The 121,896-nt window shown below is 37.7% G+C and overlaps 17 protein-coding genes across 23 annotated transcripts; 8 read left to right on the top strand and 9 right to left on the bottom strand.

Moving 5' to 3' along the window:
* Positions 1-4,139: 4,139 nt before the first annotated feature.
* Positions 4,140-14,215, bottom strand: LOC145238364 (uncharacterized). The gene is made up of 5 exons (XM_080101508.1): positions 12,855-14,215; positions 12,422-12,537; positions 11,820-11,948; positions 5,511-5,578; positions 4,140-5,208 (listed from the first exon to the last, which is right to left on the bottom strand). Exons 1-5 carry the CDS (start codon positions 13,164-13,166, stop codon positions 4,913-4,915), a joined length of 921 nt encoding a protein of 306 aa, XP_079957634.1. The 5' UTR covers positions 13,167-14,215; the 3' UTR covers positions 4,140-4,912.
* On the top strand, positions 5,588-8,268 carry LOC145238363 (uncharacterized). 3 transcript variants are annotated; one of them, XM_080101506.1, is made up of 3 exons: positions 5,588-6,690; positions 7,139-7,298; positions 7,443-8,208. In XM_080101506.1, the coding sequence occupies exons 1-3, from the start codon at positions 5,896-5,898 to the stop codon at positions 8,138-8,140; spliced, it is 1,653 nt and encodes a 550-aa protein (XP_079957632.1). In that variant the 5' UTR covers positions 5,588-5,895; the 3' UTR covers positions 8,141-8,208. The 3 variants fall into 3 exon arrangements, with proteins under 3 accessions (XP_079957632.1, XP_079957631.1, XP_079957633.1); XM_080101507.1 differs by having other exon boundaries at positions 5,589-6,690; positions 7,139-7,598; positions 8,141-8,268; XM_080101505.1 differs by having other exon boundaries at positions 7,139-8,208.
* Positions 14,216-17,318: 3,103 nt separating the features above from the next.
* LOC145237543 (heparan sulfate glucosamine 3-O-sulfotransferase 6-like) lies at positions 17,319-25,734 on the top strand. The gene is made up of 5 exons (XM_080100447.1): positions 17,319-17,774; positions 20,334-20,411; positions 21,449-21,585; positions 23,699-23,912; positions 24,190-25,734. Exons 1-5 carry the CDS (start codon positions 17,652-17,654, stop codon positions 24,742-24,744), a joined length of 1,107 nt encoding a protein of 368 aa, XP_079956573.1. The 5' UTR covers positions 17,319-17,651; the 3' UTR covers positions 24,745-25,734.
* Positions 25,735-26,691: 957 nt separating this feature from the next.
* LOC145237540 (RNA polymerase-associated protein RTF1 homolog) lies at positions 26,692-36,202 on the bottom strand. The gene is made up of 16 exons (XM_080100445.1): positions 36,047-36,202; positions 35,595-35,708; positions 35,007-35,163; positions 34,335-34,557; positions 33,943-34,023; positions 33,696-33,832; positions 32,990-33,076; positions 32,467-32,575; positions 31,860-32,031; positions 31,255-31,425; positions 30,500-30,607; positions 29,433-29,632; positions 28,928-29,060; positions 28,384-28,449; positions 27,468-27,600; positions 26,692-27,039 (listed from the first exon to the last, which is right to left on the bottom strand). The coding sequence occupies exons 1-16, from the start codon at positions 36,107-36,109 to the stop codon at positions 26,933-26,935; spliced, it is 2,061 nt and encodes a 686-aa protein (XP_079956571.1). The 5' UTR covers positions 36,110-36,202; the 3' UTR covers positions 26,692-26,932.
* A 476-nt stretch (positions 36,203-36,678) lies between these two features.
* LOC145237541 (heparan sulfate glucosamine 3-O-sulfotransferase 3B1-like) lies at positions 36,679-39,733 on the bottom strand. Its single transcript, XM_080100446.1, has 5 exons — positions 39,429-39,733; positions 38,210-38,293; positions 37,932-38,071; positions 37,519-37,738; positions 36,679-37,223 (listed from the first exon to the last, which is right to left on the bottom strand). The coding sequence occupies exons 1-5, from the start codon at positions 39,579-39,581 to the stop codon at positions 36,693-36,695; spliced, it is 1,128 nt and encodes a 375-aa protein (XP_079956572.1). The 5' UTR covers positions 39,582-39,733; the 3' UTR covers positions 36,679-36,692.
* A 1,355-nt stretch (positions 39,734-41,088) lies between these two features.
* Positions 41,089-44,647, top strand: LOC145238607 (heparan sulfate glucosamine 3-O-sulfotransferase 1-like). Its single transcript, XM_080101827.1, has 5 exons — positions 41,089-41,313; positions 41,907-41,993; positions 42,260-42,399; positions 42,556-42,775; positions 42,867-44,647. The coding sequence occupies exons 1-5, from the start codon at positions 41,191-41,193 to the stop codon at positions 43,365-43,367; spliced, it is 1,071 nt and encodes a 356-aa protein (XP_079957953.1). The 5' UTR covers positions 41,089-41,190; the 3' UTR covers positions 43,368-44,647.
* Positions 44,648-45,941: 1,294 nt separating this feature from the next.
* LOC145238609 (vacuolar ATPase assembly protein VMA22-like) lies at positions 45,942-47,831 on the bottom strand. Its single transcript, XM_080101829.1, has 3 exons — positions 47,619-47,831; positions 47,244-47,530; positions 45,942-47,177 (listed from the first exon to the last, which is right to left on the bottom strand). Exons 1-3 carry the CDS (start codon positions 47,828-47,830, stop codon positions 47,011-47,013), a joined length of 666 nt encoding a protein of 221 aa, XP_079957955.1. The 5' UTR covers position 47,831; the 3' UTR covers positions 45,942-47,010.
* A 13-nt stretch (positions 47,832-47,844) lies between these two features.
* Positions 47,845-50,003, bottom strand: LOC145238608 (phosducin-like protein). The gene is made up of 3 exons (XM_080101828.1): positions 49,481-50,003; positions 48,812-48,937; positions 47,845-48,710 (listed from the first exon to the last, which is right to left on the bottom strand). Exons 1-3 carry the CDS (start codon positions 49,883-49,885, stop codon positions 48,420-48,422), a joined length of 822 nt encoding a protein of 273 aa, XP_079957954.1. The 5' UTR covers positions 49,886-50,003; the 3' UTR covers positions 47,845-48,419.
* A 474-nt stretch (positions 50,004-50,477) lies between these two features.
* Positions 50,478-53,932, top strand: LOC145239431 (cytosolic iron-sulfur assembly component 3-like). The gene is made up of 7 exons (XM_080102747.1): positions 50,478-50,727; positions 50,801-50,892; positions 50,956-51,183; positions 51,385-51,777; positions 52,169-52,324; positions 52,556-52,742; positions 53,420-53,932. The coding sequence occupies exons 1-7, from the start codon at positions 50,527-50,529 to the stop codon at positions 53,639-53,641; spliced, it is 1,479 nt and encodes a 492-aa protein (XP_079958873.1). The 5' UTR covers positions 50,478-50,526; the 3' UTR covers positions 53,642-53,932.
* Positions 53,933-54,003: 71 nt separating this feature from the next.
* Positions 54,004-57,824, top strand: LOC145239433 (uncharacterized). Its single transcript, XM_080102751.1, has 6 exons — positions 54,004-54,630; positions 54,867-54,967; positions 55,427-55,594; positions 55,974-56,137; positions 56,388-56,545; positions 57,239-57,824. Exons 2-6 carry the CDS (start codon positions 54,879-54,881, stop codon positions 57,665-57,667), a joined length of 1,008 nt encoding a protein of 335 aa, XP_079958877.1. The 5' UTR covers positions 54,004-54,630; positions 54,867-54,878; the 3' UTR covers positions 57,668-57,824.
* A 1,060-nt stretch (positions 57,825-58,884) lies between these two features.
* Positions 58,885-63,330, top strand: LOC145239434 (glucose-induced degradation protein 8 homolog). The gene is made up of 4 exons (XM_080102752.1): positions 58,885-59,152; positions 60,452-60,634; positions 60,805-61,002; positions 62,741-63,330. Exons 1-4 carry the CDS (start codon positions 59,003-59,005, stop codon positions 62,909-62,911), a joined length of 702 nt encoding a protein of 233 aa, XP_079958878.1. The 5' UTR covers positions 58,885-59,002; the 3' UTR covers positions 62,912-63,330.
* Positions 63,331-64,014: 684 nt separating this feature from the next.
* Positions 64,015-75,441, bottom strand: LOC145239429 (long-chain fatty acid transport protein 4-like). Its single transcript, XM_080102746.1, has 13 exons — positions 75,324-75,441; positions 74,248-74,451; positions 73,992-74,180; positions 73,569-73,768; positions 72,890-73,121; positions 72,396-72,597; positions 68,285-68,418; positions 67,667-67,779; positions 67,407-67,493; positions 66,767-66,904; positions 66,109-66,276; positions 65,243-65,389; positions 64,015-64,680 (listed from the first exon to the last, which is right to left on the bottom strand). Exons 1-13 carry the CDS (start codon positions 75,350-75,352, stop codon positions 64,523-64,525), a joined length of 2,001 nt encoding a protein of 666 aa, XP_079958872.1. The 5' UTR covers positions 75,353-75,441; the 3' UTR covers positions 64,015-64,522.
* A 370-nt stretch (positions 75,442-75,811) lies between these two features.
* On the top strand, positions 75,812-77,096 carry LOC145239435 (BET1-like protein). Its single transcript, XM_080102753.1, has 4 exons — positions 75,812-75,985; positions 76,101-76,192; positions 76,730-76,786; positions 76,867-77,096. Exons 1-4 carry the CDS (start codon positions 75,967-75,969, stop codon positions 77,032-77,034), a joined length of 336 nt encoding a protein of 111 aa, XP_079958879.1. The 5' UTR covers positions 75,812-75,966; the 3' UTR covers positions 77,035-77,096.
* Positions 77,097-77,795: 699 nt separating this feature from the next.
* Positions 77,796-90,642, top strand: LOC145239428 (potassium voltage-gated channel subfamily KQT member 1-like). 4 transcript variants are annotated; one of them, XM_080102744.1, is made up of 17 exons: positions 77,796-78,033; positions 78,513-78,606; positions 80,971-81,062; positions 82,407-82,571; positions 83,324-83,414; positions 83,733-83,859; positions 84,577-84,655; positions 85,341-85,411; positions 85,992-86,102; positions 87,020-87,093; positions 87,166-87,276; positions 87,793-87,893; positions 88,299-88,571; positions 88,954-89,029; positions 89,491-89,626; positions 90,159-90,235; positions 90,299-90,642. In XM_080102744.1, exons 4-17 carry the CDS (start codon positions 82,438-82,440, stop codon positions 90,374-90,376), a joined length of 1,539 nt encoding a protein of 512 aa, XP_079958870.1. In that variant the 5' UTR covers positions 77,796-78,033; positions 78,513-78,606; positions 80,971-81,062; positions 82,407-82,437; the 3' UTR covers positions 90,377-90,642. The 4 variants fall into 4 exon arrangements, with proteins under 4 accessions (XP_079958870.1, XP_079958869.1, XP_079958871.1 ...); XM_080102743.1 differs by having other exon boundaries at positions 78,513-78,610; XM_080102745.1 differs by lacking the exon at positions 78,513-78,606.
* Positions 90,643-90,940: 298 nt separating this feature from the next.
* Positions 90,941-104,745, bottom strand: LOC145239432 (beta-1,3-galactosyltransferase 5-like). Of its 2 annotated transcripts, XM_080102748.1 has the most exons (8): positions 104,548-104,745; positions 103,942-104,122; positions 102,860-102,982; positions 99,323-99,400; positions 98,172-98,294; positions 97,191-97,322; positions 92,831-93,154; positions 90,941-92,321 (listed from the first exon to the last, which is right to left on the bottom strand). In XM_080102748.1, the coding sequence occupies exons 2-8, from the start codon at positions 104,049-104,051 to the stop codon at positions 91,820-91,822; spliced, it is 1,392 nt and encodes a 463-aa protein (XP_079958874.1). In that variant the 5' UTR covers positions 104,052-104,122; positions 104,548-104,745; the 3' UTR covers positions 90,941-91,819. The 2 variants fall into 2 exon arrangements, with proteins under 2 accessions (XP_079958874.1, XP_079958875.1); XM_080102749.1 differs by lacking the exons at positions 102,860-102,982; positions 103,942-104,122; positions 104,548-104,745 and adding an exon at positions 99,744-101,310.
* Positions 104,746-106,618: 1,873 nt separating this feature from the next.
* On the bottom strand, positions 106,619-110,285 carry LOC145239173 (uncharacterized). Its single transcript, XM_080102463.1, has 3 exons — positions 109,313-110,285; positions 108,737-108,858; positions 106,619-107,741 (listed from the first exon to the last, which is right to left on the bottom strand). Exons 1-3 carry the CDS (start codon positions 109,426-109,428, stop codon positions 107,647-107,649), a joined length of 333 nt encoding a protein of 110 aa, XP_079958589.1. The 5' UTR covers positions 109,429-110,285; the 3' UTR covers positions 106,619-107,646.
* A 4,633-nt stretch (positions 110,286-114,918) lies between these two features.
* On the bottom strand, positions 114,919-120,342 carry LOC145239317 (beta-1,3-galactosyltransferase 5-like). The gene is made up of 5 exons (XM_080102626.1): positions 119,947-120,342; positions 119,351-119,470; positions 118,781-118,912; positions 116,898-117,221; positions 114,919-116,617 (listed from the first exon to the last, which is right to left on the bottom strand). The coding sequence occupies exons 1-5, from the start codon at positions 119,982-119,984 to the stop codon at positions 116,116-116,118; spliced, it is 1,116 nt and encodes a 371-aa protein (XP_079958752.1). The 5' UTR covers positions 119,985-120,342; the 3' UTR covers positions 114,919-116,115.
* Between the last annotated feature and the right edge of the window lie 1,554 nt (positions 120,343-121,896).

Here is a 121,896-nt window from a genome sequence, read left to right as displayed (position 1 = left end):
GGTTTTGTTTGCCGAGGCTTGTTCTTTCCCATTGTTGGCTTGATAAAGCTCAATAGCGAACTCTACCGGTAGATTTACATAAAATGCGGAACTAAAATAGAGTGACTTGTCTGTGTGCGGGGGTTTTACAATTTCCCTGTAAGGTAAATATCTTTTTATACGCGACAGACTTTGTCTAACATAAATCCGGAAAGATTTCCTTCCTAATTTTCCAGTCATAAAACACGCCTAACTTTGCAAAAAATGCCCACATGAATGTAGCAATTAGTGCATGCGCTTTCATTATCGAATCTTATTTGTGTGTCATCAATTGTTGAATGTAACGTGGGGCGCATGACTGTTTTCCTGTTATTGTGTTGAGTGCGCCTTGTATCAGCAATGCGTCTGCTTTTTGTTTGGGTGTTTGTTATTATTCATCAAACCGGACATGTGCTCATTTAAAGAATATTTAATTGGTGTCGCAGCGTCATCTAATTAATACACACTAAATTGTCCTTCGTTCTACATTTGTTGCAATTGATATGACAGTAATATAAAATGTCATTTCTGTCTGGTTTAAAAATTTTGTAACAAAGATACCTTACAATTCAGTTAGCTATTATATTAGTACTTAACTCTTTGTGCTTTTTTGCTTAAAATACACAGCTGACTATTATAGTAGTTTTTTCTGCCTAAAACACAGAGCTGTTATGACATTGGATCAAAAATACTTGTACCTTATCTCGCATATTATCATTTTAAGTACTTTCGTAGCCAAGCAAATCTAAGTTTGCACCAACGTCTATCTGTGTGCTATCAATCGTCTGCTGATAGCACGAGCTGTTGGAGAATGGCCCTAGCCTTTAGTTCAGCACCACCAGCAACCGCTAAGTAAGATCTTTACCACACTTCCTCATGTGCTTTCGTGATGACTCAGGCGCAAGCTTTAACGCCCGCTTTTATTCGCTCATCCGCTCAAACCGAAGTGGTGACGTCAGGTGCGTGAGTGCACTATGACGTCACCGACAAATGTCAACAACGCACCCGGATGTGTTTCGTATAGCATAGCTTGTATTAATTCTTGTAAACCTCTTTTTTACATTGTTACGACCCTGAAGTTTAGTGTATATGCATGAAACGCCTGCTTTTGTTTGTCAAAGAGCAGAGGCTTATAAGTATACGATGTAATGACGGGTTCTATCCTTCGAAACTGTATTTCCTTGTTCTTGTAAGAAAAGCGTGGTCGAAACGCAAGTTAATGTAGACGGAAGTTGCGAGCAAAGTTGCTGCAACAGCAACAAGTTCCTTCTTCGGTTTAACGCCAGAAAATGCCCAAGCCAAATGAAACTCGTGGGCTCAAACAAAGTTGAAAAGGGCTACACGGTTTTAGAATATAGAACACCTATAGCTTGATAAACATTTTTCGCATGAAATCTCATAAACCGCTATACACGTCAATGCCTGTCAAGAGCCCTTTGATAAAGTGCACAAACACGTTCCCTGTGCTTGAATGCACGCGTTCAACGCTTGTTGTAATCTTTTGTTGGTTTTGTGTTGCATACCTATGGTTGAGCAGCGGACAACAGCTCTGCCGTCTTTTGGAAAAACCTAGTAAGCGACATATTTTTCAAAATGCGTTTTTTTAGTGGAATGGTTACTTAATGTTGGCTAGTTTTCTGTGTTAAAATTTGGAATTTAAAAGATATCTAGTTATCGATATATTTACGGTTAAGAAAACCTAGTAAGTGAAACACAACGCTAAAAGTATTTGGCAAAACCTAGTATTGCTGTTTGACCAATCATGACGGTCGAGTTCGTCACGTGACAACTTTTTTCTGACAGCTGCGTGTTGTCGCCTTGTTTACATATCTATTGGCGTTGTGATTTAGTTTTGTTTGCTATTAAGTAAATACCGGTATTTTAAGTTTGTTTAGCTGTAACTATACCATCCAGTTTCAGTGTTTAAATGTGGCTACCACAAGAGGAAAACTAATCTTGGCCCTTCAAAGAAAAACAAAGAATGAAGCTCCAGTTTCCAGGTAGTTTGGATTAAGAAACTTGCTTGCCAGGTTACACTTCTGAAGGCATTAAGGCAGAAATTTAAGTTGAGATGAGAAACACATTGTTAATGTCCAAGAGAATAAAAGTTTGAAATATTATTGTTCATGTAAGTACACTTTGATTTCAGCATCATAGCCACAAGCAAAAAATAACACAGATTTGGCTCAGAATCAGCTTAAGAAACAGGTTATTGTGCTGAAATTAAAACCAGTGTGGATAATATAAATCATAACGTGAGTAGTTGCTGCCATTTGTAGTCTTATCTGACATGACTACTGAGCATCATTTAACTCATCAAATGATCAGGATTCAAAACTATTTCAGCTCCAAAATGACAGTTCTTGGTTAGGAAGAATTGTGCCACTGGACCAAGATTCAGATAGTTTAACCAAAGAAAATTCATATGTTACAATTTCATCTAAGCTTGAAAGTTTACATGCTGAACCTTTTAAAGGTATTTTTCTTTCACGCTTGAAACCTTGCATGATGTTAATTTATGTTGTTAAAGGTTAATGATGATAATATGGCTTATATATATAATATAAATGTTCACAATCAGATAAACATAATCATTTAAGTTTGCTCATCTCAAAGTTAACCATTCCAATGTTTTATTAATATTGATAAGTTTTCATGTCTAAAAATATTTTAAAAACTGCTGGTCGCAGGACTTTGCTGGAAGAAAGAAATTCATGAAGGGCACTATTCATAAAACTGCAATGTTGGAGCAAAGATATCCTGCTGCTGTCTGAACTGTCTGGTTGCTGTGGTGCCAAGCTCACAGTTTGCAAAGTGTTTTATTTAAACAAATTTGGGAATAAAAACTGATTGTTTATAACTGAATATACTAAGTGGTGCAAATCTGGATTGATAGTGTATTTTTCCTCTCTTTTTGACTAGTTTTGTAAATATATGACAATTTAACAATGAAAAAAGAGTATTGACAAAACCTTTTTAAGGCAAACAAGCCCTTTTTCCAAAATTACTGAAAGCTGCATGGAGCTTTATTCGTTTTTTTTCTTTAAAAGGACCAAGATTAACTTTCCTTGTGTGGTAGCCATATTAAACAAACAATGAAACTAGATTTTGTAGTTTAACAAACTATATTTACCAGTTTTGCGACAACATGCTTTTGTAAGAAAAAATGACATGTGTTTAGTAAATCTGTAAATCAAATATACATAAAGAAACTACCTTTCTAGATGTTATATGTTTTATTTGTTATGTAAAAGCATCTTTTTGGGTGTCAATCAATTGATGGTTAAACTGCTTGATGTTTTCATGTTAGACTTTTGTAGAATGGTAAGTTAACCACATCCAGAACTCACAAAAGTTTATGACATGTTTTGTAAAAGCATCTTTGCCATGTGCTTGTGATGTTGTTGAACAAATATACTTTTTATTGGTCCTCAGCACTAGTATGTTGCTATTGCTAATAAAAGGTTTTTGACTGAACATTTGTACTCCAGCATTCTTCAAACAGCTTGAAAATTGGTGACTTAAATGTAATAACACAGTTTATGAAAAAAATAAAAAGCTTCTGTTTGATTTGTGAAGGTGTTAAAGCAAAAAAATCCATCTATTGTTCTGAGCCTAGACTTTTCCAAATTATATTTTAGTTAGTTTTGCATTTCTTATCTGGTAAAACCTAGTATATCGTTTTTTCGTGAATAATAAACAAACTAACAATATGTCGTGAACTGTAGGTATGTCAAAAATTTTTGACTGTAACATGTTTGTTAAAAACACCAAACAGGTAGACAAAAAAATTATTTTTGGATGCTAACCAACATCAAACGCGTTTTGTGCTTTTTCTCGAAAACTTGAAAATTGCAGTTACTAGGTTTTACCAAACGACGGCAGAGCTGTGGGGTGGGACTCTTTTTATTTAAATTCTTTAGTGTGAAAGACCATCTCATGACCCTTTGTAAAACACATTTTGCATCGAACCTATAGCCAATATTACAAGTTAAAAAAGAGCTTTATGGTTCATTCCAGGTACACTTTCAAAATTGCAAAACAGTAATACTTCAAATATAACGTCCGTATAGTTTTTAACAATTATATAATAATATGACTGTACTGCTCTGACAACGCCATGTACATATTAGTGCAGTTTGACCATGATAATGTTATTTGTACATTTTTGAATTTTTACCAATGTTTTGAACGAAGCGCCATCTTTTTGCATTGAAGTTCTTATTTGGCTATGACACATTTTGCCGTGACAATGGGTATTAAAGAGTTGATTTGCACACTACATTGCATACCAAACTAAGTTAAGATATGGTAAAAAAAAAACCTCACAGCTTTAGTTGTTTGGAAGATGGTGTGTTGTGTAAAGAATACAATACATATGAGGTACGTATGCAAACAATTTGACGCTCTTTTAATTAACTCACATTCTTCGAACAAACAATGACTCATCGCGACGATATATTAATAATTAAAACTACTGACACAGCTCAACTGCACCACACAGTGTTGACAAAGATTCTGAAAGCGTGTCACACAAAATTAAAAAAACATTTGGTCAAAGGTTTAATGGCGATCGACTTCAACAAAATCCAAATATGTTTGTTTTAAGTGCCTTTATAAACGATAGATAAGAGTACAAACAATCGTACGATTAAGTGCCTTTGTATGTAAAGAAAAAGTAGTAAACTGCTAGTGATGCTTATATAAAGTAAGGCAAGAAACAAGTCTATGTGGGCTATTCAGTAAAAAGCTTAGTGGCTTTAAAAAAATGCTGTATAACTTTTATTTTACCCAACAAAACATCAAAACTAGAAATTAATTTTGCTAACGCCCTGCAATTCCATACCCTGAAACAAGCAACCACATGCCGTAATAAGACTGTTACAAGCTAATTTCATACACTGACGTTGACATCCTGAGCAAAAGGAGTGTCGTGTCTGCTTAAATCCACGTCCCAGAGGCTCAAATCGGGCAGAGTAATTTGCATGCGTTCATTTAGCGACGAAAGGTAGTTTTGGACTTTATGGTTCACCCGGTCGCTCTCTCGCGTGTTCATCTCTTTTTTGATGTCGAGGGGATTTCTTTTCTTTACCATCATGGATTGCAGTTTTCTTCTTCGCTGATACGTGGTAAGTGATGCGAGACTGCTGCGGGCGCTAGCGGCGCTGTGGATCCGTTGATGAAGTTTGTCTAAAAACAGGAAAACCAGTTTATGATTCAATTTAGAAAGAGTATTGCGTTGTACAGTTAACAGCAACCGGCTGAATTGCCGAAAGCGCAAAATTAGTTTTATTTTTTTTTCTCCTAAAATCTGTTGACTGGATATAATGAATTATCACGAAAGCTGTTTTTCTTATTTTGTATCTATTGTAATGAATTCACAAATTGTGGGTAATTTTAAACTAGGCTCTGTTTCTACACATTTGTTTTCACTTTTCACAGAGACGAAAACCAAAAAATGTCGACACTAAATGTAGAACATCCAATATTACCGTTAGGATCACCGTCCTCATTTTCTACAGCATTTTCGTACGGTTCCGTCCGTCTTGGAGGGACGCTTCTGAAAAAATACGTATGGTACAATTGTTACGTTTTTATTTTGTCACCCTTTTATGACGTCATAACATATTTCTATGTCGTGTTCGCTGTAACGAATTGTCGAGGGGACGTGGCCCCACGCGGCTGAGAAGCCGGCAGTTGGAGTTGGAGCTGGTGTTGAGCGGTGGTTGTGTCGAGACTGTATATCTGCGCTGTTTTACTCTTTTAATATTTTAATACAAGTTGATTTGGGTACTGACAGCCCGTTATTGCAGCAGAACCGAGAAAAGGCGTAACAGAAAATTTGGCGAGCACGCCAGGACTGCTGTTGTCAGAAAGATGAATTTCTTTTCACATCCTCCGAAGTTTGAGGCAGGAAGTGATATTAGAACTTTTATCAACAACTTTGAATCATTTTGTAAAAGCGTTGAGGCAAGCGAAGCTGCAAAAAGGCATGCATTTTTGTTGGCATTGCCACCTGCTCTCAAGTTTGATATTTTAGAGACTGAAAACGAAAACTTATATGATGTCGCTTATGATGAGTTGAAGAAAAGAACCACCGCTGTTACCTTATGTAAGTTTACACAAAGTAACGCCAGACTAACAATGGCGAGACGGACTCAAACTGTGAATGAAACTAACAGAGATTTCGTGTCAGCTCTTGTGGCGCTTGGAAACCAAGCATTTCCAGAGGACAACAAACTAAGAAATGCAATGCTGTACACTTCTTTGCTAACCGGCCTGAGGGACAAACGGCTCGCGGATACTTTACAGCGCGAAAATTGCTCGAAGGAAGAACCAAGCTTTAGAGAAGCGTCGCGTCGAGCAATCAACGCGGACGATTTTACTGGTAAAAGCGATAAGTTGCGGGATATCGATGTTGCCCTGTTGAAGCCTAAAGTTGACCCAGTCACCGATCAGTTAAAACGCTTGGCTGAGGAAATCAAACAACTGCGACTTGAACTAAACGAAGTGCGAAATGAGAACAAGAGATATTCCTCTCGTCGGTGCTATAATTGTAATGAAGAGGGTCATTTTGCGAGAAACTGCAGGCAAAGAAGACCACGTACACAGGACTGGAAATGGCAAACAAGTGCCCAACAACCGACGTCGTTCCCCTATCAGGAGTCCGAGGTAAACCCGGATACAATAACACATAGAATTAACACCAACGAGAGTGTGCTGTACAAGTATGCTAACATAAACATCAATGGCGTATCTGTGTTTGCATTAGTTGATACCGGGGCCACTGTCAGTGTGGTTTCAAGTGCAGTTTGTAAGAGACTTACAAACGTAAAGATAAAGTCGTGTCAAAGTAATTTACGCTTTGTTGGTGCCAATGGTAGTCAAATACAAATGGCAGGACTCATAGATGTTTGTTTCAGAGTCGCTGGTATTAGAACAACTGCTTCTGTTTATGTGTCGTCGGATATCGCCGAGGAGTGTATTTTGGGCATAGATTTTCTACAAAACCAAAATTGTGTAGTAAACTACAAGTTGATGACACTGTCCGGAAATGGTGGGACAGTACCCTTGTTACCTAAACCAGGGATTTTACATAGTCACAGTGTAAAACTTTTAGAACCAATTGTTATTCGCCCAAAAACCGAAGTATCAGTTCCGTGCATGCTCCTTTCATTCTGACGTTACGCTTCCCGATTCGACAGTGGTGATCGAGAGAAACCTTGAAGCGTGTTTAAAGTATGATGTAGCAGTCGCTGAGTACGTGACCAACACAAGAGGTAACATTGTCCAAGTGCGTATGGTTAATTCGCAAAACGTCGATAAGCATCTTCCCGCTGGCGTACATGTGGCGGATGTTGTTCCTGTTTCTGGTTTAAATAACTGTGTTTACAAAAACGCTTACACTTTGTGTTCTGTCACAGCTGAAAGCAATCAGTTTTTGGGGAATAAAGGACATCGAGATCTACTAAATGAACTTCGTGTTTCTCAGATGCCATTGCAAAAACTAGAAAAGGACGCGCTCGAACGAGTAATTGCAAAACGTCGTGCCGCATTTGCAGTTGGGTCGGATTCTCTTGGTAAGACCAAACTAACTTCCCATAATATAGATACTGGAGATTCGACTCCTATCCGTCAACATGCTAGGCGCGTTTCTGAGTCCCAAAAACAGACGATTGACAAGCTTGTGAACGATATGCACGAGCAGGGAATAATATCAGAATCAAATTCCCCGTGGGCAAGTCCGATAGTCTTGGTAAAGAAAAAAGATGGGAGTACCCGATTTTGCGTGGACTACAGGGGCCTTAACGATATAACTAAGAAACATAGTTACCCACTTCCACGTATTGACGAAAGTTTAGACCAACTTTCTGGTTGCCAATATTTTACAACTCTTGACCTAAAAACAGGATATTGGCAGATTCCAATGAGTGACGGTGCGAGAGAGAAAATGGCGTTTACTTGTCACCGGGGTTTGTTTGAATTTAATGTGATGCCCTTTGGCTTGACTAACGCTCCAGCCACGTTCCAGCATTTAATGCGCATTGTTTTAAACGGCATCGAGTGGAACGGGGCACTTGCTTACCTTGATGACATAATCATTTATTCTCGTACATTCTAGAAACATTTGGAGCGTTTGGACAACGTCCTATGCCGCTTAGAAACAGCCGGTCTTAAACTTAAACCATCCAAGTGTCACATAATGCGGAAAGAAGTGCAGTTTCTTGGTCACGTCGTGTCAGGTGCAGGAGTGGCGTGTGATCCGGCAAAGATTAAAACAGTTCAGGAGTGGCCAAGACCGTCTTGTGTCCGGGAAGTGCGGCAGTTTCTTGGATTGGCCTCGTACTATCGAAGGTTTGTCAGGAACTATTCAGTAATTGCATCTCCGCTATACGCTCTTACGCAAAAAGATAAAAGCTCCTTTTTATGGTCTGAAGAGTGCGAAGTGGCCTTCACGACCTTAAAAACAGCCCTGTCAGAACCCCCAGTACTACGGTACCCTGATATGTCGTTACCATTTGTTTTAGATACAGATGGATCAAATACGGCAGTGGGTTGTGTTTTATCGCAGTGTGTGGATGGAGAGGAACATCCAATAGCTTATGCTAGTCGTACGTTGACTAAGTGTGAACGTAATTATTCTACTACACGAAAGGAACTATTGGCTGTCGTATTTGCATTAAAACATTTCCGATGTTACCTCACAGGAAATCAGTTCCTTCTACGCACAGATCACGCCTCTTTAAGGTGGATGTGGAAGTCGAAAGAAACGTACGGACAGTGCGCTAGATGGTTTGAACTACTTGCTTCTTTCAACTTCAAACTTGTTCACCGACCTGGTAAGAAGCATGGAAACGCTGACGCAATGAGCAGAATTCCTTCAACAAGGCAAGATGAAGAACCCGTTGCAGGTGATTTTCCTTTTGTTGTCACAAATTACGTGTCGAACCAGGGGTCAGAATTGTTATGTGCCATCGAATTAAAAGAGGAACTAGGATTGTCGGATAAAGAGTTGACCACTGCTATGCAAAATGATCAGGAACTAAATGTAATTGCGGATTGGATAAACAAAGGGGTACGACCACCATTTAAGAAAGTAAAACGTCTGTCCCGGAATATGAGGCATTACTGGTCGATATATGGGGATCTAGTTTGCCAGAATAACGCCGTATATCGCAAGGTTGATGACATGTTTTCCCGTCATAAATTGCTGCTGGTAGTCCCTGAAATGTTGCAAACGCGTGTTTTACATCAAATGCACGACGAAAAACTCTGTGGTGGACACCTTGGTTTAAAGAAAACGAGCGAGCGCATTAAACAACGGTTTTACTGGGCAGGCTGGAAGTCGGATGTAGAGGACTACTGCCTTCGTTGTCCACTTTGCAACGTTCGGAAACTATCAAACCCGAAAGCAACAGCTCCGTTGGTTCCGTCAACTGAAGATGGACCAATGCAACGGATAGAAATTGACATTCTTGGTGGATTGCCAACTTCAGTTACTGGATATAGGTGTGTTTTAGTGGCATGCAATGTATTTAGCAAATACATGCAAGCTTGGCCATTGCGCTCCCAGTCAGCCGAGGAAACCGCGGCAGTTTTATACCACCGTTGGTTTACGGTACATGGAGTACCCGGAGTAAGGTGGGAATTTCGAAAGTAAGATTTTCGCAGAACTTGTGCAACTGTTGGGATGTACCAAATCGCGAACATCCCCGTATTGTCCCCGCAGCAATGGCGGGGTGGAGCGAAATAACAGAACTATTATTAGTATGCTTAAAAACTATACACAACGAGACCCGCGACGCCACGTATAATGCAAGTGTTCATGAATCCACAGGAATGACTCCACACTTGCTGCTGTATGGTCGAGAACTCAGACTACCCGCCGATTTACTTCTTGATGGGCCAGCAAGCTCTTCAACCACAGCCAACGTAGCAGAGCTTCAGGATCGATTACGGCTGGTGCGGGAGGTAGCAGGAGAACGTCTCCGCAACGTTCGTGAACGAATGAAAAAGCGTTACGATCGCAACTCGACAACTGCCACCTACAGTGTAGGTGATTATGTTATGCTTAGAGACACTGTATTGGGGTCAGATGAAAAGGAGAAGTTTCATATGCCATATAAGGGACCTTATCAAGTCCTTAAGGTATTGCCCCCCGTAAATTACCTAAATGGCAGAGAAGGAGAATCTAAACAACAGGTGGTACACTTTAACCGACTTAAGAAGAGTCACGCGAACGCACCTATTCCCACTGCAGCGACTGATGAGGAAGGAGATATTGCTGAAGCCACTAGAACTGACCCTGAAGACGTCCCAACTTTGTTGCCTGGCGCATATTTTGTTTTACATCACTGTAGGCGGAATAGACCACAATCGACCGTTAACGAACGACCACTTCGTCAGACACGACAGCCACGATTTTACCCAGCCCCCGAATAGATATTCATTTAGTGTAGTAATTGAGCGCCATACATGCGTGCGGTTCTGCTTGACCCATACGTAATGTTACATGGTGAATGTTTTGTTGTGTGCTTCACAAATCCGTCGTGTTATCACGTAGTTTTAACGGGAACACTATATTTTCACTTGTTCTGTCCAATGTTATGTTTGTTACAGATTACATTCTGATGTGTTTCCATTGATGTGTTTGACTTTACACTATCACTTTAGCTAAATCAATGTCTTTATGTCGCCAAACATTTAAAGTTCACAAAAAAAATAAGTTGTTTTATTTTGTTGCACATTTGTTTTGTTTCTCTCACGTTTGTTTTGTTTCATGTCGTTATGTAATTCGAAATATATACATATTGTTCATTGTTTATCACTCTTTTCTGTTTGTTTAAGCCGGCAGTTGGAGTTGGAGCTGGTGTTGAGCGGTGGTTCTGTCGAGACTGTATATCTGCGCTGCTTGCCTTCTTATCGTTTTACTCTTTTAATATTTTAATACAAGTTGATTTGGGTACTGACAGCCCGTTATTGCAGCAGAACCGAGAAAAGGCGTAACACAATGATAGGCGTAGAGTTTTAAAATATACCGGGGATGCGCCGTTTGATCTTCTAAAAACGATGCCTATACACGTACAGTACCTGTACCCGTATAAGACCAAGTAACGGTCCACCTTTTACGTGCTTTAGCATGTAGTTTCTAACACATTAATTGGCAAATAGTCACTCGGCGCAATTTCTGTGGGTTCGATTGGAACGTTTGCTGTGCGTCTGATAACGTCTAATGTAACAAAAGGACGATTTCCTGAATCAGCAATTTTTAACAACGATTAAGTTTAAAGTAACGTGTTACGGCGGGGAATAAAGTAAAGCAATTCACGTTTTAAATATAGCCGACTATGTATTGTTGACGCCTAAACTTAGGTCACCTTGGAACAAGTTTAGGCCGTCGCAGAGCTTGGCAAACGGACATTAAACTCGGCTTAGGAAACAATATATTAACTGTTTTTGTATTTATTTTTTGTTGCAGAGAGTTATTGCGACAAATAATTCCAAAACGTTAGTCTATAAGTCATGTTTATGTTGGATTAAAAATGCTTATTTATTGCGAAACAATTACAATTGTTACGTTTCAACCGACGTCTGTTCGATCAATGGCGGGAATGCAAGCGCATTTGTTTAGCTGAAAACACGTTTTAATTAACCGACGTAACTTGAACAAAGATGCGATTTTGACGGTATACAAAGGTTAAAGCCGAGGGTGCGCGGCACCCTAGCACCCCCTAACTCTACACCAGTGGGTACAATTCAGGCCATATCAGCCAAGATTAGAATATCACGTTCATGCTTACTGTTCCGGTTTGCTCGATGCTGGTTCGCTTTTTAAGTCCTTTCTTGCGTTGGCCACTTGCCTTCGTTTCTCTATGACGTCATCAGTTGTTGACGTTTTTACCTCCGTCCACGGACGCACCGTCGGGTCACTAAAGAGTTAAAAGTATTTTTATTTGAGGGTGGTGATGAGGTAAAATAATTGCCTGAACAGCTGACGCAAAGAGTATTTGCAAACATCTGAAAGCAAAATGTGTAAAAATGCTGACGGTTTAGGGTTGGGGTGATGTTTCAAAATCAAAACAAAAATCCCAACCTATAAACTTAATTCCTAATGTTACATTTTACACCAATATTTTTCCATTTTCAGTGTTAATTTATATGACCGCTAATTTTATCTGTTGTGAGTTGTTATGCTACTAACTCTACCCGCAAGCACTGAATGTATTATAATTCTGTCACAAAATCACATTGTATTCTTTTTGTTTTCTTGATAATCAATGCTACAATATTCGCATCTTTACACGAACTTTGATATTGATATTGACAATTCCAAAACGTTCTAGTTTTTTTTTTCTACTTTCACCAATAATTGGAGGTCGATAATTGGGATTGCAACTTTTACCTTTGTTCGGTCTTTTCATATTCAAATCTGACTTTAGCTTCTTTGTCTGAATGTCGGGTGTTTGTGTCACTGTCGTCGTCATCGCTCTCGCTTAGTATGACAATTTCCGGACGAATCTAATGAACATTTTGTAAGTCGCAAATATAAAACAGAGTCGGGAAAACATTGCTATTTCGATGCTGCCAGCCGCATCTCAAACTGTAGTGACTGTTAAGCTTAAAATGTCAATTTCTTCCAGTCAGTGTATGGATTTTAATAATACGTGTATGGCGGCGACTTGTGCAAATTTGCATTACTTATGTATGATAAGTTGTATACGTAACTATCCCAATACTTTTCGTTAAAGGTGATTTTTTGTTGTTGTTTTCAGCTTTCTGTTACAAAGTAATAAGCTTAAAAATAAACTATTCCAAAACATTCTACAATGACGTACCTGTGCCGGATCTACTGTTTTGCTTCGCGGTGTTTGCTTCTTTTTCTTCAGTTTTTTCCTTTTTAGTTCCTGACTGCTTTCCGGCCGGATACCATGCTGACTGTAGCCGGTACTTTCCCGAATATTATCTAACCAAATCCGGGTCTCCTTTATATCTTGCTTTACTTGGCGAATGTTACGAATATGTTCGTTTTCAATTAGTTTGAGTTCGGCAAATAGACGTTTATTTTCGCGGAAATTAATGCTGAATGCTTTTTGGACACGGAATGAACTTAGCGTTGCAGCTCCTCCTACGGGTCCGGATCGAGCCATTACTTTCCAATAATTGTTAATGTTTGTAGTTTGCACCAATGCTGTTTGTCTGTTTTAAACTCTTCTTTGTGTAAACGCTATGAATGGATTAACAAGGATATAAAAAACTTATGGCGGAAAACCACAACTGCATTCAGCAAAAAGGTAAACTCTATGATTACTTTTGATTTATCTGGGCAGTTATTTTTTCTTTTCCGTTTAAACTCAACAAAACCCTTCTAGTTTTTACACATGAAATTCACCAAACAAACAATGGATAAGGTTATGTAGATTTATAAAATGAAAAGACTATGAAGGCACATACATGTTTCCTTTTTGCTCACGGTATTTTTAAATCGCCCAAAAGGGTAAAACCTGTGACAAACCTGATGCTTATATCATCGAATAAAATCTTTTTCTGTGTTATAGTGCATGCAGTTGCAAAGCGTACGAGAATTTGTAATCGGTATGGTCTAATCGTGTAGTAAACATGTCAAATTTTGGTAAAAGAAACAGTCAACCACCATTTAATCAGATTATATCAAAAGAAAGTTATCCTATGACGTAACACTCGCTAACACTGCGCTTAAAGGTTCTTTAGTTACACCAATACGCGGTCGTCATACTTGACTCTTACACGTACATGTAAAGAATGATTAGTCTTTTGTACATTTTTCTGTTGCGTTTAAACTTTATTGACAAATTTTATCGCATATTTGAAGCCACATTTAACAGGCTACCTTTCGACCCTGATTTTGTTTCCTTTAATTTACTGCAAGTCTTCGGAATTTCGGACATGCACAATCATGAGAACAAAGCGCTGTTGTTACACGCGCGCATGCTTGCGTACAACACTGGTAATTTGTCTAGAATATATCATTACGCAATGCAAACTCTTTCTCAAAACACAGCGTCTAAACTGCGAAGGCTACATCAGAACGCTTACTGCTTTAATATAACTCGCGCCAATCAAGTAGATTGGACGACAAATATACACAACTCGCTTGCGCGTTGGCAAAACAAAGCCCTCGTGTGATTAAATATTAAGAGACTAGCATCGACGCCGAGTGTTTCGCAAATTCGCAATTCAAAGCAAGTGACCTGTTTAGCAAACAATACCCTCCTTTATTGTTTTTAGCGTCGTACAACAATAGAAATTTGATACCCGTTTCGTTTTGTGAGACGATTTTATGGCCTGGAATTCGACGATATAATCGAATCGACTATGTTTCGATGCGTCATTTTAATGACGTCACTGTAAGACCGAAGATTGTTGCGGTCGAACATACACAAGTGCGTGGTTGCCGAAGGCAGTCGTCTCACTTTATAGAAGTATTTGCGGAAAAAGTCGCCAATTGTTTTTACAGTCTGAAATATTTTAGAATTAAACCTGCTCCTCAATACTATGACATCTTCTCATTCAAGAATTTTGACGATTTTGGTTAAAATATTTTTGTGTAATTAGCTTATGGTGTGCACTCAATAAATAGTAAGTTAAAAACAAACGTTGTCGCGTGTCAAAAAATATATTAGTTATTTTGAAGAAGATTTTGCTATACGAGCGAAATAAAAGGAGTTAAAATATAAAAGGACCTATAAAACCCAGTTAACGATTCTTTAGCGCTCTCTGATGTTTTGTGATACTAATGATGCCTATCACGTGGGTGAAATATAAATATATATATCGTAAAAAATGGTGGATGGCTTCAGACTTGTTAAAGTTTTCAGTCTGCTATAAAACCGGACTTTTTTACCCTATCGGTTTTAAAGAGCAAATATCTTTCATTGGGTTTTGAACTACATTTACGTGTCTACTTTGTCAAAAATGCTAGCTGAATATTTTGAGGGAAGAGTATAGGTAATTTAACTTCATAGTTTCGAGTGAACCCAACGACGTGACATTTCGCAATGGCAAGGTCTCGTCAAATTGTCACAAATTGGAAGTCAGTTTGTTTGTGGTAGTAGTTTACCTTTCGGCTCAGTCCAAAAACGTGTGGTATCTCATGCCGGAGGCTGCATGATGCACCCGGGCAGGAATGTGCACCTGTAATGACCTGCATTAAAAAGATTCGATGTTTCAAATTGTGGTTAGTCAAACCAGTCCAGAATAGCATGCTGAGCAATTAGTTAAAACGGTTGCGCGGCTGCTAGGTGCTACATCAAAATAAACTGTTTTTTTTAAGACACATACACGACTGTTCTGAAATCGTAACTGACAGCGATATCGATATCACGCCGCGTTAATCCGGTTTTAAACTTAATCGTTTCCAGTTATGTTGTTCCCAAAACATTTGATTAAATTAAAGTGCAAACTTTCTTCGGCTAAACTGCCGAAGCAAACTTCATCATTACCCTTCGTATTCTCGTTAAATGACAGACAATCGAGGCAAAAACAAACGAAATACTTTTTAGCAAAACCTTGTTTAAAAAACATTACCGCTGGGGCGAGGTATTGAGCATTTTAAGCACAAAACTCACTGTTTCCACTCAATGTGCGTTAACGTGAACAAAACTGGTCATAATTTTCGCATTAGCCGGACAGAACTGTTAGCGTACAATAACTATCGTGTTTACGATAGTTTAACCCAAAACACACGCAAAATCTCGGCCTTTTTGAAGTTATGACGCAAATATCGCCGATAAGAGATTTCAATAGGCGAAGAGAAAAAGGAAAAAAGAAGTGGTCACGCATCAGTAGACGCCATCAGTCCCGAGACAATAGAGCCGTTTTGAGTGGCGAGCAACGAGGTTGTTTTCTCTCCTCGGTAAACACGCTAAGCGCCAGCAACTCGGTGGTAGCTAGCTAATCTCGATACAGACAAGTCAGACAGACAAGAAATACAGAAAAGTAGTTAGGTCCAGCCAGGTTGTTTCCGTTTAGCTATTGGCTTGTTTTCAACTGTCGCCGTTACCAGATATCATTGGTGTTTCCAGCTTTAAATCATGGTTATCTGCCTCACAGCATTTAAGAAAGAGAGCCGTACTCTGTGGCTATTATACAAGTGATTTAGCCAGCAGGCCTGAAAGATAAGCCAAGCGTGTTATCTCCTTTTCGTGGTTGTGGCCTGTGGGTTATGCAGCGACAAAGGAATTAAGACCAATGCAAATACCACAGAAGTTTGTTAGCTTTGTCAAGCTTAAGCAACAATTACAGTATCATAAGTAACTGGAATAACTTCCATCGTAAATTATTAACAGGATTTGTTGTAAAACACTATTGTTTCCTTGGAACTAAAATGTGTTTGTTTCAATGTGATATGTACCTTTGGCACTGTGTAGTGTTTACAATGTGAACGTTTTGATGGTTTCAGTAACTGCCAAGCAATAGGTGGTTAGATTACCATTGGCATTTAACGTGGTACGAAAGATTTCTTTCAGTAGAGGTGCGTGCTGCGTGGGTATAGTAACCTGAACATTCTGTTTACGTCAAGCTTTACGCTTCCGTCCATAGATATGAACTACTACATGGGCCTAAACTATTAACTTGTAGTTTTAGAACATAGCAGTGCAGCAGTAATTTTAAACAAGTTATATCATCGGGACGCATAAAGCTCTGTAAAAGTTGGACGCTTGGTATGTTAGCCGCTTGGAATCAAAGTTTTTTAAACCAAAACCATTTAGGATTACTACACTAAGCTGTGTTTGTTGTCTTAGTCTTTCCCGAGGCTTCAATGGAAGCCTGTCAAACAAAACTTTTGGGCCCAAACGGGCTACTTAAAAACGATTCAGGTTCGGGCCGGGTTTTGGGCTTGTACTTTTGGTTTCGTCTGGGCTTAAATTTCAGGCCTGTTTACAACTCTGTGGCAAATGGATACATTTTTAAACCATAGCAGTAAAATAGAGGCTAAATTTATTCGCCTTTTATTACTACATGCCTATAAAATGACTTAAATCACCAGGCGTCAGAATTCGACCTAGTTTTTAAGGTGGGCGAGCTCAAAACAACACCCGAACCCGAACGCCCGGTTCTGCTTGAGCAGTTCTCTTATAACCGCGGTCTTTGTTTCAGCCCAAAATATAATATTCTCTGTCAACGTAAAAATATGTGGAAACTTAGCGGTAACGCCCCCGTTATAACTGACCAACGTAGAAGTAGGCCTAATTTGTAGCAAATCATAGAATATGAGTCACGAATTTGTTGGTAAAAATCCATTGTTAACACCCAGGAGTAAAATGTCAATTTCTCCTGGAAATAAGCTTTTCTCATGCAGAATAATGGATAATTAGGTTGATTTGCTGGAGCCTACGCCCTAGTTGTTTCGAATCGTTTGTATAAGGGCAGGGTATTATGCTCCTGAGATGTCAGTTTTGTTTGTGCCTGAAAAGTAGTGAACGCTAAAAAACAGTCTTGTCATTTGTCATCAGAAAATTCTGTTGTCTCGTTTTCAGGTCGCAACCAAAACGTTTAAGACAGCGAAAGGGGTTTTGATATTGTTCTGTGTTCTAGTGTGTCCGTAAAAAAATTGATTTCGATGCACGAACCTATCTTCAACCAAATCCAGTGATATGCGAAGAAAAATCGTTGGGGCAATCATCACTGTGAGTGCGATTACATTCGCCATTTTGGGTTATTCCAACATGGGATATACGGTCAAATCCAGCAATCCCGTAATAAAGGTCGCTGTTGATGTAAGTATTAGTTGAAATGATGTTGTTAGGAATATTGTGCCCCTGGACGAAAAGTGATGTGTTTTTTTAAACTGCTCAATCTAAATGCAGCAAGTTGATGGACATTAACTAGCTAGATGTTGAAGAAAAGGGCACCCATTTTTAATTTTTTAACGCTCAATTTATATTACATTAAACACGTTTAATGACGGTTTTGCATAATATATGTTTCATAGGCTGGGTAGAACAACCGGCAATTATAGCATTCAAGACAGTGATAATAAAATTGCCACAAAAACTCACGGAAATAAAGGGGGGACTTTACGTGCCAATCGAGGTAACATATTACAGAGGAAATGTGCTTTCCAGCAGCGGTCTTCTGTTCTAAACCAAACTAAACCTAGAATGTTTTGTCATTCTGGCCGTAGCCCAAGAAAATCTAACCAATGGGATTCGAACCAACGACTGCAGCCAAAAAGAGATCAATGGTATGAATTATAGATGAATAAACTGAATGGGATTTTCTTAGTAGTATATTCATATAGTAATTGGGTTACATTCAAGATAAAGTGGCATCTGTAGTTCCTCTTTTGACAGTTCGCATATGTTTTGTGCTATATTATTCGAACCCAACATACAAAAACGGCTAAAACGCTTTAGGAAATCTTGTTTTGGTCTAAAATAAATAATCGATGTATAACGCCAATCGATTTGTTTATTCCTGAAGCAGGCGAACAAAACGAAACAGTATCTTGTTGTTTAAATTATGTAACATGTCATCCAAACTATAGCCTACAGTGGGACGCATTTTTATGTGACAATAAAGTTTGGGATATTTAACCTAAATGACATGTCTTATCCATCGGGTATTCTGAATACTAAACCAGCTGTTATTTCATTAATTATTTATATCAGGTTAATATAACAAAGCTCAACGTTTTCAATGGACAAATTTTGCTTAAGCCTTGACATTGCAAAAAGTGTCCTAATCAGGTTAATTCAGCTTAGACCAAGTTTGAACAGCAATGTTTTGTCACAAACAAGTGTTAATATTTAACAAACACATCCTGGATACCGAAAAACAAGCCGTGCTTAGCCTAGCGTTTTTTTTTTGCGGACACATTAGACACGCAGGAAAACTTGTTAGCCAGCGATGCGAAAAAGACCTTGTTTGGTTTCCAGTATGACGCCTTTAGGTCCACTAACCGAGCGGCGAAACTCTTATAGATCAACGACATTGTTTGTCGAGGCGAACGGACAAACAAGTGGACTCGTACTGGGCATGTTTACAGTACGCCTAAAGGTACATCCCATGAGTCACCACATACGGTATACAGATGTTAAGTATAGCCACTGATTTGCGGGAAAACGAATTTGGGCCAAAAATGTAAATAAAGTGTTTGTTCGTGTACTTTTACGTGCTTGTAAAAGAAGGTTATAAAAGCTTAAGGCAAAGTCGTTTAGCGCTAAAAAACTATAATGTAATGTCGTTGACCTGAACCAATTTTCTTTACTTTTGCCTTTGTGTACTTGCGGCCTTTAAATCGTTTTCAACATCACCACGAAATATCATTTACCTATTGTCTGAATGACCAACCTGTATTTAACAGTGCTATGTTTTACCACAACCAAAGTACCGCTCACAATTGTTTACTATACAGCGCTGACCTAATGCCAACATTACCGCAAAAGTAGTGCCGCTGGCAAACTATACGTGAACAATTGCTTTTGCTGTTAGTTGCTTATGTGTAAGTTTGTTTTCATTTAGGCACAATATTCTTCATTACGTGTAAATTTAGCGGAGTAAATCTGTTATCGGTGGACCAGAGTTGTAAGGGCCGGGCTTGTCGAGTTGAGGCTTAAGTCTCACGACTGGTCCCGCCAACTGTCGTGCTTACTGCTGTCGTGCTAAACTCAATTTCTGGTGAGCTCCTGCCACATAACGCTTCATGATACGGTGTAGCTGCAGCGCGTTTAGTCATGAGCCACCAAGTGTGCCATCCACAATTTTGCGCTCCAAAACGGTTTCAACGTTGCTCAGCTATTTCCGGCTTGGTGGTTGTTCAGTACCATTGTGACGCTATGTTTTTTTGCCAGGCGTAATAAACTCAACTCAACTCAAAGCTGGATAAAACGGCATTATTTGTGCCACAACTTTGCCAACTTTTGGACCTTATTCGTTTTTTTTTTCATTTTGGTTTCGAAACGGCTTTAGGACTTGTACTTTCGGGTACAGTTTTCGGGCGCGCCTACAATTCTGTACAGGATTAATGTTTAAACAAACTGGGAGTAAGGCCTTAAAGGCGTCGATAGTCCTTTTAAAGGCCCTAAGGAATTAAGTAAATTTGCCCCAGGAATTTTAAATTGTAAATCTTTGTGCATTCTATGTAAACATTAAACGTCGTATATTTTATGTTCATCTCCGGAGTAAATTTTATGTTTAAAATCTGATTTAAGGTAAACGTAAAAAAGAGGTTAAGAACCACTGGTTTCGGTAAGGTTATCTGTAATTTTGAGCGGCAGCTAAAGTAAGGCACACCAAACTTGTAAAGTTGTGTAAAACATTGTTTTATGTTTCAGGGTTGCCTGAGGACACCAACGTCGACCATGTTGGGGTATTCACCGACTCGCAAAGGAGTTCGAAAGCGACTGCCACATGTAAGGTTCATCTTTTACAATATTGCGAATTTATTTACTTTGACATAAACCAGTCAGAGTTGTAAGTCGGACCGGAATCGGGCTTTCTTAAAAAAAACGGGCTTGATTCGCGCCCGACTTTACATTCTGTGTCAGTGTTGTTGTTGTTTTTTGAATAAATTTAACTAGCTAATCAGCCAGTTGATGGACCTGACCTAATGTCAAACAGCCCTAAAACGACTTGTTTAACAAATTGTCTATTGTGTTTGTTGTTTTATTTTTTCCTGAGGCAGTAATGTATGGGTCTGTCAATCAAACTTTCGGGACGGGCTTTCAAAAACGCTTCGGGTTCGGGCCTACGAGCTCCAATTTCAGGCCCGTTTACAAATGTTAAACCGATACTTTTACACCAAAACACGAACAAAATATTCAATATTGAAAAAAAATCGCAATGTTTTCTGCATAGTTTTTTCGTTTTCATATTGCACCTTTCGATAAACTAACCAGATTGGATTTGTCTTTGAGTACGTTGGAAATACGAGAAAATGATGTCTTAAAAGTTTTTGTTGATTTTGTAATATTGTAAAAGCGCACAAGATTGTAAAAACATAGGATCTATTGTTTTGTTGTCAACACGCAAGAAAGCGTTGGACCCATGTGGTGGCCACTGTTTTCATAAAGATTACAAGCGTTGTAATTGTGTACCGTACTTTGTCATTTCCGCCGTCAGGAATTTGTACAACATGCTATCAAATTCGTCCAAAACAAGCATTCGATCAGTTATACAACCTTAATTTCAATTGTCTACTTACTTTTTAAATATTACAAGGTTTGGCAAAAAAATTTCAGTATTTTTTATTCCATGTCAATAAAGTACGCGATGACGTCACAAATATGACATAAAATCGATTAATCGCCTTGTTTGTAAATTTTAAAACGCTATAAAAATTGTGTGAATCTAAACTGGAAACTTAAATCGTTTTTAATATAAAGCGCAATGAGTCAAATTTAAATTCATAAAAAAATACATTTTTTTAGTTTTCTGTATTGTGTTACAGATCATAGGAATCGGAAGCAAGAAATGTGGAACCGGAGCGTTCCGTCACTTTCTCAGGTTCCACAGTAAAGTTCAAGTTTCATTATGTGAGCCGCATTTCTTTGACGATTCTTACAACAAGGGAACTGAATACTACAAGTGAGTTCTCATTATCAATTGCGTCTATTTGCTTATAAACACCCCTAACTTAAGAGTTTCTCGTCTCCAAATTCCACCCGTTCAATGGATTTCGTTAGTCTTGGCCTCCTCACGAGATATAAAAGTATTTTCCAACCCTATTCTGTTTCCATAGTTGTGTCAATTCTATTTGAACAAGACATTAAAGGTGCTTGCATAAGCGAAACATATTTGTTCTTTGTACTAAAACTGACTGATTTCAGCCTTGAAACAAACGTTTCCAACTATGTGATTGTAATGTTTTTAGTAATACACAATAGTGTTGAGTTTGCGGACGGTTAAGCAAAGCCAAAAACAGCCTTTAAAATGAAGTGTTTATTCCATTCAAACCAGTTACTTTCGTCAAACACACTATTAAAATTTCTGTAGTTAAATGCTACGGACTTTTCTGTAGTTTGTAGAAGAGGTTTCGTTAACCTTTGATCGCGCGATTCAACCAAGGATAAAAAGTATTAAAAGCTGTACTATACACTTGTACTTGGTACTTGTAATATTGTTCGCTGTAATTTGGGACAGTTAAAAGCAATTCAGGTCCACATGGTAGACATGCAACTGTGGTAAACACCCAAAAGTATATAAATAAACACCCCCGCAGAAAACGCCTAGTGGTTTGGAAATGTACAGGAGTTGCACATGATGTAGCTTTCAACAAGCTATAATTAAACTATCTTGGGCGTTTTAAGTTGAACGTTTAGAACACGATCGTGTTTAACCTGTCCACGCGGCTTGTCAAAGGCATTTCCGCTTGAAATAGAGTACTGAGATAACAACACCAACAATGTCAGCGAGTCGTCAAAATGTAATTGTGTTCTCACTTAAATCAACGGCTAGATGGACAATGTATAGCACCGAACATATATCGCTATCAGAGTGCTGGTCCATTGTGGTAACATGATACCTGCCCTGAATTGACACCAGTACTCGCTAGTGTCTTGTTTTCAAAAACGTTTTTGGGTTCGCTGGCTATGTGGATTCAGGTCAGATTGGTTACAATGTTTCCCATTTACGCGTTTCAATTGGTGTGAATCACTTGACTTTATATAGGCCTTCACGTCGAAAGTATATAATTGTTTCAAGTAGGCTATAAAAACGTGTCAAAAATTTCAACCTGTGTTCCTGGTACTGTGTAAATACATTTATTAAGCCAACCACTGCAGTGCCACTTTTGAATCTTGCATAAGTTAAAAACACGGTACAGTGATACAAGGCTAACTAATAGCAATATGTTAAACATAAGCAGTGCACACTGTATCAACCTACAAGGGCCCATCAGTGCAAATGGTGACAAGAGATCGGCTGTATTGGCTAGTGTAGCCATACAACGGCACTCCAGTTTGTTGGGAGCTTATCATTTATTGGCTCGATGCTTTTTCATTCACTTTAAACATAATGCATTACCAAATGCAATTGTTTTGGAAGGGGCACGCTTTTATGTTGGATTGGCGCTTTACACAGTTACGCTGCAAACGCAACCGCGCAATATTTAGGATTGCACTTTCAGTAAGAAAACAAAACCTTGCGAGACGTTGGCTGCGGTTGTTTTGCACAGCGAAGAAGGTCGGCTAATGACACTTACGCTACGACTGATTGAAGCTGCGTTCACCCTGAGCTGTTGTCGTGTGTGACGTCAGCATACTAGGAAAACACAGATGTCTTATCTTGGTAGGCCCTTGGGCTGTTTAGAGATTTCCTCATTGTGGCATAGTGGTGATAGTAATAAACTGGTCTGATTTTTTTATGGTCAGGATTTTTAAATCATCAGCCAAAATTTGTATCAGACTTGGGTTCAATATTCTAGATTCGAAACAAGTGTTCTAGAACAGCTAGTTACTCTAGTTTCAACATCCCTGATTTATATAACGTTAACCACAAAATTTGTGCATTAACTGTTTGTATAGTTGATAGACCTGTAATTTTATTAAACACATGCATATTTTAAACACTTTTAACTGCTTATCTGCGGACAAAATCCAATATTAATGAGTGTTTTGCGCTTGGCTTCTACCCTGCCACAACGTTCTTAGAAAAACTGGCAACCACCTTATATTGAGCACTCCTTTTCTGTTGTTTACAGGAGTTTGTTGCCGTGGTCTAATACAAGTGAATACACTTTCGAAAAGACACCAAAATACATCGTAACCGGTGGTGTGCCCAAGCGTATCATCAGCACATACGAAAAGGAAGGTTTGCCCACTCCCAAGTTTGTACTAGTAGTATGCGACCCTGTACAAAGGGCATTTTCTGACTTTTCGAAGGCAAAGAGAAACACTGGCTACAAAACTGGTGTGGTGAGTTTCATTTTCTATTTTTTGTTATCCGAAGTTGTAAAGGTATCAGCAATCGTTTATCAGATACCTTTTTTGCAGCAAAAAGCAATTTCGACAGTAGCCTAGTTGATGTTAAAATTCTTTTTTCGTAACATTTTCAACACGTGTGCTTTTTCCCTACCTTTATGTCCACATTATTTGTTATTTTTTTCATTAGTGTTTCTTACATGCTAAATTTTACTAACCTACCAAATTTGCAATAATTTTGCAGGCTACTTAGCATTTTGTCTTATTCTAGGTCGGCCAATTCCAAAACTTTGAGGAATATGTCGAATACGCTCTTAACAAAATCAGGACATTGGCACCGCCAGTAACAGAGGACGTACATGCATTTTACTCCCACATGAAGGAGCTCGAATCAAAAATTGAACTTCGTTTTTTGACACGGGGAATATATTCTTATTTCCTCGAGAACTGGTACCAGTATTTCCCGCGGAAAGACTTTGTGATAGTCGACGGTGATCGACTGCTAACAGAGCCTGGAGAAGTCATGGTGAAAGCACAGGAACAGCTTGGCCTTGAAGTCGAAATAGGCCCCGAGAATTTTATATTTAACCGTGAAAAGGGCTTTTACTGTATAAAATATAACAATACCAATACGAGTTGCCTATCCCCAGCAAAGGGACGTACAAGGACGGTGAAAAACGGTACTGTATTGCAACCGAAGCTTTCTAAAGAAACCAGGCGACGTTTAGACGAGTTCTATCGACCGTTTCTTGAACGTTTTACCCACGTAACGTCCGCTAAAGCCAATTGGGTACAGCGTCTTTTGCATATCGATCCATCCCGGTAACTCTTAGCCTCAATGAGTGCTCGTCCGAAAAGCGAGAAAATTTCCAATGTTTTAGTTGATGGTTTGTCGTTTTAGACAACTTGTCGATTACGAATGAACAACTTATGAACTTATAAAATGTTCTTATGTCGATTTGTATTAAATAGTATGTCCATGTTTAAACTTTTTTGCCAAACTGTCGCTACCACAGCTTATAGTCTGTTGTTATTCCCTATTACATATGTTTTAAATGATGTCTATTTTTCCTATAGGAAACGCCACTGGACTCGACAAGTACCCTATTCACATTTGTACTTATTGCCTCTTATTGTACATAGTTCCACGTGCGTACGTCGTTTTCATATTGTTTCAATGCGTTTATAACCGTGGCCTTTTACCCAAAGGGTTTTACTTTGGGCACTTGTGTGTATTTTTGTGCTTTGCCGAGAGAACACTTCATTTGTTCAAAAACTTAACAGCTAAAAATGCCCGTCGCAATTTTTATGCGATTTAAAACTCAGTTCAAGTGAACCGTGCACCATGATAAAGTGATGCTTACATTGGTGCTTTTTATACCTCCATGAAAATATATTAATGTTGCAACCAATTCGTATCGCACAAATTTCGTGTACACATCAACATCTACCAATGGGCAACCCCGTAAACAAGAGTGGATCCTTACTGTGTTATCGAAACCATCGAATGTTCGCGCTTTAGTAAGGTGTCCAACCACATCAAACCACTTCCTCATCGCAAAATGGAACTCAACGTCGGTTTATTCGCCTACGCCACCTCAAGTGTATTAACATATCAACGTGAATCGCGACCCTCTGCGGCGTTCCTTATTACATTCTCGTAAGCTTTGAATGGAACGCAGCAGGACCAGTCACCAAGCCCTACCTCCATCTCATATTGCCACTTTGGTTGTTGACGGTTCGTGCTAACTGAAGCTGCCTGCCGTTAAGTGATATTTTTCTCAGGATAGAATCAATAAATTATTATCGAAGCGAATCAGTCTGTTGATGTTTGTCTCGGAATTATGTAGAAACAAGACAGTGAAAACTTCTTACAAACTTCAACTCTGCTTACAAAATCAAAACAAGCCCAATTTTACTGTCATTTAACTGCTTTCAAAGACATATGTATGTAAATAACACAAAATGCCCTTTCTGGCCAGCCCAAAATCCCTAAACCCGCATTCAGTGATATCAACACGCAGTTCGATGTCAGAAACCAGCCCAATTGGGCGAGGACCTTGGCAACACCATTTACCGTCATCTTGGCAACACCATACCAGAGTTGTAAACGGAAATTGGAGCCCGTACCCGAAAGTACAAGCACGAAACCCGGCCCGAACCCGAATCGTTTTTAAGAAGCCCGTTTAGGCCCGAAAGTTTGGTTGACAGACCTAGACATTAAAGCCTCAGGAAAGACTAAGACAACAAACACAATAGACAATTGTCCTTGAACAAGCGTTTTAGGGCTGTTTGGCATTAGGTCAGGTCCAGCAACTAGCTATTTAAATTTATTCAGTCAGGCCGAATCAGGCTTGTTCTTTTTAAGAAACATAAGCCCGAACCCGGCCCGCCTTACAAATCTGCACCATACTATCAGAAAGCTGAAGGTAAGTAAAACTTAATTTGGCTAGTGATCCAGCATTTTTACACAGAACCTAACACTATATGCCTCCTTATGGTTTAAATCACGATTTTTTTACAAACAAGATTTTTTTATTGTTGCGGACTTACGCCAAAGACAAAAAAATTTTGCGCTAGAAATTGCAGCGCTACGTTGCGCTATTCAGGTCAGGAAAAAAATCCTCTAGATAAAAAAATGTTTAAGAAGTCAAAAGTATCGGTTGGAGCCTACACTATTTTTACTGTAGTCTGAACCGGCCAACCTAATACTTTTTCCACATTTAAAATATTGATCTATGTAGGACAGTATAATAGCAAGTCAAAACTTACCTAAATTTTCACAGCTAAATGCAATTTATTTGCGCTATGTCGCACACCTAGCCTTCGTACAATACTAAAGACCCCAAATGTGTAAAAAAACATGCTTCAAACGTATGATAAAAAGTTAAGAGGACCAGTAATCGTGTTTTTGCACTTCGAACGCAAGAAACTGGATTCGGGCGGTTAATCCCAACCGTTACCATCCGAAAAAAAGTGCTGATTTTGTTTCCATTTTAGCACCCGGGTCTAGCTCAAATCAGACCCCTCCTCTTTTTGTAGTCAGCTAAATTGAGAGAGCGACGCGGGCCGTCGGAGTTTGGCAGTGAGGAGTTGGCTCTGGGTGCGACGAGAGAACGCTCTAGAGACACGGATTAATATTTAATTTTGGCTGAAGAAATCACTCAGGTTGCAAGAATTTATTGTGCCCAAAACTGGGTGTCTTAATTTACTATGTATATACTAATGCGTAATCGGGCCAGAACCAGAAAATACTTCCTAAACAAGTCCAAATTAGGCCCCAAAACTAGATTAACACGATGAAATTCAACCTGAAACGCCTAACCCCCAACAAATGTATTTTAACACTTCAATTTAATGGACTCATTTTACGGAATCAAACCCTCATAGCTAAATCAGTGTTTCTCAATCCCTAATGCGTGAACTCAAACGAATCCACAAACAGTTAACCACCACACGACACACACAAAAAGTTTTGTTTTATGTTTTCGTCCAAGACCACATATTTTTTGGGAAACATTGGGTTCAATTTTCGAAATTCGACAATACCTGCGTTGGGGACTTGCAAGTCCAACGTGATATCGAAGTCGTGGGCGTCGAACAAGTCACCGGCGAGTTGAGGGGAGGATGACGTTGTTGCGCTTTTCTTCGCTTGTGAAGTCTTTGCGTCACTGGTCATAGCCTAAATATTAATATTGTAGAAATAAAGTAAGATAGGGTTTTGTCCTCTGAGTGCAAACAGTTTCTGGCTAAGCGCATATTCCGTTTTATTGCATACTATATCTAAACCTGTAGCCAAATATCTGGACAAATGACTGAAATCAGATGTGCGATTAACCAGAAACACGTGCATATTTGTGAACCAGAAGAGGGGCTTGCCAAACCAGTGTCCGACACCTCGAAACTGAACAGTGCCACTTTAGAGCAGTTAAAAAAATATTTTTTTGAAATTGAAAAACCCACAAACTTCATACTTCAACGACAACTGCTCCGTTAATGCGTTTAATAGTCTTGACTATGTTCGGCCACGAACAGTAACGATTAGCATTATAACTGGACTCATAATACTTGGGATTGTAAAGTCGAATGATATAAGGTTCGACTACGACTCCTAGTATTTATGAGCTCAGACTTATGTTGCCATTTTGGTTCATGGAATAAAAAATATCCACAACTCATTTTCAATGCAGTCCAGTTATTTTTTTTTATCCGGCTTTACATTAAAGGAGATCGGTTTAGACTTCTTGCCAAACCTCCACCTCGGACTCATTTTTACATTTTTTTTACAAAACCCGGAATTTAATTACAACTTTTTATTTACAACAGACTTTCCCAGTGTATTGTACACTTTGTTTATTACATCTCATCCCAACGCATTTCTGAACACATTTGACTCACTTCATTCCCGACATTGGCCGAAGCATGTTTTTTTCAAAATGTTTCTGCAAAAAATCTAACGACTTACATTTTGCGTCCCGTATCTTCTCTCCATTTCCTGAAGAAGTCGTTGGGTTTGTTCGCCATCTTCCGTCTGCAGAAAAAAAAAAACTTGAATAAAGTGAATTTCAATTTAAACCAAAACTTTCGGTGCATAAAATCATTATCAACCTACATGCAAGTGCATAAGATAGGGTGCGCATTGCTAAAAACTACGCACAGTTAGGTTAAGTTAGGGCAATGGATTCGATCTTACACAAACCCTGGAGGTACTGAAGTATGAAAAAAAATCAAGATAGTGCTTGAAAAGACATTTCCTTTTTGTGTTTATTGACGGTTACTGCCAAGCACACGTTAAAAAATGGTTGGTGTTATAAACCCGGTGTTAAATACAGTTGTTTTATCAAAGCAATTGTGCCTATAATTCACGTCGTTTCGACCTATAGCTATTTTACTTTGAAATAAAACCTCAATCGCTTAGGTATATGGGAAAAGGCAGTTCTAGTCGTCTATTTGGGAGCAAAGGGGTGCTATTATAAAAACGTTTTTGGAAAACACTGGTTTGCACGTACATTGGATACGAGCACGGGTTTACATCTTCTCCTGGTGAAGGGATCGGCCACTTTTGCACGGAGTTGTTTCCATTCTTCCTTACAAGCTTCCTCTTTTAATAAATTGTCTGACTTGATTCGTTCGTTGATATACCTGAAAGTTACGTACATATTTTTCTAGATTGATTTTCGAATGAAACAACATTTCAGTGAAAAAATCCGTTTCGCAAACTCACACATACAATGGGCTGCTTGATACATCAACAACATATATAACATATATATATATACGTAGCTTTGATTTTTCTTAAAATGCATGTAATTCATTTAAAATAATCGAAACTATATCAATAGAAAACCCTTTTTCCAGGTGATAAGTGTAAAAGGGTATGGTTTTCACTACGTGTTAACAGCTTTTACATAGAAATAATGAGTAGACGCCGTTCAAATTGAAATCAATATTTGAAACTGTACATCTCTTTGCGCGGCAAATCTAGGCTAGCAAAGGAATTTCATAATTTCTTACGTGATTCCGGCAATATTTTCTTGACGCTGTTTGTCGAGTTTTACTGCTCTTTCCTCTAACTCTTCCAGTTGGGAATTTAATCTCTGAGACTCCTCCCCATCTCCAGTAGCTTCCGCCATTTCTTTGGCTTTCATTAAGTTCGTTTTCCTCATAGCGTAGTTAAAAGGATTTTTTCGGAAGCGGTTCTTCTCTTTAATGATCTGCACATAAGGAAATGCCCAATAATTAACACGTCCGTCATCTCTTGAAGGAGCTTACGGCGAAAAACGACTGAAAATGATCTAATAATCCGTGTTGTGTGGGCACTACTTGTTTTCAAGTGGATTAAGTGCACAAGTAATAATTTACCCTGCAAAGTCGCATAACATAGCTTACGTTCAGTTTTAATATTGAATGGTTTCGGCTACTTTTTTATGACAAAATGCGTAAGGCTGTTACACATTCGCAAATTTTGAAAACATTATGTGTTGTTTATATTTGAGGACAATACGCTTTCTAAAAGTTGGAGTTTCTGGTGACAATTGTTTACTTACTATTGTCTTAAAACATACGTAAGGATAGTAAGTGCTAAGAGCCAGTAAAAGAGCCACCTAAAACCTACATTATTTGTTTCAGCATCAAAACTTAATCTATTAGCACCGTTTTTCGCAACTTGTACGAACGTATTAAACCTATGTACATAAGCAAACGATGGAGAATTTCATTGGACAACGGCCGAGCATTATTTGCAGTGTTAAACCATATATTTTCTCGGTATTGGGTGTAATTAATGTGTGTAGCAGTGGACTACCTTTTTGAGAAGTCTATGGAAACTTACGTACAATTTTTTCCCTTTCAGCAACTTGGGAATCATATTTTTGCGCCCGCGCAACCCGAGACGATCTCAATGCTTGGAAACTCAGTCACATTTATACGCACGCAAAAGAATGATATGAACAGATTTTGCATAATTATGGACAGAAGTAATATCACAAAATGCCTTAACGTTGCTTCTCGGTACCTATTTTTTGGAAAGTCTTGCTTATGATTTTGGAATTTAAATGGCCTCTATAGTGTCGTCTACTTACGTGATCGATGTCCTTATCGTTAAACTTAGACGCAAGAGCTTCTTTTATAGCTTTTGATCTTTTCTGTATCTCATCGAATGTTGGAAGCTGATGACCAGCTCTCATCACCTGTTACAATAAATTACACGAAAATTGGAATCTCTTCTTATCAATGAACAAAAATATTTTGTTTTATTTTTTGCGTGATTCAAAGAAATAAACACACTTTTGAAAGACTATGTAATTCTTAATGAAGGAATGAACTCAACATGTTAATATTGTAAGTTGTTAAGTTTATAGAGCTCTTCTATACAGATCGCCTTCATCAGGGTAAATAACACTGTAGTCGCATTCAGTGTAATTTATCCTAATGAAGACGACCTGTATAGAACGTCGAAAACGTCGGAATAAAATTACATTTGCCAGACGAGCTCTATAAACTTGATATTATGCCTGGTAGAAATAGCTTATATATAGTAAGGTGTTGTTATTATTATAAGTTAAACGGGGTAATAAATCTAAACAAATCAGCGGTGTCTCACTAGCACCCCATGTGGAAAGACTTAACCTGAGGAGGGATTCGAACCCACGGAACGTGTTTACCCGGGTTGCTGGCAGATTTCGAGATGCCTTAACAATACCCGGTGTAATTTAACGTAATATATACATTAATTATAGTTCGATTCACACTGGCTAATCAAGCGTATTCCCTTAGAATGTAAACAAAAGCGCAAATAGTAAAAGGGAGAAATGATTAAATTTACACAAGAACTCACTGTCTCCTTCCATTTAAAGAACTCCGTCTCGGAGAAATCGGAGTTTGAGACGAACTCGAGTCGAAATACTCGCTCCTGCTCGCCGTGACGTAACCGCAGGCCTTTATTAGTGCGAGTTTTTCCGAGCTGATAAATTTTGGCAGTTTCCACTACATCTACAATCTCGGCAATCTGAAAAAAAAAACGAATAATGTAACAAACGCAACTAAAGAAATGTGACTGTGAATTAGGAATTCCTTAAGTCGTTTAACATTTTTTAAAAGATGGTTTGTCGACAGCCTTTCTAAAGTCGCCAGCCTATAGCGCAACAGTAATGTGATATTGGATTCGTTTTATGCAAAACGGTTCAATAACAAAGTAAGCGACCAGATCTTTAAAAATATCAATGCTTTTTTTCGATATCAGGCTTTGTGTGCGTATAGATGCACTACGAAAGAAACTCCCGGGATAAATAATGTTCAAGGTTATAGCAGTTTTTTTATATTTCCTATTTTTTAAAACAGAAATTTATATATTAAGGTTTTGCCAGACAGATCCACTAAAATAAAACCTCTAAAAACGGGCTGAGCATAAAGTTATGTAACATAATAAGATTGAGCATTTACCCTGTACACTGGTCTGCCGTCGTGGTTTCCAATCCCAATACGCACAAAGCATCCAGTTACAGTGGCTCTGAAAAGTGGGAGGTGAACCCATTTCTCCAGTTTAAACCGGGAAAGTCGAACGGGTGTGAGGTCTTCTTTTTTCTGGATCTGCTGGTATTTTCTATCGTTGGATCTACAGAAACATTGTAACATTATCGTTGAATGCACATTGTTGCTAATTCAGTATTAGAAGTTCGCACAAAGCTAACGTCCAAATATTAAAATGTTTCAGTCTAATTAGGCCCTAGAGTTGGGTGACTAATTCTTCACCCACTGAGTCTTTTTTAGTTCGGCTGGGTCGTTGACAGTTAACAGAGCCTTTAGGTAACTGAAGACTTTAGAAAGATAACTGAGTGAGCACCAGTGTATTTTTCATATTCACCCTTTTGGTGTCATAAGAACGACTGTGTTGTTTAGCTAACATTACCCTGATGAAGATGCCCAAAACGTCCGACGCCAAAACGTCCGATGTTTTGTTCATATTTGCGGGTTGAACATCAAGGAAAGTTTATATTCATAGCCCTAGTATGTGTAGTGAAGTGGTGGACGTGTCAGTCAGAATACATACTTGGATAAACTGCTCTTTTCCTCGTTGTGGGATGAAGCATTGCTGTCGGAATCTGACGATTCGGATGACGAAACGAAACCGGATGATCGACTTTTCGAAATTGTGATTTCTGAACAAGTTCAATACTAGGTGAAATTTCCCAAAGTTACAAGATGGTTTAAAAAAATTTACAATGCACAATGTACGAAGAATTCATAAAATAGTCGTACAGTAGCAAGTATAACTGTTTTAAATTTTTGCGTTTTAAACTTTAGAGGGTCTGTAGGTGAACTGCTGGGTAAACCAGGGTAAATGTTTACATGGACCAACTTCCGCTATTTATCACTTATGCAAACATTAAAAGGTTACACTTTTTCTTGACCAAACAGGAGAAAATACCTACATTAGAAGGTAAAAAGAAAAAAATGCACCCTTTACAAAAGAGGACTCATAGAAAATGTAAAAAAGCAAGCTTTGGAAATATTTTTTGTCAAAAGTTACATACAATATATCAAAATATATTATCTGTTAAATCAATCCCCACCTTCATCATCATCATCTTCATCATCACTATAAACATCACTTGTTTTCCAGATCTGCTTTTTGTCTGTAAGTTTCTTTTCATTCTCAGCTAAACACAAAATGGTCGAAATAGTTATGTAAGTAGTGTACACCAAACAAAGAATGAAAATCTTGGGTAATTTCATTTATATATATAGCTGTTTTAAGTTTTAGGTTTTGGGGGCATGTGAAATAAATAAGTCATGCACATCAAACTTCAGACGGATCAACTTTGGAGAACTAACTATCTATTGTGTGTACAGTTGAAAAAGTTTGAAGTATTCTTTCAAATGAGTGGACTTTGTTTTTGTGATCATAACTTTGTTTTTGTAATCACTCACTATGTTATTCTTGTTTTATACTCCATTGTGGCTATGTTTCACCCAAAAAACTTACATTTCACATTCTGGAACTCACAGGTTATTGAAATGTCTATCAGGTGTATTATATAAAAAATGTTTGAGTCATTCTTTCTTGACAAAAACAGATTAAAACCCCAAACAGTTGTAAAAAAATAAAAATAAAATTTAGAAATACAGCAAAAACAAAACATATGAATACATTATGTGCCTTCTTTATATCAGGGGATCCATAAATAGCAGTGAAAGTGAAAACAAAAGTGAGTAACTTCCAACACCCCCACAAAAGAAACAAAGCCCTCTAAGTTAGTTTAAGCCTCATACACCTACCTGCTCTGTTTCTTTTCCTTGCTCGTTCAGCCATTAATTCATCAAGTCGAGTGTTTCCTTTCTTTTCCTCCATTTTTCTCCTTCGATCGCCACGGGCAACCAAGCTCAAACCAGCTGAAGAACTTTGGTCTGATGGCCTGCAAGAGTGTAAAGTGAAGAAATATAGCAAACAAGCATTACATTACAGTCTAATGTGACAGATATAACAATGACAATTTTAGAAACAAAAGCAAAGGTGTTTACTTACATGTGTGTTTTCTTTTTCTTCTTTTTCTTTTGCACTCGGTGCTGAAGTTTGGCAAGTCTCAGTTTCTTTTCAATTTCAAAACTACAATAACAAAAGAAGCATTTGAAACAAAAATTTGTCAAACTATATATTCTATTTCCAAACCATGTTTTATTGGTTTCATTTGTATATATCAATACACAAAAAAAACTAAAATTCCAGTTATTTTCTAACAAATTATATTCAATGCATTTTTAGGCACAGGCTGTAATCCTTACTTCAACTAAGCAGTATCAGACTTTCTAAAATACAACATAACCTTGACAACCAAGTAACGAGCAAAAAAAACGTCAGAGCAAAAGTTTAATTTTTTGTTTGTGAAACCAGAGTGTAAACCAGCAAATTTAACTGACCGTTTTTGTAAAGCTTCCCGCTTTTCCAAGCGATTGTATAATTCTTGTTCTCTCTCCTTTTCAGTCATATTCTCCAACTTTCTGCGGTCTTCCTCGTCTCCGACCAGTTCAGAGTCATATCCGTCATCAAACTCCTTTCTTAACGAGTCTTCATCAAAATCGCTGTCACCAGAAAAGTCATCATCTGAACCTGCTTCTGAACCTTCACTTGATGAAATTTCTCCTGCAACAAGTGAATATTTTGTGTTTACGTAGAAATACAAACCACTGGATGTTGTAAAACAAATTTAACCAATCAAAGAAAAAAATTAAAATATCTTGAAAACATTGTTACGCAATCTTAAAAAAAATGCACAACAATGATTACCATGAATTTTTGAACAGTGTTTTCTAAATCTTTTTGTACAAGCATAACCTAATAACCTTATAACTGCCTATGTCCACAGTGTGGTAATATACATGTGTCATCATTTTTTAAATTTTCCTTGGAGGATGTATGTCTAACATTTGGAAACACTGTTGATGTTGAATGTTAAAAAAACTGTTTTTGCCAGGTCGCAGGACAAAACATTTAGAATTTTTCTGTTTGTTTGGGCCATTATATTTGTAATTAAAAGTATTGTATTTATGTTTAAGAACTTTCAAGTTACTGATAACAGATTTTGTACATACCATCTTCAGGCGATGATCCTTTTGCCCCATTTGTGGTCTCAGCATACTCATCATCAGAAGAAGACACATCAGAAACTCTGTCTCGACTTTTTCCTTTCTTCACCTTGCCAGACTTCTTTCCAGTTTTCTTTTTTGAACTTTTACTTCCCATAGTCCACTATCACATAAAATTGCTTTGGAATCAGTCTTCATCTAGTATCCAGTACAGCATGAATGCAGTTAATCATAACCAGTTGGCCACAATTTTTATGCAACTAATTGAATTATCGCATACACCATTTAAACATCGGATTATGACAATTTTTTAAACAAATGTCTGCAGCTAGAATTTACACAGCCCTTATGCATTTTAACAGATTTACTATTAACTGGTATGTAGTTAAGCAATTAGCCTGATTCATCTGTATGGCATGGATACAACTCTTTTTACTGCGATGTGAGACATTAGACAACACAAAACTGGTATAGCTTGGAACAATGTAAAAGCAGAAAAAATGGGCAGAGGCTGCATAATAACTGTACCTAAGTAACAGACTAGTAATACCAAACAAAAACAATACAACAGATAAACAACATATCAATCGTTACCTCATCATCATCATCAGATGTGTCTGAGTCTGATGAATTTGTGGTGGTGGATTGAATTTTCTTTTGCTTTGATACATTATGCTTTTTGGGTCGCTTTGGTGCAGACACAACATCCTGCAAAAATTTATCATGTTAAACATTATCACTATTTATGCCAATCAAAAATAATTTAATGTAGCACAGGTATTTTAAGCAGTAAACAGGCGTAAACACAAAGTAAATTATTTTTATGCAGTTCCCATGAACTGTGATAATTTGAAACCATTACCACACTTTCTTAGCATATGACATATTGTTGAGTGATTTTATTTACGTTACAGAACATTGTTAATTGGTTTAAGACAAACGCTGTTACAAAATGGCGAGGCATATTATGTTTCTACCGCCAAACATAAAAGATCAAAAAAAAATTATGAGAAGAATTTAACAAAAAATTGCATAAATGCACCGACCTCATCTCCATTAATATCGCTTTCTTCGGAATCGGACACCACACGATTTCTACGTTTGCTCATTTTTATACTTAACGTACACACAAACTTACAGAAAAACAAAAAACCTTCCCACCTTCACCAGCAAAACTGAAGGATCGTATAAAAAAACTACTTTTAAGTACCATAAAGGGTACTGGTATTTTATCAGCTTTGTTTTAGTTTTCGACTTTGGTTGTATTTTTCCATTTTTAGGTTTGTTATATTTTTTTCAATATTTGTAATATAACCAGTTTGTTTTTATACCATTGTTTTAACTAACAAGTTAATTAATGTGTACTTGTAGGTGTACTGTCATGTTATGCTAAAGCTGCAGAACATTTCATAGAAATCATTTCAAAAACGGCGCAATAACTGCGCCAAAAAAGTATTGCAAACAGTTATGTATGTATTTTTTTTATAATTTTGCAACAAATATAGCATCGGAAGAATTTACTTTTTGGACATGTTGTGCCAGATGTTTTACAAAATGATTTTTACAAATATTTTCTGCACTCTTCACAACGCTTGTCTGCTGCCAACGTTTCATGAGGCAAAAATAAATAGTACGACTTAACTTAAAACCAATCCTACATCTCCAAAGTAGTTTCAACTGCATTATAAAGATTTAATGTTGAGGTGAAAACAAAAACTTGTCTGAACCAGTCAAAGCTGCAAAATGTTTCATAAAAGGTTTATAAAATTTGTGCAACTGTTTTGTGCAGTTTGCTGACAGTCCAATTTGCATGGTAACACCTTGTTTTACTTTCCGAGTGTTGCCTTTGGCATGACCCAGACAGAAAGTTTTTTTCATTGATTGTGTCCGGACGCAGTAAAAGCCTTTATCTGGAACATACACAAAGTCCTTGGGCCCTACTTCAACATCCAGTCCAAGTTGTTTTTGTGCTGTTACCATCACTCGACCAGGGTCGGTTAAAAGTCGGTCACCATTAACACATACAAAATCTTTCATCTGAAAAGTTTTAAGCCAATGCTGGAGATAATATGAATAAACGCCCCTGAGAAGAAAGATCAGCTTTTGGTCTTGTAATAGTTCGGGTATGCGCAAGTAAAAGTCATCCAATGTGTCGGCTGCGGGCACTCCAGTTTTCCTTAGTGCATAATCGACGTACTCATCAAACGTTTCAAAATCTTGGACCTATAGAATATAAGTTTACATCTAAGTACTCAAATGACTTCAATAATAATATTCTGCGAGAGAGTGCATCACATTCTTACAACATGTCAATTATCAACGCTTTATGTAAGTCAAACTTGGACAGGTCATATTATTCAAGAGCCTTTGTGGGAGTTTTTGGGAGTAGTTTAGGGTTTGATTTGAGAATATGAGATATAGTTATAAAAAACTTTGTAGGCTCCCAAGAAGTTTTGACAGTGGTAAACTTGACTTTGATTATATATACGCCTCAATGCAGTCGAACGACGTTTCTAACCAGGTTTAATTTCTTCAAGTCTTCTCGATGACTTTTGGCTTGCATGAAGTCTGAAAAGGCCCTCTGCACTGGATCACAAACAATCAACACGAATTGCGGTGTCTGTTTCATTTCTTTGGCATAGGTATCAATAATGCGCCGAGGGACGTCCTTATTTGTGAAGTAGTTGGCTGTTTTTTCGTAGGCTATTTCATTTGCAAAAACGTCGGGCAATAAAGACCTGCAAACGAAACAAAAAAAATCCCAGATTTGGGAACTGCTTTTCCAGGGAACGGGGTAAATGACGCAACTTTACCTCTTATAGAAATAATACATATATCAGACTTAATTTTGAAACTTTTCATATTCAACCTAGAACACATGCAAAAACGCCTGCATAATCGACTAAATGTAGTTATTGACTTTTTGCATACTTGTAATAATCTGTTCCTTTCTTGTACAAGTCATCGAAAAAGAAGGTTTCGGCTTGGTTCGTAGTTTTTATTCTGCTGTTGTACTTGATAAATTGACGAAACGCACCGGTTCCACATTTCTTACAACCGATACCGATAATCTGGAATTAGCGGAGTATTGTTCAAAACATAGTCAGCATTTGATTTCTTATATTGTACAAACATGCAAACATAAAAATCAACACAAAATTTTAAGCTAAATCTACATTTTTCATTCAATAGTTTAGTTTGAAAATTACCCCCGGCAGTTGCTTGTGCACGTACTTCTTGTCGTTGACATTTGTGATTTGGTGTTCGATGGTTTCTACATTCTTGTGTGGTGACTGAAAACGAAGTAGGTTAGATTACTACAGCTACATTCGCAGTAAGTTTTGAAATAATTTGAATATTTTGAGAAGAGCAAAGAAAAATTATTTGCTTAATAATCGTTTATTCTATGCAATTAATCAAATTAATAAATTAATAATGCACCGCCCTTCACAAGCATGGCGAACGTGGCACGTCATATGGTTTAAAGCAGTGGTCGGCAACCGCCGGTCCGCGGCCCGGTACCGGTCCGCAAGGGTTTCGTTACCGGGCCGTATAAATTTTTAGATCAGATGTTATAAAACGTTTGGCCCATGTATCCCGGGGATGATGAACTAATTTAAGCGTTTTTATTGCTAAATATTTGCACTTTTTTGAAGATCGGTCCGCGATAAAATTTTAGTTTCAAAAACGGTCCGCCGTGCACAAAAGGTTGCCGACCCCTGGTTTAAAGAAAAAAGGAAAATCTACTAACACCATAAGAGCACAAATCCTATTGAAAACGGTATATCTCAAAATATGCCTACGGCTAGGACTATTAGGGTTGGGAATAGGTATTATTATTAAAAATTCAATGAAACTTACCCAAAAATTAAGTTCTCAATGTAAAATTTTCAAAAACTTATTTCCCAATCCTACCCCTATTTAGCTGGTAAATAAATAATTTAGCTCCTGCGCCACCCATCGAAAATTAGCTAAATATGCGGCTGACGTGAGTTATAGTGTAAGGAGCTCTACCGAAATAAAAGGGTTCATACAACGGTTTTCACAACTGTTGGTATTAAATTTTCTTTTGTCAAGTAATCCTTATTGGCTCTCTTCACACGATGTAAACTTTTGTTTGGCAAAAATGCCAACTGTCTCTAATGAGCAGGGACAGTTTAAAAGCAAAGTTGTAAGTAACAGTTATTTCTATAGTAGACTAATTGTTTCCATGTTTGGGTGGGTGATAAAAGCTTTCTTTTTTGAAATTCTGTACTAGCAATTAATTGGATATGATGTAGGCTAAATAAAGCCCAAAACCAGACTATATAACGCCTAAAAGATATTCAAATGATTTTTTACTGCATGTAAAATTTAAAGAAATGAGTTTGAAGCCTATGTTATCTTCACCAGTTGCACAGATAAGACCTTTTAGATCTTTAGACTTACTTCTTCAACAAAATTCGGAATCGAAAAAGTATCCCATTCAGTGACTTTTGCTAAAAACAGCAAAGAACAAGTCAGGATGATTCCAAAAGGAAGCAAGAGGGATTTGTTTTCCGCGGTAAAGCTCTGTATTCGTCCCAGAACGACATTGTTCATAATGTTAGTGGTTCAACAAAGTTTAGGCATCGACTGTAGTTAAATCGACCGCTTGATCAAATCATTTTATTTTCAAACCATGATACTATTGTATTTACTGAGCAAAGGCAAAACACCAGATCCAAATTCCTTGATTGACAATGGAATAAAACAAACATATTTTATACCACCAAAAAAACTATAGTCTGCCTTTGTGTTTGCCTTTGAAATTTTTCATATTTGCTATACTATGTAGGCTACTAGTTCGTTTTCTTTCTGATTTTCTTTCTCATTGTAATCAGTACCGACAAGGTGACATTCCTAAACACTATAATGCGAAATAATCGCCCAATTAAAATCACACCATCTGACCCATCAAGGGGGAAAAACGACATTTATTCACGTTCCTGCCTATAAACACTACTTAAACTGCTTTGTAGCTGTGCCACAACAGCTGAATCAAAAGATACACTTCTCACGGTGAAAGCGTGTAGGCAATTGCCTCTGGCGACCAACTCTGCAACAGGTTTTATGTTTCGGTATTGAGTTTTTGATGAGCTTCGTATATGGTGATCAGAGATAACAGGTTTATTGAAAGCCAAATAATAGGGTATCTTTTGTGAATTGTGTAAAATGTCCAGACAAAAACCATATTGTCCAATGTCTGTACTTGATGCTACAGTTTCACATCGTTGCAACAATAAAAGCTGTTGCAAACCACATCCAGTGGTGGGATTCAAATTTTTTATCAGCCGGTTCTATCACAAAAGTTATATTTTTTAGCCGGTTCTGTTACAAAAAGTCCATTGACAGTAACCAGTAATGCTAACCGGTTCGCTGATCTCATAAAAATCCGTGAGACGGTTCTATAGAACCGGTGCGAACCGGCTGAATCCCACCACTGACCATCACATCTTAGTTTTCAGAACAGCTGAAATGCACAGCAAATACATTTTATCTTTTTATTTAAGTTTGAATTAGGCTAAGCCTTTTTTGTCACTGTGCCGTTGACCGATATAAACACAGGCTTACATGAAATTAAAAGCTTAAACGTACAATTTCCTTTAATCACAAACAATTCCCTTTAAGCACAAACACATTTTATTTGTTTTCGTTTCAATCTTAAGACTGGTTTGCTCTGTAAATGTAAGGTAAACTCTTGTTTTCAAGCTTTTTAGCCAATAAAGTATATAACACAGTAACCATCTTTGACGCAAATTAAAGCTATTAGCAAATGTGTGACAACAGTTACAGGACGTTTGAAAATTACGAACTACAAAATTGTTGGGAACTTCGGCCACGGTCAAAAGCAATAACTTCATAAGGCCCTAAAGTGGACGAAAAATACCTTAAAGCGATTTGAAAGACAAGGCGGCATGGATGGGTAATTTGTCTCTGCCGGAACAAAAACTAAACCAGAAGCCCTAAAAACAATAAATATATTTATACTCAACCTTAACCTAAACCTATGTGACAAGCGGTTGGACTACCAACTGGATTTGTGACTGGTCTGTTCAGAATGCCGCGGGCAGCCACAACAGACGGTGTTCAGTCTATAATGGGGTCGGTTAGATTCAGCACCTATATCCACTGAGGCTATTCTGTGTATAGTTGCAGTGATTGTTTAAAAATGAAGTCTGGTTTCAAACTTATAGTTGCAGTGACAGTCTTAATTTTAACTGTGGCTTTAGTGTTTTCTGAATTTCGTGAGTATATGGACTTAATGGTCGAGCAAAAGATTCCGGCAAAAAAGGTAAACATTTTTTGACAGTAGTACAAGAGTTGCTCGTGGCTATAACTGCTTTGAAACAAGCTGGTATGAAGAGGTTTTGCAGCATTAGTACTGCAAAAATACAAACTTTTTGCGGATAATTATGCTCTTATTTTAAGCTCACGTTTGTAGAGAAAATTGATTGCATAAAGATGTTTTTTTCTTTCCTCAAACATTTGTATAATTTTATGAAATCTCACTAAATGTGCTGTTTTGGCAGTTTGTACGATAACTTGAATATCAAAGCCTTGCCAGAAGGGCTATATTAATAGCATATGCAAACAAATAAGTTACCTAAAAATGCCAATTAGTGCTTTGTGCTTGATATGGGTAAATACCGAACCGTAAGCGACATCAAAGAACAATGCGCAGTTCTATTTAAAACTAATTGCTTTGATTTCATTCATAAACCAATTTCCCTCGCTTTATGAACTGGAAGCAGAAACATTCGACGTCAACGCCAATAGTTGCTTTGTTTGTAAAGGTGACTTTTCAAATACCTGCTGCGGGCCTTTTGTGAACGGTTTCAGGCCAAAATTAATTGTATTAAACCCCATACACAATATATTCTTCAGAAACTGTTTGCTGAATCAAATCATTTCCATCAACAAGCAAAGAAAACCAATGCAGAGAAACCGACGCTTCAGCAAAGATTGCCTCAGGTTTTTTTAGCAAAACTTGCATGTTATCTCTACTATTGTAACTATCAAGCACAATTAATTTTTTATGCATTTGTTTAAACTTCTGCTTACCGCCTTGTTTAGGCTATGGTAACAAAACCAACTAACGTTGATAATATTAGTTAATGCAATACTTGCAACATGTTTACCGAAATTCAAATATCCAACAAATGGCAACATTGGCTTTAAAAAGTGTTACAAGTTACAACGAAAGTTGCACTGTGAATAAAGATTTGTTAACTTTTCAGATTATCGGAATCGGGAGTAAGAAATGCGGAACAGGAGCGTTCCGACAATTCCTGAGTTTCCACAGTCAAATAAAGTGCACTAAGATCGACGAAACTCATTATTTTGACGAGAAATACAGCAAGGGAGTCGATTTTTACAAGTTGGTTTCGTTGTCGTAAACCTCATTTACGAAAGGGATAATAAAGTTACTAATAATAAAGGTTTTAAGCGGCTACGACTCAAACAGCAAAAAAAGTGAAAAACGTACGAATTGAGTAGCATTTGCATCAAATAGTAGCTTGTATCGTTTTCACAGAGAGTTCATGCCATGGACAAAGGCGAATGAAATCACCTTCGAAAAGACACCCAAGTACATTGTAACAAAAGAAGTCCCCCAGCGTATTATTCAGACTTACACTAAAGAAGGAATACCGACTCCTAAGTTTGTGTGGGTGGTTTGTGATCCAGTGCATAGAGCTTTTTCCGATTTCACCCAAGCTAAAAGAAATACTGATGATCCGAACAAGTCAATTTTGGTAAAACGTTTTTTTAGTGTGAATTAGTTTTCTGTTTCGTGAAAAATGATAGATGGGTTGGAACACGCTTCTGTTTTTCTTTTAAATTCAGGTTGGGAACTATGAAAACTTTGACGAGTATCTCACTGCGGCGTTAGCAAAAATTAACGCTTTTGCGCCACTCAGCGGCAATGTATACGATTTCTATGAGCAAATCGAATGGCTTTACGAAGATAGAGAACTTCGTTTTCTGCTGCGCGGCGTATATTCCTACTATTTTCAACAATGGTTGAAATTCTTTCCACTCGAAGATTTTGTGATAGTCAAGGGCGATGATTTGGTTGTTAATCCCGGAAAAGTTATGGTGGAAGCACAACAGAAACTGGGTTTAAATGTAGAGATAAAATCCAAACACTTCGCCTATGTTCCCGAAAAGGGACTTTATTGTGTGAAAATAGACAGCAATAGGAATAGCTGTCTTGGTGAGGGCAAAGGGAACACCAGAAATTTGGTGAACGGTACAGTGGTCCAGTCTGGCCTTTCGGATGATGCCAAAAGAAAACTTGAGGAGTTTTACAGACCATTTATGAAACATTTTCGCCAACTTATTTAAATGTGAAATTTTTACCACAGAAACTATATGCAAAAATTATTTCCTCTATCACTTCAACACGCCGAGCTTACCTATACATTTTTTCAGGCATGAAAGCAAGTAAACCGTATAGGCTACTGACTAAAACATTGAACACAATGGTTTGCATTTGTATCAAAGTGTGTTGTTCAATTGCGTTTAGACGTAGAGTTAGTAACTTTTTTGGAATTATATTTGTAACACACTATGGGCGTTGGTTTCAGGTCATCCAACTCTAAAAAATACACACCAAACTCTAATCCGTCTCACAAACTTATGTCAGCAAACATCGCAAAACATATAAAGCACTAAAACCACAAAGTGGCGCCAAAGAGTTAGCTAGGCAGATACAACGCCCGGAGGAAGAAAAATCGATTGAAGGGGTCTCGAGAAAGGTAAAGTAAATAGAGGTCAGGGTCAAGCAAATGAAAATTGAAAGGAGAAATCGTGCGCGGATAAACTACGTCCGGGAATTGACGTCTTACCCCTACGTCACACGATGAATAATTCATGATTTTTTTTCTTTTTGCACGAGCTTTACCACTTAATGAGTTTTAAACACATGACCTCGGGTCAAAAACAAAATGCACGATCACGAACGTTTCCTTTACAGTTTTTACTAGTCTTTTTTTATCAACACTGATAAGAAGAGCACATATTTATCATTGGGATCAGGCTGGATTTATGGGTATGCTTTACAGCGATTACAACATCTTACCATTTAAATAATAGTACGTAACCCTCATCAAAGGGGTCATGTCGAATCAAACCCGTCTCCCAAGCATTCCTAATGCAGCAAGAGGGCGGGCTGAAAAATCTTATCAAAACGCGGGGTTTATCAAAGGCCCGACTAGGGCTAGCGCTTTACAAACTTGCAGCATTATATAGGTATAAGCTCCCGAAAGTCGAAACATAGACATCTCTGCCAGCCTCGTATGCTGCACATATCAGCTTCGTAGTCCAAGATCGCTGATTATAGTCAGCTCGACCATCGGTCAACTAAAAGGAACATATCGTATCCCATTGCAGAACAGATTTTTTTCGGGGCGTGGCCCTTCATAAAGGCACATTTTTCGTCCCATACCTCGGTGTTTTAATCAAACGATCTTGTATAAGACCTTTTTATCATTCTGTAATGTGAAAGTGGTTATAAACGGGTGAAAGTGGTTATAAACGGGTGTAACTGATGTCACCTCCCATATGGCTGATGATGACAAAGGTGTTTGCTGAAACTTGTAAATAATAAAGCATGTTGCCTTTTCCGTGTGTTTTGTGTTGTAATTTTCCTCATTAAACTTATGAACAGATCCGTATAGGCCAGTGCTCTTCAACCTTTTTGGTCTTGTGAACCCTTAAACTTGTTGTGACGAACTCATGCACCCTGTTTACTTAAAATCAAAACTGTTGATGTAAACATTTTAGATCTCAAACTTTTGACGTAAATTAAGGTCAATCTGCACTGTGTGCAAAGCGTCTTTTGAAGTAGATATACGTCGACCGGACTGAAAGTGTTAGACATCAACATTTTAAAAAAATGAAAGATTTATTTATACATCAATTGACACCTACACCCTTTTTCTAATATCCTGAAGGTCAAATATTAATGGTTCATAAAAAGTTTGTGATGCACCCTTATATACCCGTTCGTACTGGTGCACGCCATGCATATTTTGGTGCACCGTGCACACCGGTTGAAGAGCACTGGTATAGGCTATAGTGATCCAAACTTGTACAAAGTTAGGCCTACAGCTTTTTTGCCCGTTTTTAACATTATGCTCTGGCTTCTAACGTTACGTAACTAATAGAGTTGGTCAATTGCATGCGAAACCCTCAGTCGATTTTTATATTTGCCACATGTGGGAACATAATGTTTTTCTAATCCAAATCTCGCATATTGATTTGTATCTAGTGGTCGTACACGGATTTGGCGTCTTTATGACAATTTGAATTTCGCAAGCAATCTAGGGCGATCAGCAGTGCTTGTGATACGCATAACCGCTCTCATTTCGGATCACGTGACTTGTAATCGCTTTTTAATCATTCTAATCCCTAAATGTCGGGTTTAAACTGAAGGCTTCCTGTAATTTTCAATTTCACTTTAATCAATCGGATTTGGTGAAATTGCTGCACAAATATTGCTGAGTGAGAGGTCAGGCCCTTTTTGGCTTTTGAAGAAAACAGGGTTGTTATTCGAGAGACAAGACGGGTGTACGGTTCACGATTTTAACCAACGACGGAATTAGGCCTAAAATTTGTTGGAATTGAGGAATAATCGTTTCCAAGTGTAAAGCCAGGCCCGAAGGCCCCTAAAGTTGGTCGAGTATATTCGTATACGTGTAAGTGCTGGCGAAAATAGGGAACGGTTGATATAGATAAGCGTTAATTGATTTTAAAGCAATTTGGCTTAAAATCAGAACGCCAAGAATACTGAAAAGAGTAATAAGGTGCTGTCTACTTAAAAATGGGAAGTTCCTTTGAATTATTTCCGCTGCACAGCCTTGAGCGTCAACAACATTTCTCTCGGACCAATCAGCGCGCGCCACGTCACAAGGGGTGTTTTGGCAAATCGAAAAGAAAATTTATTCGCGAAAGGTCACCTCAAGACAAGAGAACAAATAGGCTGAAAATCTCACAAGATCGATTTTTTCTATACTGTTGCCAAGCTGGGTGATTAGCAATGATGAAACTTGGGTCAACCTGTTGCAATCAATGTCAAATCATTGTTACATTACGGAAAAGCGCCCCTGGGAGTTGAATATTGGCATAACATGACACGACAATAGTGACCCCTTAACAAGCGTTATATGAACATGGTTGTAAATTTTAATAAGTCATCAATTTTAAAAAGTAATTACCAATTTTGCGGCAGTGAGTTTGATTTAATGAATGTTTTTGGGACGACATGTAAGGCAAAACAACATACATATCACAGTATTTTAGCGAAGGTTTGCGAATCCTTGAAAGTTAAAATCAATGGCTTCCAAGCCGGAGAGAATTTTGAATTTAAGGAGAGGAATTTACTTATTTTACATGTGGTTTGCAAATGGACACTAAGCTCTGGGAATATGACTTGCGAAGTAAATAAAAGATCCAATTTTGAATGATCTTTGTATGGTTTCACATTTTGGGATCAATGTAATATATTTAAGAGCAATGAAAATGTTTAGAATTGCAAAGAGAGGAATTCGTCGAAAGGTTAGGAACCACTGCATTAATTGACGAAATTAAACAAAGAAACTATTGCACGGAATGGACGTCGCTTCAGACCCATTGTGTGCATATGCTCCCAGGCGTTGACCGCCCGCCGAGGATACAAATCAAACAAGCAAACTGTAAGAAAGGGGTCTATGGCACAAGGTGGAATAGAAACAGTGCACAGTACGTGGTACCGTGCAGTAAACATGTAGCTCACTAATCCAGATGAGACATTTAAATGCCTTGGTTTAGACAAAAGGTCAAAAATCCAAAATCGATACTTTTAAAGCAAAACAAGAACTGTACGCTGTCAATCTTTTACCATAACACATCCACATATTGTAAGTTGACCCTATACCTACAAAAAATATTTGTAATTGATTTTCGGGAACGTGATGATCATACAGAAAAATAGACAATTTCACAGTTTTTAATCTGTACTTTCAGTTTTTTGTGGTTCTGCAGTATTATCTTCAGTTGTTTTGGAACTTGATTCAATTAGTGCAGCTTCGTGTGTTCTCCTCGCATCGGCATAGCGTTTCTTTGTGGCATCGAGTTTGTTGCGTAGAGTGCATATTTCACAACTTACGTGGGCAGCTGAAATTAAAAGAACATCAAAAATTAATATCACCAAGTCAAGTGGCAAGTATTACTGTTTCTTACCCTTTGTAAAAGCAGTTTGGGCTTGACGCAAACTTTGAGGGGCCAAGACGGCGAACCAACGAAGAGGATCTGTTGAGGATACTTTAGGTTTTTCCTTGACTTTCATTTCTTGAAGAAGAGCGTCCAATTCTTTGTCATCGTCTTCAGGGCTATCTGGTTCGGAACCTCTACGCCTTCTACGCAATTCAGTGCTGTCTGTCGGCTCTTGGCTTTGAGATTCGTAAAACTTTGAATTTACGCACTTTAAAATGTCCCATTTCTCTTCAGTGTGGTCGCCGTCGCTTTTGCTATTAAAAAAAACTGTGTTATCAACCGACGATACATATTTTTACATTTTGAATTGGATTTGTTACTTACGCATTGCTTAAAAGTTACCTGCAATCAACAAATAAGTTTGGAGTCATTTCTGCCGCATAGTGAAGTTTAGATACTCGGTCCACCCCTAACGCATATCTGGCTTTAGCAAGACACAAGAATCCGTCTTGAAGGCATTTTTCCTGTTCCTGCTTTTTTTCGTGAATTTCGGCAACCAATTCAAGCAGAGTTAAACAAAGAAAATCTAATTCTCTTTCCTTGTCAGCAGCCATCTGTGGTTAGTTAATCTGAAAAGAGACGGTTTAATGAGCAAAATATGGACACACTTCTGTTTAGAACAATGATCAAAAATAGAAATATAGATAAAAACTCAAATAATTTAACTGTATGTATTTTCAAGATGTATGGATGGTGCCAGTAAGTAACAGTTCCAAAAAATGCAATTGGACTTTTACATAAACATATAATTGCACAACATTCATGTCCAAACACTGGGGTATTAAAACCTAAACTAAAAGTTATAACTGAAAGTGAACACATTTTTTGAATGTAAGTCAGTAATGATCACCAAAGAATTTTATCTGTCATTTCAAAAAACTAAACAATATTTATAAGTTTTGATGAAACCTAGTCCATCGCAATATATTTTAAACAGGTTAATGATAACTAAGTTCCAGCAGTTGACAAATCAAAAGACAATAATGAAGTAAAAAGAAAGTTTCTCTTAAAAACACAAACACAACAACACAAGAACTGCATGAGACCATAAAAATAAAGGTAAAAAAGTCCAGCGACCAAATTGTTCACACCATTCATGGTCCTGCATCAAATAATATTCAGTGTCAATGTGAAAAAGGAAGTCTAATCCTCATCACTACTATCCCGTTTATCAGGGTTATTTTCCCTGGCCTGCACTCCACCGCTTTGACTATTTCCAGGCAACAAACTATAGCTGTGAAGAAACTGTTCTACATCCACAGCAAAAAAGTCTTCTCCAAATATATCAGTGAGATGAACAAAGTTTCCGATGATTTCATTGTTTTTGTATGCCAAGAGTGCTGGAAGGGCATTGTTTATGAATTCCGATGAAACACGAGCATCAGTGGCCTTTATGCGACAGAATTTCACAGTGCGATATTCCTTTGACAAAACCTACAAAAAGCATGGATTGCATTTTAGTCTTTTACACATTGGACTGTACAAAAAGTGACAATAGAAAAAGTGTTAGCAATGGTTTGAAAGGAAATACATACCTGCAAACATCCGTTCATAGTAATGCACCCAGGGTGGTTCTCATCATATATGTGAATAATGATAGTCACAAAGCGTTTCTCATTTTCAATTTCCTCCACATAATTAGATGCATCCAAATCAGTTAACTGCAAACAAACAAATTAGCAAATTGGACACAACAACATAGTTAAACAAAAGCTGCAGCAACCATTAATCTATAAACTAGTTTTGGATCACAAATACACAAACTATATGACAAATAACATATTATATTTTTTCATTTGTAATTTTTGGTACCAAGTATAATTGTACTGACTGTGTTGACAACTATAAGTTTTGGCCTATGAGAAGACAGGCTCAGGCAAAATATATATTTTCATTTTTTTCATTTGAAGTTAAGAGAATTTTTTTAATCTACACAAATAGTGTAAACTACATTACATTTAAAGCATAAAAATAATGAGATTATAGTTTTACAGTGTTAAAATGTAGTCTCTTTTTTAAAAAGAACTTTTATCATCTGGTGAGTTTTGCTATTAATTATCAGCTTAAGTTTTGCAGAAAAAACAAACAAATAATTAAAAATGTTTGCAAGGCTAAATGTGATTTGGTACCAAATTTAGTATGTACTGTTAAGATTTTGAGATCTCCAGACCATTTACAACCATTGTCAACTATAATCAACATACCTTTCCGAAAGTTATGCCAGCCCATCTTGATGCAAACTTGTGTTGCAACTCAATCATCCTCTTTTTGTTGTAATACTCCAAAAACTTCTCATCTTCTTCATCAATATCTTCCGACTTGTCAGCATTCGGATCACATGTCATCGACAGTTTTTCCACAAGTTTCTTGCGCTCTATTTCTTCCTTCCTTCGCTTTTCCATTGCCATACGTTGGTAACTTCTCCAGTCTTCAATGACCCCTTTTGGGCCTGTTTGAATTACCGATTTGCCATTAGATGGTCTTATTGGAGCAGTGTTAGTACTTGGGGTGCTCACTGTATCTTTGTCATTGTCTTCGTCCTCTGAGGAACTGCAATAGTAGTCCACCTTTTCACCTAACATTTTGTCGTCCATAGAACTCAAGGCCATTTTGACTTTGTTGCTGCTCCTGGGGTTGCTAAAACCAAATGAACCTGGTACGCTCCTATCACGTTTCAATTGAGTCAGCTTGAAGCGTCACAAGACAATCGCGGAAACGCTCAACAATGCGCTCTAACGGCAGCAAGTAGTTTCATATTATGACGCACAATGACGCTTTGTTGCAACATCTTTTCAATGAAATAGGCAAATAATGCAATTATAAAACTTATTTTTGGTTTAATCGTTTTATAGCTTTGTGGTTTTGCTTTAAAAATTTAAAAACATTTAACTTATTAAATTTAATTCGGATTTTACTGTCAAAAATATAATTTAAAGTATGATTTCTATGCCATGACGTAGCATAGAATTTGATGAGTCATTAAACTTGTGAATGTTTTTTCAATGCTTTGTTGTTTACTTGTATTTTACATTGACTAAAATTAATCATGCAACCAGCTGATATTATTTATGATTTTACTTTTCTGCGTGATTACAGAGAGGTTTAGCTATGAAGTATGTACTGTGAAGCACAATACAAAACGACATTTGCTATTTGTCATGTCAATTCCTCATTCTGTTTGTGTCGATCGACCGTATGTAAACATAACCATACATTTTAGTTTTTTGCAGCCTGTTTCGATACTGGAGCTATGGCCTCTAATTTTAGTGGTGTTTTGCAATTGACTGACTTGGATGACTTTATTGCTCCGTCTCAAGAGTGTATAAAGCCTGTCCCGGTGAAGAAAACACCTAGGAAAAAAGGTCTCAGTAAAATACAAGTGGCGGTGGATGGAAGTTATATGGAAGTAGACACCACATCTGGAAAGTCTAAGAAGTTGCAAAAAGCTGAGGTAATATAATTACCAAATTGTTTGAGGGTCAGATCTGTTTTCATACATACATATGTCATATATTTTGTTTCAGATCACTTTGAATGATTGTTTAGCATGCAGTGGATGTATTACATCTGCCGAAACTGTGTTGGTGGCCATGCAAAGTGATGAGGAACTATATAAGTAAGTTTACCGGCAAGTAAATCTTATTATTTGATACAAAAAACTGTTTACATGCTTTTAAAGGGTGTTAAACTTCAACAAAACTGCTGCAGAAGCTGATAAAAAGATAGTAGTGGTTTCAATTTCACCCCAAGCCAGAGCATCACTTGCAGCCAAACACAAGCAACAGTCAACTGAAGCTGCAGTTGCCTTGACCCACTTTTTCAAAAGTATTGGTGTCAGTTATGTATTGGATACAACTTATGCTCGGGAACTTGCACTTATTCAATGTGCAGAGGAGTTTATTGAAAGGTATGTTTTGAAAGTAACTGAGCTTGGTGCATATTTCATTTTAAAGCCATAAGTTGTTTCTTTGTCTTTACTCATTATTATTGTTACTTGTGCTTGTTTTTTGTTTGCAGAGGTTACTTTAATTTTAAATTGAAACTTTTGTACACACATTTTACCATTATGCATCAAAGTTATAACATTGCTTGATAATTTTTTTCTTAGGTTTAGAAGTGAAACTGAAAACAAAAACCTACCCCTTCTAACATCAGCTTGTCCTGGTTGGATCTGCTATGCTGAAAAAACACATGGAGACATGCTTATCCCTCACATAAGTGCAGTAAAGTCCCCTCAGCAAATCACAGGAACTCTAGTCAAAGAAGTAGTTGCCAAGCATTGTGAGGTTACCCCAGATCATGTGTATCATGTGACAGTCATGCCCTGCTATGACAAAAAGCTGGAAGCATCAAGACAAGACTTCTATAATGATATATATTCCACCAGAGATGTTGACCTTGTATTGACTTCAGGAGAAGTGGAGACGATGTTAAAAAAGGAAACTCGCACCCTGACTGAACTTTTGTTGGCTGTTGATGCTACCCAAAGTAATAGTGCCAGGTTTGTCATGTCATTTGTCAACTTAATTTCTTGTTTGTGTATTTGGAAAACCATTGGATAAGATATACTAAATTACAATGTGTTCATCAATCAAGACAGTTTGTCTATACAGTATCTCAGGGGTGTCCAAAATGCCGTTGTAGTTTCAAATTGTGTTGTGTAGGCCTGCCATAGTTTGAAATCAGTCTTTGGGCCATGGCAACTTGTAACTTCACACAAAAGCTATCGATGAAGCTTTATTTACCGGCAAGGAAGTATGCATGGTGCTGCAAACGCAACAAAATGCCACAATTTCCTTTAATCATGTATATTTGTGTTTTAATTCTACAGTTATATACTTAAAAACATTGGCCCCCAGGCATCTTATATTTTTTTTATTTTTTTATTCAAGACCAATTTCAGAGTTACAGGCAGCATTCTTAGACAACCTTGAGTTGTTAAACCATTCAGGTGGTGGGTCTGGAGGCTACCTCGACTTTGTGTTCAAGCGTGCAGCAAAACAGCTGTTTGGCAGAAATGTGGATAAAGTGGAATACAAAGTTGCAAGGTACTTCAAATTATGAAATTCTCCTGTATGTTTTGTATTCGTACATTGTGCTGATCAAGTGAATTTGATAAAGAATAGGGTAAAAAGGTTTTACATTGTAGAGCATTAACCTTTTAAATAATAAAATGCAGGAAACAAATTAGAACTTTGGTTACCCAACACCTCTACACTATGTAAAAAAGTGACTCGCTGGTATTTCAAAACACCAGAGTTTAACTTTCTACTTCCCAGAAACAATCGTGACTTTCGCGACGTGACGTTAAAAGATGAAGACGGTAAAGTGCTTCTTCATTTTGCCGCTGCGTACGGCTTCCGCAGTATACAGAACCTTGTGCAGAAAATGAAACGCTCAAAGTGCCCGTATCATTATGTGGAAGTGATGGCGTGTCCATCTGGATGCCTTAACGGCGGCGGGCAGGTAATGCATTTCATGTCACGTTTTCTTGGTTACTAAATCGTTTGCTTTCAGACGATGATTTTCGTCCCTTAATACCACGGCATATCTTTTAAATTCCTGCTGAGTAATTTATAGGCACATGTAACAAAACTAGCCACATGCTTGAATAACGAAGAACATGATTAAACTCTGTACGTTTTGCAACTTACGCGTATCTTACTTGCAACCAATAGCAGTGAACACCGATTAACCTATACTGCTTCAAGTTTGAAAACAGATTTATGTTTACATTGGTAAAACAAGGTTGTTAGTATAAGCTAGTTTGCTAATGGCAAAACTTCGGCGATTGTAGTGATGCTAGAAGTACCTAGAAATAAAACCGTTGTTAAAAAAACGTTATTGAACTGTTACGTATGGTATACTAAACCCCGCGGTAAATCCGAAACCGTATGGACAAAAAAATGTCCGGATCAGGCGAAGATCCAAATTAACCGATGTCGGTTAGTTCAAGTCTTGCCACATTACATATTATTTGTACCTCGAGTTTTGTCCGCATTAGGCGAAGGCCCAGATTAACCGAATCGGGTTTAACCGAGGTGTACTGTTTATTAACACCACGTCGCCGTTGTGTAAATAAAAACTAACTTGTCCGTTGCTACTTCATTGAAATTTCCAAACACGGTGTTTGTGTTTTATAGATCAAAGCGGAGGACGGCGACCGTGAAAAACAGAAAGAAATTTTGGAGGAAGTTGAGCGAATCTATGATGAAATACCAGCTACCATACCAGGCAATAATGAACACGCAATGACGCAGTTGAACTCCCTTAAGGAAAATTCTAGCAAACTTAACCACACTCTTCATACTCAGTATCATTCCATTGAAAAAGATGACACACTTTCGCTAAATGTCAAATGGTGATTTCAGCCTCTATCACTTGTGTTTTGTCACTACAAAGATAGACGACACAATAAAGTTTAAGAAATTCATTTAAACAACGAGAAAAAAAATATGATTTAAATATCTAATTAACATATAAATGTTTGGCTATGTTTTTTTATTTTATTGGATGTTTATATTTGGTTAATAATAATTTTTCGAACAGTATGAGATGAACACTTGCAGTTTCAAAAATTCTGAAGGATTTGTATTTTTTTTCTGTTGTTGTTTGCAAAATTGGCCGGTGAGATAATAAAGTAAATCGTAAAGGTATATTTAATGAGTAAATTGACGACCCAAATAGACGTAAAAAGCGACATGCTTTATTATTCAAACGTTTCAACAAATGCTCATGCAATCATCAGTGATATGAAGTCCACATCAGTCACGCCCGTTTATATCCACTTGAGTTTCATAAAAGGTCTTTTTATCGCTATTTTTTGCGTTCTGTGGACTTTTTTATTCAAATCAATTCGCACTAAACGCAGATGAACTTAAAACAGCAATTCAAAGAAAAAAGACAAAATTAGCTGATATCAGGTAACAAAAATATATGACAGAAATTTCGTCTCGGTCATATCGCCTTCGAAAAGGCTTGTTATTTTGTTTTGAATTCTTTTTAATAATGCATTGATCCGAAGGTAGTTAAAAAATCACACATGTCTTATGCAGTCACTTGGACCTAACATGGGTGTCCTTGTGCATTGTGATATCACACTGCCACCATTGAATTGTCATCAATAATGCATTTACCTTATGCGACTTTGGCAATTACTGCGAATCGGCTCGCTGTAGAAAAGGTCCAGCATTAGTCAGGGTGTGTTGTTTTCATGCAATGAGACAGCAGGACAATAAGATAGGGATAAGTACCGAGTAATTGATATATATCTCGCGTGTTTTTTTATGACAACTTAGGGAGTTTATGTGTGAATAGTTTTTAAGCAGGGTGCCGGTTCAGTGATAAGAAGTTGGTAAGTTGTTTTGTTGTTTTAGGATTATTTACAAATACATGCACATGACTTATATAAACATTTTTACGTGTATTACCCACCAACTGCTGAAAGGTCTCGACGAATACGCGTCTAGATTGGTTAAAAATTTGTATTACAAATACTTAACGTTTGCACACATGCATTAAATAACAAATAATCTATTTGCTGCCGTGAAAAGAAGAGTAGCAGTTCACACAATATTAATTGTTTTGCAGGTTAAATTACCCATGAAGCTTCCTTCCATACAAAATATGAGCACAGAGTCAAATGGAAACATAAATTCTGAATCTGATCACAAGGCCAACGGAAGTGCAAAGTAAGATATGTTTAAATTAGGGCTTTGGTGGCTTTTGATACCCATATAACAGGGGTGGGCAACCCTTGTTACTGTAGGGCCAATTATAGATGTCGAAATTGGATCGCGAGCCGCACATGTGTAGAACACAAAGTGATTTTGCTTTGTTTCTTACCTAATATGCTTTACTACAAGTATAATTCGTGTTTGATTCTAGCCGCATTTTGCCAGATCGCAGAAAACTAGCACCAGGCGCATTAATCACCTCAAAAATATGTAGTAATTGGACACGTTTGCCAGTACTTTTGAAATCCAAGCGTCTCTGAGGGGCGCACAACCTTTAATAAAGGGCCGCATGCGGCCCGCGGGTCGTAGGTTGACCACCCCTGCCATAGAATATAATCTGAATGTTGCCATTAAAATTTGCACCGTTTTCATAACTACATACATTACATTTTTTGAGTTGTCTATTTCTCAAAGGGGTGGAAGAAACTCAGCTCTTAGTACAACACGCCGAACTCGTAGTAGAATTGATAGTGTAGCAAGTGCTGTTGCAGCAGTGACTGGAGAGAAAACGGATTCTCCCAACCGTTATGTGACCATGAAACGTGTAGCTGAGGAACAACGAAGGAGGGTTAGAGACCAAAGGTAACAACGGTTGATATTTGTGGTCCGAGTACTTAGCTGTTTTATGGATTCTTAATTAATACTTCTGCAAATGAAGTCCACGAATGCGATTGAGTTTAGTTTCGACAACAACATTTTTTTCTCTGTCGTTTTATACGCACCGAGCTAATGGATACATTCATGTTTACCTTGTATGCAATATAATAACTGTGCAGCCATTTTAGGAGGAGTTTTCAACTCAATTTAATTTAAGATTAGGTTTATAATCTGACTAAGCCGATTCTGATTGTCATGAACATATTAAATCGACCTAAAGATTGGATACTTTATGAGTAGATGTGGTTTTAGTGTACTTTTGTATTTGTTTGTGATTTCTATGTTTTTTTCTCGTTGGTTGCAGGGAACGGCAGATGGAAGAAGAAAGGTTGGCCATCGTTACAAGAAGACAAGAAGAAATGCGAATCCAGATTCGAACAGTGCTTGATACCATCCTTGTGGACGTGAGGAAGGATATACTATTATTACTACAAGAAAGAATTAACGAAGAACGAACGGAAATAATTGGTAAGATGATTGTCAATGCGGTTAACTTAAAATTGTATTTTATCTATTTATATAAATTTTATTATTGAAATAAGTTGTCGAACAACGGTCTACAGCACAAAGACATTTCATAGGCACACAATTTCGGCAATTGGGTCCAAAAAGGCACATGTTTTTGCGTTTTTATTTAGCATCATATGAATATGTGCTAACCAAGTAGGTCTACCTTTAAATATTCTATGATATCTTTTCATGTTGTGTGTATTTTTAGCTGATGTGCGCAACGATCTGCAAAAAGCCGAATCGGGTCTTGTACGGGAAGTTGAGAAGAGAGTTACCAACGGCGAACCGTTCGAAACTCGTGTGAATCGAGTTCAGAAAGAGTTTGAATCCAGTTTCAACAAAATTCTCAAGTCAGAACTCGGCAAGGTTGGTTCCGACTTGTAGTTTTTAAATTGCTAACATTGTGGTTCAATACTATAGTTCATGTAACCTGCCACGCGATTTATACGAAAAGCATTACATTTTCGCAAAACGTCTTAAAGTTAGTAAACTTTTTAATAATCGTTCATATCCCCTCTTTGTTTATCTATTTTCTTTATTCAGCGAAACGAAAAGAGTTGCCAATTATTTCTTGACGAGATGCAAATTTTTGTGATGAAACTTCAAATCTGCACCAGTGCGAATAGAAGATCCTTATAAAATATTTAAGCCGCCATATGCAAAGAATTAGGTCGCTTGATGCCACAAACTTCTGATGGTCTTGTGGCAGTGAAAATGGCAATCAACCTAAATTAAATAAGCGTCTAAAACACATGTCCAAAAAAACAGTATAGGGCAGACACGTTTTATAATATAACAATTGAAAAACCCTTTGCAAAAAAATTGTGGACAACTCTGTGGTCCGAGTATTTTTTGGCTTTTTTTTCCCCGTGTTGTTATTTTTAACGGAAGGCGGTAAAGTTTTTTATAACTTTGCGCCGCTATTTCCGGCTTATAGGCTACCTTTTTTCCGCTATTTTGCTGTTGCCAGTTTTTCACTAAGCACAAAAAAACTTAACTCAACACAACTCATTTTACGATGCCCTTTACCGAAACCTAACATCAGTTGTGTTCACAAAGATTCAAACAGAAATTTTATCCGAAATGGAATCTCGCATCAACAACGAACAGCGAAAGTGGGAGGACTCGTTTAAGCGGGAGACAGACAGAAGAATTCGGACAGCGGAAGAGGCGATCCGCACAGACTTCCGTGTAGGCCTGGAAGACTCACAAAAGCAGTGCGGGGACATTTTGTCCGGAATGCAAGAAAGAACTGGAAGTTTGGAGCAAAAACTCACCGGCAAAATTGCTGCCATCGATGCAGAGGCGGGAGCTAGACTCCTAGAGTCCGAAAGAATCACGCGAGAACTGATTGACCAAAAACTGGATGAAAGAGATAAAAGCCTAAAGCAGGTTTTCCAAGAGGAAACAGGAGCACTGCGTACAGAGATCACCGAAGTCCGAACGGATGTGAACCAATTGAAATCAAAATGCTGCGTGATTTTATAAACTTTTTACGACCGAAGTTTGCTTGATTTTCTTTTGTACGGGGAATGGGATGTTCGGTGCTGATCGATGCTGAAGTTTTTTGAATTTATTTCTTTGATTTGTATCATAACAAAGTCTTTGACGCCAGAACAGGCGGGCAATCAAAAAACAAACATTGGATTTGTGTGATGTTCAGTTTTCATAAAGCAATTACATTTTAGATACATTGTGAACGAAGCTTGAATGTCCAGATTTGTTTATTGAGTTACACTTATATAAACATACTTTGCTTTTAATCAGGGCAGCGGCAGGCTAAAACTTTGAATAGCAGTACGTGGTCTAAACTCCAAACCATTTTCGATCATTAATTTTGGCGTAATTAAACAAACAAGAATTTTAACCAACAATAAACAAGCGTCCGAACTATAGTTTGTATTCTTTGTTTTGTAGGAAAATTGCAACATGTTATTGAGCATGTTCACTCAACCGTGTCCAGTTATCTTCTCATGAAAATGAGTCAAGACAGCATCAAGATTTTTTCACTCTCAGTCTCAGGGATTACAGATTTTTTTAGCGCGTTTGAAAATGGCATGGACGTGTGAAATAATCTGACTTTTCTTCTTTTACTGCATGTTGGTTTGTTGTGTTTCGTAAACCAATAGTTTACCGAACACTCAGCACAGCAGGTTATTCGCATCGCCCGTGACGTCACAAAACGATAACATTTGGGTAGGCAGTCAGTCGGTAAACGAATGACGTTAAATTAAAATTTTGCATGTAGTAAAGAACATAAACCAGGACTGCTTGTGTAAAAAGTTTAAGAACCACTGGTATATATATGTAGGGTCAAAATTACAAATTGTAGCAACGCCGGTTTCGCTATGCTCTGAGCAAATTGAAGTAATCAACCAAACCAATACTTGCAGTGAATTGTTTGGTTGAAGTCAACTATAATTAAGTGCTGAGGGCACGCCGTGTAGCCTGTTTGTATTATATTATGTTTTTAAAACTGTTATTTTGAGGGGGTTTTGCAAACTTTGATGAAATACCATGAGGATTCTGTGTCAATGAAACGGTTAAAGAGCACCCATGTTTGACTGCAAAGTAGGGCAAGCAGGACATTTGAAACTTACCATGTTTTTAAAAAACCTGGAAATAGTATTTTTTTTAAAGAAGACCAAGGTAAAATCTAGTTTTAGTTATTATTCCTAACCACATTAAACTTTGAAAGTTGTAAAAATGATGTGTTTCCTTTGATTTTTCTTTATCCCCAAAGTTACAGACCAAAACTAACAATATTTTTGGATTAACTAACATCTCTATAATGTTGCTTTTTTGAACCGACTGAACAACAAAATGGATGTTCAAATGGAAGAAGATACTGGGAATGAACAACAAAAAACTAACAAGAACAAATGGGTTGATGAAATTGAAAACATTCACATAGAATCAGCAGTTATGAATCGTCTAGTAATGGACTATTTGGTTGCAGAAGGTTTTAAGGAAGTAGGTATTTTGAACCTCCACACAACAACAATAACATAGACTGTTTTTAATAGGGTGTTATTGCTTATCTATGGCTGTTTGTTGAAATTGGACAGGCAAGACTTGCTTTACTCCAGTCTGCAGAGTATGGCAGCTGTAAACGCGATTTTCTTTTGAAAAACATCTTTTTGTATGGCACATTTTTCGCTTGCCTACGAAAATTTTGCACCAAAGGCATTTAATTGTCTTGTCTTGACCTTCATCACTTGCTTTGCGCCTGGTAAAACTGGTTTTGCACAGGGACTTAAGGGTTGTGCATGTGCGCACCTTTGACATCTGATCAGTAGGGCAAGTTTTTGCAACTTTTGCAACTTTTTTTTACAGCTTCCGGCAGCTTCCTAAATACTCAGAATTTATGTAGTATGATGTTATAAGCTGTTTGCAGGAATTTTATGTTGCAACTTTTTTCTATTTTTCATGCAACTTTTGACTGCAACTTTTATCAAGTATTGCACAAAATGTAAAGGAGTGATTTAAAAAACGTGCTATAAAACTATTTCTAGTATGGTTCTATTGTCTTTGATTTGCATAACAAAGAGCTATGTGATGGATTAGCTGCATCTCAATGTTATATATGACGCAACAGTTGGCTTGCAAGCTAGAAGTTCAACAACCCCAGCCAAGCATAAAGTTTTATATAAAAGTGCATTCGTTATTTTGCAAGTAAGAAGCGATAACCTTGATATCTGTTAAGATGACAGTCTAAGGCAGGGATTGTCCAACCTGCGGCCCGCTAGTCATTTTAACTCCAAGAAGTATGCATAAATGCAACTTGTGCATAAATGCAACTTTTTACTGCAACTTTTGTTGAAATTAAGTGCAACTTTCTCACGTTTTTAGTGGAACAAAAACTTGCCCTACTGATTAGGAACAGCCATGTTCTGCAGACTGGACTTTACTATGTATCGAACCTTGGACTTTTCATTCAAAACATATCGGAACATTTTAATTGCATGAAATTATCGTGACGTATTTGTCCCGGTCAAACCTTGCCTCGACGGCAGTGCGAAAATATAATAATCTGTCAGAGATTGGCCTGTCGGATCATGGCGAGAGTAACACTTCAAAAAAGCGACTCACCAACTCACAACCGCAGATTGCAAATGCACTGCAAAACTTCAACTCAATACAATACAATATTTTACTTTTGTTGGTGAAATATGGTCATATGAAAAACAATGTGTAAAATACATGGTAGAGTAAAAGACTGTTTTAAACTGTAGTCACACATTCTACTTATCTTTATTCATTTGTGCAAAGGCTGCTGAAAAGTTCGAGGAAGAAGCTGGTGTAACCACCGGAACGAGTCTTGATGCTTTGAATGCTAGGATCAAAATAAGGGATGCAATATTGGCTGGATCTGTGGAAGCTGCTGTATCATCCATCAATGACCTTCATCCAGAATTACTTGATGATAATAGAGTTTTATTATTTTACCTCCAGGTAATTGTTTGACATTCAAAATCGGATAAAACCTGGTACAAAGGTAACTACATAGTTTTTTTAACATTTTTCAATTATCTCTCTAAAAGTTTGTCTAACAACCAAAGACAATAAATGTATTAATTTGTTGCCTTTATGGGAAGAGCATAGTTTAGCATCTGTTCCATTAGTTGCAGCGCTTGATCGAATTAATACGAGAAAAACGAACAGAAGAAGCACTTGATTTTGCACAAATGCAACTCTCCGAAAGGGGTGAAGACAATCCTGAATGCTTAGCAGATATGGAACAAGCACTTGCACTACTTGCATTTGACAAGCCTGAAGAGTCCCCATTTGCTGATCTATTACAGCCAGCTCAAAGACACAGGGTAGGAAACCATTTTTAACTAATATGGCAAGTGTCGATGTAGCCCAGTTGGTAAAGCTCCAAGCCCAGTCAGACTCCTGTCATGGGTCAAATCTTGCTATATGAGGGAATGCTAGAGACACAAACATAATTTAGTACAACACTCTAAATAGGCCTGGTGTAATATAATTATGGGTCCCCTTCCCTGAAGGGGACACATATTGTTTTTGTCTATATTTTTTTTTCTTTTTTTCTTTTTTCTTTTTTCTTTTTTCTTTTTTTTTTTTTTCTTTTTTTCTTTCTAACGCAGATTTGTTCCCACGTTTTGGTCAAGAAAGAATGGTTCAAACTTTTTCAAATTTACACACATTAAAGATATTGGTCTAAAGATGGTCCATGTAAATTTTGACCCTGTTTGATCCCCCGGTTCACCCACAGCCCCCCAAAACGTGAAATTTTTAGCGCGGCTATTGTTCCCACGTTTTGGTCTAGAAAGAATGGTTCAAACTTTTTCAAATTTACACACATTGCAGATATTGGTCTAAAGATGGTCCATGTGAATTTTGACCCCGTATGACCCAGAGGTTCACCCATAGGCCCTCGAAACATAAATGTGTCTAACGCCCGTTTGGTCAAGAAAGACACTGTAGGCAGAAGTACCAAGAGAGTAACTCACTGGTTTACGATAGCGGGAGGGCTCAGCTTGACGTCGGACAGACGTTTTACGACTTGTCGTTTCAGTGATTAGAAATCAGCTGTTTTGCACAGCAATGCTATGTCGTTTTATTAAGTGGTCACTCACATTTTCAGTTTTGGCGAAAGTTTTACACCTATGACGTGATTTAAACCTAATAACCGTGCTTCGGTTTTGTATATGTCAAGAAAAACTTTGTTAATAAAAGTTAAGATGAAAAAATTAACTTGAGTTTTGCCAAATAAATGTTTTTTAAAATGCTCGTTGTCAGGTTGGCTGCCGCATGATCATGGGTTACTTAAGGTCAACTAGTCGGTATTACAAACACAGCTCAGAACTTTCTTCATAACGTAGCGTTTTTTTTGACAATCAATTAAGGAGTCAATATTTAAGGCATGTATAAATTAGGCTTAACAGTATTGTTGAACACGAATGACGGTGTGCTATTGAAAACGGTGTCAAAAGGTCAAACAGTCGTTTGGCGTGTGCACCCTGAGAGGTTACTACTGGTCAATGGTACTCGTTTTGCGAAACAAAGTTAAATGAAAAACAATTTGTTATGTATACACTTGTAGCAAATTGCTTTTTAATTTACAGTGTCTGTAACACAACTGTTACAGCTTTCTAAAAAAATTGTGTTCAAAACCCGACCTTGGAGGACTATATCTGGGTCAAAGCAAGAGATTAGATTTAAGTCTTTGTTACGTTTTTTTAATTTTGTAATTACATGACAATAATAGTGCAAAAAGAATACGAACAATTTTTTTTTATTGTTGGGTTAATGCTTTCTAAAAATTTGTCCTTAAGAATGTAAAAATCACCGCAACATTTGTTTACTGTAAATCCGCACAAACGCGCGTGTGGGGACCCATCAGTTTTTGTTTACAAAAACAATCGTATGTGTAGATCAAATGATGTGTATAGTTAATTGGTAAATATCGTATAGAATATATAAAATGGAAGTATATCAGAAAGCCACTCTTCTAGTTTTCATAATGGTTCCAGTTTTTTTGGCTTTTTCTGAAACTTAGATATGTGATTTATGTTGAATGTATATTGTTTGTAGGTTTGGAGTCATGTCAATCGTGCAATAATGGACCATGAAAACAATTTGTCATCACCTCGCCTTGCAAACCTCGTCAAACTCCTTTGGTATTCACAAGATCAGCTCGACAAAAAGAAAACTAAATACCCCAAAATGACAGACATTGCCAAAGGAGAAATTTCTCACAGCTAATTAAGGCCCCTTTGTTTCAAAGTGGTACAGTTGCAGTGAAGAACAGTGTTAGGTCTAGCTGTTACTTTTTGCATGTGTGACATGAATGTGTGTCACTCTGTGCTTGCTCGTGCAGACTTAAAACGTGTATTAGATGCTGCATTGGGTATAAACCAAATGGAACACATTTACCCAGTCTGGAGCAACAAACAAAATAATAAAAATAATAATTTTCTTTAGTTCATTGCAATTACATGTGTTATAAGCGTCTTTAAGTGGTACCAACACAAACTGGAAACTTTGTAAATCTTATGCTTGCTTCAGTTGTTTCGTTTTAATTTTTGAAGTTGAAAGCACCTCAAAACCATTTTAGTTTGCTGATAAGATACTTGTTTTTCTTTTTACCAATGGATGTAACAAAAAATGATATCCCAACTCTGCTAGATATTGTATAATTGTATTGTGATGACACCAGTGCAAAATTATTTTCAGGTAGTCTACCTAACCTAATGGTTCTGATAGAGAATAATTAAACCTGGTCCGCTCAAGGAATTTAGCTGAAAGGAGTGAGGGTAGAGATGTACAAAGTAGAGATGTACTGAATATTTGATTTACTGAATCTGCCATTTCAACAAAGATACAGTTACGACCTAATATTTTTTCGCGATTTGACTGAAACCGAATCTTTTATGAACAGATATTGGAAGTGCAACACAGGTGTTTTCTGCCTATTTAGGGACCACATAATCTTTCAAACTACACCATACCTAAATATGCAGCAATTTTTAAAACATTGATACTTTCCTACTCTAGACAAAAAGTCCGTAGTTCATTGGTAGGCTGGAAATCATGGCCGAAGCGACATTAAAACCCACATAACTAAAATTACAATGAAACACGACTATTCTGTTGTGTTACACTACTGTTTAGATGGTCAAAAAACTTATGGTTTTGTGTTAAACGTATAGCATACGCCTTTGAGCGAGGTCATAAAAGATCTGGTTGATTAAGCCAAACCCAATTTAAGCCGTTTCTGCGCATCTCCAGTTTTCAAAGTGAGCTGAGATAGTTTTCTCTCATAAAGGCTGCAAAACACTTTAGACACAACTTTGCACAATGCAAACTTGTTTAAATTGCATAATTTTTTGTTCACAGAAATTAACAGGTAGATAACACAGTTCAGCATATAAAATGTTTTGAGAGCAATCCTTTTTACTGCAGTATAAATGTGTTTGGGAACAGTTAAAGCCAATAATGATGTGTAATTGATGGACACCAAATAAACATTTTGACTTGTTGACATTTTGTTAGGCCTTTACAGAAAAGCACAAACATTTATAAATGATAAAATAATCTAAAATTTCAATTCATGTAACACAATCAATTGCAAAATTGGCAAAAAATTAGGGCTCAATTCCACGAAAAAATCTTTTTGAGTTTTTTACAAAGTTTAACATCTACAATTACAAGTGGATTTATTATGATGACTTTCACAATGTGAATTAATGAATCACACAGCAAAAAAACAAACATTTCATATACAATGAAACTCATTCAAAATTTGCTCCCACATTAAATGTGGTGACGCTGCATATACTCATGAAGAATTACAAAACTAATCGACACGTAGATTTAAACTCGTAGTAGACCTGCCATCAATTTCTCATATAACACAGTGTCCAAGGGCACGTATTTCCCTTGTGCAGCATCAAGAAAAAATATTGGGTCTTTCACTACACCAATGTCATATCCATCTCTACGCAAAACAACCTTTTTGATTTTGTGAGTACCTAAAAAAAGTAAAAACATTACTTTAAATACTGCAAAGAAGGCATTTAACTGCATTATCTTGAAAATGGTAAAGAAAGTATAAACAGTGGAAGTTTTTTAAAACGTTTAATATGTAAAAAATGAAAAAAATTTTTGCCCGTTATTGCCGAGTTGAGTATTTCGCATGGTAAAAGAAAACATAGTGAAAAAATTGCACTAAAACAATCACGAAGCCAGAAATAGCTGCGCAAAGTTAAAATGTTGTGGAGCGCATAAAAGTAGAGGGCACAATTGGTGAATGAGAGCTAAACAAGCTGCAGCTACACTTCATTACACGATGTTATGTTGCTGGGACTCACAGAAGAGTAAGTTTGGGGCATTGCGCGTAAACACGACTGGGAGTGAGATGCTGGTGAAACCAGTCAAGGTGGCCTACAAACCAGCCACCCCTCTTTAAGAAACAGGGTTGGTTCGACAGGAACCTTAAACTATCCTGCCGGAAGAAAGAGCTTACACACAAAGTTCACATTTATGCTATTAAAAGCACCATTCAAAAGACCAAAACAAATAGTTTCAGTCTACCTGTTACTTCCATTTCATCAGTTAGTCGGACAAACAGTGGTAGAGCATATGATGGAAGTTCCTTTTTCGCACCAGCATAGAATAACTCGAGGTCTGCTTCCCTGTTTGGATCCATAATACAAGCCATGCCAGCTTTTCCTTCAGCACCTGAATAAGTGAAATATAACAACTAAAATCAGTGTCGTATGCGACATGATATGACATTGAAACAAGCTTTCTTTAAATAGCAAATGACAAAAAACTGGCACAGTGGTGTAGATAAATTAACTACATTGTGCTTACAAGGTTGTAGTTCCAATCCCATCCCAGAAACTTAATTTTTCCCCAACCAAAACTTGAGCAACATTGTTTTAAACCATAAACTTGATAAGGTAAACTAAATCAACTTCAGTAAAAAAATCAAACATGCTCCCGCTGCCCAGCAGCTAGGCAGCATGCTTCATGGCAGACTCATTGTGAGTATAACACATTTACATTTCAGTGTAAGCATTGTTCTGTGGATTGAGGATAAAAATTGAACAAACAACTTTTTCCACATTTCAAAAGCTGGGCTTGTCAAACCCACTTTTTATGTTATAGTGCTAAATACACCTTTTGGAATTTTTTTGTGTACATCACATTATATAACTTCACAAAATATGAAATAAGTTCCTTAAAGTTAGCAGGTTGTAAGCTTCATGCAATACAATTCTGCTGCTAGGCTGTTGCAACTGTTGGAAATAATCTCTGTGATGCTTACAACAGTGGGAGCCATTTGGTGGTTGTCAGACTTCGGTTTTTTTTATTGTCATGTGATGAATTGAGCAAAAAAAGGTTTAAGATTTCACAGCAAAGGATATTATCAAGGTTTGGCAAACAGTACCCACCAGGAATATCCACTCCATATACACCAACAGTGTGTTGATTGTGAAGAACCTTCGCCAGTTCAGCCTCACATTCAGCAGTTGATACATTTTCTCCCTTCCAACGAAAAGTGTCTCCTGTTCTATCTTTGAAGTACATGTTCCCATACTTGTCCATTGTAAGTACATCACCTGAACAAAATCCGGCATTGTAAGGTAAATTGGGTTTTATAGAAACGACTTTCAATAACCAAGTGCTTTGAATAGTGTTTAATTTTGTTGAATTGAGATAAACTTATTGTGTGTCTATATTCTATCTGTTGTTTGCTGGGTATCACTTAAAACAGTGGTTCTGAAAGTGGACGCCTACACACCTAGGGGCATGTGCAATAACAAAATGGGTAAATAATGTGGTATTGGGTGGTGATGAAATAGATGTAGGCAGTTAGAACAAAACACAGTCACAAATAAAAAAATGATCATAATTATATATACTGTATATATTTTTTTTTTCATCACCAGTTACAATTTAGACTATTTCCAACACTAAATTGTATGTTGATAAACTGGCATCAGTGTATAAGCCTAAACATGCTTTTTTCTTCCTTAAAGCAAAAATCAACAACATTACAAGAGGCAGCGCAGAAAAATGTTTGAAAAACACTGACTTAGAATTACTTACCTGTCATAAATACACTATCACCCTTTTGAAACACATCATATGCGACTTTCTTCTTGGAGGCTTGTTCATCAGCATAACCATCATATCTCTGAGTCAGACTCTGTTTGATAATCTTGCCAACAAGCATTCCAAAGTCACCTGATTATTTAGCAGTTGGCAAATAAGTGCAGTATTTTTTGTCACACTAACATCTTGCAGTTGAGATAGTTAAAACTGGTGGTGTATGTATGGAAGCTTTGGTTAAATTTATTCAGATGACTTAGCAAAAACAACACCACTGTTTGCCTTGTAGCAAAACATGTGTAAATGTATCGAAATCACAGTGTTTGACCTGTGTGACAGCACAAGTTATTCATTTGATTTGGTGGAATTTCCTTAAAATAGTCAAAAATTTACTTTTAATCCATCCTAGTTTAGCCGATTTGGTAAATCACTACTTAAAACAACAAATGTTAGTATGGCTGTCTACGGAAAATATCATGTTGTTACTCAGTCCACAGTCTTCTGTAATATAACCTGGAATAATAAGTTTGAGTGCAATTTGGTGAAATAGTAAGCATTGTGGTGAATACTCTGTTTTATCTCAGACACAAAAAAGATGATTGGACACAAAAGCTGACTTATGTCATTTTATTCCCACCTGGCTCGCACTTGATGCAGAGTCCGTCTCTTCCACGAACCAACTCTTTGTCTTCATCAATTTTCAACAGCATTAGTGGGTAGACACCTGGATTTAACGAGACAATTGTAACAACAAAAGTGAGTATGTAAGCTATTGCTGCCAGGCATAATATCAAGCTTATGGAACTCATCTGGCAATTGTATTTTTGTTCCGATGTTTCGATGTCCTATACAGGTCGCCTACATCAGGGTAAACAAAAGTGAGTCAACTGTGCTTACTGGGTGCAATCATTGAAATAAATCCACAAGAGCCGAACCGGTTGTCAACGTTCATCATATTTGCATTTCCTTCAGTTGCTCCATAGAACTCAGCAACCTGTCCAATGTTGAACCTAAAATGTATAAGAAATGGTTTCAGATAACATTTTTAACATTTCAATTTTTATATTCAGTTGATCAGTTTTGAAAGTATTTTGCCATGAATCGGGAAAAAACTAATTCTTAGTGCAGAATAGTTCCTTAGTAATTTTTGTACCAAAAATTTAGCGATACAGCATAACAGAACTGTGTGGTTGGAAAAGCAAACAATAAAATCAAACACACAACAAAAAAGTCACAGAAAAACATGCTTAAACAAGTTTCCTGCATTATTATAGCCAATGATTGTACCACGAAATTGTCATCAACCAGACTGCATATTTAGTAAGTTTTTGTCCACCCAGTTTAAAGTCTGTATTGCTTTTAGAATACATGTAGGGGTTATAGAACACATGCATCATACACATGAACGTATACATTAGGCCTCCTACTACATACATTCATTCATTCATGTCTTGTTAGTACAAGGTTTACAATGATGTCAATAACAACCAACACATTGTTAGTTTAAAAACTAACCTTTCAACAAAATGCTTCCAAATCTCTGGTCTTAATCCGTTACCGGCAGCAACTCGGACACTGTGATCCCGATCGGTATCCTTGGACGGCTGAGCAAGCAGATACCGACATATCTCACCGATGTATAAGATAACCTGTAGTAATACATGTTTTGTAAAGTAACTTGGCCCATGTTGCAGAGATCTTCAAACCTCCTTTTTAGAAGCAAAAACAAAAGCTGGATTGCAAAATGTGAAATAAGGTCTACACCAGGGGTGTGCAACATTTTTCGTCGGTGGGACATATAAAAAAATTCGGACCTCAAGCGAAGGCCACATAACTTTTTTCATGAGCACAATAAATTCAAAATTCTTCCAAAAGCATCAATAAATTTATTTTCTAAAACATACAGAGTTTCAGCGCAACACTGGCTTTCGCAACAAAATAATTGTTTACTAGACAAAGGGAATTGTTACGTCACATTCGGTGAAGTAGTAGGCTACTTGCTGCAACTGCTGTATGATCCACTGGTTGGAAAACGCTGATTTAGCTTATATTTATTACGTACACTCGTACAGTGTAGCAACTTGGAGGAGATTTACCAAAAACTAGAAGAGTGGCTTTCTGATATACTTCCATTTTATATATTCTATACGATATTTACCAATTAACTATACACATCATTTGATCTACACATATGATTGTTTTTGTAAACAAAAACTGATGGGTCCCCACACGCGCGTTTGTGCGGATTTACAGTAAACAAATGTTGCGGTGATTTTTACATTCTTAAGGACAAATTTTTAAAAAGCATTAACCCAACAATAAAAAAAAATTGTTCGTATTCTTTTTGCACTATTATTGTCATGTAATTACGAAATTAAAAAAAACGTAACAAAGACTTAAATCTAATCTCTTGCTTTGACCCAGATATAGTCCTCCAAGGTCGAGTTTTGAACACAATTTTTTTAGAAAGCTGTAACAGTTGTGTTACAGACACTTTAAATTAAAAAGCAATTTGCTACAAGTGTATACATAACAAATTGTTTTTCATTTAACTTTGTTTCGCAAAACGAGTACCATTGACCAGTAGTAACCTCTCAGGGTGCACACGCCAAACGACTGTTTGACCTTTTGACACCGTTTTCAATAGCACGCCGTCATTCGTGTTCAACAATACTGTTAAACCTAATTTATACATGCCTTGAGTATTGACTCCTTAATTGATTGTCAAAAAAACGCTACGTTATGAAGGAAGTTCTGAGCTGTGTTTGTAATACCGACTAACCTTAAGTAACCCGTGATCATGCGGCAGCCAACCTGACAACGAGCGTTTAAAAAAACATTTATTTGGCAAAACTCAAGTTAATTTTTTCATCTTAACTTTTATTAACAAAGTTTTTCTTGACATATACAAAACGGAAGCACGGTTATTAGGTTTAAATCACGTCATAGGTGTAAAACCTTCGCCAAAACTGAAAATGTGAGTGACCACTTAATAAAACGACATAGCATTGCTGTGCAAAACAGCTGATTTCTAATCACTGAAACGACGTCTCGTAAAACGTCTGTCCGACGTCAAGCTGAGCCCTCCCGCTATCGTAAACCAGTGAGTTACTCTCTTGGTACTTCTGCCTACAGTGTCTTTCTTGACCAAACGGGCGTTAGACACATTTATGTTTCGGGGGCCTATGGGTGAACCTCTGGGTCATACGGGGTCAAAATTCACATGGACCATCTTTAGACCAATATCTGCAATGTGTGTAATTTTGAAAAAGTTTGAACCATTCTTTCTTGACCAAAACGTGGGAACAATAGCCGAGCTAAAAATTTCACGTTTTGGGGGGCTGTGGGTGAACCGGGGGATCAAACGGGGTCAAAATTTACATGGACCATCTTTAGACCAATATCTGCAATGTGTGTAAATTTGAAAAAGTTTGAACCATTCTTTCTTGACCAAACCGTGGGAACAAATCTGCGTTAGAAAGAAAAAAAGAAAAAAGAAAAAAGAAAAAAAGAAAAATGAAAAAAAAAATATAGACAAAAACAATATGTGTCCCCTTCAGGGAAGGGGACCCATAACTAGTGGAAAATTTTGCTAAATTCTCAGAAGAATTGCATTTTTTATCTTAATCAGTGTGTTGGTGGGGGCCACAGTAAATAGCTTGGCAGGTCGGACTGTGGCCCGCGCGTTGTATGATGCACGCCCCTGGTCTATACCTTACTAACTTATGCCTGAGTCAATAAACCATCAGGAATTCGTATTTTAACTGTTAGGCATAATATTACAACAATATTTTCCAACAGATTTAACATGCATTGTTTTGAGACATTTTGACAAATCATTTGCAGTTTATTATCATAATTGACACATAAAGTACGTTTGCGAACAAATTAGAAGCCCCTAAGACTGGAAAAAGTAATGCAGGAAAGCATGGTTATTTTCTCTGTCGATATTACTCCATGAATTACTCAAAATCAACAGGATGTACTGATGATGGGTTCAACATCAGTCAAAACAGAAGCATTAGATCATTTCTTTATTTATTTGTACAATCCTTTAAAGATCCTATAATTATAATACCAAGGAAGGCCCATGGACATGGTTTTGTACTACCATTTGGACAATTTCTATTAAATGCAGCTGCAACAAGCAGTTTGGTAAATATTAGGAATATCACATTAGGCCTGGAATATGACTGATTCCTAACTTGAAAGATATGGTATTGCAATGTTGTATCTTAAGCTATTTCACATGTGGACTTTGACACCTACAATAGTGATGAAGTCAAGAATAGTATTTCACTGAAATGAATTTTATTATTATTGGACTTTGTTCACATCACACCACACCACAACAGAAAGTTCCAAATTTCGGAAATTCCGGTTTTTGTAACATGACCTAAAGTTAGTTTTGATCAGTATTTTTATATCCACCACCCCACCCAAAGGACTATGGGCTAAAAAAATATTTCAATTTACAATTTTTTGAACCCAGTGGACCATTTAGACCAGGGGTGGGGAACCTGCGGCCCATGGGCCGCATGGGTCCCGCTTCCCTTTTTAATGCGGCCCACGTCACAATTTTGTTAAAGTACACAAAATAGGATCTAAAGAATACAATTTTGATGTACAGATATTTCCTTGAATGACTTCGACATTATCGGTGATTTATATTCAATATCTCCCCTTTCAACATTCTGACGTCAAACTTTTATAAAATTGCCATACATTCAACCACTTGCTATTATTTGTAACGTAACAGCCACTCGATTGTCTCTCCTTGCAGTAACGATTCATTTGTCATGTGGCGTTAGTTTTAAATTGATTTTAGAGCTATTAGCTTGCTGTACAAATCGTTGGATCCTTATATTGTTATTTAAAATTTAATCTTAGTAAAAAGAAAGATCGTTGGTGAAGCTAGTGTGTTCCAAAAAGAATGGACATACTCCTGTTTTATAGAAATGAGGGATAAACCTGTATGCCTTGTTTGTTGCAGATGTAGCAGCAAATACAAATAAAATCAGGAGCGTTGAAATATAAAACCACTTGAGTCCTTTCGGTATTTGATACGGAATTAAAAAAACAATCGGCCCGCCCCAAATGTTGTGCAATTCATGCGGCCCGCAGTACTAAGTGGGTTCCCCACCCCTGATTTAGACATTAGACTTGACTACTAAGGACTTATTTTGCAGATGATTTCTTATAAGGATAAAACAATGTAGCACAAAATACTACAAAAAAATAAATACTAAATGTAGCACAAAATACTACAAAAAAAAATACTAAATGTAGCACAAAATACTACAAAAAAAATAAATACTAAATGTAGCACAAAATACTACAAAAAAAAAAAAACTAAATGTAGCACAAAATACTACAAAAAAAAAATACTAAATGTAGCACAAAATACTACAAAAATAAATAAATACTAAATGTAGCACAAAATACTACAAAAATAAATAAATACTAAATGTAGCACAAAATACTACCAACTAAAAAGTAGGACTTTTTTGAATAAACCCAAATTAGGTAATTTTATTGAATTTATTAACAGATCATTGTATCATATTTTTTGTAAATAGGAATTTAAGTGGGCAAATTTTAAACCGGCAAGCGGCAACCAACTTACTGTGCAGTTATATTTCTTGCAATCAGTCCAAAAGTTGCGGGCCGAGAACTTTGATCTTATCGTCAGTGGGATCCCATGACACAAGCACTGACCAAGTCCAACGATTCCTCCGTTGGAATGATAAAGGGGCAAAGAGCAATATACTTTATCTGTAGATTTGTAACCCAACATCAAATGGCTCATCGTACTTATGTAGTAGTACCTACAAAGCGTCAGAAATAAATAACAATTATAATGTTTTTTAATACTGAGAACATACTGATGATATGTGCAGATTAACACTTCTCACTATCACATAAAAAAAGAAACAACACTTGGTTGTATGCTACAAACAAATTACAAATTATACCTTACTTTCTGTACAAGAAGCAATACAATATGAATATGTCATTTCTACAAAAATTTGGCAATTGTTTTACCTATGCTGGTAGGTAAATATATTTAAATAACAGCAGCAAAGTATTGTCAAACAGATAGAAAAAACTATGTCTTACCGACAATGTGTAATAACAGCAGCTTTTGGTAGACCAGTGGTGCCCGAAGTGTAGATGTACATGAGCTTATCAAAGATGGAAGCTTCTTTAGGTGAATCTGGTGGCAACCTACATCCAGACGCTAAGGCCTCATCCAAATTTTCTGCATCTTCCATAATGGACTGCTTTTCCTCATTACAGATAGAAAAGTACTTCAATCCTCCTTTCAGTTGCGATTTCACATCTTTTACAGCTGTGATTGTGTGCACAGGGTTAGTATATGAACACAAGTCATATAACTATATACAGTGCTTTTAAGTCTTGCAAAGTATGAAATTGTTGTACCATAGATTCAAACAATACGTTTCCAACGTTTAAATTAATTAATTAACCTAATGAACATTTGTAAATGCATTATCATAATATTTATCAACAGAAAAATTGGGACACTTTACTTAAAAAACTACCCATTGTCCTGTCCTATAACTGGGAAAGAACAAAGGTTCGTTTTACATGGAAATATGATGCTGTTTTACTTTATGGACAGTCACACTTAGATGCAAATCACATGTGATGGTATTGAGAACATAGTATAGGCAAAACATGTACAAAATCTTTAGCCAAGCATTAACGTACACAGTTATATACAGGAGAACTATGTGTGATATATTGTTGACAAAGTGTTAATTTTGTCTCAAACCTGGTGTTAAAGTTCCACCGTAAACAAGTGCTTTGCAGAATGAAATGTTAATGCAATGTGCCAAAGCATCACTATGCAGGTTAAAGTTGATCAATGCTGAAGTGACTCCAATCCTTGCAAGTCCAAGCCACAAAGCAACAAATTCTGGTCTATTTCCAACATATATTGCCACAACATCCCCATGTTCCAGTCCTCTATCCCTAAAAACACATAGAAAGTTGTTGTATGGCAACAGATTTTGCTGCAAAAACTCAAAAAAATGTCTTTTCAAGTGCTGTTAATTGTTTCAAAACATATACAAACAGGTCAAAAATTTCCAACTGTATATATTTTCTAACTATATTTTTACATTTACCACAAACTTTTTACAAAAGTTGTTCTCTGCAGAATTTTGTTAAACTTGCTTAGATCAAATTACTGTACCTAAAATAGTTGGCAATACAGTTTGAGTGCTCAAAAAGGTCTTGATATGTCCAAGTAACATCTTCCCATTGCAAGGCAATCTTTTTTGGGTGATTTCTCATCGTTTCCTCGAATACTTTTGGTATCGTGCGATTGTGTTTGGTGTTTCTTTGCTGCAAAATTTTAAAAGTAAGCAATGCCTTCAGGGCCCTAAAAAGAAAAAAAAGGTTTAAGTCAATAAAAATCAGAAAATATTTTCCCATTAATGGTGTTTTACCATAAGTCTCTTCTGATGGTATTCACAAACACATCAGCAAATTTCCATCCACCAGTTGCAAGATAGACTCCAAACAACACTCCTGATATGACCAACGTACTTGTGGTAACATACATGTAGAGAACAGCTCCCGAAACACCATAAAGAACCAGTGATCGACTCATTGTCAGAAATGTTCTGCTGCTTACTGTGTAATAAAAGGCTCTGAAAAATATAATACTATTAATCTGAGCAGCTGTTATACTTTGTAAGTCTACAATAAATCCCCAAATAAAGCAAATTTTCAAACAGTTCTACAAGCTTGAAATCACAATATCAATAGAAAAGCATGTTTTAGCCACATTGGATTTTATGGCATGTTTCGCCGAGATCTCGGGTGTGCACGAAGAAATTTTAGGGTGTGCACGAACCAGTCAAGTGTGCACCTCATTAAGAAAAAGCTAACCGATTTACAAATATTTAACAAAATCTCAAAATAACCATCAAATACAATTGCGCGGGTCACGTCTAAAACTGCGGGCCCGCTTGGCCCAGCACTTGGCCCGTTTTTCCCTGTGAGAGACGGGCCAAGCAATGGATATTGTGGGCCAGCAGTTTTTCCTTGCAAGAGACGCGACAAGCACTGGATACAGCGGGCCCGCAGTTTTTATACTTGCGAGAGACGCGACAAGCAATGGATATAGTGGGCCCGCAGTTTTTCAATTGCATGAAGTGCTGGGCCAAGCGGGCCAAGTGATCCAAGTGGGCCCGCAGTTTTAGACGTGACCGCAATTGCGCCACTGGTTAACTAATCTGGAAAACATAAGTTATTTAGCGCCCAGGCCTAACGTTTTGTCAATAACGCAAGAAAACAATAGAAAATTTTTGCCGAAGTCTTTTTTCGAGGGGTTGTTCAAGTGTGCAATCAAACTTGAAAAAAATAGTCTCGGGTGTGCAGCTGCCATACTATCCATACCGGTGTTTTAGTGAACCATGCACATAGACATATGCATATCAGGACAGAATTAAATCCACAAAACCCATTTCACAACTGCAAATAAAACTCAGATTTATTTCTATGTATCTGGGCAACACACCTCAGCACATGTATCGGTGTCAATCTCATCCGTTCAGTGATGTATGCAAACCCAGCAGATTGTGGAAGTTTCGCAGCAGCAGCAAAACAGACAAGGGCAAAGGTCGAGTTGTTTAGGAATGTGGCGCTATCAACACGGATTTAATTGTATTTTTATTTTTTATTTTTTTTTATTTTTTTAATTGTATTTTTAAAACAAAGAACTACATTTTGCAACCTAAATGTTTACATTTTTACAAATTTTATCAACTGCGACATTGAAAAATCAGTTATTTTCACATGTGAAGTGGAGCATGCATGCGAAATTAGCCAAGCATATCCGATACGCATGATCAGTGTGAACTACTTTTATCCTCAACGGCAAAGTGTTTTTGAAAAACGTATTGCAGAATTTAGAGACAATCAGTTATAAATTTGTTATTTAAATAAGTGCAGTATTGAATTTAAAATTTTTGTAGAAATAAAGAACATTACTTTTATTTGTATAAATCCTAGAAAAAAATGCATACACTGTGCAGATCTGGAATAGACCTTGTCAACAAAAGAGTATTTTGATACGTCATTTAGTAAACGTAGTGGAGTTAAAAGCGATTGTTAACAATTACCAAAACAAATAGATAGTTTGACTGAATAATAATTGCAGCATGTCTGATTGGAATAAAGGTTAGTAATAGTAGAAAGGTTTATAGTGCAGACGTAATTTTTTTTCTCCTAAAGGATAAGGGAATACTTGTTTACTACAAATACAATATTCTTAATAATGGTAATATGTGTTTAGATGGAAGAAAACCCAACAGGGAAGATATAATGGAAGCTGAAAACAACAGACTAGCAGACCAACTTTCAAGTAAAGTATCAAGATTAAAGATGGTGTGTTTCTATATTTCGTTTTATGTCTGAAATCTAATGCAATCTGGAATGTTTTTTGTAAAAAATTGTTACATGCCCCTGGTATACTGTGTTTTACCATAATATATACTTTTAACCAGTGGTGAGATTCAGCTGGTACGCACCGGTTCTGTAGAACCGTCTCACAAAATTTCATAAGATCATCAATCCGGTTACAGTGCCGGATTAACCATTGGGCAAAGTAGGCACGTGCCTACAGGCCAGTCAAAAATACAGGCCAGTTGCAACAACGATCTTTGTGACAATAATTTGTCAACACTGATAATTATAATTTTTTAGTTGGCAACCCTGATTTTCGGGCCACTTACAAAATGTGCCTACAGGCCAGCAGACCCTTAATCCGGCACTGTCCGGTTAGCATTACTGGTTACTGTCAGAGTACTTTTTTTGTAACAGACTTGGCTGAAAAATATGACTTTTGTGATAGAACCGGCTAACAAAAAGTTTGCATCCCACCACTGCTCATAACCCTATTAAATATATTTCATCTTTGTATAGCTAAGCCTTGATATGAAAGATGGAGTGGAAGACGACAATTCCTATCTAGATGGCATGGTATTACAATTTTACTTTGTTACAAATAATGCACCATAACAAGTGCTTATTTAATGGTACATTATCATTGTTTTTGAAAGGGTTCTGATTTCATGAGCACAACTGGACTCCTTGGTGGCACAGTGACACGATTTTCCAAAATGATGGACTCAGGTCGTGGAAACCGAAGAATGATGTGTTATGTTGTAGCTTTTCTTGTTGCTTTGTTTTTTATCATATATTTTATTTTAACTCATTCCAGATCGTAAGCTAACCATTGCAGTTTTGAAATTGTTTTTATTGCTTTGCTATTAATGGCAACCATGGTGCAGACTGCAGAGTTATATAACTGGCTGAAGTACACTGTCAAGTAGAAAGATTTAAAATGGTACAAAATACCAACATTTTATGAACAGTTATTAGACTCAAGAGCATTGGTTACTAACCTGTGGGTAATAATCCCCAAATGGGCAATGTGACTTTTTCCAAGGGGTACCATTTTGGCTTTTTGAAAAGAGGGTAAATAAAGTTCATAAGGTAACAGCAATAAAAAGGTTAGGAACCACTGCTCTAGATTAAAGTTTTTCAACATTATTTTTCCACTACCCACATGATTTTTGTTTAAATAAACAGTTTTTTGTCAACATGCAATGCATTGTGTTGCATAACTTGAGTATTACTGGCTAAGCAGACATACAAAATAGGAAGTTGGTGGTTCCACTCTGTATGAAAAGGCCTGCTGTGGATTATTAAATGCTGTTTAAATTTACCTTGTTATTCATTAGTCATAAAACTAGGTTCAAACTTTTAAGGTTTTGACATATATACAAATATCCTGATTGCCTTTCAGTTTCACATTAGCTAGTATGTGTATTTATTGTCAACATGGCTGTGCATTATGTTGTATTCTATTGTGTGTTTTTTAAATATACTTTCCGCATTATATGGTGAAAATCTTTTTCATTTTTTAGGTTTGAACAAAGCAAATAATTGGGATTACTTTAAAGTTAGGGACTGTAATAAAGGGTGGATCTTTTAAATCAGTGTTTGTTCTGTCCTATTTAAAAGAAATGAATCCTAAAAACTAAAATATAAAAATCTGCTGTATTCTAGTCTCTCATCCGTCAAAATATTGCTTTTTCCCGCGTTTCGTTTCAAGCATTTTCCTGTAAAAGTAACACCAGCGGACTGTTGTTGATTTGAAGAAAGCTAGCCAATCGGAACACCAACTCTTTGTCTTGTTCAGCTTATTCAACCGTTTCGGCAAGGTACTGAAATATTGCGGTTATTGTAACAAAACCCTTGCGACCCTAACACAATTAGCCTATAATTATCACCAAAGTAGTAAACTGTGCAAAGAAAATGGTTGCAAAAAAGTGTCATACCGTATTTACTCGATTATAAGATAACTGCCCTCGATTGCCACATGTTAAAGTGTCAAAAACATAGTGTAAGCCCCATGCGTTATAGCTAGGTACTATATATTTTTTCAGGAACCTTCTTTATGTTGCTGCATATTAAAACTGTTATTACAACTTCAAGTATGTTGGTTAACATTTTAAGAGTAAAAACAAGCTCAATTATATCCCTGCAACATGATTTTTATAATATTGTCCTCAAAAGAGAAAGTTGTGTGTACGTCGATCAAATAAATCGATCCAAAATTGTTAAATAAGTTAGATAGAATGGAGTTTCTTGTCAAGATTGTTGAAAATTTACCAAGAGCGGTAAAGAGTAACTTTTTTAGGAATCGATTCGGCAATTTCTAATGATACGTCAAAAACCATAAAAAGAAGACTTTCGTTGGCCAACTAAAAGCAACAAGAAAGAAGGGCCAAAAGGCAGGTGTGAATTTTTAAGTTTAAATGTATTACAAATCGCCAATATCCGCAGCTTGTGGTCTGCATTACATTCTCCCATAGACGTTTTGTAATCATGTTGGGCAAACACCGTCTCCTTCGGGGAAACCTCCTTCGGGGAAACCTCCTTCATCAGAAGCGCATAAATGATTAATTCAAGAAAATAAAACGAAATCACGCCAGGAGCTGTCGAGTTTCCATGCTTTACGTCAACGTCCCTTCGAGGTAATCGCGTTTTATCGCGAGGGCACTTAGGACGCGGGCCTTGCGCTGTCTTGGAACCCCCATTCCCCAGGCCGTGATAAAGTAACACACAAAACTTGACGAGGCTGTGTTGCTGTTCAACAAAATTTGCATTGCAGTTCAGCTTTTGAGTTAGCCCAGGTCGTGTATCAAAATGTAGTATGATTGAGCATTTGTTGCTCATTTGTGACCTTTAACTGCAATTTTAGGAGTTACGACAGGGAAAAGTATTTAAATATGTCTTTGTTTTAGTGAATAGGTTCTGTTGCGGTATGTATAAGCATGCAAACAACAGAGCTTCAATTTACTCGCCGTTTTTTGTTGGAGGGTATGCATGCGTAAGCCTATTCATATTGGCGATGTCGTAATAAGACTAGTTTGTTTGGTCACGTGGACTGGGGTAATATTAACGAGAAATTGATCTTCGAATATCGATCGGAAATAAACGAGATCGCTTTGAGTCGTCGGCTTTTTACGTTGTAACAAAGGATCTTGGCCCCTCGGGTACGCATAAAGATGAATGGAATATCAAATATCTTGTGCTAAACCATACGGCGCTAATGCTTAAATGCGCACTAAGATGTGTTAGACTTGATAAGTATGTATGAGTAAGACTACATAGATTAAACAGTCTCTGGTTTGTAAAATATAAAAGTTTTTAAAAAATAACTTTTTACAATAGTAATGTTAAAAAATAATTTTGATTTAGTAGGTCCGGAGAGTTGCTTTTAACGAAAGAATTAACCGTTTTTAGTGTAGGTCAGTGTTTCTTAACCTTTTTAGCGCTCGTACCCCTTGAGCTTTCATGACATTTTTTCGTGCCCCCTGTCTACAATGGCCGACGGAAGCAAATAAAATTGTAATAATAGGAATTAAACTCAGTGTATTTATAACTTATGTGTTGAATGCATGCATTGAAACAGTCTTGTATGTTCAACACTATTTATAGCACACCAACAATTAGTCAGTTCCAATGAGTCAAAGACATGTAACAAAGTAGCTTGTTACGCATTCTTCACAAATATGCCTAAAAAGGGTATAATTTCACACTGACTGTCGTACCCCCTGCTTTGGTGCTTCGTACCCCCTGCTTTGGTGCTTCGTACCCCCAAGTAGTACATGTACCCCTGGTTAAGAACCCCTGGTGTAGGTGAACGATTAAGTTTAGAAAATTCTGTTTCAGCTGTTTTAGTAATTTGGTGATTGACATTTTGCTTTTGTACACCCGCTAAAAACGTGGGTATTTGTATAATGTCAAACCGGTATTCCTGGCCCGGGAATAACAACATGATAGGCGCCATGGAGACGATTACTGAAATCATACCAAGTTCCAAGGCTGATAGAACAGAATATACAACCACCACGCTACTGAACGAAACCTTGCATTCAGTGTGCGTTGAAAACACCGGGACTACAACAGAAGGAAATGGACAAAATCCAAATAGACTAATGCGCCAAAACAGCATTAGCAGTGACCAAACTCACGCCCCTAGCGTAAAGATGCGCGATGATTTACCAGTGAGAAATCAATTTGTTTTATTTAATACAATATAGTACGAATGTATTGAGTTAAACCTGAGTACTAGACACCGAGCATTGTGATTTTAATATTCAGTGCTTGACCAAAATAGGCTAAATATTCCTATTTGCAAAAAAGTTATTTAGTTTTAAAAGCTCAAAGTATGCTGCCAATCATTTTCTTACGTCATATACTTGTGATGTAATATTGCTCAGTCGACTATCGTATGTGTAAAAACCTGTGGTTTTAGTGATTTAATGATTTTCTTCATTAATATTGCTGATTGTGATCATATAGCACATTTTTTCGGGCGATAATTAAACTAACCAAATCAGCAAAGACTTCATAGTATAAAGTAAAATGTAACTTATGGTTAGCGTCGGGTATGCTTTCAAAAAACAGAACTTATCTTAAACCTGTCTATGTACAAATGTACTAACGCCCGATGATAACCGAAAAAAATGTTCAGTGTTTTATTGAAATACAGTTTGAATTTTTAGGTTGTAATTTTGTATCTCTGCGATCTATAACTCGCACAACATAAGTAAACTAAACACATTTTATCCCCTCCCATGTTTTACCAGAATCGACGCTATTCGACATCGAACCGCCGAAGAACATTGTCGAGTTCACGTCAGGGAGATGAAATTCTATACACTCGACATCTCAGCAGACGGTAAGACCTGATGCCTTTCATCTACTTTGTCGCTTGCGCCTATGCTTTGTAACCACATGTGAAAGAATTAGGATGTTTGTTAGGATAGATGTTTTGGATATTGTGACAATATTTAGTTTTGTGAAAGCAGTTGTTTGGCAAAGGAGGTACTGTCGTACTTTCGATAGTTGTATTGTTACAACAGCAGGATTATATATACAGGGGCACGCCATTTGTAAGACAAGCAAAGTTAAGCTAGGGTCAGGTTTTTTTAAGGTTTGGTTTGGGTGACTGCTAAGTAGTTTTAAGAGACCGCAAGTGTTTCATTTAAATACCAAAAACTGTAGTTGTAGTTGCAAGTCCAAATTTTGGGAAACCGCTGGAGAAACCCCAAAACACCTTAAAAAACACTGAGGGTTGTTTAAATTTTAGCCACTGACACGTTTAATTGCTCTAGTATGGATATGAAGCTTAAGTAGCGAAGTTTAGGTAGTCATTTAAAACGAAAGTTCGTAAGCTCAGTGTTCAAAATCATTTTTGTGCAATGCTAAGTTTTTTTTGTTATGATTACAGTGTAGACAGTTCATCTGATACCCTTTAGTTGTAGGGAGTTGACTTCAATAAAAATTGCTTTCAATGGTGAACAAATAATTAGACGAGCTTATATTTTTTTAATTGCAAAAAATACGCCCAAAATTTATTTGATATTGCGTCGCCCTGCATAATGGCTTGCTCGGTCTAAGCTACGACTAATTCATTAACGTGTCCGAAGGGACGAAGCAGCTTTGATGCCCTTTTGATGTCTTACTAGTCCCTTGCGAAAGTTATCGATTCTTGAGAGATCAGGGAGAGCCGGGTCTGCGAGGCATGAATTTTTTTTCGGGCATTGGCTTGTTGAAGGCTAGGAAAAAATCTCGCCTGTAACATAATCAATTATTCTACCGCTGTAATCAAACATGTTTGCTCTTGCATTATGATAGGATGGAGGCGCTAGTCTGAAAAATTTGCGGGATACAAATATATAATTTAGTGTGAAAAATGTATAATACGGACGTTTGTTTTGTTAGTGTAAATTGTGAAAGGGTTGCATAGAGGCTCACAGATCGGTACAATTGCAAAAAAAATCGCGAAAATAAAGTGATTTTCTTGATTGACAAGATAGAATCAGAAATTATGTAAAACAGCTATGCAGTGTTTGTCCCGTGTTTTTTCTTGCAACAGAACTTGCAAGTTAGCTGGAAGAGTGAAATTGTCTCTACGCATGACTTGTGTATTCTTTAGAATTTTTTTCTTTTACCAAAACAATACGATACGTAGAGAATTTAATTCACATCGTGATAAGGTTTGCTATAACGAAATTTACAGACATTTTGGCCGACAGTCGACCTTATCGGCTATGATCGGCAGCGATATTAAAGCGATGAAGCCGACAAGACGTTCGATTTTCGATCGTCGCAAGTTCCAACAGCAAGCTTACAATTTTCTGGAGCGACCAACAGGAATCAAATGTTTCGTCTACCACGTCGTGGTGTAAGTCATGTTTCATTAACTTAAATATGATGCTAACCATCAATTAAAAAACGATGACTGAAAGGAAATTACAATTTTTATCCCTTGATTTTAGCAGAAGAAGATCAGCGTCAGTGCGATGTGTTTTTTTAATACAGAAATCTTAAATACGGCTAGTTTAATATTTAATCAGTTTCTTTCTTATTTAAATAGAATCTTTTGTACTAATTTTTTGATTTTTACGTCATATAATATTTTTTTCGCAAAATAACCTATTTTTACGAAGATAATCCAGCAGTGCATTAATTACAAACCTTGTTTTGTTTTTTGCCCCTTAGCCGCTTTTGAAGATAAACCTTACCCCACGTTTTTGTTAACAAACTAATCCTGAGAACTGTTGCAAAAAAAAAGTTTTGTGAATGTGGATCTGTAATAGGATTATGTTGCTAGTGTCCTTGTATGACATTTTGAAAACAATGCGGCAACAATCACATCATTTATTTTGCATTTCTATATAGATTTATATGTTTACCCCCAAGGTAAACCAAATTCACTTCTTTGGGACACCATTACCCCCTTAACAAATCTTCTCTTTGATTTAGGGTACATTTTAACCAGTTTTTACAAACGTCTAGGGTTGATGGCAGCTTTTACCGGGATGCAAGTTTGTAGTCAAAAAAGAACACGTTTGCATAACAAAAATATTTTTTTTTAAATATGGCAAACATACTTTCTTGCAAATACCAGTGATAAAAAGTGACCTTTTGTTTCAGGTTTATGTTGGTGTTGGTGTGCCTCATATTCAGTGTTCTGTCAACCATCGAAGGACAAGAACAAGACAACGTAAAAGTTTTGCTGATAATGGTAAGAAACATGATTTTTAACGTCCAGTTTTTTTAGGCACAATTCACCACATAATAAGGACAAAATCCTCCCCCATTGCTTCAAATGTATTTTGAACGTGCTCTGATCTCAAGCTTTTTTTACCACACTTCGTGAAAGTTAGAATAGTGTTTTAACTTTGTTAACATTGTTTTTGTGCCATATGCGCCTAAGCTTGAATCTTGTGGCGCTCTTGGTCAATGCGGTTTTGTTGTTAAACCCGTAAAGCAGATGGTGTTCAAAAACCTATAAACGTTGCAAGAACAGTAACGCGAAGTATCTGTGACTTTATTATTTCAGGAAGCCATACTGGTTGTGGTGTTCAGTGTGGAATACTGTATACGTCTGTGGTCGGCTGGAAGCATCGGAAAGTACAAAGGGTTGAGAGGTCGACTCAAATTCGCTAGAAAACCGATTTGTGTAATAGGTAAGAGTTTGCCGTTTATAATGTCCACTGAAAAGTTGCGTCTTTTGATACACTTGAGGTAAATCAATTCTAACTCATGCTTGGAAATAAGTTCCTGAACATGAGTTCCTAACTATACATTACCGTGTATGGAACACTCCCAATACATCTATTCCTTAGCGTTCTTAACCTGGTTTTTGTCCAACCCCTGATACCAACTAAACTGTGTTAGTAAATAGACAGACGCCCTTCAGATAAAACACGAAAAATCTGGTGTGTTTGGAAGGGGCGGTGATAGCTAAGTGAAAGTTAATTACACATACATTAAACCAAAATTACTTCCCAGTACCAACTTTGCAATCCATTCACTGTTTTGCGAACCATTTTTTCACTTGGTTATTGTAACCCAATTGTGTTTCTATGTTTCTTTTACCAAACTCGCCCCAACCTTAAAGCGTACATATTCACGTAGCTTAGGACCTGCTGTTGTACACGATGGAGGCTTGTCTGTTTAATGTATTGTGTCGCGTTTGACATGCCGCCATCTTGTTTAAAATACCGCGATCGATATGGGTCACGATCCCCATGCACTCACGTCATACGTGCCCAATTCATTGGTGACACTTTTTGCAAAATGATGAAGTTGGTATGGGAGTAAAAACACGAATGTGATATTGTGGACTTATATGGAACAGAAATGTTGTAAAAATATAACTTACAAAGTGCTTTTTATTACAGATCTTGCTGTGGTTTGTGCTTCCGCCACAATTTTGCTGGTTGGAAGAAATGGAAACGTATTTGCTGCGTCAGCAATCAGGTGATTTACAGTTTTAATTGTTTCAAGTCTCAATTTTAACAACGTTGTATCATCACTATGCCTGCAGTGTGGTTGATTGTACCTTGATTAATCTTGCATTACCTTACCAAACTTATAGCCACCGTCATTGGCATTTCTAAATTACCCTTTTGGATATTGTTGTTTGTTGAATTTCTATTCTAGGTACATTTTATCCCTTTTCGGGGTGCGTTATACTCGCTATACGAATCCGCCGTCGAGATGCCTGCTCATTGCCAATCTGTTGGCCAACATTTACTTTTTAGGGTTCCACTTTTTAAGTTTCTTGGTCAGACGGGTTTAGAATAGTGACGTACGCTCTGTTTGCCAAAATTGATCGGCCAATTCAGCAATTTTTAATGAGATTCGGTTTTAGTGCAATAATTAGCAACTCAATCTCCTATGTGCAGAACATTAAAGAGCAAAACGTGTTTTTTACGTCTAGTTACGTTTCATGGAATATATAAAAAGGCGAAAAAACATCACTTGATAAACAACTATCATATATTGTTGTGTTATTTGTTTAAAAATTATTTGACAAAAATGCAGAGTATTTGATTTCGGTCTAAACCTAATTTAGCCAAATCGAAGCAGTAGTAATTCATAATTAATAATTTCACAATTCACCACAATTACGGCTTATAACAACTCTATTCCTGCTTTTCAGAGGGATCCGGTTTCTCCAAATCTTGCGTATGTTGCACGTCGATCGGCAAGGTGGAACTTGGCGGTTGCTAGGTAAGTCACGTGATTGTTGCCAAGGGGAAGCATGACTAGTGACATGAAATCAGGAGTCGACCAAATAACACACAGACCCCAATCGATTGTGGACCAGGCTTTCGTGTATTACCACACGTCTCGTGTCAACGTCGGCGACTTATTGTGTAATGTACGTGACCTTTGTATTCAATCGATGCCTGACTTGATATATTTTTTATGCAATAGGTCAAAGCCACAGCCGAATAATTTTTTTTTAACAGAAATTGATTTGAGTCTCACATAATAATTATGTTTTCAATTTGCGGTTTTCCGTCTAAATAAGTGGAACTCAATCGCGGGTTCCATTAAGATAATTATCTATGGGTTGTGCAACTTAATTATAAAATGTTAAATAAAAACAAATTACAAACACTAAAAATCTGGACATTAGATTGGTGTGTTCGATAAAGTTAAAAAAGAATTAGAGGAGTAGCATGATACGACTCTGACCAAATCCAAATATGTTCAAAATATAAGACTGATGCTACCTTTGAATAACCACCAGCAGTATTGTTGCTGGAATGGCAATGTGGTTTAATGTCGATTTTATGATTTGCAGGAAGTGTGGTTTATATTCATCGTCAGGAGCTGATCACAACTCTATACATTGGATTTCTAGCTCTCATATTCTCATCCTACTTTGTGTATTTGGCCGAAAAGCCATCAATTGGTAAGCGTGGTGTTCTGATGAATAGAGATCCTACTTTTCATTTCCAAACTTTATATTTTTAAAAGCATGTAGCATAGTGATAAGTAAGCTGCAGAAAGAACACATTGTTTTCGACAGGAATGTCTTATCAGTGTGGTTGACAATGCATTAACGGTTTAGGCCAGTGGTTCTCAACCGGGGGTCCGCGACAACTTTCTAATTTTGCAGACAACGATATTGATAAAGCGCGATTTAAGAAATATGTTTCAGCGTTTTAAAATAGCACAAAACTTGTTGAAAAACATTCTTCATAGGCGATAAACTAAAATGCATTGTGACATTTTAACCCCATTGTGATGCAACAGAGGTAAATTTACAGTGGCAAACAACGTCACATCACAAAGTAATGGCTCTTTATTGTTGAGTTCCGATGTCGCAGCCCTGTCAAACTGATTAAAATGTTGGTCCTGGAGCCTGGACTAAATGTGGTTGGAAAATTCTGCACCTTTTTGGGTTGCTTGTTAATGAAAAAAAGGACAAAAAATACTAAAACCTCCAAAGGGGTCCGCGATTAGCTTGACAGTACCAAAAGGGGTCCGCAAGGACAAAAAGGTTGAGAACCACTGGTTTAGGCTATTGTAGCCACATTACGGCATTCTAGTTTGCTGGGAGTAAGAGTAAAGAGTACTTGCCGATACGGTCACTATATTTTCCATAACTGCACTGATGAGACCCTACATGCCGAAACAGCTAAACTGTGTTTGCAGTTAACTTTATTATTTCCTGTATATAAGTTATTGCTGCCAGGCATAATATAGTTTGTAGAGCTCTTCTGGCAAATGTAATTTTGTTTCGACGTCCTATACAGGTCTTTATTATTTCTTGCTTTGCGACTTGGTGAAGTGGTTTAATTTAGCAAGCAAACTATTATTTTACAGATGATAGGGCGAATTCTGGCGACGAAAAAAGAGGAAAATTTCGGAGTTACGCTGACGCTTTGTGGTGGGGCGTGGTGGGTATTCCCCTTTTTATTCTTTTTGTTTTCTGCGTTTCCACGACGTCATGCCCCCTTTTGCTCTTACAGGTTACGGTCACGACGATTGGATATGGAGATCACGTGCCCATCACGTGGTTGGGAAAAATTATCGCTTCATGCTTTTCCATCTTTGCTATTTCCTTTTTTGCACTTCCCGCGGTAAAAAAGTAGCCTAAATGCGCTCATTATTGGTGTCTGCTAAACATAGACAAATGCCAATTTGTGGGGCTAACGCAATTCCTTTGAAACTTTTTTGTTTTTTCTCTTAAAACCACAACTTGGTTTGGAAGTGTACATGCCCGAAAATTGTTGCCATTCAAAGCACTTTGTGTAACTACGATATGGAATCAAATGCTCAAGCCTAGAGCTAAAAGTCTCGCCGATTTAATTAGACCGTATTCAAATAAAACTTTCTTGTAGCAACTTTGAAGAGACAAACAATTAACGGTAGCCACTGGCGTTTCTTTTAAATGCCTAATTCTAACTTGGATAAAATAACGACTTATTTGATTTTACAAATTTTCAAGATGTGTCGGTAATAAATATTTTAACGAAGATTACAATTGCGACTAACCGCTTTGCTCGACGACCTCCTTAAAATACCAACAGCACCCACAACTTACACGTTTTGGAACCACATGGGCTGGTGGTTATTTGTATCGTCCTATTTTGCAGGGAATACTTGGATCTGGGTTTGCTCTTAAGGTTCAACAGAAACAGCGTCAGAAACAATTTAATCGACAGATTCCAGCCGCGGCATGTCTCATTCAAGCCACGTAAGTAAAAACGAACGAATTGTTTCTTGTTGGTATTGGTTTCGATATTGGGATCGCTTCATGCTGCTTTGAGAAAGTGTACACGTTCTGTCGCGTGGATGTTGAAAAGATTGAAAGGTTTTTTTTTCTGCAACTACATGCAGACACTTTGTACAGATAAAAAAATGGTTTTATCCCACATACCTGCAAATCTTCCAGCCAGAATTTTCTTAATTTTATGTTTAAGCGAAATCGTTGCTATTTTGTGTCACAATTCTTAATCGAAGTGTCACATATTGGTCCCTCTTCCTTGGATAACAATTTGGGTAATTTTCTGAGATGTAGCAAGTGTTTTACAGTTCTCCCTATAATGCAAAACGCGCTAAAGACTGGACGATACAAAACAGCCACAATCGGTTTTCGTAGGTGGCGTTGCTATGCGACGATGGAAGAAACGAACTGCAGCGGCACCTGGCGGACATACAAATTATCCAAGAAGCGCGAACTAAGCAACAGCGGCAGTTGTCATGACGACGTGTTTGATGGACGCAGCAGCAAAACTGGGTCGATTAAGAGGGACCGTCCCGTATTTCGTATTGGTTCAAAGGAAAGCAAAAGCGACGAAACACGACTAGGAAGGGTCCGCGGGTTTTGCTCATGGACTTTTGACCTTAAACACGAAGAAAATCCAGCCAATGAGTAAGTTTAGGCCTGATCTCAGTAAAGGTTTTTCAGACTAAACTTTTTAAATTTATGCCGATTTTGGATTCGGAGCTAGACTTAAAAAGTATTTAAAAAGAACGGGTTAAAACGTATATGAGCGAGCGTTAAACAAGATTTTAATACATATCTTGTCACCCTTGATCCATTTTAAAATTCTGGTTATGATCTATTTTTAATTTATTTATATTGCATCGTATGTATTTATCTATTATAATAGATATAGGGTGTGCATAACAGTTACATAGCAAGCCATTCAATATCGATTAATTTAATGTCAGGTCACATATGCTTGCTTGGGCTTGAGAAAGTGTTACATGAAAAAATATACCCCGTTATGTTAACTACTAAATTTTCGCAGGATGCCCGAAGCATACAAGAACGCCGTAAGAGCATCAAGGCTTTTGCTTTATTACTTGGCCAAGAAACGATTTCAGGTGTTGTATACTGATTAAATGAAGTTAGTGGGTTCAATCAAACCTAGTCGTTTTTTGAAATATGTTTTAAAAAAATACACAGTTGTGAACCATTGTTAATTACGGGGATCAACTCTGAAGCCTTCATATAGACCAGCGGTCACGGCACACTCACATGTAAATTTTACTACATCAGGCCAATTGGAGACGCTATACCGAACTAAACCGGTTTCCTAAGCATTTCCATACGGCACACAATATAGACTCAGTGGAAAAAAGTAAACCGAAACGGATTTATTGCCGGAATAGCTTTTCGCTAATAGTAACTAGTGATGCACCGAAGTTTCGGTTGGCCGTTTAAATAATAAATAATAAAGTTTGTCGCTTTTTACGTCTTATATTCGTCATTAAACTTAAAACAATCAATTTTTCTTTTTTTAACTTCTTTACTACTAACCGGTTCTCACAATCGATTCCTCTAGAATTCGCGCAAACCGTACGATGTACGTGATGTGGTCGAGCAATACTCCCAGGGACACGCCAACGTGATGATGCGGATCAAGGAGTTGCAGAGGAGATTGGATCAAACTCTCGGGAAACCGGCTTCATTCACTGACGGTATAAACATCTCTCATATCAGTTTTCGGCGCAAACGTTTTTCGACCTATGTTTTAAACAACCTACATACACGTTTCTTATACATTCGTCGCTTTTATAAGTTGTGTTACATATGGTAAAAGAGTAAGGAAATACGGTGGAAAGTTCCAATAGAAAGTGCCAATAGTACTCAAATAGTTAAGATGAACATAAATTCATAACTGGGATCAGCCCTGAAGCGTTCATGCAGACCAGTGTTCACGGCACCTCGTATATAAATCATAGTACACCAGGCCCATTGAAGGCCGCAGGATTTCCCACCGCAGGATTCCCACCGCAGGATTTATCTAGCCTACGCCTTGCCATATGACGCCTTCAATTGGCCTGGTGTAGTAGAATTAGTACTTAAATATTAACTTCCCTTAAACCTAAATTTTACTCGTATTTCATTTAGGCAAAGTTTGTTTTTCCCTTAACCCTCAAGCCTTCGAAGTGAAAATTTGAATCTTTAAAGAAACGTTAATAATAACCTAAACAAAATTATTTTTGCAAGGAGATTTTATGTGTTCACCCAACACTGACAGACAACGTTTTACCGCCGGAGGTCGTCTTTTGCGTCTCGAACGATGGGTAACAAATTTCTTAATATAATATTTATATTGTGGCAGCTTTGTTTCATATTTTGTATTTCAGACCGAACGCTTGGATGCTAAAATGGAGAAAATTTTCCAAACGCTTCACAGACTTGAACACAATATCAATGGTCAATAATCGTTTTTTTTTCGGATCCGTTCGGATAATTTCGGATGGAATGGCCAATGAAATTCGGATACTGCGTGATGCTCACACACACGGTTTGGGGGGAAATAAGAGGAGAAAACTGAGCAGATGAAGTTTTATGGACAATGTTCCTTTTTATTGTCTATTTTCTTTTCTTTTATTTAACTCTTCGCGAAAATCATGGGCACTTCACTAAAAGTTTCGTGCACTTATTTCTTGATCTGTAATAAAGCAATGTCTGAAGACAAAACCCGCAACGACGTTTTAGGCGCCAAGTCAAAGCCTTCTAACAGATACCCAACTATTTTTCGTCACTTAAGTGGCCAATTTGTTGATTGTGCTTGGAAAGGTATTTTTCATGAGCACAAATGTACAGTTTAAAATTGTGTCAACAAAAAACTACATGCCAGAAAAAAAACTCGTTTAGACCTCTACTCGCCGACTTTTAGACATTTAATCGTTAGGTCAATGCAACAAGCCAAAATTGAACATAAGGCTATTTACCACTGTATAATTTGATTACTCATGCCCACAGCTGATTGAAGAAGAGCCATATTAAAGTTTGTGAGTGTTATTGCAAAAGTCGAGAAAACTTGCTGCTGTTTGTGGGACGGAACGTATAGAGTTAACAAAATTGGGGTTTTCAGTCATATAACATACATGACTTCAATAAAATAAACGAAAGATCATAATTAAACAACGAATTATGTTGATAAAACTCACCTACATGCCAAAATGTGTCTCACTACCAGCACAAAGAGGCCCCAAAATCAGAACAGTGTTTATGCGGTAAAAAGTCAATAAACGAGTACAGCAAAAATCCTACTAGTGCAAAGCTATCACACAAATGGCACACGAATAATCACAAATAACTGCACCTCACAAAACAGGTATTTTACCTGATGGAACACCCGAAAAGCGAAAACATAAGAAATCGATGCCCAGTATAATTAACAGCAAACAATAGGCATAGCAGCATAAATAGGTGTGTCAAAATGTACTACATTGGGTGTAACTTAGTCTATTATGTGTAAGCAAGCACCGTAGGCAAATTTTGTTTTGCTAATAACAATGCAGCACACGACTTGCAGTTTTAATCGTCAGTATCAGAGTTGCAAACGAGCATGAAACTGAAGACCAAAACCGAATCGTTTTGAGAAGCCCGAAAGTTTGATTGAAAGGCCTATACATTAAAGCCAAGACAACAAACAAAGTAGACAATGGCCTTGAACAAGACGTTTTAGGGCTGTTTGACATTAGGTCAGGTCCAGCATCTAGCTACTTAGCTAGAAAATTCATTCAAAAAAATACTGCCACAGAGTGTGAAGTCAGGCCCGAATCAAGCCCGTTTTTTATGTAACCTAAGTCCGACCCGACTTACAACTCTGGTCAGAATAGTTGATATTAACAGTGAGAATCTATCTAAAATTTCTTTCAGCTGCCAGACAAAACTTTGTAAAAGCCAAAGTTGTCATTGAAGAATGTACCAATTCCGACACGAGACGGTATGGAGATGTAAGGACGCGCGCTGGCATGAAAATATTTAGAACTCGGCCAAAACCCAGTAAAACTCGTATTATTTACTTTAACTGTCATAAGGTTAAAGACGACACGCCACGCGAAGTCAAAATTTTCTTCAATTTCGATCCCGTAGCCGACATGCCACATAAACGGGCCCAAATAAAGCGGAACATGTCTCTGGGCACTTTCGAGGTACGTCCTTCGAATAGTGGCATTTCCCTTGCCCAAGCGACTTCTCAAAATGCCGTTGATGTAAACGTCTTCGAGATGAAAATCGCCGCGCTCGGTGATTTCTGCTTGCCGGTAGATGTCGCTCAAGTGCGCTCGAGGCATCACGCTCAGTCCCCCGTGACAGAAGGGCGGGAAAGCGTCGAACGGGTAGATCGATTTGGACACGCTGTACTTGCTACTTCCTCTATAGCGAAATAGTTGTATTGCAAAAAAGCAGCAAAATATAGTAGACAGAGTTTTTTTTACAATTATTCAGTCCACCTAATACTATCAAAACCATTCTGGCGGTGCAAACATTATCATGAAATAAAATCCCAATTAAAATTGATTGGAGCTGGCCGTTAATTCAAATCGGGAATGTAAATTCGTACTAAAAGGATATTGGGTTAGTGGGTAAAAAAACGAGCAACAGTCACTGGCGCCCCCCGTTTTACAATTAAGCTTAATACAACTGGATTCAAAACAAAACTGCCAGAAGGCTTGTCTTATGAAATAACTCATTTTTTTTGCACACGTTTCGACAACTGCTTTTGTTATTACTCTTACTCGTGCAAAGCAATACAAAGAGCCCATATACTGTCCAAATTGTCAAGAATTAACACAAGACGGTTGTTAAAGCTGTAAGTGACGATTGCGTAGAATGGTTGACTAAAAAACAGCTGATACAGTCACTCATCTTTACACAGTTCTTACCGTACAGGCCTTTCGTATTCGTTGTAGCGAAAACCACAATGCACCGCCGGTTCGGCTTCAAATTGCTTCTGATTGGACAAGAAGTAATCGTATATTAAAGCCAGATTGATCACACAATCATCGTCAGTTGAAGCGTAGAAATCGCTGGTAACTTTGGGATGGTAGTAGACCCATTGATAGCCCGATAAGACTTTATCAGCAAGATCCCTATAACCATCTGAAACGTCGCTCTGCAAAATGTCGCCGAATTTTTCGCTTTCCGCCTGAACAGAAGCTTGGCTGGGTTCGTCTGGACAAACTCCGATTAGAAAAACGACAGCAAATCTGCAAAACAAGGACATTTTTGTTGTTGTTTTGTCGCCGCAAGATGATTTGAATTAGTGTATGAAACCACAGCATTTCCATTTGCATGAACGGTTTTCCCTTCTCGAAATTGGCGAAATTAAAGGCACAGGCTGAATTTAACCATAGTAAATGGGAACTACGACAAACTCAATTAACAAAAATACCTATTTAAATTGTTCAATTATGTTTGCATATCCCTTTCTTTTGCATTAATCTAATAATTTTATATACCATGTTAATTTAATTAAATCGTATGCCATCAATTAAATTTTGCCTCGCACTACGTTAATTAAATTTTGCCTCGCTTTGCCTCGCACTACGTTATTATTTCGTACTTTTTAGTTACTTAGGAATAAACACGCTCTTTTGTTTTATGGAGACGACAAGATAATTTTTTTATCGGCCGGTCGTCACATGTTGAGGCGGGGAGGGGCCTCAACAAAAAAGTGCTCTTTAACCTTTTAGTTTAAGCTTTAACCTTTTGCCATGGCACGGAACGCTCAAGGTGTTTTGTCAAAGTTTGCGGAAACCCCATAAAATGAATTTCATGAATGTAATACAAGTAAGCTACATGAAACATGCATTTTTACTCAACACACTCCAAGCAAATGATAAAAGTTAACTTCAAATAAAAAGCATTGTCTTGTTCTTGGGTCGGTCGTCTTCACATTTATCTCGCAATTTAGTGATTCAAGGCTGTGTTTATTAAGTCACAATTGATCAATGGTGCAACCAAGGTTATATAACTAGATTGTACAGGCGAGCATTGCTGTTCGCAACAATGATATTATGAATCATTCATATTTGAATTGCTACACCAAACCGCAGCGAACCCCTGTCCTTAAAGTTCATAGAACCCCTGTAAGGGTTGTACGGAACCCTAGTGTTCCGCTGAACCCCGCTTAAAATGCCCTGAACTAGATGCAGTTTAAATATAATAAACATCAATGCAAATTAACCCTGACGTCATCCCTGAAACCCACAGAGCTAAGATTACAATGCAAAACAACTACCGGTATCCTGCTTCAGAAACCACTGTCTGTGTGACATCAAACTTATGTGATTAGGACAAAAATTGATTCGGACGAGTTGATTTAGCAAAACTCCTGAATATTGGCTTTCGGTCAAAACTAGTGCTTTTTAACCACAATTTTTAAAACGAGTTTTTTTATAACGCACGCTCTGCACATAATTAAATTTGACTTCAATAAAACGTTTCACTGAAACGCACATTGTTATACGGATTGATTGTTTATACTTTTTACTCGCATTTCGCTTGCAGTAGTTCTCAACGGGGGCGCCAGCGCCGCCCTGGGGGCGTTTGCTCTCACTACTTGGGCGCTGGAGAATAATTAGGCGATTGGGGGGCGCTAGGAAAAAAATAGAACAGGTAAAACAAAACAAAACATCGAAGTCATTTATATCATATCTCTTCCATCTGCGACCAGTAAAAGTAGATTTGACAAAGTATTGACTGAATTGTGTACTTTGTTTTCTGCGTGTATTTTATATTTTAATGAATTTTATACCAATCACAATGCGTCATTTGTCGGGGATTATCTGCGCTTTGACAGCAAAATTTGCAGGTAGCAATTGCCTTGGGCTTAGCCGAACCGAGCTAGAGCCCGAGTACTTGGTCCCGAGCATCGCACATCGCAGTTTGTGATGCTCGGCGCTCGACCACATTAACTGAGCCAGGGCACCAAACTACGACCAACTACGACGCAATTTCATCCGGCCTGCGACTATTAGGAGTGTTTGGTCCTAATATATATATATATATATATATATCTTGGAAAAATTAAAGCTTGAGTTAAATGTTAAAAGTTAATTTACCGGAAAAGTATTTTTGCAACAACATGTACTTTGTCGCTTTAGAAGAATTTTGTCCTGCAAGTTTTGTCATTATCCTGATAAAGGCGTCTTGTATAGGACGTCGCAACGTCGATTGTTTACAATAAAACTGCTGGATGAGCAATACTTGGTCATACATTATGCCTGGCAGCAATAGCCTATATTTTGTTGGACTAAGTTCACCTACTTTTACCAAACGCACAAAATGATCCCAATGTTGTTTGTATTATCACAGACCAAATTAAAACTATCAATGCCTTCATTTATTGTGCGCGAACAAACGGCTTTCTATTGTTAATTGTGATAGAATAAATAAGTTTTGCCTGTAGAAGAGATTCTATAAATTTTAAAACAATTTTACTATTTGATAGTAGCACGACCTGACTCTAACAAAGATTGCACTTTTGTTCGTCCCGGAAAGACGCGCGTTAGGGCTTATAACCTATGCGGCCCTCGCAAGATATTTTTAATGTTATCCGGACCGCAGTAAAAAAATGTTTGGTGACGCCTGTGTTAGACAGTCACTACAAAACCGTACTACGAATTGATTACTTGCTTATTGAACAATAATGTAAAAGGCACGTCATAAACGGTTTTGTGACTTCACAATTTAACGTGTGATTTGTTTACTGCTGACGTACAGAAGTAGGGTCCCCAAGAATTAAAGTGACGGTTTTAAAGTGACGTCAAATAGTGTTAATACTCTCAATTAACGTTTGTTGGATCAAAAAAACTATGGTGTTTCACTTGGCGTTGACTTTCCTTATGTGTAATGCAGAAAGGACATATACATCATAAATACGGCCCTGGGGGCTAAAAAGGGCGCAAGTAAAAATGGATTTGGAAACGATTCTGACGTCACAATACACCGAGCGTTAACGTGAGATGCTCGCGGTGCTCGACCAAACACAACAATTGTAGTTTTGGCCGGTCACGTATACCGAGCTAAAAGTAATGAGCACTGTCTGTGGTTAGTGATTTCATGTTGAATTAACCATTGGAATATTTATGATTAAGTGCTAAAACATAGCTTGCTAAACACTCGGCTTTTAATTAACGCATTGATATTGTTCGTGAAATAAAATCGTGTTTATTTTTGTCAGTTTTTGTCAGGCATTCATAAATTACGAACACGTGAAAGGGGCGGTACAAGAAAAAAGGTTGAGAAACACTGGCTTAGAGGGTAGCGAGGCTGGGGTTATTAAATCACAATCTATCAATGTTGCAATCATGACCCTATAGCAGAACGTAGGTAGAAGGTTGGGAATTAGCATTACTGTTCGCAACAACAGTATTATATATCACTTCTGTTTGAATTGTCACAACAATCCTTAGGGAACTCAGAACCCCCCTGAGTGTAGCACGGAACCTACATACAAGAGTCCTACTTTAAACTCATTTTAACTGCAGGGATGACTATAGTATAGTAAAAAGCGCTATGGTAATCCTACTAAACAACATCATAGCCTACGTAACAATAAATCCCTATTACACATGTCATAAAATAGTAAATGTGGCAATTGTTGTCTGCGCATATTTACAAAATTCCGTTGTTGGATGGACTTGTTAAAACATGCACTCACATTTCGTTTTATACTCTATTTCAGGTAAGTAGGTGTTATTGTGGAACGCTATTTAAAAAACCCAACAGTTTGTGAAAAGTTATACTATAGGCCAGGGTTGTCCAACACTTGGCACGCATGCAATGCATTTGAATATGGCACTCGGGGTACGCAGAGCATTTGAATATGGTACTGTATTTGAATATAGCACTGTATCTGACATCAGATTTTTCCCTGACCAGTCCTTCTAAGGTTCTACATTGGCCGAATAGTCGGAATTGGCGCGAATCGTTAGCAAGATTAGACAAGCTTCTGTTTCGTCAGGTAAAACAGGCTAATGGCAAACAATTGTCGCCTACGCGTAAAGAGCAGGTCTACAAACTGTAGTGAAGATTTGGCCCCGTAATTGTCCGGTAAAATATCCCGTGTTTACAAAAAACTCCAAACGTTGGCAAGCGAGTATGTTTAAAAACCAAAATTGGCACACCAATGTTTTCTAGTTGGACATAGCCGCTTGGGTATGGTGTGGTGAGGAAAGTACAACTGTACATTCAATTTAGCTGTACGACTTTGTTGTTGTTTGCATTGTAAATACGTACCTTTTTCCGTTCACCTCAGTGACCGCTCCCCATGTGTTTCGGACACAATTGCGCCTCGTTCCAAACAAACACGACGATTTTACGAGAAAAATCACAAAGTAACTGGAGTTGGTGTTCTCTATTTGTTCTGGCCTGTGAAAAAATGCAGGTGATAATAAAAAACGACTTTGTTTCGGGTTTGATCCAACAAAACACTGAGTTTCACCAGAAAGATTTAGCCGTAAAAATGTGATTTAAATTAGAGATGTATTCGGTTTGCCGAATTTATTCGGCCGAATCGGCCACTTTTGCAAAGATTCGGTTTCGGCCGAATAATTTGTTGCGATTCGGCCGAAACCGAATCTTTTACGAACACTCATTTAAAGCGTTATACGTGTTTTTTCTGCTTAGTACCAACGAAATCGCGTCAATCATTATATATTTTTAACACATTGTCGCTTTCCCACTGCAGACGAAAATCAGTAATTCATTGTCAGGTTGGCAATCAATGTTATACCTCACTGAACTAAAATAAGGACGAAACAAAACCATTCTGCACTTATTGCCTGGTAGATCAACTTATGTTTTCATGTCAAACGAATAGGGCACGACTTCGCGTGACGTCATAAATGATTCGGTTGATTCGGCCGAATTTATTCGGCAAAACCGCCGAAAATTCGGTTTCGGTCGAATCAAAATTTCGCCGATTCGGTACATCACTAATTTAAATACAATTGATTGCTGTTTACAACAATTGTTCTGCAAGTGTGATATACGCTTTCCCATAGGAGCTGCTAACCGGTTCCAGGAAAAGCGTGAAGGGTCTTGAATTCTATCTTTTCATATTAAAGCCACAACGCACATAACCGCACGGCTGAATTATGTAACTTGAGCCTTTGGTTTCAAAGAAATGGAAGCAACAGTTTCACCACGCAAAGAACTGAAGAAAAAACAACTGAAGCCAGTGAATCATTAATCGTTTTCTTGGGACCATGATCTTACCTTATGGTGAAATGTTTTGCGGGCTTTTGTGGTTCAACATTGCGACTGAAGTTCTCGGGTAGCGATGTAAAGTTAAAATCTTCCTTGTGCCGCTTTGGCATTACCAATTCGACTTCCTTTGATCTGTGAAAATATCAAAAGAAAAGTAATAACCTTAAAATGAAATCAATTCCCATGTTGACAGAATGGTAGTGATTTGGTAACACTACATAGAGTTCAAAAACGTTATTAAAACGACAACAATGTATAAAATGTCCCAGCAGTTACCTATGCTGACTGATATGTGTTGCACTTTAACAAACAGGGTAAACTCATGTTTTTACGTTGTTGTAAGACAGTGGTTCTCAAACTTTTTTGACCGCGACCCAAATCTGAGTTTTATGAACATCTCACGACCCAAGCCTCAAACATCAAAAAAAAATTTTTCTGATATGCATGAAATAGAAAAAGACACAGACAACCAGTTGTAACACTGCATAACACAGCACACATTGCGACTTTGCAGCACCATGATCATTGATAGAAGTGAATCCCAAATTTTCAGATCAATGATCATGGTGCTCCTTGTACGAATACTTACTCATGCTCAAATGCTGTTACATCTCCACGTTTAGTTTCTCGTGATTAACTTCAGTTAGGTCAATTGATCTATTATTTCCCGTACCATGACGTTACAATCGTCATGCGCATGCGTAACAGTAAAGTTGGAAGGCTATTGTCTGTATGTGGTAATAATTGGTTTATTTTACTGTACAACGTGGTCGAGTGAGGTGACTTTACTACTGCTTTAAGAAAATTCGTTTGGGCAGAATTGAATCACCATTGCGCGACCCATTTTTTGACCCTGCGCGACCCATGTTTGGGTCGCGACCCATACTTTGAGAACCACTGTACATTGTAAGAGGTGAAAAGGTACAATACTATGAGCATACAATTAAGCTTCAGAACAGTACTTAGCCATTCTTCGGAACCCATAATTCAGTTTTTTAAGGTAACGTGTGAAATGTAATAACACCTTAAACAACGTAAACAACAAGGTTACAAAATATAAGACGCCTTAAGTTTTTGTGTGAGTCTTGTGTTGTGCCTTCCTTGTGTAGGCCCTAAGCCGTCGAATTGATATAGCGCTATGAAATATTCATGTGTTTTACCTTAGGCCTGAGAAGCGAAGCGGTAAATCCAGCAACATGTTCGTCCCACTCTTTTCTGACTCGATCAAATATTTGTCGCTGCAAGTACATTAAAGAACATAGTTTATTTGGAAACAGCCAATCTGGTTACAATGCAAACAGTTGCTGGTCAATGATTTTCTGGTTTCGCAAATGGGCTGGATGCTTTTCAATTTTTAGTACACAGACACGGAAGTGCTTTGAAAAGCACATCTTTTTTGCTGTTAAATTTGTCAACGTAACGTAAACCGCTGTTTATGAGATGTTAATTTCACGCTGTGTCTGTCTCCACATGGAAACCGAAATAGGGGTTTGGGTCACGGTAATAAAAGTTGGCAGACCACCGCTGTACATCAAAGGGGTATCCACCACAAACGTATTTTGTCTCGACTTAAATATTTACCTTTGGGTCATATATGAAGCTTTCAGACAGGGCAGAATGTACAGCACTGAGCACCATGAGAAAAATATAAGAAACACAAAAAATCCCATATAACACGAAATCCTCCTCATGTCTTGTTTACAATCATCGCGCTTCCCTTTTCTGCATCTTTAATATCGTTTGCACACGAACACAAAAAGCCTTTCTGGTAAAAAGCTTAAATTTTTTGGCTTGCGACCTGAAAGCGTCCTGCAAACAACATATCTTTCAGTAACATTACTCCAACTGACTAATTTATTCTAACATTACTCTAACTGACTAATTTATTCATTTTGACTTTGCTGTGTCCTGTTTGCCTAAAACCCGTTGGTTGACAGCTGCTTTTAAAACATGGACTGCTTAATCATTTATGATGGCTACTTACTTCAGATATTGGTAACACCTGACAAGTGTCCACTATGTAAGGAATAGGTTAACAAACTAACATAAATTGTAACCAATCCAACTTCAGTTCGGAATTCAACCGCAATTAGTAGACCAAACAGCTGGTATTTATGTCCCAGACTGGACTACTCAAACATTTAACTACTGTTTGTGGTACAGTTCAAGCTAGAGTGGAGCCGGTGGGCCACTTGACTTAGCTGTAACATAGCATCAAATGGTAGATTCGATATCAGGCATTGGCAGTACTCCAGGAAGTACTTAAGAGACTACGTTTTAACTTTATGACCCAATTTACATTTTTACCGTTACCGCTTAAGGGTTAAACAAACCTTGCAATACTGTTGCTGGGTATTTTCAGACAATGTGTTGCCTAGCATGAAAGTATTAAACTAAACCATGGTATTTTCTCTTCATCTACACACCTTTAGCACAAACACAGTTAACCCCATAAAGGTAACTGTGCTGTAGTACTTCACACTTCACTAATCACAAATCACACTTCACTAACTAAGGGTCGCTCTTTTCATCATACTTCACACTTTTCGCTCGGGTGGCACAATTGTTTTGTCACTACTGTTTCAATATGAAAGAAAATTACGAGGTTTTTATGAACAGATCAGTGGTAACTAAAGTGACTAATGTAGATATAAGATCTTTATACTTCAACATTTGATTCTAAATTTCAAACAGCTTCTTTAAACTCGCAACTGAACCTATCCTGTCTATATTCCAACAGTATACTAAAAAGGAATTTCCTTTGTATTTATCGACTCCCAGACCTAACGAAATAATACCGTGACTGGCAACCCCTACATTTTACATTTAAAAGCGGTACTTTTCATTTCCTGTTTATTGTTCATTGACTTTCAGAGAGCATCCAATTTATTTTTCATGAACACTGACAGTTGTAGTTATCAGCCAATATGTCTGGCCAACCCATTTCAAACTGTCCAAACAAAGTGGCCCTCGCATTTGAGAAGCCACTTGAAGTCTCACACATTTATCTTGCTTGTTATCACGATCTTTGCTGACCAGTTACAAATCGCTAGGACTTAGTTAAACGTAGGGCTTCACAACAAATAGTCACTCCCGTGCAAATATTTTCTGGAGAGTCACATATAGCTAGGTTTGGCGTGTTTGCTGTGCCTGGGTCTAGAAATGTTCTCCTCTACACAGTCAACTGAAACTAGTAATTACATATCATACAAAGCTGAACAGATGCCACTACTGATCTGCTATTGTCACTACGAGCGAGACTATGCTGTATGTGGCAGTGATAACCACCTATTTCTTACGCACCAACTGAAGAGCAATGTTGCCACTGTACTACCTTAATAACATCAACTGGTTCTTGACATTAAAGTTGATTGGTAGAGTTTCGCTGCTTGGACCACTGGAATACTGCCAATCAAATGGTAGCACAACCGGCGTTTTTTATCATATCTTTTACCTGATTGCCTACCAGCAGTCAACTGCACAGTGCTGGTAGGCGTACCACGGTTTTGGTCTACTGATTGTAACGGTTATTCGTTGAATATTGATTTCTTAGGTAGCTGCGTGTGTAAAAATAAATCGTGTCTCAGTTTTAACCATTAGGGTTACTTCTTTTCCTGTTCATCTCGATATAAGATAGATATAGATTGCTGCATTTTTCTTTAAACGACTGTGTTACATCTTATTCTTAAGTGCTGTCTGATTTTTATTGATTCCCGCTCCTCACTATATCTGGTGTGGCAATCTACTGCGATGTGTGACGTAACAATCAACTGCCAGTTTTGTGTGATAACGCAACATGATTTACTTCTTTTCAAAAACGCAACATGGTTTACTTTCTTCAGGGTTGCCAATTAGACAGATTTGCCGCCAAATTCCACAAACATGACGTTTTTGCTCTTTTCCAACGGTTTGGGCTTCTAATACAAAAAAATGAGGCTTAAATTCGCTAGCGGTGCCATTACAATGGGTAGGTTGGTAGAGCTACTAATGCAAGAACTCGAGGTAGCCAGGTTTGGGAATTTCTGATAAGTGGTGCAACGGAGCATAGGCTTTACAGTGACAATAGTTGCTGAGTCAGCAAATTCCACCTAATTTTTTTTTCTTTTTTTTTCACGGGGTTCGAACTCAGGACACTACCGGAGACAAATCCCGATCAAGGTTTTTCGCGAGGTAAATTTTCCATCCTACAGTGCAGGTTGCACACCCCTGGGTTAATAGGTTAACCGGATATTTCAACCTCATTGTTGACTTGCACTTTCAGACAAACTGACGAGCATTTCTTAGAATGAATAAATACATTACGTTAATTGCTGGCGTGAATGATTTACCGTTTGAGATGCAGAAGACTTGAAAGCGGCGTGTCGCAGCAATAATTAGAAACACTGGCCGCGAACCTCTGTTCGAGCATCTTGTTAATTTCTTGCAAACGGGCTAGATTGCAAACTCGTTATTTAGCCGCATGCTGGATGAGCATAAGAGCTGCAAACTGGTTCCACGAAAAACGTAATTGTATCTTTTTATATTAAAGCCACATCGCATCGTAGCGGTTATAACCGCACTGCTAAATGTGATAACTTGGTAGTTTGCTTATATGAAATGAGATTCAGTTTCACCACACAAATAACTGAATAAGAAAGAATTGATGTCATTGAATCATCATACGTTTTCGGTTACCATGGTATCATGCATGATCTTACCTATCAGTAAATTGTTTTGCGGGCTTAGGTGGTTCAACTTCACGACTGAAGTTCTCAGGTGGCGATGTAGAGTTAAAATCTCCGTTGTCTTGCTTTGGTATTACCAATTCGACCTCCTTTGAGCTGTGAAACGGTCAAAAGAAAAGCAATAATTTTTAAAATGACACCAATTCCCATGTTGATTGTAACCATAGCAGTTCATTTTCAAGCAAAAATGTGTGGGTATTAGATTTTGGCAAAGGAGATTACAGTACACAACAATGTTTAGCACTGCAGATTTTAATTCCATTGCCGTGATGCTGGTATTTTTTCTACCTTATGTGACATATGAGACTAAAACGCAAGATCAAGTGACTTCAAGGCAGAAACGGGTTGTTTTGGCAAAAGCTTGTGAGTTTACTGCCAAGGACAAACAGCTGGTATTGGACAAACACAATGAGGCAAGAAGTGCAGTTAGCCCAAGCGCCAGTGTAATGCTTCAGGGAAACAAATTTTATTCAATTACACCCAACATCATTTTTTAACCCATCGATGACTTCCCGTATTCTAACTACAGGGGCGGAAGCTCCTATTGTTATAGGTTAGATGTGTGTAGGTTATTGTTAAGAGATGGAAAGGTTGATACAATGGGGCATTAAAATAAGTTTCACAACAGTTTTAGTCATTCTTTTTTAACCCATAATTTCGCTTTCTTTCCAATAAACGTGTGAAAAGTAATGATACTTTACAAAACGTAAACACCAAGGTTATAAAATGTTAGACGTCTATTAATAATTTTTTAGAAAATTTCTGAAAACGGTCTTTAAATTAGATGTCCAGTGCATCACAAGCTTTAGCAATTCTTGTTTCTAGTTTCCTAAATGGGTCAGATTTTGAGCACACACCGGGAAATGCTTTGAAAAGCACATATTATTCAAAGTTTTGAGGTCAAAACGTAAACAGACCATTGGATGTTTCACGCTGTGTGTGTCTCCACATAGACACTAAATTTGGAGTTTAGGTCAATATAGCAAAAGTTAGCAGACCACCGCTGTACACCAAAGGAGTATCCACCTTTATTATGTTTCGACTTAAATATTCACCTTGGGGTCATATATGAAGCTTTCAGATAGGGCAGAATGTACAGCACTGAGCACCATGAGAAAAATATGAGAAATACAAGAAATCCCACATAACACGTAATCCACTTCATGTCTTGTTTACGATCACCGTTCTTCTTATTTCTCTTCAATATCGTTTGCACACCAATGCAAAATATCCTTTCTGTGAAAAGTTTTTAAATTATTTGCTTACGACTTGAAAGCGTCCTGCAAACATCATATCTTCTATTAAATTACAGTAACTATAATTTTTTTGTGCCTAAAACCAGTTGGTTGGCAGCTGCTTTCCAAACATGGACTTAATCATTTACGATGGCTACTTACTAAATATATTAGTAATATCCGACAAGCGTCAACTATCACTCCTATCAGCACAGCGTATGGAGTAATGTTGTGGTAAACTCCTGTTACAGCACGAACAAATTTATCAACTCGTCAAAAAAGTGTTTTGAACACTGTGATTTGACTCCCTTTATAACATCAACCGGTTCCTGACTTTAGAGTTGATTAGTAGAGTTTTGCCACTTGGACAAGTAGAATATTGTCAGTCATATGGTAGCCAACGGCGCTTTTTATCATATCTTTTACCTGAGTGTCTATACCAGCAGTCAACTGCGCGTACCACGGTTTTGGTTTCTGTTGATTGTAACTGCTATTCGTTGATTATTGATTTCTTAGGTAGCTGCGTGTGTGTAAAAACGACCTTGCCTCAGTTTTATCTTTAGAGGTATCTTTATTTTTCTGTTCATTTTGACATGAGCCAGATATAAGATGCTGCATTTTTCCTAAAACGACTGGTTGGTAAAATGATTGTTGCAGTAATTGACTACATAAACGTAATAATGTTTATTTATAAAGCTTCAAACAACAGAGATCGACACTGTAAGTCCTGTAATGTAAACTATAAGTGAACACAAAATGTAAAGCAAACGCGAAAACTACAACTGAGGAAAGCAACAAGAAAACGAGAGAATTAAACTACGTAAGAATGCAAATAACCCTTAAGGCAAAGAGTGAGAAAAATACAGAGCGGAGCCCACGAGTGCAAATTGCTGAGAACCGACTGGTTGGATGATATCAGACTTTAGAAGCTGTTTTACTTCAGCATTGCTTAAGCGTCTTTAAGTCGTCTTTTCTGTATCGGCGAGACCGGGCGGCAATAGGGGTACAACTAGGCAAAAGAAATTCGAAAAGTCGAGGAGACTTGAGCGTTGCAGCGGGTAAGTCTAACAACGAAACGCCCAGAAACGCGTTATGAAGCGGGGTTTCAGTGCCTCCTATGGAAAAAAGTCACTTCTTGATGTCTCTGGAGAAAGTCTTGCCCAAGAATGACGTCACACAAAGGTCTTTCAAAATACCGAACGTCAGCGAATACAAACGGCCGAGTAAAGAGTTTGTAGCCGATGTAGAGCCCGAGGTGGCCATAGATAAACAACAAGAAGCCACAGTAATGGGCGTATGTGAGCCGGATGTTTGTAAGTGTAGTACATGAACTACCTGTTTGCTAGCAAAGTTACCGGAGGCACCAGAATCAATCACGACTTTCACTGGACTAGACTCCAACGAGCCGCTACGAGAGCGGGCCCCAGACTTAGGGGAGCCCCACCGAGAAAGTGAGGTTGAAAGCGTTTGAAATACAGTGTCGTGCGGAGAAATACATAGCTGAGGTGGGATGGAAACGAGGGCTGCTTTAATTAGAAGAGGCGCTGCTTCGACAAACCTGGGAGAAATGTCCTTTTTTCCCCACAGTTTTAACACTCAGCTTCAAGAGCCGGGCAAGCAGATCGGCAGCAATGCATTGCACCACCGCAGAAATAACACGACTTTGCCCGGGGGCGATTGGTACGTCGAGCAGTGGCCAGAGGAACATCGTGGTGCAACTGTGGAGATGAACTGCCGGCGGCGATTTCAAAGGGTACCGAAGCAACTAATGAATTTTTACTCATAAATAGAGAATGTTGCTGTGATTTGGCAAGATTTCCAGCGCCTTGGGCGGCTTTAAGTAGGTTCAAATCTTCAATGTCTAAAAGACGCTGCCTACGTCGTCTTTGTATTGTTCAACAGTCACAGAAGTAAAGGTGCAATCTTTGGCAAGAGTTTTCAGTTCGTGTAGATGTTCAGATATAGATTTATCGGAATTTTGAATGCGACTCGATCACAAGTAGATATCTAGCAAATACGTTGTTCTCCTTTTTACGTATATTCGCTTTAGTACCACGACGATGTCTTTGAAAAAATCATCATCTTCTACATAAGAAAAAGCATCAGGCGATAGACAGTTTATAATTCGTTTCTTGTGAGCGGCTGTAACGGTGTTATCGCCTTCAGAGAAATATGGTCATTGTTATCGGTAACGCTGCGAGGCCAATGCGTAAAGTGTCTGCCAGCATTAGGAGCTTCAAGTTCTATCGTTGTTTAAATTGCACTAATTAACTACATAAACGTAATAATGTTTATTAGCTTTAAACAACAGATATCGACACTATAAGTCTTGTATTGTGAAATAAAAGTTAACACAAAATGTAAAGTAAACGCGAAAACTACAACTGAGGAAAGCAACAAGAAAACGAGAGAATTAAACTACGCGAGAATGCAAATATCCCTTAAGGCAAAGAGTGAGAAAAATACAGAGCGGAGCCCACGAGCGTAAAGTGCTCAGTAGCTCGCTGTTTACGTGTTCTGCATTTCGTTTCGCGTTTTTGTGGTGAAAAAAAGCAGCAGTCTGTTGAAAAAGAGGGAATTCAAATTCCCAAATTCAAATTCGGTTCTAACTGTTAGCTATTTAGGACTAAATGTAATCCACCAATTCACAGTAAAATTTGTTATTATGACTGTGTGATATTTAAAAATAGTAAGCATTGACAAAGAGGTAATGAAAACTGTCACGTTTTCCTATGAACGGTTCCTATATACACTGATGCTGAACAAATCAGATTTTCAAAATTTTATTTAAATGTTTAGCATGAAAGGGATAAAAACGGTTGCCCTCACAGGTCCGGCTTTTTTCACAACCACATGTCTTAAAACCAAACTTGCAATGCAAAAAGTTGTAGTTGTGTACTGTAGTCCTTCAAAATCAGGAATAACTGTACAGTATCTAGTGTCAGTCTCCATATATAACAAGAACACACATTAGTTGAAATGTAATTTTATTATTGTACGTTTAAAGAAAGTACATGTCAAAACTGTTGCTTAGGCGATCCGCTTTTCAAACAAGGGCGCTATACTGACCTTAATAAAAAAATCGCATTTATGGAAACTGTATGGAATGGAACTCACTATCTAAGTTTGCGTAACAAACGTGTTAACTGTTTTATGAAGGGTAGTCCTCGTTTGTTCAACTGCACAGTGACATGAGTTAGGGCGTTCAATGGCCCATTTGTTGTCTCATTGCCCACCTTTACTTCTACCAACTTCAGCATGCTTCCCCAAACCGCAGCAAAAGCATGCTGCGTGTTTCTAAGATCACCAACACGCCAGATAAAGCTTCCAGATGCAACCAATGATTTTCGCTTGGTGCCGTCGAAACCCACTGGCTGTATGTTTTTGTCGCCCTGGTTCAATTTGCTGCGAAGGATGCCCGAAATATATACATCCTCTAAGATCTAGAGTCTAGATGAAAGCCGCTGCGGTTGGTCTTTTCTGACATCAGGAAGATTTTGTCGAGAAGCGGAAATGTAAGAGCTGTCATCCCTCCGTGACAAAAAGTTGGATAGTTCGGCTTTGAGTAAGTCTCATAAGATACAACGTATTTTTCGCTGGTACTGTCTGTTTGGTTTGTCCTGGAGAAACAAATAATCACTTACATGCCGAAACAACCGTTTTCCAAGGCAAAATATTACAGATCCTATTTGTACTATGCATATTTGTCACTGATTTATCCATTTGGCCCAACGAACAGGAGACAAAAACCGTAACACGCAAGGTAACCATAGTTGTTCATAGCACATCCAGTGATTTACGAGGACCTATTGCTGAAATTCATGTTGCTGAAAGCTAAAAGTTTATATTTGTTGTAAGCTAATGCTATGCAATAAGCGTCTTAGTGCGTACAAAACATCGTTTCGTCGGTTATGCTGTGGTTCAACCCACAGCTATGAAAATTTTACTACAGAACCTTGACAGGTTTTCTGGTGTACTTATTCAAGCTAGAAAATGCTTTATGGTTGTCTCTGACAAACATAACGGCGCAGGCTTGGCTTACTGTGATTAATACAGGCAACACATTGTACCTTTTTTCTATCTAGCCACCGCAATATGGGTAAAAGTGATTTAAAATTATCCTAACCTTATCGGTTTTGCATGATCATTATATGCTAGACCAGGGGTTCTTAACCAGGGGTACGTGTACCCCTTGGGGGTACGAAGCAGTAAAGCAGGGGGTACGACATGCAGGGTGAAATCATACCGTATTTAGGCATATTTGTAAAGAATGTGTAACAAGTTACTTTGTTATATGTCTAAAACGGGTTGGTTTTGTACAACTTACAATACTGTTTTAATGCATGCATCCAGCACGCAAGTTATAAATACCTATTATTACAATTATGTTAATTCCTATTATTACCATTTTATTAACTTCCGTCAGCCATTTTAGACAAGGGGTACGAGAAAATTTAATGAAAGCTCAAAGGTTACGAGCGCTAAAAAGGTTAAGAAACACTGTGCTAGACCGCACAAAATACTGTTGTTTTTCGTCAAAGTCACTTGATTATTGTAAAAGTAGTCGTGAACTGCGACGATGTTCACCACGCAGTCGTCATCGACAAAGACATACCTAATGGTGAAATGTTTTGCGGGCTTATGTGGTTCAACATTGCGACTGAAGTTCTCGCGTAGCGATGTAAGTTAAAATCTCCCTTGTGCCGCTTTGGCATTACCAATTCGATCTCCTTTGATCTGTGAAAATATCAAAAGAAAAGTAATAACCTTAAAATGAAGTCAATTCCCATGTTGATACAATGGTAGTGATTTGGTAACACTACATAGAGTTCAAAAACGTTATTAAAACGACAACAATGTATAAAATGACCCAGTAGTTACCTACGCTGACTGATATGTGTTTTACTTTAATAAACAGGGTAAACTCATGTTTTTACGTTGTTGTAAGAGGTGGAAAGGTACAATACCATGGGCATGCAATTAGGTTTCAGAACAGTATTTAGCCATTCTTCGTAAACCACAATGTAAAAAGTATTAACGTGTAAAAAGTAATAATACCTTAAACTTAATAGGTGGCAAAATATAAGAGGCCTCAAGTTTTTTGTGTGAGACATGTGTTGCGCCTTCCTTGTGTAGGCCCTAAGCCGTCGAATTGGAATAGATAGAGCTATGAAATATTCATATGTTTTACCTTAGGCCCGAGAAGCGAAGCGGTAAATCCAGCAACATGTTCGTCCCACTCTTTTCTGAGTCGATCAATATATTTATTTGTATAATATTTGTCGCTACAAGTACATTAAAGAACATAGTTTGTTTGGAAACAACCAATCTGGTTACAATGCAAACAGTTGCTGGTCAATGCATTTCTGGTTTCGCAAATGGGCTGGATGGTTTTCAATTTAAAGCACACACCGGAATGCTTTGAAAAGCACATCTTTTTTGTTGTTAAATTTGGTATTAAACGTAAATCGCCGTCTATGAGATGTTAATTTCACCCTGTGTCTGTCTCCATATGAAAACATAACCAGGAGTTCGGGTCACTATAATAAAAGTTGGCAGATCACCGCTCTACACCAAAGGAGTATCCACCGCAAATCTATTATGTTTTGATTTAAATATTCACCTTTGGGTCATATATGAAGCTTTCAGACAGGGCAGAATGTACAGCACTGAGCACCATGAAAAAAATACAAGAAATACAAAAAATCCCATATAACACGAAATCCACTTCATGTCTTGTTTACAATCATCGCTCTTCTTTTTTCTGCATCTTTAATATCATTTGCACACCAACACAAAAAAGCCTTTCTGGCAAAAAGTTATAATGTTTTGGCTTGCAACCTGAAAGCGTCCTGCAAATACTCTAACTGACTAATTTGTTCCGAATTTTGACTTTGTTGTGTGATGTGTGCTTAAAACCAGTTGGTTACCAGCTGCTTTCAAAACATGGACTGCTTAATCATTTATGATGGCTACTTACTTCAGATATTAGTAACACCTGACAAGCATCGACTATGTAAGTCTATCAGTCCTATGAGCACAGCGCATAGAGCAGGGGTGGGCAAACTTTTCAGTGCAAGGGCCGCATTCAAAGGTTTTTAATCTTATGGGGCCGCATAGTATTTTACCAACGGCCGCCAGTGGCTTGCTTGTTTTTTGTTTTAAAATAACTTGTGTAAAGAATGAGGTTTATATCACATATATATATATATACCATTTTAAGTCGCCTAATGCTCAGATTGATAATTTCTAACTTGGTTCATTAGTTTAGCTGAATGGAGCTAACTGTTTATGACGTCATAAACTGTATTGTGACGATTGCGCTGCCTGTTTTTCGCATTGTTTGCACACAATAAGCACATAAAAAGCCTGGCGCATATGGTCACTAGGCTGGTAATCTTTTTTCCAGTCTCACGAAATCTGTTTTTAGCAGTTTGAAAATCAAAATATTAGGCAAAATAGTTTTAGTTACGTCACGGCCGCCAGTACATGTATTTTAACATACATGGCCACGACCGCACAAACTCGTCTCCGCGGCCGCCTGTCGCCTTACGGCCGCACGTTGTGTACCCCTGATTTAGCCCAAAATATTAACATAGTATATTTTCAGCTAAGTGCAAATACGTTTGTTGTCACTTTAATGATTGTACACACATTGGTTGAAACGCTACAATTGAAATTGTTTTAAAAAATAAACAAGCATTTGTTTCAACATAGGCTACACCACGTTTTTTGTTAATAAATTCCTTGCGCTAACAATTAACAATGCGAGCCGCTTTTAGTAGCCGTGTTTAATGTTCGTTTGCAAAGAACTGCAACGACCTATAAACTTGATCCAAAGTGACCAAAGTGTTGGCGTCAACATTGCAAAGTGGGCTGTATTTGAAAACGTAAACCGCTTTTACTTTATCGAACAAAGAAATTGTTTCAAATGAATATTTGCATAATAACGTGGCAGAAACAACAGGCTAAAGCACGTATCTGTGTTTAGGCGTGTCGCATCCCCGGTATTTTTAAAACTCTACGCCTGTGCTTATAATTCTATTCAGCGTTGCTCGGTAACTTTCTCTTTATAGTTTGCGAACATTTGGCGGGCCGCACAAACTCCTTTGCCGGGCCGTAGTTTGCCCACCCCTGGCATAGAGCAACGTTGTAATAAACTTGGTCACATCACGAACAAATATATCAACTCGACAAAAGTGTAAAGAATAGGTTACAAACTAACATCAATTGTAACCAATCCAACTTCAGTTCGGAATTCAACCGCAATTAGTAGACGAAACAGCTGGTATTTACTTCCCAGACTGGACTACTTAAACATTTTAACTAGTGCTTGTTGTACAGTTCAAGCTAGAGTGGTGCCGGTAGGCCACCTGACTAAGCTATAACATGCCATCACATGGTAGATTTGATATCAGGTACTGCCTGTACTTTAGAAAGTACTTTAAGAGACCGTGAATTAACTTTATGACCTAATTTACAATTTTACTGTTACGTTTCGGGTAAAACAGTAACTGTTGCTGGGTATTTTCAGACAAAGTGTTTGCCGTACATAAATGAGCATAAAACTATTAAACAAAACCACGATATTTTATCTTCATCTACAAACCATTAGCTTAGCACAAACATAGTTAAGCCCATAAAGGTAACTGTAGTGCTTGAAATCACACTTCACTAACTAAAGGGCGTTCTTTTCGTCATACTTCACACTTCTCGGTGGAGTGGAGCGATTGTTTTGTCACTGTTGAAACATAACTGGAAATGTGACTTTCCGATATACTTCCATTTTATATATTGTATACGATATTTACCAATTTACTATACACATCATTTGATCTACATATATGATTGTTTTTGCAAGCAAAAACTAATGGGTCCCCACACACGCGTTTGTGCGGATTTACGGTAAACAAACGTCCTGGTTATTTTTAGATTCTTAAGAAAAAACTTAACCAACTTTAGCAATAACCCAGCTTTGAAAGTTTTGTCCGTATTTATTTTGCATCATTATTGTCATATAATTACAAAAAAACAGTAAATAAAAACGGGAAAAAAACGTTTAATTTAATCTCATGCTTTGACCTTGATATTGTCGTTCAAGGTCAGTTTTTAAACACAATTTTCCAAAACTGAAAATGTGCTTGATAACTTAATAAAACGACATAGCATAGCTGCCAAAAACAGCTGATTTCTAATCACCGACACGACTGTCAAGCTGAGCACTCCCGCTGCATTCACCCGCCTTAATCGTAAACAAGTGAATTACTACCTTGAGAGTTGAGACTTCTATCTGACTGACAATGTACACATATTATGGGCTGTAAAAGTAACTCTTTGGCCGATTAAGGCAAAATTTTAAATACTGAATGAATAACCTTGTGCAAACAATCGTTTAACATTTCAGCACATTAGGGTTGTATTTTTGGCCAACTTATTATTTTGGGGTTCAACTTATTATTATTTTTTTAAGTGGCCGGGTCTGTTGCATTCGAAGCATCTGCGCTCACCCGAATGTACTGGACTGTACCGTAATTGTTCGTTCGTCCTCTTCAGCGTTGATATTTCTACTTCCATGGCGCAAATGGTCCTAGTCAGTTCGTCAGTTCTCTGCAAGGTCCGAAATTCCATAGCTTCGAGCTTTTTAAGAATCATCCCCATATCCGGAGTATTTGCTTCCACCGCAGCTACTTCAATAACAGGAGAGCTGGTATGATCAATAACCATTTGAGCCGCACTCGCGAAATCGCGCGAGTATTTGATAAGAGATGGAATTGAGTTGGCCAAGCAACGGTCGTGTAAACCTTGCAACAAAGTCACATACAACATCTCGTTCCTTAATGCGGCATCGGAACCAGTGATGGGGAGACTCGAGTCACCTTTTCAAAAGACTCGACTTGACTCGAGTCTTAGTTGTGAAAAGACTCGACTTGACTTGGACTCGTCTTAGTAGAGACTCGACTCGGACTCGGACGGAAATTTCTTATAACTTAATAGATAACCTGTTCAGTTGGCTTCAACCAAACAACAGCAGCAATTTACTGTGCGATGCGCAGTTATTTTTGCTTAATTTTAACGTACGAAGTCGCTGCTACATTTTGCTAAACTTTCTTACGCTGACATTAAGCGTTGTACTAATTGCTTGGGTTTTAGGGTAATCGAATGCAGTACATGCCAAGGCCAAGTATTCGCTTTTAAGCGCTTATATTACTGAACAAACGCTCTAGTGCAGTGGTTCTTAACCTTTTTTCCTTGCTGCACCACTTTCAAATCACCAACCAATTTTCGCACCCCCTTTCATATCACTAACCAATTTTCGCACCCCCTTCTGTAATTGCTTAAATATAATAGACCTAACCAACCTTAATGATTCAGCATCCCCGCACCCCCTAGGAACAGTTCTCGCACCCCTTGGGGGTGCGTGCACCCCAGGTTAAGAACCCCTGCTCTAGTGCATGCAGTAAAATATGAATTTTCGGTTTTCAAAAACTCCTATGAACAGGTTAACGTTCTTTTCCACACTGTTTAATAAGTGTCAATTAACAGGTTTTATTAAAGTTAACCCTACTCTAAGAAAGGGACGTTAATAGGATTTGTTCATTGTAATGAAGCGGTGTCCGTTTTAAGTTAAAAAGGGCGCGATGGACCATTCAAATAGATTAACTATGTTTTTTCAAAAACTTTTTGTGACTTGCCTTGACTCGAACTGCTAATGACTTGACTCGACTTGAGACTCGAACCGCTAATGACTCGACTCGACTTGAGACTCGAACCCCTTCTGACTCGACTTGACTTGGGACTCGAACCCCTACTGACTTGACTTTACTTGAGACTCGACTGATGGGACTCGTTACCCAACCCTGATCGGAACCGTTGCGGTAGGCGATGTCTCCTAAAGCACGGAGTGCGTAAACAAACTCGCGACTGGATTCACCCGGCAGTTGCACGCGCCCAATCAGTTCATCCCTGCGGCGCTCAGCGTGTTGCCCACTGTCCTTGTGGCGCAAATCGCGTTCCTTCAACACTTCGTACTCGATCTCGACTTCATACAGGTTGCAGTCCTTGTCTTGCAGGGCCCATTTTAGGTCATTATTTATGGCCGAAAGCAACAAATGCCACTTTACTTGATCAGAGGCCTTAACGCTGGAGCAGTAGGACTCAAAGACGATAAAATACTGGGCTAGATCGTCTCCAGGCCTCAGTGTTGGAGGTTGCATCATAAGGTGGAATAAAATGTAAAATGTATAAAAATGGAATAAAATGTAAAAACCTAATCAGATACAATAAAAAAAACAGTCTTCCTAGCGATACACGTGGGTCGTGGTGGCAGGGTCCTGGCGTGCTCGCCAATTTGTTACCGAATTGTTTTGACAGCCCGGAATTGGGTCTAGCGATTTCGGGTGGTGGTATTATCTTTGCCAAATAAGTCCCAAAAGCCCTGCCAATCTGATCTATTTTCCAAACGCTTCATAGACTTGAACACAATTTCAATGGTCAATAATCGGAATTTTTCGGATCGGTTCGGATAATTTCGGATGGGATGTCTAATGAAATTCGGATACTGCGTGATGTACACACACATTTTTAAAGGGAAATAAGAGGAGGAATTTGAGCAGAAGTAGTTTTATGAACTATCTTGATTTTTATTGTCTATTTCCTTTTTATTTTATTTTGCTCTTTGCGAAAATCATGGGCACTTCACTAAAAGTTTCGTGCACTTATTTCTTGATCTGTAATAAAGCAATGTCTGAAGACCAAACCACAACGACGTTTTAGGCGCTGAGCCAAAACCCACTAAATGATACCCAACTTTTTATTGCAGCTTAAATGGCACAGTGCGTTAGTGGTGCTTGGAAAGGTACTTTTTATTTTAGGTGGACACAAATTTAGAATGTAAAATAATGCAAAGAAAAAAAATACATGCCAGAAAAGAAACTCAGTGCTAAACGACGTTTAGACATTTACACCCCGACTTTTAGACATTTAATCGCTAGGCCAATGCTAAAAAGCCAAAATTGAACATAAACCTATTTACCACTGTATAACTTGGTTACTCATGCCCACACCTGAATGAAGAAAGGCCATATTAAATTTTGAGAGTTTTATTGCAAAAGTCGAGAAAACTTGCGGCTGTTTGTGAGACGGAACGTATAGAGTTAAAAAGAAATGGGTTTTCAGCCATAACATACATAATTTTAATAAAAAACAAACACAGGTTCATATTTAAACAACGAAATATGTTGTTAAAAGTGACCTAAATGCCAAAATGTGTCTCATTACCTACACGAAGAGGCTCCAAAATCAGAACAGGGTTTAAAAATATCTTGCGGTAAAAAGTCAATAAACGAGTACAGCAAAAATCCTACTAGTGCAAAGCTATCACACAAATGGCGGGCGAATAATCACATATAACTGCACTTCTCAAAAACAGGTATTTTACCTGATGGAACACCCGACAAGCGAAAGCATATAAAATCGATGTACAATATAATTAACAACGAACAATAGGCATAGCAGCGTAAATATGTGTGTCAAAATGTACTGTATTGGGTGTAACTTAGTCTATTATGTGTAAGCAAGCACCGCAAATTTCGTTTTGCAAATTTTAGGGCAGCACACGACTTGCAGTCTTAAGTATCAGAATCAGAGTTGCAAACGGGCATGAAACTGAAGCCCGAATCCGAATCGTTTTTGAGAAGCCCGTTTAGGCCCGAAAGTTTGATTGACAGGCCTATATATTGAAGCCTTAGGAAAGACCAAGACAACAAACACAATAGACAATGGCCTTGAACAAGATGTTTTACGGCTGACATTAGGTCAGGTCCAGCAACTGGCTACGTAGCAAGTTAAATTCATTTAAAAAAATACTGACACAGAGTGTGAAGTCAGGTCCAAATCAAGCCCGTTTATTTATGAAACCTGAGCCCAAACCCGGCCTGACTTACAACTATGGTTAGAATATTTTATATTAACAGTGAGAATTTATCTAAAATTTCTTCAGTTGCCAGACAAAACTTTATAAAAGCCAAAGTTGTCGTTAAAGAACTTACCAATTCCGACACGAGACGGTATGGAGATGTGAGGACGCGCGTTGGCGTGAAAATATTTAGAACTCGGCCAGAAACCAGTAAAACTCGTATTGTTTACTTTAACTGTCATAAGGTTAAAGACGACACGCCAAGCGAAGTCAAAATTTTTTTTAATTTTGGTCCCGTAGCCGACATGCCACATAAACGGGCCCAAATAAAGCGGAACATGTCTGTGGGCACTCTCGAGGTACGTCCTTCGAATAGTGGCATTTCCTTTGCCCAGGCGGCTTCTCAAAATACCGTTGATGTAAACGTCTTCGAGATGAAAATCGCCGCGCTCGGTAATTTCTGCTTGCCGGTAGATGTCGCGCAAGTGCGCTCGAGGCATCACGCTGAGTCCGCCGTGACAGAAGGGCGGGAAAGCGTCGAGTGGGTAGATCAATTTGGACACGCTGTATTTGGTGCTTCCTCTATAGCGAAACAGTTGTAATGCAAAAAAGCCGGGAGATTAAGTAGACAGAGCTACATTTTTTTACAGTTATTTAGTCCACCTAATGGTATCAAAACCATTCTAACGGTGTAACCATGATCATGAAAAAAAAATCCCATTTAAAATTGATTGGAGCAAGCCGTTTAATTCAAATCGGGAACGTAAATTCGTATTTAAGGGTTATAGGGTAAGTGAGTATATAAAACAAGCAACAGTAAAAAAACAGCTAATACAGTCACTAATTTTTACTCAGCTCTCACCGTACAGGCCTTTCGTATTCGTTGTAGCGAAAACCACAATGAACCGCAGGTTCGGCTTCAAACTGCTTCTGATTGGACAAGAAGTAATCGTATATTAAAGCCAGGTTAATTACACAATCATCGTCAGTTAAAGCATAGAAATTGCTGGTAACTTTAGGATTGTAGTAGACCCATTGGTACCCCGATAACACTTTATCGGCAAGATCCCTATAACCGTCTGAAACGTCGCTCTGCAAAATGTCGCCGAACTTTTCGCTTTCCGCCTGAACAGAAGCTTGGCTGGGTTCGTCTGGACAAATTCCGATTAGAAAAACGACAGCAAATCTGCAAAACAAGAAAACTGGTATTTTTGTTGTTGTTTTGTCGCCGAAAGACGATTTGAATTAGTTTATGAAACCACAGCCTTTTTGTTGCAATCTCGATTAGAGCAAATCTATAGAATGAGTAAAACGAAAACACGATTTAAATAGCACCGAAATCAACATTGCAGCACAAGAATGCGAATCATGTAACTAAAACGCAAGGTGCGAAATGTGTACAACACAGGCCTCGAAATGCATAATACTTAACACTTTCCGTTTGCTTCAACGGTTTTTCCTACTCGGAATTGGCGAAATTAAAGGCACAGGTTGAATTTAATCATAGTGAATGGGAATTAGATCAGTGCTCTTCTATCTTTTTAGTGGCACAGAACCCTCAAGGTATTTGCCAAACTTTGCGGAAACTCCATAAAATTATTTTAATGAATGTAATATAGGTAGGCTACATCAAAGATTTTTTTCACCTAAAATACTCCGAGCACATAATAAAAGTTGTCTATCAAGACTGTGTTTTTTACGTCACAATTGATCAATGGTGTAACCAACGTTATATTATAACTAGTACAGGCAAGCATTGCTGTTCACAACAATGATATTATGAATCATGCATATTTGAATTGCTATACACCAAACCGCTGCAAACCCCTGTCCTCAAAGTTCACTAAACCCTAGTGTTCCGCTGAACCCCGTGTAAAAAGCCCTAAACTAGATGCTTTTTAAATATAATAAACATCAATGCAAATCAACCCTGAAGTCATCCCTGAAACCCACAGAGCTAAGATCACAATGCAAAACAACTATCCTGCTAAAGAAGCCACTGTTTGGCATCAAACTTATGTGATTAGGTCAACTATCATTTCCACTTTTTTGAAAATCTTTTTTGAAAAGAGGTTTCCATAACGCACCCTCAGCACATAATTAAATTTGACTACAATAAAACCCTTCACTGAAACGCACTATGTTTTACGGATTTATTGTCGCATTTCGCTCAGATGGTAGAGAGGCTGGGGTTATGAAATCACAATCGATCAATGTTGCAATCATGACCCTACAGCAGAACGTAGGTAGAAGGTTGAGTAGCGTTACTGTTTGCAACAACAGTATCGCTTCTATTTGAATTGTCACAACAATCCTTAGGGAGCTTAGAACCCCACTGAGTGTTGCATGGAACCAACTTAGAAGAGTCCTACTTCAAACTCATTTTAACTGCATTGGTACTGATCACTATAGTAAAAAGCGCTATGGTAATCCTACCAAACAACATCATAGCTTACGTAACAATAAATCCCTATTATACATGTCAGGAAATTGTTGTCTGCCATATATTTCAAATCGCGTTGTTCCATGGACTTGTTTAGAAAATGCACTTACAATTTTGTTTCTATCTCAATTAAGTTCAGGCACGTATAGGAGTTATCGTGGAACGCTATTTAAAAAATCGAACAGTTCGTGAAACACTGAGTTATGTTATGGAAGCTTTGCTTTGATGTGTGAGGAAAGTACAACCGCACATGGAATTTAGTTGTGCGACTTTGTTGTTGTTCACATTGTAAATATACGTACCGTTTTCCGTTCACCTCAGTGACCGCTCCCCATGTGTTTCGGACACAGTTGCGCCTCTTCTCAAACAAACACGACGATTTTACGAGAAAAATCACAAAGTAACTGGAGTTGGTGTTCTCTATTTGTTCTGGCCTGTAAAAAAGTGCGGGTGATAATAAAAAATATTTTGCTTGTTTCGGGTTTGACCCGTCGTCCTAATATTTTTACACATTGAAACAAACAAAACAATGCTATTCACCAGATTGAGTTAGCCGTAAAAATGTGATTTAAATACGACTGATCGTTGTTTACAACAATTGTTCTGCAAGTATGATATACGCTTTCCTATAAATGCTGCTAACTGGTTTCACTAAAAACGTGAAGGGTCTTAAATTCTATCTTTTCACATTAAAGCCACAACGCACATAATCGCACTATATAACCGGTAATCACCGCACTGCTAAATTATGTAACTTGAGCGTTTGGTTTCAAAGAAACGGAAGCAACAGTTTCACCACGCAATGAACTGAAGAAGAAAAAAATTCTAAAGTCAGTGAACCATCAATCGTTTTCTTGGGACCATGGTCTTACATAATGGTGAAATGTTTTGCGGGCTTATGTGATTCAACATTGCGACTGAAGTGCTCTGGCAGCGATGTGAAGTTGAAACCCTTGTATCGGTTTGGCATTACCAAATCGATTTCCCATGATCTGTAAAAGTATCGAAAGAAATTAATAAATTTAAAATGAAATCAATTCCCATAGCAACGGTACTGGTTCTTGAACACTACATAAAGTTCTAAAATGTTATTAAAACGACATCACAATATAAAACGACATAGTAATTACCTGTGCTGAATGATATGTGTTGCTTTTTGTCATAACTCAGTTTTCTTTCAAGTTAACGTGTGAAAAGTAAAAATACCCTTAACAACGTGAACAGCAAGCTTACGAAATGTATACGCCTTAAGCTTTTTGTGTGAGGCTTGTGTTGCGCCTTCCTATTTTTAAGGGGTTCAACCCCCAGGACACTCCCGGGGACGAATCCCGATCAGGGTTTTTATGTCTGTACATGGGTCAGGCGCGCCGGCCCATTCGCCCAAGTTCCTGCCCTTGTTGCGCCTTCCTTGAGTAGGCCCTTTAGCCGCCAAATTGAAAGAGCGCTATGAAATATTTATGCGTTTTACCTTAGGCCTGAGTTGCGACGAGGTAACTCCAGCAGCATGTTGGTCTTATTCTTTTCTGACTCGATCAAATGTTTCTTACTGCTAGTACAATAAAGAAAAGAGTTTATTTAGAAACAACCAATCTTATTACAATGCAACAGTTACTGGTAAATAATTTTCCGGGTTTGCAAAATGGGCTGGATGCTTTCCCATTGTTAGCGCACACCCGGAAAAGATTTGAAAAGCACGCAGCAGTTAAATATGCTGGCAATGTAAACCGCCGTCTATGAGATGTCAATTTCAACACCAATATGCCTTTCTGGTAAAAAGTTTACAATTTGTTTGGTTGCGAACTGAAATCTCCCTGCAAATGCACTAAGGGACTATTTGTTCTCAGTTTTGTCTTTGTTGTGTGCATTGTTGTGACAAAGAATCCTAGTTCAAATATTATCGAGAAGGTCAAAGCAGCCGAATTGCAACTTGCAGTTAGTATGACTTGCCATTGCCATTAGTTCAGTAGACCACCTATACCACCTTGGTAGCTCATGATCATGGCAGCACTCTTGGAAAAATAAAGATTCATAGAATAGGGTTGCCATATTTTATGATACACAATCCCTGACAAAGTTTATCTCGGTTCCGTTAACCCAGTTTTTCACACACTTTTTCGTTATTTTCTCTAAACGGTCCCTTTGCCATTATTTCGAGGGCTCGCGGTGCGTAAGCCTGAATGTGTATTTTAGAAAAAACGAAAGTTGATTACAGGAATTACAACAATGATCCAATCTGACATCACAGACAAGACAAAAAACATTACGATTGTGCGCGAACAATTGCATTTTTGTTAGTTGTTATGCAATAAAGCCTATTGTTTAGCAATCGAGATGGTCGTTTCTCTCTTTCACTTTGATTTAAACTTATTCAGTGGCACAAAGTGACGCCAAATAAGAATATAGAACTACTCCCACCTTTTTCCGGTTCCCGCAAAATGCCCTAAAGGACCGCGGACCCCAGTTTGAGAACGTTAACCTTTGTTGGGATCTAAACACTTCTATTCCGGAATAAATTTAGAATAATCGGAAGTCACGCGGACGGCGACACTAGAAAACGTTAGATACGATACTCTGAACCTTGTCAAATAACTTTCTGCGTAGGCTTCTGTTTAGTTAAGTTTATTAGGCTAAGCTCACTACTCTTACTATCCTTGATACAATAAGCACTTATATCAGGGGTCGCCAACCTTTGCCACTCCAAAAACCATTCGGATCAATTTCACATAGAAAACAAACAAACAATGCGAGCCACAAAGACCTTTTCAAATTTAAAATAAAATGCCCCTGTAAAAACGTTTTTATGTCTCACGACATTCGACTTTTTGTTGTTCGTTCCTTGCATATTAGGTAGCCTACACAGTTAAAGCAAATAAAATTTCCCGTTCCCACGTAGCATCGAATGCTGTGTTTTCTTAAGACGCGGATTTTTATTTGTGTATTTAACGCGTATTGTCAGACAACTAGTAACAAACAGGTATTGTTACGCGCGCAAACACACTACAAAACGAGACAGTAACCTTGTACGTTAACCTTCTCGCCTATAGTTTGCCGCTTTACGTTTATAGAAGCGGTTGTAGCTAACTACTAGAAACTTTCTCCGTTGTTACATTAATTTCATAGTATATGTATTTTTTTCTTAAAGACCTGACTTTTAATTACCTTTTAACATTTCTCCCTTATGCAGATTTAAACACTAAATTCCCTGACAGGTCAGGGAAAATCCTGACATATGGCAACCCTATCATAGAAGTAAATGCCCATGTCTAGTTTAAAATCTCATGTCGCCTTGCTTGAAAAGCGAAGTTGTTAAAGACCTTCGTGATAAAAAGTTAGCACTAATTACTGATGAATCAGCTGACGTTACAACACAAAAACATTTGTGTGTTTTAGTTGTTTGAAGACTTTAACGTGCATGAGT

The sequence above is a fragment of the Phallusia mammillata genome, chromosome 7 (genome assembly GCF_965637545.1).
Source record: "Phallusia mammillata chromosome 7, kaPhaMamm4.hap1.1, whole genome shotgun sequence".
NCBI lineage: Eukaryota > Metazoa > Chordata > Ascidiacea > Phlebobranchia > Ascidiidae > Phallusia > Phallusia mammillata.
This window is presented reverse-complemented; position numbering and strand designations above follow the sequence as displayed.

What these genes read in the sequence shown, in the direction of transcription:
- LOC145239435 (XM_080102753.1), top strand. An exon ending in AAGTATCAAGATTAAAGATG is followed by an intron (nt 76,193 to 76,729) that starts GTGTGTTTCTAT and finishes ATCTTTGTATAG; the next exon opens with CTAAGCCTTGATATGAAAGA. An exon ending in ATTCCTATCTAGATGGCATG is followed by an intron (nt 76,787 to 76,866) that starts GTATTACAATTT and finishes TGTTTTTGAAAG; the next exon opens with GGTTCTGATTTCATGAGCAC.
- LOC145237541 (XM_080100446.1), bottom strand. Translation starts at nt 39,581, where the DNA reads ATGAACAATGTCGTTCTGGGACGAATACAGAGCTTTACCGCGGAAAAC. An exon ending in TTCCGAATTTTGTTGAAGAA is followed by an intron (nt 38,294 to 39,428) that starts GTAAGTCTAAAG and finishes CTTCGTTTTCAG; the next exon opens with TCACCACACAAGAATGTAGA. An exon ending in ACTTGAAGAAATTAAACCTG is followed by an intron (nt 37,224 to 37,518) that starts GTTAGAAACGTC and finishes TATATTCTATAG; the next exon opens with GTCCAAGATTTTGAAACGTT.
- LOC145238364 (XM_080101508.1), bottom strand. Translation starts at nt 13,166, where the DNA reads ATGGCTCGATCCGGACCCGTAGGAGGAGCTGCAACGCTAAGTTCATTC. An exon ending in AAACAGTAGATCCGGCACAG is followed by an intron (nt 12,538 to 12,854) that starts GTACGTCATTGT and finishes AATGTTCATTAG; the next exon opens with ATTCGTCCGGAAATTGTCAT. An exon ending in TATGAAAAGACCGAACAAAG is followed by an intron (nt 11,949 to 12,421) that starts GTAAAAGTTGCA and finishes TTAACTCTTTAG; the next exon opens with TGACCCGACGGTGCGTCCGT.
- LOC145239428 (XM_080102742.1), top strand. Translation starts at nt 80,119, where the DNA reads ATGTCAAACCGGTATTCCTGGCCCGGGAATAACAACATGATAGGCGCC. An exon ending in AAAACCGATTTGTGTAATAG is followed by an intron (nt 83,860 to 84,576) that starts GTAAGAGTTTGC and finishes TTTTTATTACAG; the next exon opens with ATCTTGCTGTGGTTTGTGCT. An exon ending in ACGCTTTGTGGTGGGGCGTG is followed by an intron (nt 87,094 to 87,165) that starts GTGGGTATTCCC and finishes TTGCTCTTACAG; the next exon opens with GTTACGGTCACGACGATTGG.
- LOC145238609 (XM_080101829.1), bottom strand. Translation starts at nt 47,830, where the DNA reads ATGGCTGCTGACAAGGAAAGAGAATTAGATTTTCTTTGTTTAACTCTG. An exon ending in AACTTATTTGTTGATTGCAG is followed by an intron (nt 47,531 to 47,618) that starts GTAACTTTTAAG and finishes TTTTTTTAATAG; the next exon opens with CAAAAGCGACGGCGACCACA. An exon ending in CCAAACTGCTTTTACAAAGG is followed by an intron (nt 47,178 to 47,243) that starts GTAAGAAACAGT and finishes TTTTAATTTCAG; the next exon opens with CTGCCCACGTAAGTTGTGAA.
- LOC145237540 (XM_080100445.1), bottom strand. Translation starts at nt 36,109, where the DNA reads ATGAGCAAACGTAGAAATCGTGTGGTGTCCGATTCCGAAGAAAGCGAT. An exon ending in GAAAATATTGCCGGAATCAC is followed by an intron (nt 29,061 to 29,432) that starts GTAAGAAATTAT and finishes CGTAACTTTCAG; the next exon opens with GTATATCAACGAACGAATCA. An exon ending in AACCCGTGCTCGTATCCAAT is followed by an intron (nt 28,450 to 28,927) that starts GTACGTGCAAAC and finishes TTTTTTCTGCAG; the next exon opens with ACGGAAGATGGCGAACAAAC.
- LOC145238607 (XM_080101827.1), top strand. Translation starts at nt 41,191, where the DNA reads ATGAAGTCTGGTTTCAAACTTATAGTTGCAGTGACAGTCTTAATTTTA. An exon ending in AAGGGAGTCGATTTTTACAA is followed by an intron (nt 42,400 to 42,555) that starts GTTGGTTTCGTT and finishes TCGTTTTCACAG; the next exon opens with AGAGTTCATGCCATGGACAA. An exon ending in ATCCGAACAAGTCAATTTTG is followed by an intron (nt 42,776 to 42,866) that starts GTAAAACGTTTT and finishes TTTTAAATTCAG; the next exon opens with GTTGGGAACTATGAAAACTT.
- LOC145239434 (XM_080102752.1), top strand. Translation starts at nt 59,003, where the DNA reads ATGGATGTTCAAATGGAAGAAGATACTGGGAATGAACAACAAAAAACT. An exon ending in TTGCAGAAGGTTTTAAGGAA is followed by an intron (nt 59,153 to 60,451) that starts GTAGGTATTTTG and finishes ATTTGTGCAAAG; the next exon opens with GCTGCTGAAAAGTTCGAGGA. An exon ending in AGCCAGCTCAAAGACACAGG is followed by an intron (nt 61,003 to 62,740) that starts GTAGGAAACCAT and finishes TATTGTTTGTAG; the next exon opens with GTTTGGAGTCATGTCAATCG.
- LOC145238608 (XM_080101828.1), bottom strand. Translation starts at nt 49,885, where the DNA reads ATGGCCTTGAGTTCTATGGACGACAAAATGTTAGGTGAAAAGGTGGAC. An exon ending in CTGGCATAACTTTCGGAAAG is followed by an intron (nt 48,938 to 49,480) that starts GTATGTTGATTA and finishes GTTTGTTTGCAG; the next exon opens with TTAACTGATTTGGATGCATC. An exon ending in CTATGAACGGATGTTTGCAG is followed by an intron (nt 48,711 to 48,811) that starts GTATGTATTTCC and finishes TGCTTTTTGTAG; the next exon opens with GTTTTGTCAAAGGAATATCG.
- LOC145237543 (XM_080100447.1), top strand. Translation starts at nt 17,652, where the DNA reads ATGCGAAGAAAAATCGTTGGGGCAATCATCACTGTGAGTGCGATTACA. An exon ending in TAATAAAGGTCGCTGTTGAT is followed by an intron (nt 17,775 to 20,333) that starts GTAAGTATTAGT and finishes TTTATGTTTCAG; the next exon opens with GGTTGCCTGAGGACACCAAC. An exon ending in TTCGAAAGCGACTGCCACAT is followed by an intron (nt 20,412 to 21,448) that starts GTAAGGTTCATC and finishes ATTGTGTTACAG; the next exon opens with ATCATAGGAATCGGAAGCAA.
- LOC145239429 (XM_080102746.1), bottom strand. Translation starts at nt 75,352, where the DNA reads ATGAGATTGACACCGATACATGTGCTGAG. An exon ending in ACACCGATACATGTGCTGAG is followed by an intron (nt 74,452 to 75,323) that starts GTGTGTTGCCCA and finishes TATATTTTTCAG; the next exon opens with AGCCTTTTATTACACAGTAA. An exon ending in GCTGTTATTACACATTGTCG is followed by an intron (nt 72,598 to 72,889) that starts GTAAGACATAGT and finishes GACGCTTTGTAG; the next exon opens with GTACTACTACATAAGTACGA.
- LOC145239433 (XM_080102751.1), top strand. Translation starts at nt 54,879, where the DNA reads ATGAAGCTTCCTTCCATACAAAATATGAGCACAGAGTCAAATGGAAAC. An exon ending in AAGGCCAACGGAAGTGCAAA is followed by an intron (nt 54,968 to 55,426) that starts GTAAGATATGTT and finishes TATTTCTCAAAG; the next exon opens with GGGTGGAAGAAACTCAGCTC. An exon ending in AGGAGGGTTAGAGACCAAAG is followed by an intron (nt 55,595 to 55,973) that starts GTAACAACGGTT and finishes CGTTGGTTGCAG; the next exon opens with GGAACGGCAGATGGAAGAAG.
- LOC145239431 (XM_080102747.1), top strand. Translation starts at nt 50,527, where the DNA reads ATGGCCTCTAATTTTAGTGGTGTTTTGCAATTGACTGACTTGGATGAC. An exon ending in AGAAGTTGCAAAAAGCTGAG is followed by an intron (nt 50,728 to 50,800) that starts GTAATATAATTA and finishes ATTTTGTTTCAG; the next exon opens with ATCACTTTGAATGATTGTTT. An exon ending in GTGGAATACAAAGTTGCAAG is followed by an intron (nt 52,325 to 52,555) that starts GTACTTCAAATT and finishes TCTACTTCCCAG; the next exon opens with AAACAATCGTGACTTTCGCG.
- LOC145239432 (XM_080102748.1), bottom strand. Translation starts at nt 104,051, where the DNA reads ATGAAGTGGATTACGTGTTATGTGGGATTTCTTGTATTTCTCATATTT. An exon ending in CTTCGCTTCTCAGGCCTAAG is followed by an intron (nt 98,295 to 99,322) that starts GTAAAACACATG and finishes ATATTTTCACAG; the next exon opens with ATCAAAGGAAGTCGAATTGG. An exon ending in ACTGAGGTGAACGGAAAAAG is followed by an intron (nt 93,155 to 97,190) that starts GTACGTATTTAC and finishes CTTGTTTTGCAG; the next exon opens with ATTTGCTGTCGTTTTTCTAA.
- LOC145239173 (XM_080102463.1), bottom strand. Translation starts at nt 109,428, where the DNA reads ATGTTCTTTAATGTACTTGTAGCGACAAATATTATACAAATAAATATA. An exon ending in CTTCGCTTCTCGGGCCTAAG is followed by an intron (nt 108,859 to 109,312) that starts GTAAAACATATG and finishes ATATTTTCACAG; the next exon opens with ATCAAAGGAGATCGAATTGG. An exon ending in GCAAAACATTTCACCATTAG is followed by an intron (nt 107,742 to 108,736) that starts GTATGTCTTTGT and finishes TTGTTTCTCCAG; the next exon opens with GACAAACCAAACAGACAGTA.
- LOC145238363 (XM_080101505.1), top strand. Translation starts at nt 5,896, where the DNA reads ATGAATTTCTTTTCACATCCTCCGAAGTTTGAGGCAGGAAGTGATATT. An exon ending in TCCCCTATCAGGAGTCCGAG is followed by an intron (nt 6,691 to 7,138) that starts GTAAACCCGGAT and finishes TAAAACTTTTAG; the next exon opens with AACCAATTGTTATTCGCCCA.
- LOC145239317 (XM_080102626.1), bottom strand. Translation starts at nt 119,984, where the DNA reads ATGCTGCTGGAGTTACCTCGTCGCAACTCAGGCCTAAG. An exon ending in CGTCGCAACTCAGGCCTAAG is followed by an intron (nt 119,471 to 119,946) that starts GTAAAACGCATA and finishes ATACTTTTACAG; the next exon opens with ATCATGGGAAATCGATTTGG. An exon ending in GCAAAACATTTCACCATTAT is followed by an intron (nt 118,913 to 119,350) that starts GTAAGACCATGG and finishes ACTTTTTTACAG; the next exon opens with GCCAGAACAAATAGAGAACA.